At 36.3% G+C, this 132,345-nt stretch overlaps 2 protein-coding genes and 1 long non-coding RNA gene across 3 annotated transcripts; 1 reads left to right on the top strand and 2 right to left on the bottom strand.

The window, feature by feature from the left end:
• Positions 1-26,360: 26,360 nt before the first annotated feature.
• On the top strand, positions 26,361-27,211 carry LOC123866521. The gene is made up of 2 exons (XR_006796214.1): positions 26,361-26,531; positions 27,134-27,211. It is a non-coding gene; the product is annotated as an uncharacterized LOC123866521 (long non-coding RNA).
• A 12,121-nt stretch (positions 27,212-39,332) lies between these two features.
• LOC123866533 (nose resistant to fluoxetine protein 6) lies at positions 39,333-94,610 on the bottom strand. The gene is made up of 12 exons (XM_045908177.1): positions 94,093-94,610; positions 59,403-59,572; positions 48,966-49,159; positions 48,232-48,517; positions 47,054-47,217; positions 46,286-46,454; positions 45,099-45,292; positions 44,338-44,463; positions 43,980-44,185; positions 42,687-42,829; positions 41,131-41,242; positions 39,333-40,739 (listed from the first exon to the last, which is right to left on the bottom strand). The coding sequence occupies exons 1-12, from the start codon at positions 94,556-94,558 to the stop codon at positions 40,654-40,656; spliced, it is 2,316 nt and encodes a 771-aa protein (XP_045764133.1). The 5' UTR covers positions 94,559-94,610; the 3' UTR covers positions 39,333-40,653.
• A 1,126-nt stretch (positions 94,611-95,736) lies between these two features.
• LOC123866532 (nose resistant to fluoxetine protein 6-like) lies at positions 95,737-121,668 on the bottom strand. The gene is made up of 12 exons (XM_045908174.1): positions 120,347-121,668; positions 119,069-119,307; positions 117,681-117,904; positions 116,159-116,310; positions 111,230-111,411; positions 106,632-106,774; positions 105,636-105,804; positions 103,865-104,058; positions 99,382-99,502; positions 98,165-98,354; positions 96,819-96,961; positions 95,737-96,328 (listed from the first exon to the last, which is right to left on the bottom strand). The coding sequence occupies exons 1-12, from the start codon at positions 121,620-121,622 to the stop codon at positions 95,783-95,785; spliced, it is 3,579 nt and encodes a 1,192-aa protein (XP_045764130.1). The 5' UTR covers positions 121,623-121,668; the 3' UTR covers positions 95,737-95,782.
• Positions 121,669-132,345: the final 10,677 nt, after the last annotated feature.

Genomic DNA, 132,345 nt, shown 5'->3' on the forward strand with positions numbered 1-132,345 from the left:
TTTTTATTTGGATTAACTCTTTTAGGAGCCGTTACGCTTTAGAACAGCTATGTCCTCGCGCATAAAGAGATGATTGAAGCTACGCCGCGCCCTGCGTAGCAAAACGATGGTCGAGTGGGTGAAGCTGAATGAAGGGATGACGGAGCGAGATGTGTGGCATAGCTCATATAAAAAACTTATCACCGTTGTGCCCCCTGCTAACAAAAGGGTCAATCAATCAGTCAGTCATCCTAATCGCCATCATCATCCGATGATCATACTGTAATTCTTTGTGCACGGTCTAACATAAGTCCACCCTAAAATAATATAATTGGTTATTCTTATAGGGATAAACAACATAACCTAAAAAACACATTGTCTCTATTTTCAACCAAAAATTTGTATCAGTGAACAAAAACTAATAGCTTATTATTTCTAATGTAAGTTATTTATGTTGCAAGTGTGCATAATACCTATAAGAAAATTAAAATTGAGGTGCAAAACTACCCGAGCCGCAGGCGAGTATTCAAAAACAGCGCCGAGAACTTTTTGAGCAAATTAGAATTGAATAGATATTAGAAATACAGGTTATGTTAGTTATAATAGGTGAACGGTTCATAAGTTCATATACCTAAGTGTACCTACTTATAATATTTTATGTATTCTAACAACATATTACGACGCATAAATCATAGCTACTCGAGTGAACGAAATAAGTTTATTTACTAGCGATGTAATTAATAGTAAGGCTCATGTTTTGGTACGAAGGTGAATATTGAATAATATCACCTCATCAGATATGAAAATTTTCTGTACCTATTATTACTCTACTAGGCTTCGTTTTGCTCAAGGCGTGTCTTCATGTTTTTAGGGTTCCGTATCTCAAAAAGAAAAAAGAACCCTTATAGGATCACTTCGTTTGCATTTTCTGCACTGCATACATAGGCTTCATTTTATACCGGAAAATCTAAAAGTTTCCACGGGATTCTTAAACGTATTTAACTTATTTTTATGAAATTTGTCACAGAAATCGCTTGCATTTCGGAGGCTTTATATCTCGGAAAATCAAACAGTTCCCACTGGATTTAAAAAAAAAAACCGTAATCCATGGGGACGAAGTTGCGGACGTTTTTTAGTAAATAATATATTCAAATTCGAATTCAAAGTATTTTTATTCAATTAAACTTTTACAAGTGCTTTTGAATCGTCAAAATAGTCTACCACTGGTTCGGAATGCCGTTCCTACCGAGAAGAACCAGCAAGAAACTCGGCTATATCAGAAAACAAACTGGACTGGGATACAAGATGTGTATTATTTAACTTATATTATACTAGCGGCCCGCTCCGGCTTCGCACGGGTGCAAGTCAAAGTTATAATTTATCGTAAAACTAATGGAAAAGTGGTTATAATGGCTAAAATATAAATGTTTGGTTTATACTATCGCGGACTTTTTTGTAGGCATTATTGAGTTCTACATCTTTTCTATAGAAGTCAACCATACATCTCTAAAGGCAGCGTTCGCGAGAATCGTTAACGTACGGCAGTTTTTTCGACGCCTTACTCCACAATTTTCACTACCACGAAAAATCCTATCTATTTTCCGGGATAAAATATAGCCTATAAGGATTCGGAAGAATCTCTCTAAGTAATGGTAAAAGAAATTTTGTAATCGGTCCAGTAGTTTTTGAGCCTATTCAATACAAACATACAAAAATACAAAAATACAATGGTTTCCTCTTTATAATATTAGTATAGATACCACGCACCGGTACAAAAATAAAACAGATCAATACGAGTAAAAGGCTAAAGTTGAACGAGCTCGTTGGGACCAACAGATCGTGAACTGTCAAAAGAGTTTCATACTCGAATCAACATATTTGCACACAAGAAAGCAGTAAGATAAGAAGTAACTACTGAGGACGGGTCTCCTCTCAATACAATACAATTCTTTATTTGCATAATGTGTGTTAGTAGGTAAGGTGTAATCTAAGAAAATAATTCAGCGCATTAACTATGTCGGCGTGCAAATATTACTACGTACAAGTGTAAATTAAAAAAAATTATAACACCCCCAACAAGTAAAGGTTACAGTAACTGTAAAAGAGCTGATAACTTTCAAACTGCTGAACCGATTTTCTTGGTACTAAGAACATTCTCGATCGAGCCACCTTTCAAACAAAAAAAAACTAAATTAAAATCGGTTCATTAGTTTAGGAGCTACGATGCCACAGACAGATACACACGTCAAACTTATAACACCCCTCTTTTTGGGTCGGGGGTTAATAAAAAAATATATGAAAATGAGAAACGTTTAAGCCAAAGTCCACCACACTGACCAAGTGCGGATTGGCAGACTTCGCATACCTTTGAGAACATTATGGAGAACTCTCAGGCTTGCAGGTCTTCTTACGATGTTTTTCTTCACAGTTAAAGCAAGTGATATTTAATTGTTTACAACATTGGGTTACAACATTGACACCTAGGTAACACCGAAACATCGTGAGGAAACCTGTATGCTTGAGACCTCTCCATGATTTTCTCAAAGGTTTTTTTTAAATTCAGGTACCTACAAGTTAGCTCTTGATTGCAATCTCTCCTAGCGGTAAGTGATGATGCAGTCTTAGTTGGAAACGGACTAACCTGGAAGGGGTATAGGGGTATAGATTTCACTAAACTCCTTTGGTTTCTACGTGGCATCGTACTGGAACGCTAAATCGTTTGGCTGCGGTGGTAACTAGCCACTGCCGAAGCCTGCCACCAAAGTGTGTGCTGCATTTGACCAGCATGATAGACTATGGATAAACGCTTCTAATTTTGAGAAGAAACCTATGCTCAATAGTGATAAGTTAAATATAGGTATTTTACGGTTTCATTTATCAAATAAAAGCTTCAAAGTAAAATAATACTGTAGGATTGTATTTTCAAAGCACTCTATCATCGCGATGATCGGAATGGTTTGTTGTTCGCGACTCGACTGCATAATAGAGCGGATTTTAATATATTAATATTTATAAGATCCATTTGTTATTGCCCGCCGTCGGTGTGGGTACCTATTTGTAGTGCCCCTATTGTTTATAATATCTGCTTGTTTTGTGTCACTTCATCATCATCTTAATATAAGCGTCACTCAGAAAAGCAGGTATTATTTAAATATTTTTATCGAATAATTGGAATGTCCTCTCAAAACCAACACAAAAAACACCAGGTTCGATGTGTAGAGGTTATCCGAGAGTTTTAATCTAAACAAACTAATGCAAAAATAAATAATTTAATTAGAGCGTGATTGCTATCACAACATCTAATTATCCAGTTCACAATCCAAATACCGAAAATATGCGATATCGCCCCGAATCTCGGAAGGAGACTAAACTAAAACCTTCGAAACACCCGTATTTATGCAAGTTCAATCTTGTTGGCCTCTTAGCAACAGATTGTATGACATCGAATGAGCCAAATATCGATTTTATCAAACTACCTGCATTAGATAAATTAATAATTTTATATTATTTTTGACACTTCAAATCAATTTTCAAAAGTAACCTTACATTAAGTACCTATCAAACCCATCATTACTGAGCACGGGCACTACGGAGCACATAAGTGTCACCATAATCTCTCTCTATCTATCTGTCTGTCTGCGCTCTCTATCTATATCTCTGTCTATCTGTCTGTCTGCTACCTTTTCACGGCCCAACAGTTTAACCGATTCTGACGTTTGGTTCAGATTTAGCTTATATCCCGGGGACGGACATAGGCTACTTTCTACCCCGGAAAATCAAAGAGTTCCAACGGGATTCCTAAAGACCTATCCGCTCAACCGATTTGTATGGGTACCGAGGTAGCTTGCGTCCATGTTATTGACATAGACACAACATTTTATCCCACAAAACCAAACAGATCCCACGGGATCTTCAAAAATCTACATCCACGCTGACGAAATCGCGGGCATCCTCTAGTAGGTATTATCCTCAACCAACTTAATGAGAAATTAGCCATATTATATTGACCTATATTAAGTATACTACAGGTTGTAACTAATGTAAGTTCCATTTGGTTCACCAGTTCAGAGTAACTACGCCCAAGTTTCATATTATTTAACGGGTAAAGTTACAGCATAAGCGTTTATTCAGGCAACCAGTCGCGCACGTATTGGTAGAATAGTCTGAAGAAACTTTCGACAGTTTATTGAGACAAATTGGAAACTTGCAATGGATTTTGGAAATTTCAATATTGTTGATAATTCTGACCTCTCTCAGTCTCTGCGTCATATTCCTCATTGCTGAAGGTTATGACCCTTTTCTATTAATCACGAGTTTCCTTGGGATAATAATGCGCTTGGTTCTAACATCCTTCCGCATACAACTTGATTCTGAGAACGTGATTGCGACTCTTCGTTTTATAGATATAATATTAAACTTGCTTTGCTTGCTTTCCGAGGCACAAAGAGCCACATTCCGCGTTTCAAAGTTGGTAACCCATCCAGTTACTGACTTAGGTCAAATGATTTCCTATTAGACACCAGATAACGTGGCGCTAGGAGACCCTATGTGGAAGAACAATCTCGAGAGGACGTCCAGCAGTGGGCGGCCATCTGCTAAGGCAACTAGGATGATGTCCAAGTGCATTAAAATTCTCTGGTTCTAGAAGTCTTATACTTTCTTGTGTTTTAAGACGTACCAACCTATACAGTATGTACTTACCTACTCTAAGCGAAAGGTTTTTTTGTTAACGGGGAGAAGTCCTCTTAAGATACCCGACGTCCTGACAAAGAGATCGGGTCATTTAGGATTTTTACCTACTAAAACTCCCTCGGTGGCTATCCTCAGCTCATAATATTACGAACTTAGAATAAAAACCCAAAAAGCTCCGAGATCTGAAGCTAAGTGCCTGGCGAGCCAAATGATCAATAGGTTTTGATTTGCCTCAGGGTTGTTCGAACGCATGACAATGTTGGCCGAACAACTCTTCGTGGGATTGCTATGGAAAGTAGGTAAATAGCAATGGACGCCAGATTTTATTTCTTTTAGTTTATAAAAGCAAAAACAGATTATTAATTATTATATTGTTGGATTTTCAGCAAGCTGCAATTTATGTAGCCTGTTCTCAAGCAACTTCAGCTGGCATTGTTGCTCGAAGTTTGCAAGATTCTGTCAATATTCCTGAAGTTTCCAATTTGTCTTCACGTTGAGAGTTTTGATATTGACTTAAACTGCCTGACTCCTTGCATATGCTCTCCGGTGTGAATTGTTCTCTTCCTCAGCTACGTATATTGATTGACTACGAAAATTCTATGATTAACTACAGTAGAGTATGATTTGTTTACTTTGTGGCTGTAATATTAATTTATTTACTAGCTTCTAGAGAAAAATATTCCCTATCTATTTTCGTTGTGGGCTTCTTCTCAGATAGAAGCACGCTTGGAAACTTCGTAGCCTTAGGTTGAGGAGTATCACCAATCCTTACTTCTACTTAGATGTTAAATCCAATAAGTATTACATTCAAAAAGACCAAAAAGTGTACAGTGTCTACCAATCCATACTGATATTATAAATGCGAAAGTAATTCTGTCTGTTTGTTGCCTTTCACAACTAAACAGCTGCATCAATTTCCACAATCAATGAAATAGAACAGGCATAGGATATTTTTCATCGTGAAAAATCAGAGATCCTACGAAAAATCTAAATCTGCGCGAACAAAGTCACGGCCATAACATATACCTACAGATTGGAATTTTTTAAAATAATATTTTCTAAAAAACCCTCCGGTCACCCGTGGGCTCCGAGAGACGGGATGACAAATCCATAAAACAGGATTTAGCACCCACTAAGTTTAAAATTAAGTTGGACGACCATTCCATGGTTCTTTTAATAGAAAAAAAGATTTGTTCCTGACAGACAAACAAACAGACAGACAAGATAAGCCAGTTAATAAAAGCATATTAAAAAGTACCTACCTAGTTGGCTTTGTTTGATCTTTTATGATTCGTTTCATATTACAAACTACGTGAAACTCGTACCTAGCAGCCGTATTGAAAGTTAAGCCACCTAAAATTGAATTTTCAACTAAATTAAAACTAGATACTGCTGTCTGTTGCGGACATGGACATTGATAGCGATTGTTACATAACTATTCATACCGAAGCGTCCGGCGGCGGACCCTTTTTTGTTGGAAGCCGTGACGAGTGAAGCACCACCGTTTAGTAATGGACCAGCGAATCATACACTCGCTAAACTGTGTTTCAATAGAGTGGACACAAAAACTCGTGCCTGGCCGCGATAGGGGACGAGAGTTTGAATAAAAATTCGGATAGTCCATGAATGTCCGTATACCTACAAGTCTTTAGTTTTATAAGTTATACAAAAGTTTACTCAACCTAAAAGTTTTCAAGACTAAGTTCCGCAAAACATTTGTAATAAAAAAAGGATCCGATATCCGATCTATGAAAATTTCTATTCTATTTTTTAAGGATTTTTCATTCAAATAAACTTTAGCAAGTGCTTTTTAATCTGCAAGGGAATCTACCACTGGTTCAAAATGGTTTTCCTACTGAAAAGCAGCAATAAACTCGACGGTTGCTCTTTTGACATTCGAGTAACACGCGCTAATGAAAGCGTATTTACTCGTATCGTATGTTCTTATATATATTTGTAGTAAAACCCTATATTACGGCGTTATAAGTTTTTTGTAACCTTGCACAAGGTTACATAAATAATAATTATGAAAGTGTCAAAGCTACAATAACACAAAGCTGGTTGCGACGCAATTGCCCACACACTGAGCTCCATACGACAAAGTTTGCCTGCGCGATGTACGATTAATGGAACTTGTACTGTAGGTACAAAGTTTACTCAACCAGTTGTTAAGCTTACGAAGCTGACATTGGAATCCAATGTTGATGTGTTGTCTCAAACAGTTAAGGTTTTAGTAGGTAGATATACCTACTTTAGTGAATAGGAGCCTTCTAGGTAAGCGCGTCCCATGTTAGACCACACATCACTTTCCATCAGGTGTGATTGTGGTCAAGCGCTTGCCTATAGTGAATAATAAATAAATAAAAACTTCGCTCACTTAAAAGGTACACAAGTAGCTTTCTTATGAGGTCCATTATTAGGCTGATTCTTTTCGGTAAGACAGGCAATCCGAATCAGTGGCAGATGTAAAAATATTTTTACTTGTTATATATTTATTACTCATCTGCACAATTATTCATTCATTACTCATAATAATTGATGGAATTAATTGATGCAGAACCTATTATCTAATGCACGCCAAATAGGGAAATGTCATTCTAACCATAGTTTATGCCTCATTAAAACTTAGTTCACTCTGTTATTAGTCTATCAGACATTAATAATAATATACCAACGCGGTTTAGCAATAAAACAGTTTTTCATCGCCTATTTTATATTTATTTATTTTAAATTATGGAGGAAACTTTCATACTGAGAGTTCTCCATAATGTTCTCAAAGGTTTATGAAGTCTGACAATCTTCACTTAACCAGTGTTATGGAATATACCTAATCTTTTTATTCTGATAGGAGAGCTATGTCAGTCAGTCAGTGTGCTAACGATGGGTTGAAATGATGATGATGATTATAATGTATCTCCTACCATAATATTTTAACAAGTGGACGAATCACATCTCTGATTTATACAACTGCAAACTGGCTTACCTCAGCTTTGCAAGCATGGAGTTATTTTTTTTATTAAAAGAATATTAGCTATGCTTAGCATGACTAATACTCCCCTTGCCCTTCCAATTAAGCGTAAAGTTTGTGCTAGGAGTCGGTACGACAATATAATGGTAATGGGTGGGGTTTGAATCGCCGATCTTTCAGAATGCCGTCCGCTCCTCAACCGTTGAGCTATCGAGGCTCACTCTAAATATTTTATGTGGGTTTAATTATAGAACTTTCTTGTGAAAAAACGTGAAAATCTAGATAAATTAATTACATATTACGAGTATGTTATTGTAAAACTATCACACATTTACAAGTTTCAATCGCCACACGTGAGTAAGACAAGACATCTGGTGTACTAGTCTGACACAAGCAAAAACCACCAAAGAAGAGAGAAGAGTAGATTATATTACCGAACGTAGCTGGGGAGTCTACCAGTGATTGCTAAACTGTGATTAATACCGTAGTTTCCAATTTCCTACAATAACTGAGACCAAGTTTCGCGGGACACAACTGGTCGGGTGGTCGGCCCCACTAAGCTCACTTTACCGAAGTTTCCTGAACGGTATACGACGTGCTAAACTTAGATCCTTGCTACATTATTATGCTCTAGGTCATTAAATTGAAACTTGAATACTTATGAAAAGTGTACTAACATGGAAGGGGTATACAACTTTCAATATTATATGTATAAAGTAAAGTATTCTTTATTGTACACCAAAACATAGAGATGTATAACAAAATGGATTTTTCCACCAGAGACCGCTTATATCGATAAAAAGCGATCTAGCGCTTAGTGGTAAATACCTTTGCCTAATAGAAGCCACAGAAACCTTACAGGTTTTTGGCTGCCAATGTAAGAAATCTATATTTTACTGGGATGAAAAGTTCCTTCCATTTCTATCCAACATGATTAAAATAAATATTTATTTATTATGCTATTTAGGTACCTTTTAAGCTCTGTACCAAATTTCGTTGTGAGCCACAGATAATAAGATTTTTAATAATTTCTGTTATGGTTAATATCCTTAGTTTAAGCAGTAATAAACAGATACTGATTCTGACCGCAACTAAACTTTAGAGTGTTCGCATCCTTTTCTTACTGTAGGTAATAAGAAAAGGACGGACCAACTCAATTCAATTTAGAACTGTCAAACCTCGTGACGTAACTTTAGGTGCCAATCGCGAGCCTATTACTTAGAGTCTTGCTTTATTTTCGAGCGTTTTTTTTTTATTTGTCTGGACTCGTGGGAGCTCTCGCAAGCAGTATAAACAGTACACGGGTCAGTGTTTTCACCCTATTATAAATACACGTACAAACCCAAACAAAATGGTTAATTAACTTAAAAACAAAGGGTTAGGATAATTAGCGGAGCCCAGTAAAAATACGTACACAAAAATTACGTTAGGAACAAAAAAGGAGGAACGTATGATAATTACCCACTAACGTTGCTTTGTTTAGACAAAACAACATTAAACAAAACCTTCTAAAAGAAAACAGATTTTACGAGTGGGTTCCGTCAACTTTCGTCCTAATAGATGTCCACGTAAAAATATTGTTAAGCTCAAGACAGATAAAGCTAATACAATTATTGTATTTCAAAAAGTGAAGACAAATTCGTACGCTTGTGTGCGTGATACATACGCGTAGCGACACGGACTACATAGATATTGTTCATACAACTACACAGTGTTGAACTATTTGACACATTCGAGCCTCAAAAAATGGCGGTCCGTTACAAGGGTTGATCTCTTGAAGGAACTTCCACACGCCTCTGTCTTGTGCCGTCTGGATCCAGAAGCTCCCTGCGAATCGTCAGAAGTCATCTGTCTACCTGTGGAGGTCTGCCGATTGCGCTTACCAATGCGATCACCATTCCATCACCTTGGAACCCTGAGGGAAACAGTCAATTAGCGTCTAACCCAAACGCATAAAAGATTAACAGCCACTATTCCGTCATGGGTAAAAATATTTCCCTACAAATTTTCCCACTGTGGGAGTTTGAGCAAATCTATACTAATATTATAAAGAGGTAAAGTTTGTATGTTTGTTTGTGGGAAGTTTTCTCTGGAACTACTGAACCGATTTTAAAATTTCTTTCACCAGTAGAAAGCTACATTATTCATTAGTGACACAGGCTAATTTATTTAAAAAAATAGAAATCCGTACAAGAATTGTAATAAGCTACCAGTGAGAAGACGGGGCGGGTTGCTAGTAATTTACGTATATACAAGTTTCAAAGTCAATAACAGGTTTGCAAAGTTCCGCTCGTGCCACAAGTGCTCGGCCCACTCGCAGCACGATCCTACTAAGCTTCATACGAGTACGCCAAACTTAGCCCTGTCCAAACTGGGGAACTTACTATAAACGGTTAGTGTATGAAACTGACGTCAGTGGGGTTAGTGTGAGATTTTATGTGTCGCCAACGATGATAGAATTCGAGCGACGTTTCAGGGCAATTTGACTCTGGCGCTATTACGTCAGAGTCAAATTGCCCTGAAACGTCTTCGTCTGTTTAAATTCTTATTTAAAGTCTGCATGACTTTAATTAACAATTTTTGTTTAGCCAGGTTTCTATTTGGAGCGCTGCAGTGGGCTGGAAATGTATGGAGGAACATGAGATTTAAAACAAGGTTATTAAGTTCAAAGTATCGTTAGTGATTCCTGTTTTAACGTGGTACGTGAGTATATAGCCGTTATATTCTAAACTTAAAAAAGTTGTTAAGGTTTTACTTTGACGTTAAAGTGTATTGATACTCGAATACTTCCAACGCTTGCGAGGTGTCAAATCTCATACTAACAGGAGAAGATTATTATTAATAACTTCCCTGTTTCTCTCTCTCTCTGTCTCTGATCGTCGTCATAATGACTGAAGATGGAATACCGTTCTTTAAATCACTTTATGCTGGGGATTTCTTGATAAGTGGACTATTAAACGCAGTCTGTGAAACAGTTCCTAGGTATACATTTTTTTATATTCTATTACAAGTTACATATTGTATACGATTTACTTTCAAAGCATTTGAAAAGCTAAGGATTCTAATCCTGACGTCCCAAAACTATGTGCTTAAGCTTCATGTCATAACATAAAGGATTCAGGCAAGTCCTTCAAAATGTAAAGAGAAACTTTGCCAGTACTGTCCAAGAATGAAGGGAAATGTTAATATCTCCATCTTTTCGCGCTACATTGCGCCTCGGCGCGCTTTTACACTGCACTGAGCTCATTGTGCCCTAACAATAAAGCGAGAAATGGATAGCTAAATGCCACCGCTGCTGTACTGTTTTATCAGAATAATAGTTCAAACAATTTTAATTTATGCTGAAACTTGAAAATACTATATATAGTGTGAAGTTGAAATTAGTTACTTACCACTATTTTTTTTTCTCTCTCGTCTGGCTTTACAAAGATTAGCCAATGTCAAGTTTGTAGTCATTTGTAACAAGTTAGTTAAACTATACAAGTATGGACCCCGTCTGTGCCGGCGCTCGCCGACATATTATTACGCACGGCACCCCCTTAGAGCGCTTTCCAGTCAGTTAAATTAAAAAACACTCCAAAAAGGCAGAGCACGCCCGCCAGCTAACACCAACACAGACGAAGTCCTTTACCACTATTTGCCTTATTATCAATTCTTTCAATTACGTTGTCTGTGGTACAGTAGTAGCGTGACTGTTAATTTTTCGTCATGCATTATACTATGTTCTAAAATACATGAGAAGGTAATTAAGTAGGATTTGTTTTTACCTGACTTTATTCATATGAATCCATACTATTATTATAAATGCAAAAGTGAGTGTCTGTATGTATGTTACTTTTGCACACCCCATCCGTTTAACTGATTTTGTAACTGATTGTTTTGCCATTTTTGGTTCTAATATTTTTTATACATATCAATTATCAATAGTTTAAGTTTTATTGTAATATTTTAATAAAATTTATTAAAAACTGTATTATCAATCAATTGTAATACCAACATGACAAAATCATTCGCTTTGGAAAAACAACCAATTAGAATTCCCATCCAATCTTAGGCCACATCATCACTTTCCATCAGGTGTGATTGTGGTCAAGATTTTTTTTTTTAAATCAGCGTGTAAAACTCTATTTATCATAGAAATTGATGTAAAATGCACACTCGTGCAGGTTCGAAACCTAGGTAAATAATATATCGAGACATTTTATTGAAATCCTTATAACTATGTGAAAGATATTGAGCACTAAATTTAGTCGAGGAAGCCGGCAACTCAATTTACATCATGAATATTGCCTATCGGAGTGCCGACGTCGCTACACATATTGGATTTAATATTAACACTAAAAGTACTTACCTGCTACCTACTACTTTTATCCATCCTGGTAATTTATTTATAGAAAGTATATTAAGGTACGAGTATGTTACCTTATATTTTACGCGGAGTACAGAAACGAACCCCTATTTTACCCCTTACAGGTTAAATTTTCAAAAATCAATTCTTAACAGATCGTCATAATACGAGTAGCTATTTGCATCCCTTTCAGCCTGATCCTAGATCAGTCATTCAGTCTGTCAGTCAGCTTTTCCTTTTTTAACCCCCGACCCAAAAAGATTGGTGTTATAAGTTTGACATGTGTATCTGTGTATCTGTCTGTGGCATCGTAGCTCCTAAACTAATGAACCGATATTAATTTAGTTTTTTTTTGTTTGAAAGGTGGCTTTATCGAGAGTGTTCTTAGCTATAATCCAAGAAAATCGGTTCAGCCGTTTGAAAGTTATCAGCTCTTTTCTAGTTACTGTAACCTTAACTTGCCGGAGGTGCTATAAATTTTTAATTTACACTTGTTATGTATATTTAGTTTAGATTAATACTTGACGCGTCAGATTGGTTCCATATAAGTAAAGTAAACATTAAATAATTGTTGAAGATGAATGAAATGAAAATCCCGTCTTCCTTATTATTAAGAGATCACTGATCACTGTAGTGATAATATTGCCTTTTGCAGTCGTAAGTCGTATAGAAGTTTTACTTTATATAAAAAAAACATTTAAATAACTGTGAGAATAATCGTGCACTCAGACACTTAGTTTTTCTACCATACGTAACTTATAATGTATACAGCGTGCAAACTACTACAAGTAATTTCAAGTACCTAACTTTGTATTATGTGTAAACATTACTTGGTATTTTTCTAAGTGCAGGAACAAACTTAGTGTTTTCGTTAGTTCAGTAACTTTTGCTCTCGCCTCTGTTATACATTATCATGTTCCTCCCTCATCGGAGACTATAAAACGCGACAGGTCGAGATGGCAATGGGTATAAGGCGGAGGGACGCCCCGCACACCCGCACGTCACCCGTGCTGTCCCGCACTCCACGCCGATTGCCATTTAGATCTGTCGTGTACCATAGTTAACTACGCAGGATCACACTAATATTATAAAGGAGAAAGTTTGTATGTGTGTGTGTGTGTGTGTGTGTGTGTGTGTGTGTGTGTGTGTGTGTATGTTTGTTACTCCTTAACGCAAAAACTACTGGACGGATTGGGCTGAAATTTAAAATGGAGATAGATCATACCCTGGATTAGCACATAGGCTACTTTTTATCCCGGAAAATCAAAGAGTTCCCACGGGAATTTTACAAACCTACATCCACGCGAACGAAGTCGCGGGCATCAGCTAGTATATTATATTGCACAAGTGTACTTCAAAATCAGAGGTATCTCTATTCTCACTTAGTACGAAAGGACGGCTATCCAACACGATCGGAGATAAATCTGGCACCAGGCTTTACGTGCCTTTCGAAGCACAGGCGTGTACCATTTTTCTCGTGAGGAAATCTGACATGAATTGAAAAGCTCAGAGTGAGCTTTCTTATGAGGCCCATTCTTAGCGACCTTATCTCGGATCCATAATATGTCATCACTGCAACCACGCGCTATTCGAAGACCTTGGTCTTCAATCACTAAAGAGCTCTCTACCTATTACGGTTCATGAGATACAGCCCGCTAACAGACGGGTGAACAGACAGACGGACGAACAGCGGGGCCTTAATAATAGGATTTTGCATCTTTCAGGTATGGGCAAGGTTGGTTTTCATACTATTTAAATAACACACAGCATCCAGCTATTCTAAGTCCATGAGCAATAGCTTTCTGTGCCGACAGAACATTTCCGGTTCAATGTGAGTTGATGTAATATTCATGAGCAATGTTGCAACCTGTGCGCAACCAGCTGGCTCCGGGCGCAGGTGAACTTCACTGCTTCCTATTGCAACGTGACTGAGATATCTGTGGGACGTGCATGTTAAATTCTAAATCACACTATTAAACTCTCTACCTATTGCGGTTCATGAGATATAGACAGAGATATACGCTGACAGACAGACAAACAGACAGCGGACGAACAGCGGAGCCTTAATAATAGGCTGTTGGCATCCTTCAGGTATGAGCACGGTTGGTTTTCATACTATTTAAATAACACACAGCATCCAGCTATTCCAAGTCCATGAGCCATTCAGTGCCGACAGAACATTTCCGGTTCAATGTGAGTTGATGTAATATTCATGAGCAGCGTTGCAACCTGTGCGCAACCAGCTGACTCCGGGCGCAGGTGAACTTCACTGCTTCCTATTGCAACGTGACTGAGATATCTGTGGGACGTGCATGTTGATTCCTAAATCAACGATTGAATTTGAATGATGCAACATCAAATTTATCCTATGATTTAAACTTATGTCTACTTAATTTACAAGTGTAAATTAAAAATTTATAACACCCCCGACAAGTGAATGTTACAGTAACTAGAAAAGAGCTGATAACTTTCAAACAGCTGAACCGATCTTCTTGGAATAATCCAAGCTATAAAGCTAAGAACACTCTCTATCAAGCCACCTTTAAAAAAAAACTAAATTAAAATTGGTTCATTAGTTTAGGAGCTACGATGCCACAGACAGATACACAGATACACATGTCAAACTTATAACACCCCTCTTTTTTTATGTCGGGGGTTAAAAAGCGTTCCTATTAATAGTGGTTTAAAGAAAAGAGTGCTATTCTTTCCACAGTTAAGAAAGAAATATATTTAGACCTGTCATTTTATAATCATAATCATAATTTATTCATTGCAAATACACGTTTTACAATTAGGTGGTACAAAAGTGTTCTGATGTTCAGTTTTATTTAGAAATATATTGTTATATTGTGCATAGTTAAAATCGTAAGAGCAAAACTTTTATGTCGGAAAAACAACGAATTCCCAAAGGATTTTAAAATGAATCCACGCGGTTGCGGGCATTATTTAGCAGTTCTTGATAAACATAATATTAAGTATCAAATTCTCAATAGTTTTATATTTTCTTTGTAATTTCTTATCCATTATGGTTTATGATTGAACCCATGGTACTATGAATCAGCTTAGCTTGAACCCTATCTTCAAGCACGTTAGTACACTACGCGTGAATGCAACTAAGCCACACATTGTTTACGGAACTAGTACCTTCGTAGACAAGCCTATAGATTACCTCGGGAATCGGTTTACCGATGTTCGACCAGGGAAACCGTATACAGAAACCATACAAACTTCTTGTTACAATGAATTACTTCTACTTATTGCTTCCTAATCTAAACTTGCCAATAGTTTTGCCATGGCTTCTGACTTGGCTTTGTAGAATGTGAAGTCATGCGATAATTACTAGAAATCGGGTTTAGTTTAGGTGATAAGTTCATTAAATCGCAATTAAATAGAAATTGACCAGATATAGAATACGTACCTATCTATTTACCTACTAAATTGAAGCTATTTTGTACTTAACCAAACCAAACTTAACTTAACCAAATGTAGTAAGTAAATTAACTGCCATTACATTTTTTCGAGTGAAAAAATCAAATGTGCAAATACTTAATGAAAAGATCTTGGATGGATCTGTGTAAATACGTATCAATTTACAAGTGTAAATTAGAAATTTATAACACCCCCGACAAGTGAAGGTTACAGTAATAACTAGAAAAGAGCTGATAACTTTTAATCGGCTGAACCGATTTTCTTGGATTTATAGCTAAGAACACTCTCGATCAAGCCACCTTTCAAACAAAAAAAAACTAAATTAAAATCGGATGCCACAGACAGATAGACCGATACACAGATACACACGTCAAACTTATAACTTAATTTAAACTTATAACTTAGTTTTTTTAATTTTTAATTCGATTAACATTAACCTAAGTAATTAGAACTTCTTTGCAAAAGCTACATACAGGTAGGTACATGTTAGATACCAGGTCGACCTGTTTTCGATTTTTCTTACGACAAGTATCTCCCGGCGGTCGTTTCAATTTTCAAAGTGTTTTGGTACCTACTTTCGTAGTCCTTTAGCTGTTTTTTCTTCTTTATTTTCAGGTTACTAGGTCATCCTTTCAGAAAGCTTTTAAGAGGGTTCTCTCCGTCACTCGCTTCATACAAACGTAGTTCCAATTTCATTTGAATATTAAGCAACCAAAGTCCATGAAATTTTGCAGACATACTCTAGAAACTAATAACTATGTCTGTGGTTTCCCAGATTTCTTTTAAAATATTCGGTTTCAAAGTAACGCGGTTTTAAAAATGTACATACAAATCTTTGAGCCCCTGTAACTTTAAAACTACATATTTTTAGAAAAATCTAGAACACCACAGACACAGATATTAGTTTCTAGAATATTTCTGCAAAATTTCATGGACTTTGGTTGCTTAACATTCAAATGAAATTGGAACTACGATTGTATGAAGCGAGTGACGGAGAGAGCCCTGTTAAGCATACTCAAGCCACGTGACGTTAGAGATGTTTTATGAGATCAATGTGCTTTATAAACATGGCTACTCATAGTAAAAAATGTAACCACAAATTCCGATTTTCAAATTCATCTTTTACTTGTGCTATACGACCTACCTACTTGCCAAATTTCATGATTCTAGGTAAACGGGAAGTACCTTTTAGGTTGTCTTGACAGACACGAAAGACGGACAGTCAGACAACATAGTGAACCTAGAAGGGTTCCGTTTTCCTTTTGAGGTACGGAACCCAAAAAATGCGGCCATACGAATAGTGACTCTGGACGAATTATCGCTGTGCCGTGGAGATTATCCGACGATTTTTTTTTCTCTCTCGGCTGGCTTTACAAAGATTAGCCAATGTCAAGTTTGTAGTTATTTGTAACAAATTAGTTAAACTATACAAGTATGGACCCCGTCTGTGCCGGCACTCGCCGACATACGCACGGCACCCCTTAGAGTGCTTTCCAGTCAGTTTTAACAAAAAAAACACTCCAAAAAGGCAGAGCACGCCCGCCAGCTAACACCAACACAGACGAAGTCCTTATCAGAAGATAGTAGGACGGACTCGTCGCCATACTCTCGCCCGTGGAGATGGCGCCTAAGGATTAAGTACATCAATTATGGGTAATGATGGATTATGATTTACTACGGATATATAAATTAATAACTTAATAATAATGTATCGCTATCAGAAATTCGGAACAGTAGATCTCAGTGCTTAACAGGGCTCTCTCCGTCAATCGTTTCATACAATCGTAGTTCCAATTTCATTTGAATATTAAGCAACCAAAGTCCATGAAATTTTGCAGACATATTCTAGAAACTAATATCTGTGTCTGTGGTGTTTTAGATTTTTCAAAAAATATGTAGTTTTAAAATTACAGGGGCTCAAAGATTTATATGAAAATTTTTAAGACCGCGTGACTTTGAAACCGAATATTTTAACAGAAATCTGGAAAACCACAGACATAGATATTAGTTTCTAGAATATGTCTGCAAAATTTCATGGACTTTGGTTGCTTAATATTCAAATGAAATTGGAACTACGATTGTATGAAACTTGTGACGGAGAGAATCCTCTTAAACTCACTACTTACTGTTATGACTTATGAGTTCTGCAGCATAGTTGCCGAATACTAAGTCAGTTAGTTTATACTTGTGTTGAACTACCTGATTCTGCGCAACTATTAACTGTTATTGCTCTTAGAATCACACTATAATATTATAAAGGCGAAAGTTTGTATGTGTGTGTGTGTGTGTGTGTGTGTGTATGTTTGTTACTCCTTCACGCAAAAACCACTGGATGGATTTGGCTGAAATTCAGAATGGAGATAGATAATATCCTGGATTAGCACATAGGCTACTTTTTATCCCGGAAAATCAAAGAGCTCCCACGGGATTTCAAAAAACCTAAATTCACGCGGGCGAAGTCGCGGGCATCGGCTAGTATCTCATACTCGAACTGTGTTTCTAATCTTATGTAAAATTATGAACACGTTGTAGGTTTAGATGGCACAAAATTCTTAATTACGTAATAGAAATGGTATACGTTTTTTATTATAACGTGGCCTGACTTCAGACAAGTTACCCTAGCGCGCTGCCCACCGTTGTCCACACAAACGTAGTTTAGTTCTTATTTCAATATTAACCAATCAATCTCAGTGAAATTTTAACACGTTCTGGAAACTAATAACGATGTACTTATGTGGTTTGCCAGATTTCCGTAAAAAATCCGTTCCGTTTAAAGGTTTAATGTAGGTAAATCATTGAAGCCGTCTAATTTTGAAACTAAACATTTGTACAGAAATCTGGTAAACTATAAACGCTGAATATTAGTTCTTAGAATATATATCTACAAAATTTCAATGAGTTGATTGATCAATATGTGAATGAGAGCTAAGCTATGTTTGAAGCACGCTATAAATAATATCCTAAGACGTCTGCCAGTTTTTGCCATTTCTATACTTAACTATTCTGTATCCTGGGGCAGGAACTTATGAAGCTAGGTGTTCCATGTTTCTGCGTCAAATTAGATATTTGTATGGGTAGGTACATTCTATGTAACATAAATGGTAAAGGAAAATGACCATCCAAGAATACCATTAACTATTCTTATCTGCATCTCTCTGCTGTCTTATTAGAGGATGGTTCTGAGTTCGTTTCCTGGGAGTTTATAATTTCTAAATTATCTCTACCTACTAGGCGGACTATGGGTTTAATAAAAACTGCCCTACCTATTCCATGTTAGCTCGCTACTATTTTTAACTAAATCATCACTTACTACCTGGTGGAGATTGCGGTTAAGGACTAACTTCTAGTAAAAGTATGTATTAAATATGAAATAGTATGAAATATCAGACAGTGGCTTGTATAGGTGAGAGGCGTTAGAAAAAACACCTCTTTATTACCAAGTGACATCTTTCGCGTTGAGTTACGTGGCATTACCAGCACTCAGTTAAATTAATATGAAACCACGGCTCCGTACGTATTATAATAACGTTTGTATTTAAACGTATGATGGGTCATAGATTAAAAAACTTTCTACTACTCGGTTTATGCCTACGAATTTAAAATTTATTAAAATTGCTGACAGGGCATAAATTATCCTGATGAGGCAGTATTTTTCCTAAAATGCAATCAAGAATTCGAGATCTGATATGATGTAAAAAACTGCACTTAAATTCTACCAAGCGATTTTCAAGACTTGTCAATTGGAATGGATTGACGTGATTTTTTCATAAATATTAAATACCAAAAGTACCATGGACTACTTTTGTTCCGGAAAGTCAAAGTGTCTCGAAAAGGGTTTTAAAAAAACTTGAATCCACTGAGACAAAGTCGCAGACATCATCTAGTTAATAATAATCTTAAGACGAGTTATGAGCAAACTAAGACCACATCTACTTATGTGCTAAGACTAACACATACACCTACGTACAATATTTGCATCAAGAAGTTAGGATTTAGTTAATATGAAGCAACAGATATTGCTCTGCATTTCCAGGAACTTCACCCCATCCATCCATCATTCATGGAATTAGAAATAGCTTAAGTTTCCATATCATCCAATAACATTATATGATATTCATACTGACATTATCAGACACATTTGGTATCGTACATTGATCTAATTAAATGATAAAACTACGATATCTTCGCAAAAACTCAAATGTTACAAAAGTTTTTCTATATTGGGTCTTTACTCTTTTATATTGCTTTACATGCCCTTTACTTTTTACCTGACAGAAAGCTATAGAATTTAACAGTTCTATAGACAAGCCGTCAATTAATTAGGTACTTGGCAAAGTTATTTTAAGATAAGTAAAAAATGGAATTACTTTATTCAATTAAAAGTTAGCCCTTGACTGAAATCCCACCTAGTAAGACGTGATGATGCAGTCTCAGATGGAAGCGGGCTAACTTGGAAGGGGTATGGTAGTTTTATACACCCATACCCCTTATCGGTTTCTACACTCTAAATCGCTTGGCGGCACAGCTTTGCTAGCCACGGCCGAAGCCTCCCACCAGGCAAATGGCAATGGTAATGATAATGCCAGTGGTAATTTTAATGATAAAAGTACGCCCTGATGGTCTTTTTGACAGATAACAAAGTTACATGTCAACAAATTACAACAAAATTACAGATTGCCTAGCTTTTATACACGACTACGTCCGCGTGGACTACACGAATTTCAAATCCCTTTTTTTCTATCTCATAATAGCTATCTGCATGCTGAATTTCAGCTCGATTTGTCAGTAGTTTAAGGTGTGCTTTGATAGATCAGTCAATCAGTCAATCAGCTTTTCCTTTTATACATTTAGATTAAGTAGTTATTATTAATTTTGGTCGTTAGTCAATCTAAAAAATGAATTCAATACATATAGGTAGTCCCTTCTCACACATCTGAGGTATTTTAATAATCTATGCCACATTTTAAAACGGCGGGTAGGGTTGAAAGCAGTTGGCGTCCCGCCCACGCGCCTCCATTACTGGATTCTTTAATATTTTAATATTGTGCATTATGCATCGCATTTCAGCGTTCACAGCTAGACCTAGACACAGACGTTTAATACCGACTAGGTGCAGGATTGTTTTATTACGTTGACGTGCAGCTCTGATGTTATTAAGTTTGTTCTTTGGTAAATAGACCTTTGTCATCATTAGGGTTCTGTACCTCAAAACGAAAAACGGAACCCTTTTAAGATCACTTTGTTGTCTGTCTGTCTGTCTGTTTTTATTATAATGATGAAGACAAAGATTAAGAAACGGCCACACCTGCGCGTCATAAATGTGGGAGGCAAGAGGCAATGCGGGAGCGTCCACGACGCAAATCTACACGTGCAGTAATTGTAAAGATCGCGTGGCGCCATAAAAAAAATTGCGAGAGCCAAACGCCACACGGCTGACGTTCCAGCTTCGCAGTCGCTTTGGTCGCCCAGGTGTGGATGATTCTTTATAATTTAACGATAATGAAGTCCCGATAGTTCAATGTTCTAAAAGTAGACAGATATATTACAGAAATCTTAATTATAAGTTCGGCATCCACGGCTCTTAATTTGGTACAGAGGCAACGCATGCTGAAGGCGGGAACAGATAACTTTTTATTCCGGAAAATCAAAGAATTTCCATGGGATTTTTAAATACCTAACGCTTGAAGTGTAGATAAAACACTAAATAAAAATAAAAATTATAAATGATGTAGTGTTTTGTCATAATGATGCTGCGTTGAGAAACTTTTGATCTTTAAAAGAATACCTCGACCCTTGCAGGCAGGTGGGGACTGGAATTTATTATCGTCTCGGCGAGAAAGGAAACAACGCTGATATGGAAATATTATGCTGGAAGATCTGTTGATACCTGTGATTTTTAAATATTCCATGCAAACTAGATTTTTGAGACAAAAAGTACCTATACTGTCCATCTTCAGGATGTAAGTTTTGTGCAAATCAGCCGTTAAGCTGTGAAAAGGTGATATCTGTGAAGTTATGAAGGAGGGTTTTTTTACATCCTTTGGGAACATTTTGATTTTCTGAGACATCAAATATCCTATCCGTCTTCAGGATGTAAGCTTTGTGCTTCAAGATCAATTCAGTTGCTGAGCCAGGTTGGTTTTTTCGCCTTCCAGTAAAGCCAGATCTGTGATAAAGGTTTATGCAGGTTCTCGCAGTCGACGGCATAATGTTACGTAGTAATCTGTACCATAATAGAAACATCCTGACGAAGGTAGAACGATATCATTATTTAAATACTTTGTTGTACACACTGGTTTTTTTATTAATCGTGATTTTTAAATATTTTCAATATTATTAAAGTCTTTATGTACCTACTTTTCTTTGGTAGAATGTAATGAATTTTTTTGCGTAGCGTAAGTTATAGGTAGGTATAGTTATATTACTTCGATGAAACGTTTCATATACTTATCTATGAACTTACCTGTAAAATTCTAATTATTATTAATAGAACTTCAAGGGTAAGTTCGTTTAATCTTCAAAAATGGAGATTTGATTTCTATTGGAAATGAATTGTGTATCTATTCAACTATCTTCTTCCCAGACCAGCACACATAGCGTCATTAATTATCTTACACACTAACATTCAGAAAGTGTACTGTACAGTAATATTATTTATTTTGAACTCTGGTTTTAGTTTGGAGTTTGTGCTGGCATTTTCGCTTTGGACAGCAACATGCGTACCTAAATAATTGGAGCAGGCGTTAATGGTTACTGAACATAAACTGTGTGGTTTTAGATAAGGTTTTATTGCTGACATTATTTTTTACAATAGATTCTTGGACATTCTAAAATTGTGTAAATTATTTCAATGAATCCGTTTTATCATCAGCATTTCCATTCAATATTTTCAATAGTTTCCTTATCACTTTAAAATTTTGCAAATTGTATAATGTGTATTGTACAAATTCGATAAATTCGTTTAACTACCAACGTGTCCTCCCTACACATTCTTCAACTTTGTATCTATCGTCCAGTTTTAGGGTTCCTCAAAAGGAAAAAGGAAACCTTATAGGATCACTTCGTTCACACACTACCTATCTGCCAAATTTCATAATTCTAGGTCAACGGGAAGTACCCTATAGGATTTCTTGGCAGACACGACAGACGGACAGACAACAAAGTGATCTTATAAGAGTTCCGTTTTTCCTAGGTTTGGTTCATTTCTACATACTCACTAAAATGACGTCACATTATGCACCTGAAAACATCAAATTACCTTGAATTTCACATTTCCCCCAAAGCTCGGCGTTCAAACATCCTTGTTTGCAAATCAGATTGATTTGCATTATTAATGCAAATATTTTGATACTGTACGCCAAGCCACAGACTACTCGGTCGTTCGGGAAATCGTAGACTAAGTAAGCATGATGCTAGTAATAAAAGAAAATCAGCTTCTAATATAATACACCCATAGTAAATGTAAAAGTATTACTAACTATAACCTTTAAACTATCTATAACCTTTTCACGGCCAATCCGGTTAGCTGATTTTGACGAAAGGTACAGAGATAAAACCTAAATCCACATGGCGACATCGCCACGGGGATTTAGGTTGAATGCCTATAAGGAATAAAAATAATAGTCATGCCTCTGTATGATGTACACTTGTCGCAAAGGAAAGCCGAGAACCTTTTAAGACGTGACGGCAAGTTGCCTTCAAAGAAAACTACCATAGATAATTCATCATCATCATCATCATCAGCCTGTGGACTTCCACTGTTGGACATAGGCCTTCCCTATAGAGCCCTCCAGCACGATGGACCGACGATATAAAGCGGCTGGCGGGAAGTGGCTGGATGAGGAACGCTGAGGACCATAGGTAATTACATTCAAAGAAAACTAACATGTGCGTAACTCATACTTGCATTACTTTGGTGAAAATGTTTTTTTGAAAGCACTCCATCCACCTCGTCCATATTTTAGTCTGCGATACTAAAACATACTATTCAATTTTTCCTCAATAATTTAGATCTACATACCTCGTTTACAGAATTTCGCAAACATTATTATCATAATATCGGTACTTTCCCTAGTATCGTTTAAACAACAATATTATTTACAATAGCTTTAGGAATGAATAATGCTTGAATTTCAAAATTGCTTGCAATTTCAAATGATTTTACACCCGCATTGCGTATTAATATACGAACGTTCGTATCTGGGTATATAAAGGGATTTGTCTTGCAGTCTATTCAAATAGAACACAGTGGAGCATCGATATCATATCGATAATCGATATTATATTCGCTTTATAAGTATTAAATACGACAATGAAGGGTGTTTTCGTTTTCTTCGCTATGATTCTAGCGTTCTTTGCTTTGACTGCATCTGCGTCTTTCTTACCTGCTGGCATTGCTGGTTAGTGGTTTTTTTAAATATTCGGATACAAGTTAGCCTTTGACTGCAATCTCACCTGGTGGTAAGTGATAATGCAGTCTAAGATGGAAGCTGGTTAACCTGGAAGGGGTATGGCATTTTTTCAAATCCATAACTAATCCTTTGGTTTCTACACGGCGTCGTCGAACGGAACGCTAAGCGCTTGGCGGCACGGCTTTGCCGGAAGGGTGGTAACTGGCCACGGCCGAAGACTCCCGTCAGCCCAAATTAACTACTTACGCAAAGATCTGGATTGTTGTAACAGACTATAGACATATTGATCCAAGATATAATTGCTAATTGTGGGTCTCATAAGAAATCTCAGAGTCGCTCAGCGGGCGATGGAGAGAGTTATGCTTAGAGTCTCTCGCATGATTAAATTAGTATTTTTCATAAGATAGTTAACTTTTTTTTTCTTTTCAGATGAAGAAGCCCTTCAACCAGAAACAGTGAGAGCTCGGAACTGCAACCCTCAGGAATGCAACCAACGTTGTCGAAGACTAAAATTCCCTGGAGGAGTCTGCGTCAAAAATAAGTGCAAATGCGATAACTTTTGAATTGCACATTGTGATGCAAAAGCTGTTTAATTTTTATTATACCTACTCAGCTCTCCTTATAACCATACACTGCTGACTAATTATAATTATTATTATACTATATTGTGAATAAATTATGATATCAAAGTAAAAAATTGTTTTTTTCTGCCGGCTACTATAAATCGGTACTATGAATGCGTAGAAGATAATAATATACTTATCAAAGATAGGTATATTTTAGTTCCATAATGTAGGTTGCTCTTATCTTACTAGCCACTTTCTTATCAACAAAGAAGTTATCATATTTATTTACGTACTAATTAATTATGTCACTATACGAGGTTCTTTCCCTCCTGTCAATGACCATTTAAAAGAAGTCCTCCTAGCGCGCTCGCCAGCGCTGTCCATACAAATGTAGTTTGATTAACATTTAAATTACTAAGCAATCAAGTTCTATAAAACTCCATAAAAATTGAGCTTAAAAGTTAAAGCAGGTCGGGGTCGCTTGGTCACGTGGCCCAGGAAATAAACCTACGGAGGAGTGTCGTTCGACAGCCCTTGCGTTATTCTTACCTCATAAGAGAGAGAAAGATAAAAAATAAGAGTTTATGCGATAGAAAGAGAGGCTTTTGTTAAATTTTAGGACGCAACACTGTGCGAACTGAACTACTGCAAGACACTACTACGTTAGTAAAAGTACAGTTTTACGATGAACAAGCTACTATTCGTAAAACTGTGGTACAAGAGTGACCACAAGTGACTGTTTATGTAAACTTCTCTGAGGAGTTATTCTTCTGAACCTTGGAGCGTACTGTTGAGAAATTTCATCCAATGTGACCTGATAGGGATGAAGACTACTAGTCAAATCAGCTACTTTTAACATAGTCAAAACGCTTGCTTAATAAGGGAGCTTGTAGGAAATACAAAGATGTGACGAGATAAACGTTAGACGTAATTTGACGTGTTTTTTTAGTTAAATCGATTGTTTTTCTAAAGAATATTAGCCATGCTAATCATGACTAATAATATCCCCCTTTCCAGATTATAGGCGATGACCTGTATGCAATGCCTGTATGTTATATTTTGACTTCACTTAAAAATATATAAACATAATTTTATTGTTTAGCGAAACGAGCGAAACTAATAAAACGCTGAGTACGTTGAGTAGGTATGGGCATATTTAAGTAATTATTATTTGCCTTCGAAGAAATATTTAGTTCAGATAATTTTGTCATAAACATAGCTGTGAGTAATTTTTATGACGTTAAATAAAACAAAATAAAATATTGAAAAAAAAAATATTTACGACTCTGATGACTACGATGTTCTGAGATAGAACTGCTTGTGTATGTCAAACCAATGAAATGGTTAAAATGATCAGTTATCAGATAGTTGTGTTGTAAACATAAGAAAAATTTTGGTTGTAGCTATATTTTTGCACACTGTCCGGGGCAGTCTGGTGGCAGTAGATTGTGAACGAGTCTAACCTTATAGGTAGGTATGTATTGATACATTTGGTTAAATAAATATGATTTGATTTGATTTATACTTTTGTTACGGAACCCTAAAATGATGATGCTGATGGTATCCGATTTCCATACCTCAAAAGGAAAACTGTAGGCCTAGAATCATCAATAGCACAAGTAAAGGAATAAATCCGAAAACCGTGAATTTGTGGTTACAGCACAAAAATAATGTATCTATGAACAAATACCTAAATACCAAGTGGGGTATCATAATATGAAAGGATTGAAAGGGCTTTACCTGTACATTCTAAAACAGGTTTTTATTTATTTTTATGATTAATAGTTTTTGATTTATTGTACAAAATGTCGGGAAAATACTCAGGCACGGAACTCTCGGTGCGCAAATCTGACTCGCACTTGGCCGGTTTTTTATTTGAATTTACGAAACATTAAATATACCTATTAAAAGCCTTAGGTATTAAGAGCATCATAAGTTGTTTATAAACATGGCCACAGGAATTTACCGTCTTGTGATATAAATAAGAAGCGACAGTTTTCATATTACCAGTCTTACTTTGACCCTAGGAGAGTAATTAAATAATTATTTCTTTATTTTTGTTCCAAAAATGAAAGGTTTTTTGTTTATATTTGCTGTTATGATGGCTTTATTTTCTTTGACTTCAGCAATGCTTGTCGGTAAGAATTTTAAATTACCTATATTTATATATATTTAGATTTTCCAGAATAAAAAGTAACTTATATCAAAGACGTCAAAATCGGTTAAACGGATGGATCGTGAAAAGCAGATAGACAAATAGACAGACAGACATTGAGTCCACTTTCATCGACTGCATTCTCACCGTTTATTTAACGAATATACTCGTAAATCTAGACTAGCTACATATATTATATTGTCTGTTTGTTTGTTTCTGTATGTTTGCCTGCTAGCTTTTTACGTCTTCTACTAGATTTTGATGAAATTTGGTACAGAGATAGCTTACATCGCGGGGACTAACATCAGATACTTTTTACTCCGGTTTTTTTTATCGTATTTATTTACTTAAGGGTTCCCACGGGACTTTACAAAACCTAAATCTACACTATCTATAGCGCTCTCTCTGTTATGTAATCCCATACGATAGAGCCAAAAATCTCAGCTGGCGCTAACCATTTTGAGTCACCAACCGATCACAAATAAAACTATGTTTTCTAATTGAATTTCGAATATTTTTTTTTTATATTTTCGAAATATATTTCGAATGTTTTTTGAAAACAGGTTTGTGATTGATTCGTTTCAGAGCCTAAAGATGCTGTCCTGGAAAGGGCAAAGCGCGAAGATTGTGACTACCGTGAATGTGACCGATTTTGCAGAAGAATCGGTCTTCCCGGGGGAGCCTGCATCAAGAATAAGTGCGATTGCGATAGATTTTGATGTTACATGACATCGCCTACGCCTCTTTAGCCCTAAAGCTTCATTTACGCCAGAGCGACATAGTGCGACATTGCAGCGAGACACAGATCCGAATGGTACAATCATTTAAACTTGTAGAAAGAATCGTCGGCAGACTGACGCACCGTAATATTCCAATTCTAATCAAAGTGTGTATTAGTATAAAGTAGACTGCTCGCTAAAATTAATGTTTCTATTTGTCGCATGCTGTTGCTCCGGCGTATAACAACTCTTAGAATACAAAATAATTAAGTAAATATAATTATAAGATATAGTATATATACATTATACATGTAGTATGAACTGTAGATGCGATTTATTTTAATCCTCATTTTTTTCGAAATGAATCTTTTTATTGATAAATAATTTTGACAGACTGCATATATTTAATAAAACAAGTAATTGAAAAAGTTTTCAAACCCCCCGAAAATGGTTTGTACTGCATTTTTACAAAGCTCACATTAAAGCGCATATAATCTGCCATTTTGTGTTTTTTTTATGTAGATAAGATAAGATAATTTATTTGCAAGAAAGTTGGTACAATAAGATTGAAATTTATGATTAGAGGCCTTAACTTTCTACTAGCTACCCAGTGACACTCGCACCATGAAGACGAATCCAATTATTTATCAAAATCGGTTGAGCCGTTGAGTAAATAATATTATTACTTACTATGTTATTAGGTATTACGCATTAGTCAAGAAATCCCCTGTGACTTTTAACATTTAACACGATTTTGTTATCCTAATAGTCATGATATAATTATAGCCATTTGATATCATGTTCAAAGATATAGGGGAAAGTACCCTAAATATACCTACACTACTAGACGGATCGGACTGTGGCATACTGATAGGTATTATGACGTAAACATTCGCTAAGAAAGGATTTTTGAAAATTCAAACCCAAAGGGGGTAAAAAAAGGTGTGTGGTGTAATGCACACGGACGAAGTCGCGGTCATAAGCTAGTTTGTATCATAAAAGGCAAGCCTTTTATTCATTTTACTGGCTGACGTAATTTCGTCGCGTGAATTTAGGTTTTGAAAATCCCGTGGGAACTGGAAAAAAAGTAGTCTGTGTCACTCTCCATTCTTTGACTATATTACATCCATGCAAAAAGTTTCGTCAATTCATTGCTCATTTGCTGCGTAATTGAAGAACAAACCAACCACGTCATGCCAGTATCAATAGCAAGTATAAAGTATATAGTACTTCACACAAGGGATATTTTATTTAAGCTTCCTTTACGCCGTCGTAACAATCAAAGGAGTGTAATCGCAATTCGCGTCAGGTACGGCGCAGTTCACACATGATTTGCAGGCGGCGTGACAAGCGATACAATCACTAGTGTCACGCTCCATAGGGGTTTGATTTTCTGTTGTCACTTTAGCTTGTTACCTTTACCAGTACAACTATTGCGTGTAAATGCCAAGACTTGCCCAGTTTTAGGCCACTCTTATGTTTACTTACTAACACAATCAAAATTCTATCTCAAAGAACGTAAAACTATGTCAATTGCTAAGCAATCATAGCAGTGGCAACTGGCATGCGATCTTAATCTCAATGGCATGAGAGCCGATGCAGCTCTTTTGAAGAAAGCTATTTTTGTTCAGATATAAGTTGAAGATTTAGAAAAATATCAAAGATATTTAATTAATAACTAAAGGGACTTCTTATAATAATTTATTTTAGTTATTATATTATATTTTTTAAGGTTTTTAGTTTTAGTTTCATTGTTTTAATAATTTAGATTTTAGATGTTCTGAAACTTGACTTTAAAAATATCATTTTACCACCGTTGTTTGCATAGAAACATTGCATATATAGTTGTCAAAAATAAAAAATCCTGCATTGGTTTCGAATGGAAACACACGCGATGTTTTTCAGAGCACGCCTATCAATCTAACATTCGGTGAAATTGGCACTTCAGTCACGGCCCGGCCGAGCTACGCATTCCTCTCGAAAAATATTACATTCCCTCTCTACATGTCTCTTTCTAGTTTGAATGTTATGATGGAACTCTGTAGGGTTGTCCGGGCGTTTTATTTGAACAGGATTTTTTATTTAGATTGGAACAAGTTAGCTCTTAGCTGAGATCTCACTGTGGTAAGTGATGATCTAGTCTAAGTTAGAAGTGATATCCCTAACTGGCTTCTACGCAGCTTTATACTACGAATAGAACGCTAAGTTGTCTGGCGAAACGGCTTTGCTATGGTAGGGTGGTAACTGGTAACTAGCCTCGGCCAAAGGTACCCACCAAACCAGACTAGAGCTATAGAACCAATTAAGAAATTATCGGCCTACTATCACGTCGTATAAGACCACACCACTTGGTAACCAACTAGTGTGCTTACCAATTGGTAAAATTTTACTGAATCAAAATCGCTACTGCGTTAATAAATTAATGTAACTGTAAGAAGTCTCTCAAAATTTAAGCTGCAAGTATATAAATATGTCAGTTAATCCGTTTATCGTTTTAATTACGATTGAACCTTTCGTCTGTCTAAATCATCATCTGAAAAGGTAATTTACAAATTATACGACACAAGTAGGTATAGCGGGACCGAGGGTAAAAGCTAGTGTTGGAAGCGAAAGAGTACAATCCCCCGTATGTTTATAATAAAGTAAGCAAAATTCTGAGCGGGGATGTCGTCGCAATAAAAGAGGACAATATTTGCCTACGAATTTCCTTTGTAATATAACATTTTTGTCGTGGTTCGTGCAGTATACAAAATACGGTTACATTAACTTATTCTTATTGTATGGTGTGGCACTCGATTTCATACGAGAATATGCCGCCAACTTGAACTCGACATTTGTAAGCCTTTTTAACCCCCGACCCAAAAAGAGGGGTGTTATAAATTTGACGTGTGTATCTGTGTATCGGTCTGTGGCATCGTAGCTCCTAAACTAATGGACCGATTTTAATTTAGTTTTTTTAAGATTTTTTTTTGTGTCTGCAAATTAATAAATTTTAAAAAAAGCAATTTTAATAAAACCTCAAATAATAATAACAACTTACTAGGTACATTAACCGAACCTCGTCTTTTATGAAACGTGATAAAAAATACATCGAGAGACTGTCGAAAATATTTTAAACTTTCATTTTATGAGTGGATAAAGACACAATCTATGCTGATAAGTCCATAAAGTTTTTAATCTCGTCTGGGATGACTAGCTAAGCTTTGGATTACATTCCACCGATAGGGCACGTACGGGATTTAGTTTATCGAAATATTGTCATTGTTTATTTAAGTAGTGAGAAAAATACTAGCTTTCTTTATTTTATAAGCCGAACCGTTTCCTGGAACAGTTCTTACAGCGGTTACGCACTCATCCGATCCGAATCCGTGAAAATACGAAAAACTCGCATTGAATTCGGATATTGTTTACCCAAACTCTGATCCAAAAAAAAGCTCTTCAGTGGACATCTTTGACATATCTAAGTCATTATGTCCGATTTGAATCCGAGGCACATCCGAGATATTCGCACGCATGACGGAGAGATATCGAATGAAGGAAGTCGGATCTAGTGCGTAAGCTACCATACAAATAATAATTCTATGACTAATATAACTATACTTCGGAACGTATTTTCACGGACTCTGTCCGGATGAGTACGTAACCACACTATCATAGTAATTTCGATTCTGGAGTCCAGTTACCTGATCAATTATACTAATATTATTTACTTAATGATGCCTGCGACTTCGATCGTGTGGATTTAGCTTTTTCAACAACCCGTGGGAGCTCATTGAGTTTTCGAGATAAAAAGTCTATGTAACTCTCCAGGTCCCTTACTACATCCTTGCAAAAAATCACGCCAATTGGTTGCTCCATTGAGCGTGATTGGAGGACAAACCAAGAAAACAAATATACACTCGTAGTTATAACACTAGTATGGTTAAGTAAGGGTTGTAAATGGAATCTAGATTTGATGATTTACAAAAGCTTGAAAAAACTTGAATAAAAATTAACTTTAAATGTCATTTTAGTGCCATGTAGTCTAAGCTTTACATTTTTCAGACGGTTTTTGACCCTGAAGAAGCTTCACAATGTAATTTGATTTAGTAATTGTTCCTATGTTCTTTTAAAATTGTTAACAGGGCTCTCTCCGTCACTCACTTCATACAATCGTAGTTCCAATTTCTACAGACATATTCTAGAAAATAATATCTGTGTCTGTGGTGTTTTAGATTTTTCTAAAAATACGTAGTTTTAAAATTACAGGGGCTCAAAGATTTGTATGTAAATTTTTAAGACCGCTTAACTTTGAAACCGAATATTTTAACAAAAATCTGGAAAACCACAGACATAGATATTAGTTTCTAGAATATATCTGCAAAATTTCATGGACTTTGGTTGCTTAATATTCAAATGAAATTGGAACTACGTTTGTATGAAGCGAGTGACGAAGAGACCCCTCTTAAAAGATATGCTGGAGCATAGAGATAGTATATGGAGCTTCGATGCTTGTCTTATTTACTTTAAGTTGTCAACTGCAGTGTTGCTAGTGTTTTACAAAGTTCGCGTATTCTTTGCGCCTGTCTTGTTGGCTTTAAGTTTAAAATCACTAACATGGATTCATTTTATAAAAAATGCCACTGTATCTATGCGCCTCCAAGGCAAGTTTTTTTTTATTTTAAATGTGATTTTAGTATAGAATAGGTACCTACTTATGTACTTGTAACTTATCCACTTTACAGAATTTACAGGTTTGCAAAGGTTTACTAAAGCAATCTTCTAATAAAAACCTTTTTTATTCCATTACAAATCAGCGCTTGACTGAGATTTCTGTCTCACTTAGTGGTAAGTGATGATACAGTCTAAGATGGAAGCGGGCTAACATTGAAGGGGTATGGTAGTTTTATTCAACAAATACTACTTATCAGTTTCTACACGGCATTGTATCGCAACGCTTAATCTGTGGCTTAATCGCTTGGTTACTCGGCTATGCTGGTAGTGGGTAAGTATTCACGACAGAAACCTCCCACTCGACTAGAACAAACACAGTTTAGAAATAATATAATTTGGAATAACCTCTGCCAGGAATCGAACCCGGGACCTACCTACTTTGCTTTGCTTAACATAAAACCAAGCTGCATACTAAAGTAAGGTAGGTACGCACCACGGACCAATCATCATTAATTTCATGTACCTAACTACTAGTAAAACCACATAATTCTAGAAAAATAAAAGGCCCGGTACTTTTCCCTCCAGTATCCTTTTACGCATATAATACAAGCAAAACACTGCGAGTACACCAAACATTATAAAGTATAATGAAAGCGTAATACAAAAATAATATTACGGTTTTATATAAAGCTTATTCGAATTACGCTCCACTTTTATAAAAATTTCGCCAAACATGTAACTTATTTAGGCACATCAAAGCGCCGTCTCCTTTCAATTTAACTCCGAAATTTCCTTTTACCTAAACATGAACAGACAGGGAGACTCTGAATTAAAAATATTTACATAATTTAAGCATCGCAGGTGTTGCAGGTGCCTCCTAAAAGGGTAAAAAAATCCCCCAGCCCCATCTCGGCGGCCATTTTTGCTGAAAATGAGCCAAGGTGAGAATATTTTTTTGTCGCTCCCATCCACGTTGCTTTATCATTTTTAATCTTGTGTTATTAGCTTGGAAAGTCTTAAAGCTTTTTAAGTAAATTTTACCCAAAAACCACATTTTTAGGGTACCGCAACCAAGGGAGCTATGACTAAATCTCTGCCGTCTGTCTTTCTGTCAATCCGTTCGTTTGTCTATCACCAGGTTGTATACATTATGAATCGTAGTAGGTAGAGAAGATAGCTGAAATTATTGCAGTGTATTATTTGCGGAATCTCGCAGACAGTGCTAGACATTTCTATTGCCAAATAAATTGCGATTCCCGGCAGGCAGGGGTTTGGAATTTTATAGTTTCTTTTCTGGTCTGGTCTGGTGAGAGGCTTCGGCCGTGGCTAGTTACCACCCTACCGGCAAAGCCGTGCCGCCAAGCAATTTACGTACGTTCCGGTTCGATGCCGTGTAGAAACCAAAAGTTAAGGGTTTAATAAACACTGCCATACCCCTTCCAGGTTAACCCACTTTCATCTTAGACTGCATCATCACTTACCACCAGGTGAGATTACAGTCAATGGCTAACTAGTACCCACCTGAATTTAAAAAAAAATTCAAATGGCCACTATGCAAATTAAAAAAAGTAAGTACAAAATATAACCACGTATAGTGTTATTATAATCCTAAGGAACCTGTTTTTGACGAGAGATTATTAATTTGAGCTTGTAATTTCTTATTCACACTTACTATGTTAGAAACATGTTACAAGGTACATAGTATAACCTCTGATTACATTGTGTTAGTTCCGTAGCTAGTGTTTGTGTAAACAAGTTCTGACGAGTGTTTGCCGACTTTGTTGTTCGAAACTTCCTGTATCGAGCCAATTTTATACTAGAATACCTGGAGTATCATAAATATTATAGTGGACTATTTGAGGAATATATTGAAGTGGTAGATAGTATTCCGGGGGCAGAACCGTAAAAGTACCCGTACTTCGGTATATTAGTAGGAAACACATGCATTGCCAGACACTTCGTGGCAACCATAGGGTGGCTTCCAAAATCGATGGTGGCAACCGCCTTTCAATAAATATTAAAAAAAACCGGCCGTGCGAGTCAGACTCGCGCACTGAGGGTTCATATGATACCCCACTTGGTATAGTTATCTTACTTTGAAAATTGAAATTTTGCTATAAGACCTACCTACCTACCTTTCAAGTTTCTAGGTCAACGGGAAGTACCCTATAGGTTTCTTGGCAGACACGACGGACAGACAGACAAACAGACAGACAACAAAGTGATCCTATAAGGGTTCCGTTTTTCCTTTTAAGGTACGGAACCCCTTAAAATCAACTTTATGCTTTGACGTCAGATTTTATGTCTTTGCTACCATGTTCCAACCTGCATAGTCGCTGATCGTTCCTCCCTGTGTTGGGGACAATACGCAGAGAAACTTTCAGCTTTTATAAAATAACGAAGGTTCGACCTTAGCGGGCTCTCTCTCTCTCTATGACCCTTTTGTTCCAAAGACGTCTCCCTGACGCGGCGCCTGTGACAAGAACAAACGCCTGTAAACTGATCCTTGTTTGTATAGGCTGTAGGCGTATTTAGTTTACTTTACGCAAGATAAACCTTGCGGGGTTTTATACAACACACAGACAAACAACCGCATTTCGTTGTTTCGACAGTTTAGACCTTTTTCTCAGTACGAAATCGAACATGGCTGCAAAATTCCTCATTGCCTGAAAAAGACCAAAGTTTTTGAACAGTGCGTGTTGTCAGTGATGATATATGGATCCAAATACATGGTCGCTAACTATGGGTCTCATAAGAAGAATCCGTACCTCGGAAACCTAAAACAAAGTAATCGACAAGCGGGTTGCAAAGCTAAAGTGGCAATAAGCGGGGCACATAGTTTGAAAAACGTATTGCAGAATGGCGACAATTATTATTATTAATAGTACCTAGTACCTACCTACTATTCACATAGTATTGTAAAATACTCGTAGGACTTTGTCACACTAAAATCTAGCACTTCATAAAGATAAACCATATTTCAAGCCGGATCGCGTCACGAAAATTCCTGTAATAATTTGTGCGGCTTTCATTTGCTTAAATATCAGCCAATTATTCAAAAGTACGAACTTTGTTAACAGATAGTTTGACTTTGCTGGTTCATTATAGCTACTTGTACTATTTGAGCAGAATTACTAAAAGTTGAGTCCAGATCATAATAACATGTGATGAAACATGATTCTATAACATGTCTCATGGCTTTATAATATTTTTATTAAAGCAATGACGGTAAAATGTTCCATAATCTGAACGCACCAATTTGTTACTGGATGATACCGGCGACTTCGTCCGCATAGATTTAGGTTTATTTTTTAAACCCTCGGAACTCTTTGAGTTGATTAAAGGACGTACCAAACAACAAACACACTTTCACTTTTATAATACATATAAATATAATAGGGGATTAGTTTTCGGAGGTAATAAAACATCGTCGTTGCGTAAGTGGGTGGGAATACATTAAAACATGTAAAGAAGTAAAGTGTAAAAACTCCAAATGTTCCCAGTTTAAAACTACCCCTCCAGCGATAAGCTGTTAAAGCAAACAAGTATATTTACTAAGCAAATTTGTCCACCCCAAAGCCTAGATGTATTACCAGGGATATACACTCATTGGCCAGGAGCTAGTGATACATTTTGATCTAATTCTGATTTTCAAGAAAACTTAAAATATTACAGGACTAGCTGAGGCCCGCGACTTCGTCCGCGTGGATTTAGGGTGTTACAATGCCGTAGGAACTCTTAATTTTCCGGGATAAAAAGTAGCCTATGTCACTCTCCAGTTTTTCAACTATATCCATGCCAATCCGTGGCTCCATTGCGGCGTGATTGAAAGGCAAGCAAACAAACAAACAAACAAACAAACACACTTTCATATTTACAATAATATTAGTATGATATCCAGTGGTTCCCTGTTTAATGTTGCCTGTCTACCTAACGCAACGCTTTCTGGTACAAAGTCACTTTTCTAGTACCAACATCTATTATTTTATGTGTCCTGCCCAATGTCACTTCAGCTTTGCAACCCGTACGTCGGTTGATCTGGTTCTCCTCATTCCTGATTTTGATCAAGAAGAAAAACTCTAACCCTATGACTGGAGCTCTCTCCGTCACCCACTGAGTGACTCTGAGATTTCTAAGGAGGCCAAGAGTTACCCACCATATCTTGGATTCATATATCGTCGCTGGTATTTGAATTCTATACAGAAAAATTATTATTAGTATTAATCTTTACTAACCAGCGACAATTTTTTAAAGAATATTAGCCATGCTAATCATGACTAATACTCCTTTCCTCTCTAATTATGCGTAAAGCTTGTGCTAGGAGTGGGTACGACAATAGCGCAACGGGTGGGATTTGAACCGCCAACCTTTCGGAATTCAGTCCGCTCCTCAACCGTTGAGCTATCGAGGCTCTATGGCTCTAAAACTCTATGTCATCACTGGCAATACGCATTGTTTGAGGACTTTATACAAAGGTGTGATCAATTGCCTTTTCAAAATTCCCACTAACTCCCGGTCTATCATAGAGTGTAATAAAGAGAAAGCGTAGAGTAATCCGGATTACGTCACGAAAATTTCCGTCCGTCCTGCATTTGCTTAAATACGAGCGAACATAGAGATTATGCAAGTTACGCGAATTGCTGCCTACTACCATTGATATGCATCAACCGACATCACAGAATACTAGTAGGTATTCTCTAGCTCGATGTCGTGATGGTCATTGCTGAGTATCGCAACCCCATCCATTAATTTACAATGATAGTGGTTTTCTTGGCATAACAATACAGTAAACACTCATAATTTGCATTAAGTACTTATTAAATTTATTTATTACCTACCAGCTCGCTGCTGAGCATGAGTCTCTTCTTAGAATGAGAAGGGTTTGGCCGTAGTACGCTGGCCAAGTACACACTGGCAGACTTCACATGCCTATGAGAATATTGTGGAAAACTATCTCTCAGGCAGGCAGGAAAGAAAAGATCGTGACAAAAACCTGCGCATCAAAAAGTTGAGACAAAAACATATTGTTATGCTCTTACAAAAAATACCAAACCGCTACGTGCAAGTCCAACCAAACAAATATAGATTGTTTTGCTATATTCCAAATCATATTCTTATGGGTATTTTACCTAACTTGTTAATTTTTTTCGACGCTTCAAGAAAATGCTGTCACTTTTATTGGTCAAGTTTCTTATGACCTGTGCATCTTTGATTTCTTATATCAATGCCTTCAACTAGAGCTTAATTTAGCCGCGAGTAATTGAAAACTGACTAACTTTTGCTCGACGCTGGGCAATGCGCAACGCTTGCAGTCGGCAGTTTAAGCCAAATTATTGCTTCTGAATAAAGTTGTATGCTCCCGTAGCTCTGATATTATTCACTGCATTATTAGGGTTCCGTGCGCGAAGGGTGCCAACGGGACCCTTACTAAGCCTCCGCTGTCCGTCCGTCCGTCCGTCTGTCAGCGGGCTGTATTTCGTGAACCGTGATTGATATAGAGTTAAAATTTTCACCAGACAAGACAAGACCAAAGACAATTTAGAAGTTATTAATTCCCAAATTGCTAGATGGAGGTCATCGAGCAGGTGCGGGAGAAGCCCTCAAATGGTGCAACTGGTTTAAAACTATTTTTTAATAACCAGATATTATGCTATTTTTATACCCATTCGGAGTTGTAACCCGTTTTTCTTCAACTCTGGCGCAACCAATCTGCGTAACTTGTCAAAACTCGCGATTGAAGTTGCCTCAAAATTAAAAAAATATTTTCTAGGTAGGGCATTTATTTAAAAATGACATATTTTTAAATGGTTAAAAAAAACTCCAAGAATTACAATTCATCATTTAATATCAAAAGTTCAAAAATCTCATTCTCACAATTCTTTTGAGCAATACAGTTTTCATTAGCTTTAATAAAAGTAGGTAAATACAAATAGGTACTTAGCTATAATAGATAAAATTTAATAATATCATCGCTCTAAATTCTTTGACATAATATTTATGGTAAACAATATTAATTTTAGCCTAATATTAATTTTAAATCTAACTCATTGAGGTAAACTTCCGTGGTCGCAGCTGAAGCGACTGACGCGCGACATCCATGCCGCGGCTGACGCACTACACCATCACTATTACAACACCATGAAAATGAAAATTTGAATATGATGCAAAATGATAGAAACCTAAGCAAAATACTACAAAACATAATTAAACTTCAATTCTAAAGAGTGTGGCAGGCGGGGATATTGTTTACTTTTGTTTGTTCCCGGCTAAGATATTTTAGGCTTTTGCGTGGGTTTCTTTTTAACCCCCGACCCAAAAAGAGGGGTGTTATAAGTTTGACGTGTGTATCTGTGTATCTGTGTGTCTGTGTATCTGTGTATCTGTGTATCTGTGTATCTGTCTGTGGCATCGTGGCGCCTAAACGAATGAACCGATTTTAATTTAGTTTTTTTTGTTTGAAAGGTGGCTTGATCGAGAGTGTTCTTAGCTATAATCTAAAAAAATTGGTTCAGCCGTTTAAGAGTTATCAGCTCTTTTCTAGTTTTCTTGTAGAAAAGAAGGTTAGATAACCGTCAGGTTCATAATATTATGTCAATAGAGAAATGTCAAGCTGTCAAGATGGACGTTGCCTAAATACATAATTATTTATTTGAAAATGATGTTTTGGAAAACTCAAATACTTTGGATCGTCGGGGGTGTTATAAATTTTTAATTTACACTTGTTTATTTAATAATCAATTTTAATTTCAAGCATTTCTTTTTATTTTTTCATGAATATCATAAATCTTTTTGCAAAACTGTAAATAATCCCACGGTAATTTTAAAAACCTATTCATGAAAAAAATCTACCTTCATTGCTGTTCGCATTTTTTTTTCAAACTCACTATGGGCGTACGCCAACAATTTTTTTGATAGGTACATACATACGTTATATACTTCCTAAAAACGTTACCCACCTTCTGGTACATTAGGTAAAAAAGGCCGTTTGCCGTGGCGACGACCCACGGAAATTCCCCTTAACGTCTTTGTACATAGCGATTATTTCCCTTGCATTTGCAACCCGACTAAAATGAGCTCTGCAAATGCAATCATAATCATAACCGTTTATTTTGCTAGAATACAATGATACAGTTTCAGCTTATTTTTTTTTTTCTTTAATCTGGCTTTACTCTGATTAGCCAATGTCAAGTTTGTGATATTTTCAAGTTATTGAATTTATACAAGTATGGACTCCGTCTGCGCCGGCGCCCGCCGACATACGCGCGGCGTCCCTTTAGAGCGCTTCCCAGTCAGTTCCACCACCAAAAAACACCAACAAACACAAAAACCAGCCACTCTTAACAAAAAAAAACACTCCAAACAAGCACAGCACGCGCGCCAGCAAACGCCATCGCAGACGAAGTCCCGCTTATTTTAAATATGTTTTTCTCTTTTAGCGCTGTTGATAATTTATTGTGAATCGCTTGTTAAACTCATCATATGCAGGCTCTTGAATTCCTTTACTTCAGATTACAGATACATTGAAATGTATGTGTAATCTGTCGATAAGTAGCTTAGAAATGTTGTTATTTTTGAAAAAAGTCCACACAATTTTTGACAAATAACAACGTTGCTAAGTACCTAACTTACTAAAGGATTACAGATAGATCGAATATGGAAAACGGACGTTAAACATGCTATAATTTGCCAATCAACTACCAAGAGCGCGTGTTTTATAAAAACGCTAGTCTGAAACCGCTCTTAGTTGCGTCTGATGCGATTCAACTGTACTTGAAAATATCGCTATGTTCAAAGACACGTATTAAAGTTACGTCCACATTCGATGTGTATTCGTTGATCCTTACAATATTCAATCACGAGACAATAGAACAAGGCCGGCAGGCCGCCAACTTTGGTATATAATATACTTATAAGTAATCTGCCCAGAACTTAACTAATTCATATTTACATGGCTCTTCGGCAGACTATCACAATAATACTAAAACAAATTATCAGAAGTCCTATACCACAGAACAACGCCACAATAATAACAAATCAATTAAAAAATCTATTATGTACACATGTTATTATAGGCGTAGGTAATTATATTTTTTATTCCACCGAAAGTAAATTTTTGGCCCAAGTCAAAGTCAAATATACGGCGCTCGGCAAACATTTGCCCAACGAAGATAAGCACAATACAAAATATTGGTTTTGACGAATCGTTCATCCGATATTTTGCCAAAGCCGAATACGCGACCGAAAGAACTTTTTCGGTGGCTATTACTGCCTACCCACAAAATTTAACACCGCGGCAAATAAAGCGGTGACCGAAAAGCCGAAGAAGATCGCCAATTGCGGTGAAGATAAGAACACTCACACATTCTTTTATGCCCGCTCTTCATCTCACCATCCGTGATCGGCTAGAAAAACTCATCCATCCTGCTTTCCACGCCGTTCGCAGGCTTTCGTAGCGCAAGTGAAGAGTGGTATAACATTTTTCTTTAGAATAGAATAGAATAAATAGATTTTTGAGTCGCTATCGTAAGACGGTGCGATGTATGATGATATCATCCAAAAAACTACTATTGGAACTATATTCTAAAGCACTTTCTTTTTCTAAATATGGACCGAACATGCGTGTGGTATCAGTAGAAATACGGTAATACCTGGCCAGTACAGCGGAAAGTTTGTGGGTAGGCTCTTAACGAAAATTTGTCTAGTCCCTTAAATAATTTAAAAGTAAATATTACACTACGCTTCCAATTTACTTTGACTAGTATGTCGGGACACCTCGGCGGAGTCATCTCGTTTCGCGTTGTCACTCAATACTGGTCGAGCTGAAAATTGATTGCTTTTTTATTTTTGTTGTAAACTTCATTCAGGAGGAATCTACCATTTTTCTTTTTTTTTTATGAAAAAAGCAATTGCGCTATTCACAGAAAAAATAAAGGGGATTTTACGGATACAATTCTTGTGCCATTTTTTTATAAAAATAGCGAGAAACGGTTGTTTTCTGAATTAACTCGACAGGGAATCGGATTTTTGAAAATTTTTGGCAAGAGATAACTGACTGATTCGATGACTAATTTGCAAAAGGCTATAAAGTCGTAGTATCGATATTTCGACGATTACGTTTTCATAAAGAATTTATTAAGTAACTGCAATTATCGAGAGAATTTTAGAGTTTTAAAAATTTTGAAGTATAAAACAATTTTTCTACTAACTTACCAAACATCCGTAGTAAGATCTTCTCTATACCATGTAGAGGAGACTCAAATATAATGCAAAGTATTAAGGCAAGGAAGAATGTGAGAACTATGTGGGATATAGCGTTTGCTGCCTGAAAGTAAAACACAAAACATTTTAATAATGGATTTACCCGACAACTTAAAAATAAACATGTTCAACGCAAGTTATCTAGAATACCGTTACTTTTCTTCTACATATTATACTTACTACAGAAACTAGTACTACTACTAGAACGACTACTAGAAAACCTAGAGACAACGATCTCACTTTATGGTAACTATCGATGCAGGCTAAGATTATGTAGAGCTTACTAGATATGATTGGCTCAGACTTTACTTTCATTTTTAACCCCCGACCCAAAAAGAGGGGTGTTATAAGTTTGACGTGTGAATCTGTGGATCTGTGTATCTGTCTGTGGCATCGTAGCTCCTAAACTAATAGACCGATTTTAATTTAGTTTTTTTTTTGTTTGAAAGGTGGCTCGATCGAGAGTGTTCTTAGCTATAATCCAAAAAATCGGTTTAACCGTTTGAAAGATATCAGCTCTTTTCTAGTTACTGTAACCTTCACTTGTCGGGGTTGTTATAAATTTTTAATTTACATTTGTAATTCACAGTAAAGTCTTAGCAAAGTCAAAGTACCTAGGTACGCTCTAAGGCTGAAATCTATAAAGCGCACTTTGACTTTGCTCAGACTTAAGACACTGTTAAAACGAGACAGCGCTATACCGCTGGCATAAATCTGTCTTATTTTAACTGAAACTTAAGTCTAAGCAAAGTCAAAGTGCAGTCTATAGATTTTAATCTAAGAAACTCAGCCTAAGATTGAAGCTGAGGTACCTGGAAGGGGTATGGCAGTTTGAAACTCCAAACGATCATTCCCGTAATCGGTTTCTAGGTGGCACTGAAACGCTAAATCGTTTAGCGGCGTTGGAAATGGGCTGATAGCCACGACTGAAGCCTTCCAAACTAAGGCCACTTTAGATGAATTATACACAGTAAATTACGCTAAAAGGTTGCCAGTTGTACGATGTAGGGTCAATTCTGGACTTTTTATGAATATAAGTACATGACTTCACTTCTATTTCAAAAAATGTGCAGTGTACCTGTGATTATATCCAATTTTGTAAAATATGTAATTTGAATTTTGAATGCGAGTTAATTTATCATAATTTGAAGGAGTAGGCATTATTTTGTGGATCTAGCGGATTTCAATAATCTTTTAAACTGAGAAGACAAAATATAAATAACAAGTGTAAATTAAAAATTTATAACACCCCCGACAAGTGAAGGTTACAGTAACTAGAAAAAAGCTGATAACTTTCAAACGGCTGAACCGATTTTCTTGGATGATAGCTAAGAACACTCTCGATCAAGCCACCTTTCAAACAAAAAAAACTAAATTAATATCAGTTCATTCGTTTAGGCACTACGATGCCACAGACAGATACACAGATACACACGTCAAACTTATAATAACACCCCTCTTTTTGGGTCGGGGGTTAAAAAGTAGAGAATAATCTTAATAATACTTACTATAGTAAAGAATGTGATATGCAAAGGATGCCTCAACTGTCCCACATAGTACAACTCCACAATACCGTTAACCAAATAGGCGCAGAAAGTCAGTCTTGCGATCGGCACTAGAAACTTCCAGGTCAGAAGTTTCCCAAGGACACCTGCAACAGTAAATTATAGTCATGACTAATCTATTTAAAAACGAAACATTTTTTTATTAAAAGACCCATAACTGCAGTATCTGAGACTGGACTATTAAGATTATGTTAAAATACCGGAAAATTTTATGATGAGGATATTGATTTTATACATATACAATGTGGTTCAGTATCAAAGACAAACAAGCTAACAGTACTCAAACTGTCTAAAAAATTTCCACAACACTGTTTCCACCGAATTTTTAATAGCCAATTTAAAGTGAGTTCAATTTTAACTGTAGGTACTTTTAAATATTTTAAATAGTCATAATAGATTTTCTGGAACTTTTGAAAAAAAACGTTGTATTGGACAAAACTATTTTATAAGTCACATATTTTAACAAAACTAACAATTTACCATGAACCCTACCAAAGTTTCATGTAATTTACGTGCTTAAATAAAAAACTGAGCGATTTAAAATTGCACGTGTTACTCCCGCGGGCTATTTCATTTTAAAATAATTTATGGGGTTTATTCATTTTAATATAGACTTTCAGTTCTGACGAACAAAATAATATTTTTCGATATATTTCGCTAGTAAAGTATGGGTAGGTATCTAAAAGTTTTTCGTGCTTCGTCATTATAATAATCTGCGTAACTTTTGCCTTTCATTAATTTTACACATACCTATTTGTACATAACTTAATTGTAATCAAGCTGAATAAAGTGGTCGGTAAGTAGAGATGAAATAAATATACCGAAACCTATATTATAATTACGTTATTTAATGACTTTTGTGTAACACCCATCGAATTATCTTTTTATTATAATAATAATAATTTACTAGCATCATAAATCATGATCAACCCATAGCCGGTCCACTACTAAGCATGGATCTCCTCTCAGAATGAGAGGGGTTTGGCGAGGCAGATTGGCAGACATCACGCACCTTTGTGAATATTATATAGAACTCTCAGACATATAGTTTTCCTCACAATATTTTTGTTCGCCGTTAATGCAAGTTATATTAAATTATTGGGCATGTGGATGGTTGTTCATAAAATATAATAAACCTTTATTAGCTTAGAAACTTCATACGTGTGATTGTAATCTGTACAGTGCCATCTAGATTATAACACGCAAACTAAAAAGAAAAATATAGTTCAACCTTACCTCCATTACCAGTAGCACAAGCAACTATGAGCCAACCGTTGGCTATACTCCAAGCAAACTTGTGGAGTGAGATGTACGCTGCTGCTTCAATGGCACTATAGTGATACCAGTCCTGATAGAACAAGCTTACGGAAAAAGTGGTTACCGTGCCTAGAACTATGCTGGTCATCCAACCAAAGACTTTTAGGACATTGGAGAATTCGTAACTGAAATTGAAAAAAAAATATATATATTAATTTAAAAAAAATGTGGCTGAATAATGGATAAGTATTTGTGTATTTATTTATTTTTTGCATGTTAAAAATACGTAGCGAATTGAGAAACTTCCCCTTCTCGGTAGTGTCGATTAAAAACTTACTTTTCCAACTGAATTCGATGTAGGATATATCCAGTTAAAATTCCCATAAAGTATGGCGTCATCTTCATGTGAGTTCTGATATAAGCTTCGACAAAGTAATGGTTGGTAGCGAAATCCGTGAATTCCCTGAAAATCAACAAAAAGTTGTCTTCTAAATTATTTACCTCCAAAGATTAAATAAAATTAGTTATAAATATAAAATATATATAAATATATAAATAAACTTATTTTAGGTAGGTATACTTTACTTGTTGTAATTGTTTGTTTGTTATCTATCTTAGATATCTACTTAATAGACTTTACCTACTATTGTAATTGTTTGCTGGAAAACGGCTCGCAACTCGAAACGATTTCGGTAAAGTATTCAGAAAACCTTTAATATTCCATCCTAGTATGTTCCCGTGGGAATTCAAGGACAAAACAGTTTCCCGAAAATAAACGACTCTAACGATTTGGATGAAATTTCATTGTACCTAGATATAAAGTTTAATCTAGATTATGTCATCGTTCAATTCCCGTGGAAATACAGGGAAAAGCACCAATCAAATTGAAAGACGCCGAGTGAAACTCTGTCAGACACAGTAACTAATATTTAAAGTAAACACTGTTTTAGACTTTTTAATAGTACTCTTATCTTATCCGTGGTGTTAACATTATACCGAAAGCAATATATCAGGATTCACGCACATAAGTTTTCAAAGGGAAAACAACGTCAAAACAAATTGCGGGTCAGGGTGCTCTTAGACATACTCTTGACATACTTAGCATAAAACAGCAAGGTCGGATCCAGACTCTCTTTAAACGTGATGACAGAGGGTATGACGAGGGACACACAGGTAGCCACCGCGGTAAATATGGGCCCGAACCTCCTCCAGTGCCACAGGCTGTAGATAAAGAAAGGTGCCACGAAGAATAACTGCGTGTCCACCGCCAGATACCACGATTGGAACATACACTGTGGAAAGGAAAATTTTAGCCGTAGAGTTTTGTCCGTGGAGTATGCAAATCTCATAAAGTGATGAATGATGTGAACCTCAATACGTTTTGATAAGGTTTTCGTTGTTTTTTAGAACTTTAAAAAAGCAACGAAATGAGCAGATATAAATTAGTTACCTATTAGATACCGTAAGCTAAATGTTGTGGCAAAAAACCATATCAAATATTGTTCATAGTAACAAAAGATAAAATAATTTGTTAGGAATAAACAAAGTTATAATTAACTTAACATTATAATTAACTTTTCATAATTATGGAAAAAATTCAAATTCAAAATATTTTTATTCAATTAGACTTCTACAAGTTCTTTTACTTATACATAAAATAAAATTGACATTATACGGAATGACTAAAACTAATAAAATTTCATAATAAAATTAATGGCATGACTAAAGTAATAAATTGAATGCTTACAACTTTGTGTTAACATTTACATGACATTGTATCGGCATAACATAAAATGCCTGTGTAAATGAATTTCGTATTTAAAATGAACATAATATTTTTTTATATGACTTCATCGACACAAAATCGTGTGTGTGTGTATGTGTGTTATACGCCAAGAAAAAAAAATGAGATTGAGGCATCGAGTCCGATATCAAACGAAAGATCCGGTTATATAGATTCCAAATATATTAAATTTTAGCGCCATGATATTATTTATTCTTCTTTAATATTAGGTATATCAATTTTTCTTTTTTGCGTTTTGGTGCAATAAGGTCTCACTTAATTAACGTAATATTTTAAAACAGAACCAGTCGGTTATAGATAGATAGATAGAACACTTTATTGCACACAAAAACACATGTAAAGGATCACAACACAGAAGAAGAAGAAAACAGAAAAAACAATTGTTTGCAAAGGCGGCCTTATTGCTTGGAGCAATCTCTACCAGGCAACCTTTGCTGAAAGGAGAAGTGCTAGTGTATAACTGCTATAACTGGTTACTTACCAATTTATCTGTACTGATGTAATTGTTGACATACAAAATGTTCGCCCACCACACTTCCATGCATCTTTCTTGCTCTAGTTGCAGTCTTCCATCCCACAGCGGTCCTTCTCCGATTTTTGGTAACCACGTCATATAGAACAGTATGACGATTGAATAGGCGGGAGTCACCCTGTATAAATGAAAAAAGTGTAAATTAAAAATTTATAACACCCCCGACAAGTTACAGCAATAACTAGAAAAGAGCTGATAACTTTCAAACGGCTGAACCGATTTTCTCGGATTATAGCTAATGACACTCTCGATCAAGCCACCTTTCAAAAAAAAAAACTAAATTAAAATCGGTTCATTAGTTTAGGAGCTACGATGCCACAGACAGATACACAGATACACACGTCAAACTTATAACACCCTTCTTTTTGGGTCGGGGGTTAAAAAAATATCAAATACGAATTTTAAAGTTTTTTTTTAAGAGGGTAGCAGCACAGAACTTATAGAATAAGGAAATAGAAATGGTAACTAAACATCTCAATCCGCTGAGCTTTGTCGGTTACTCTGGTTGCCTTACGGATCTCCTCATTGTTAGTTTTATCACATAGGTAAACTCCATTTCTATGCTCATTCTGAATTCTCTGGTTCTAAATAAGTACAATAATAACCAGCTATGTACAACAAAACAATCCCATGGAAAGTATAACAAAGAGATGTCACAAAGGATATTTTCCAATGCAAAGGAAATATAAATAAAATCTCGAGTAAAGCGAAGTTTACCTAATATATCGGAAAACCAATATTGGCAGTACGTTGAGACGGCCTCTTCGTTTGTCCAGTTCGATAAGCAGCAGCCGGCTGAAGAGAAATGCACTCAGGAATAGGAAAGTGTCTACTAGCAGCGCGTTGTTCAGCATGAAAGCATTTGTCGGGTCTCGGATTAACTGGAAATTCACAAACGGATCCTATGATATACAATTCAATTATTTTTGCTGCTACAAGGAGCTCTGAAGCTATTTAGTATTCTAAGATTTTAGTATATTTATCAATACTAATATTATAAAATACTAGGGGATGCCCGCGGCTTCGCCCGCGTGGATTTCGATTTTTTTAGATCCCATGGGAACTCTTTGATTTTCCGGGATAAAAAGTAGCTTATGTCCTTCCCCGGAATGTATTCCAAGTCTGTACCAAATTTCATTAAAATCGGTTCAGCGGTTGGGCCGTGAAAACGTAGCAGACAGACAGACAGACAGACAGACAGACAGACAGACAGACAGACAGACACACTTTCGCATTTATAATATTAGTATGGATGTGAAAGTATGTCTGTCTGTCGGTCTGCTAGCTTTTTCCTGCCAAACAGTTTAACCGATTTTGATGATACAGAGTTAGCTTACATCCCGTGGAAGGACTTGGCTATTTTTTATCCCGGAAAATCAAATAGTTCGCACGGGATTCTGAAAAGCCTATCCGTTTAACCGATTTATATGGAGTTTGGTAAAGAGGTAACTTGTATCCCGGAAATTGACATAGCTACTTTTTATCCAGAATGATGAAAGAGTTCCCACAGGATTTTATTTTATTTAGGATTGACAGACAGATACACTTTCGCATCACACTAATATTATAAAGTTTGTATGTGTGTGTGTGTGTGTGTGTGTGTGTGTATGTTTGTTACTTCTTCACGCAAAAACCACTGGACGGATTTGGCTGAAATTCAGAATGGAGATAGATAATACCCTGGATTAGCACATAGGCTACTTATTATCCCGGAAAACCAAAGAGTTCCCACGGGATTTCGAAAAACCTAAATCCACGCGGACGAAGTCGCGGGCGTCAGCTAGTTTATAATAAATATCAGTATGGAAGTATGGATTAAACAAAAGTTCAAGTACCTATAGCTTTGAGTTCAAAATTCGAATGCTATCTACATCAAAAGTTGAATGATAACTTACCCGATCCCAAGCTTCAGCATCCATCACAGGTCCACTTCCAATGAACAAGCAAGCATGGCCAGCTATTATAAAGAGCATTGCTAAAGCCTTCATTCCATTGACGCATTCGAGCCCAAGGGCGTTGTTCTGTTTCGTTGACAAGATCTTCTTCGTATTGTTAATGAGAGAGAAAGAGACGATGAGCTCGTGGATAGCGCTATAACTCTTCTTTCCCCTCCAACGCAATGAGTAGATCTCGTAGGAAGTTGTGAACAGGAGGACGGCGCCAAAGAACAGTAATATGCCCCTGGAAAATAAAAACAGGCACTCGTAAATTTTCAGTGGAAGAGAGTAACGGAATGTTAGCAATAAGTATCTAGAAATATTTAAAACTTATTTTATTGTACCGTATCTCAAAACGAAACGGAACTATTATGTTGTCTGTCTGTCTGCTCGTCTGTCTGTCGTGTCTGTCAAGAAACTTATAGAGTACTTCTCGGTGACCTAAATTAAATCATGAAATTTTGCAGGTAGGTCTTTTAGCAAAAGTAAAGGAAAAAAACCGAAAACCGTGAATTTGTGGTTACGTCTACTACTTGGTTGTAGGTCAACGGGAAATACCCTATAGGTTTTAATTCCCCCGAATTGACAGACACGACAGACAGACAGACAACGAAGTGATCCCACAATGATTCCTTTTTTCTATTTCGGGTAGGCACCAAAAAAAATAGTTACTCGTAAATTCTTCTACTCACACGAAAACGATGTCCAGCGTGCTGACAGTCATAGGCTTCCGCGTGTAGCAATCTTTCTCGGAAACCTCCACGCCAGTCGAGTTCCCCACAGTATGGGATAGCACGTCGCTCACGAACCCTGCCACGGCACTGGCGTCGCAAGTGTTCGGTACGCAGACCGCCCAACGGAGAATCTCACCTCTGCCAGTCCTAATCTGAAATAGGACATTATGTGCTGTTTAAAGCCGATCTTTGAATGACTAAGGTTGTTTGGGGGATATCTTCATAAACTGTAGACCACCTATCCATGCTGTGTAGTTCTATAATACATAGGTACCAAAAGCTCATTAAAAACTAACAGATACTTTTATCTAAATCAAAGTCAAAGTCAAATCATATGCAAATTGGGTACCATTGTACACTTTTTGAAATCCGGGACTTTTCCAGGATGAAAATCATCATCAAAGATACCCATATCTAGATCCTGGGTGGATGGAAGTTATTATATATCTATGCCATACCGACATCAAGATTAATTCGCCCGTTTCCCACAAAGGTTACAAAAAAACGGACTGTGAGCTTTCGATTTTTTAGGAACCACATTACTATGTGCATAATATTAACATAATGTCATATAGATAGTTAATTTAAATCAAACTTCTTGGTTTATTGTCGTACTCCCTCACAATAACTTCGGTGCGAAAGAGGAATTCTGTTTCTATATCAAAAGATCTTTGTTGCAGACGAAGCTTGTATTGCAAGTTGCTTTCTTCTGACAACCCTAGAAACACATCAATGCCGAATGTGTAGTCGTATAAGTTTATTTCCTGATGCACTTTATAAATCAAATTTGCTAGCATGCATCGGGAAATAGATCGAGGAAGTGCAGACGAATACGTAGGTACCTAAGTACGTGTTTTCTACGTATCTACTTTAAGGTGATCGTATACAGCGAGGTAGAGTAGTTACAAACCTAAATTATTTTAAATAAACAAAACCGGCCAAGTCCGAGTCAGACTCGCGCACTGAGGGTTTCGTATGTACTACAGTATTTTTTCCAACATTTTGCACGATAGATCAAAAACTATTATACCTACATAAAAATAAAGAGAAATCTGGGTCTTGATTGTATATATCGTTTTTTAGGGTTCCGTACCTCAAAAGGAAAAACGGAACCCTTATCACGGATCACTTTGTTGTCTGTCTGTCTGTCCGTCCGTCCATCCGTCCGTCGTGTTTGTCAAGAAAACCTATAGGGTACTTCCCGTTGACCTAGAATCATGGAATTTAGTAGGTAGGTAGGTCTTATAACACAAGTAAAGGAATAAATCTGAAAACCGTGAATTTGTGGTAACATCATTGAAAAAAAAATTAAAATGTGTTTAAATTTTCAAATTAAGATAACTATACCAAGTGTTGTATCATATGAAAGGGCTTTATCTGTACATGCTAAAACAGATTTTTATTTATTTTTATGCATGATAGTTTTTGATTTATCGTGCAAAATGTCCGACAAAATACCCGAGTACGGAACCCTCGGTGCACGAGTCTGACTCGCACTTGGCCGGTTTTTGAGACTTATGCGAGTCTTCCGTGTGCGATCTTCATTTTACCATTTGCATTTGCATGCACGTAGATAATAGGGTTGTCCATCGTACTGTGATGCAACTAAGTACATAATATTATTTATTATATTCTGTGAAATCGGTAAGTACTCTTTTTGTTCAATACTCCCTTACGAGTATGTTTCGATAGTATCAAAGCCTTGATACTATCGAAAGTAACGTTCTGTTTTATCAGTTGTTACCTACTTACATTTTAATTTTAAGTAAAGGGTTTATTCAATCTGGACATGTTACTCTAGAAACAAATCAAAATAAGTCTAATTATCGTCTTTTTAACCGACTTCCAAAAAAGGAGGAGGTTCTCAATTCGTTGGAATCTTTTTTTTTACACACAGATACATTGATACACAGATACACAGATACACACGTCAAACTTATAACACTCCTCTTTTTTGGGTCGGGGGTTAAAAATAGAAGTTTTCATTAACGTATCCGAGAATTGGCAAGGGCTATTTGAAGAACATCAAATAACTTATTTTACGATTCTGTACAACATAACGTCGGTACTTCTGTCTATTTAACCCATATTTACCTACCGTTGTATAAACAAGGAAATATCGTGAATTCGTCCGTGTAGATTTCATTTATTTTTTTAATTCTGTAGAATTTTCTGAAAACTATTTCTTTGGAATAAAATTTCTTCAGGTTGTAAGCTATCTTTGCGACAAATTTCATCAAAATCGATTCAGTCGTCGAGTTGTATTACAGATAGATAAACCTTCGCAGTAATAAAGTACCTAATATTAGAGTAGATAACCTACTTTTATTTTCAAAATACGGAGCGACGAGCGTTAACGGTCGTTTAAGCTACGCATTCAAATCTTTGGGGATTTCGACGGATCGGGTCGGATTATTGAATAAAAAGCGGGATTACTGGATTCAGATTAGGTATTCGTAATAAATCTTATGTACAGGGAATTCTTAATGGTGTTTTAAGAGTGCTTTTACTTTTTGCGAACTGATACCGATTTGCTCTTTAAGGTCTTTTCAGACGTGCCACAACTTGAAAAAAATTGCCAGATACAGAATTTTATGGGAACGCATAGCAGTTTGCAATAGGGTTAACATACCGGTGTAGAAACGCGACGACTCTTGAATGGTAGTCAAGTAGTCAACTTGAAAATTTCGACACGGTAGAGTATGGTATTGCCGATATTAAAACAAATATAAATATCAAAATGGCCGCCATGCAAATCAAAATAAAATGAAAAGTACATTGATTTGGTTTTATTTCTATTGATAAATCTTGTACGATTTTACGGAGCCCTTCGTGTCTGAGTTTGGCTTGCACCTGACCGGTTTTACCTTAGTTATAATAAACTAGCTACTAAAAACATCGCCTTTTCCTTTTATTGACATAGCAAATACATAATAAATAATTTATTGAGAATATTATAATATTATGTACCTACTTACATATTATTTATGATGTGATTTTTATGATTGTTTGCCGTGACACAAGTATGTACTTAGTATACATAATAAATATTAAATACATTATTTACTTTAAATGTAACATATTATTGATTTTGAAATACAAACGCTTATAATATTTACACTATAATAGTTAGGTGTCATTATAAGACTGGCATATAATTATTACAAAGTAGAGTCATTTTGTTTAAACGGCACAGGTACCACTGCCTGCCTACATACACGTAGTTAGAAGTAAGAATGTAAGTTCTAAATATACCCAATTAAGATAAATCCATGTAATACGAAAATGTGTCTGTCTGTTTGTTACCTTTTCACGACGATCCGATTGATATCGTATCGGTAATGAACAACAATATCTGATCTTATGTTGTCAAAATACTCAAATGCTCATCGGTAACCGGAACTCACAGCAAATAGGCAAGACATACATATTGAGCCGATGGACACAAAGTAACGACTTTGTAGCGCAGTGCTTGATGTCGCTACGCCATTTCCTTTTGAAAACATAGTTTTACATCTATACATATAATAAAATCTATACATATAATAAAATTGTAGAAAAGTGGTGTCTGTACAATGGAAATATATAAAAAAAAAGTAGCAGGGGTTGTTATTATATCGATGCCGAACCCGAAATTGTAATTATTTTTTTTTGTCTGTTTGTCTGTGTGTTTGTGCATGCTAATATCAGAAACGGCTTATTCGATTTAAATATGGTTTTCACTAATATATTGTAATAAGCTTTACTTAACATTTAGTGTTTATTTCATGTCAATCGGTTCAAAAATAAAAAAGTTATGTCAATTTAAAGAATCACGGCGAACATTTTTAACGTACAGAGTACGTACTACACGCCTCGCGCCTGAGCGTCCGTGGCTATATAAAGCGCGCTGATTCCACGCGAACTAAGTCGCGGGCACAGCTAGTTAATAATATACTTAGTCGGTATCATAATATCAGCATAGGCTTAGTGCTAAACAACAAATCGGTATCGTTTCGGTATTTAATATCGATATCGAATCTTACGTTGTGAAAATGCTCTTAAATGCCCGTTCTGTAACCGGAACTCGTAGCAAATAGGTCATGCGTTTGTTCATACATAATGAGCCGATGGACACAAAGCAACGACTTTGTAGCGTAGCGCTTGACGTCGCTACGCCATTTCCTTTTTAACCCCCGACCCAAAAAGAGGGGTGTTATAAGTTTGACGTGTGTATCTGTGTATCTGTCTGTGGCATCGTAGCGCCTAAACGAATGAACCGATTTTAATTTAGTTTTTTTTGTTTGAAAGGTGGCTTGATCGAGAGTGTTCTTAGCTATAATCTAATAAAATTGGTTCAGCCGTTTAAGAGTTATCAGCTCTTTTCTAGTTTTCTTGTAGAAAAGAAGGTTAGATAACCGTTAGGTTCATAATATTATGTCAATAGACAAATGTCAAGCTGTCAAGATGGACGTTGCCTAAATACATAATTATTTATTTGAAAATGATGTTTTGGAAAACTCAAATACTTTGGATCGTCGGGGGTGTTATAAATTTTTAATTTACACTTGTGGAAAAGTTCGTACAGGCAATTGTGTATGAAAGAAGAATAGTTGAAATCACGAGCTTTTTACTATACCGTAATTCAAACTAGCAATGTGTACATGTGACTCATTTAATTAATATATTGAAGGCATACATAATATCTATTATAATAATATGGTATGATTACAAAAGATACGAGTAGAATATACATATTAAAAGGAGACACTGACTGACATAACAACGTACATTTCAAACCACCGCGACCGGGCCTAGAAACTTGAGATTTGCATTATAATGATTATCACAGAGAAAGAGCCCGTGAGGGCCGGACCTTCGTTAAGTATTTTATAAAAGCTGAAAGTTTCCATGCGTAATGCCCCTAACGCAGGGAGGGACGATCAGCGATTAAGAAGTTTGGATTTTGGTCGCTTTGGCACACAACAAGTAACAAAGACATATCAGACACCCTTAAACTTTAATAGGCATGTATTGGGCATCCAACACATGGTTGCCACGATACTAAGTGTCTGGCAATGCATGAAAGGGTTTGTAATACTGTCCCGAAGAAAAATATAAAAAAAAGACTTTCTAGTTTGACGAAAGTTAAAGACTAGATTTAGAAAACTTAAATTTTGTACAGAGGTTTTCTTTTATAACCAATGTACTTATAGTAAACAAGGAATAAGGCCGGATTTCTCTAAACTCTCATGGGATAGGGAATAAAGAGGGTTTACATTTTCGCCAAACCCAGGAACTTTTGATCTTACTTCAAGAATCAACAATTAATTAATCGTGTAAAGATTGCTGACGCATTCATTAATCTCAGTGACTCAGCCAACTTATTGTGTATCAAGGAGCTACAATGATACTAAAAGGATAATAATTATTTGTATGAGATATGAAATCAAAATCATACCAAGTTATTAAGGCTATCCTTGCCAACGATCCCCCGTCGATTTCCTACGTATGATATTATTGTTCTTATCTCTATCTGCCCTGGTTCGTGCATTCTCGGTTCCTAGATCGGTACATTTGTGATAACCAAATTTCAAATTGCTGTGATTGGCTGAATTTACCATGTTCTTGCTGCGACAGTGAGTTTGAGCCACTAGCGGAACAATGTTAGCCGGTCAGAAATGATTGCAATTAGTCAACCTGTTTGACGTCCGTGTTCTGTTTTCGATTACAAAAAAGAAAAAATTGTTGTTGCAATCATCAATTTTAGCAAATAGTGAAAGAGAGTCGGCCAATCAGAGGTCACAACTACCGTCACACTTTCTGTCACACTATGGCAGTAGGCATACCGAGTAATGAAAACAATTTTTCATTCTGTCTAGGTCGAAGTAGGGTTGCCACCTGGCTCTTTTTGATTTACAGGCTACCACCATCAAAAATACGGGGTTTAGATTTGAAGAAATTTGAAATTTTGAAGTATTTGAAGAATATATATATAGGCGGTGTTTCTCTCTGAAATGCATGGAAAGCCTATTTAGATATTTCAGTTTATTTATAAGTTTTGTATTTTTTCTCTGTATGTTGCCGTATCTTGATTGGTGAACTGTGTTTGCAATGTGGTTTTAAATAAAAGATTTATTTATTTAAATAGCTTTTAAAAACTCTTAGTGTTGTAAAGCAAAATGTTATACATTTCATGCATACAATCTTCTCATTTCAACTTAAAATTACATTTAATTTGTAATTCCACCTTCACAGTATCAATACTATGGCCGTAGCCAGGAATCGATTGCGGGAGAGGTTTTATTAGGGCCGGAACTGAATCCTGTCATGAGGAAAAAAACATTCGCTCAACTTTATGGGCTAATTACCTGGTTAGTGGAATTTCGCCTTTCAATTTGACAGTGAGATAAAATACAACAATAAAAAAGCGCGAGCGCAGTGAGCGTAAGTGTTTTTGGTTCAATACAGAAAAAATTAAAATGAAAGGGAAACGAGTGTAGCCATAGCAAGATTTTATTTTTAAAGCTTCCTATCCATACTAATATTACGAATACGACAGTATATCTATTTGCCTATCTATTTGTTACCCTTTCACGGCCCATCTTCTTTACCAAAATTTTGGTACTTACTATTCAGAGGTAACTTGCATCCCAGACATTTTTTTTAGGCGGCTTTTTAGGCCGGAAAATCCCCCACGGAATTTTTAAAAATCTAAATTCATGCAAACGAAATTGCGGGGTTTACACCAAGTAATAGAAATTCAAAGCGCGAGTGAAGTGAGCGCGAAATGTTTGATATATTTCCAAAAAAAAATTGGTAAGCAAATGCAAGAAATAGTGTAAGTATTATTTTAGGCTTAGGTTTTTGACGGCTTCCCAGGCGCAGTCGCCATTTCGAAATTTCTGGTCTGGTGGGAGGCTTCGGTCATGGCTAGTTATATGGTTAGTATGGCCCTAACGGCCAAGAAATTAGACTGCATCATCACTTACCACTAGAAAAGATTAAAGTCACGGGCTAACTTGTATAAAAAAAGGCTTACATCCTCAAACCAAGCCCCGCCGCCTTGGCTACGACCATGATCAATATCGAGTGGGTTTCGGCTACGCATTGCCGCAAAAGGAAAATATTCTTTCTACTGGACATAACGTCAGTGTTTGATTTCTCCAGCCAGCTCCTGCTGAATTTGTAAAAAACCGGCCAAGTGCGAGTCAGACCCACGCACCGAGGGTTCCGTATTCGGGTATTTTTTCCGACATTTTACTCGAGAAATCAAAAACTGTTATGCATTAAAAAAATATGCATAAAAATAAATAAAAATCTGTTTTAGAATGAACAGGTAAAGCCCTTTCATATGATAACCCACTTGATATATGTAGTTATCTTACTTTGAAAATTGAAAATACTAATATTTGTTCATGAACACATGACAGACGGATAGAAGGACAGATGGACAGACGGACAGACGGAAAGACTGATAGACTGACAGACAACGAAGTGATCCTATAAGAGTTCTTTTTTGCTTTTGAGTTACGGAACCCTAAAAATATTTAGTTTTATTTGCCCCGTATTTTATTTTCATAATTACAGGTTTCTGTATCCTGAAATACGGGGTAACCAGTAAAATACGGGGCCTCTGGCAACCCTATTCGGAAAACACTGTCACATTCAAGTTAATGTCAAATATTTTGTTTTCAATTACAGAAAGCTGCATCAATCATTATTACAATATTTTCTTTGTTGTGATTGGCTGAATTTTTGAGTTTCAGCCAATAAACAGACTGTTTGCCAATTAAACGTCATAACAATATAAATGCCAGAAAGTTTAACCAAATAAAACAAACTTAATGAGAACCTAGTGAGAATGCAAACGGCACACAATTTATAATACATATTATGTTAGTCGTATATAATAGATATTATAGTAGTCGTTCACTTTGGTAATAGTCAGATTGTCATCAGTAAAATTGATATTGGTCGATGTATCGTAAATTATTGTTTCGGTGACAAATATTTTTATTATCTATTTATCTTTGAACAGAATGGAATAGAATGAAATGGAATGGAATACAATGATAAATTTTTATTCCTGTAAACTTTTAGGTAAACTTCAAAGTGTTTTTGGATGGTCAGAAAAATTTACCACTGGTTCGGAATGCCGATCCTACGTTTTCTAGGGTTTCGTACCTCAAAATGAAAAACGGAACTCTTATAGGATCACTTTGTTGTCTATCTCTCTGTCTGTCGTGTATGTCAAGAAAACCTCTAGGGTACTTCCCGTTGACTCAAAACCATGAAATTTGGCAGGTAACCTAACTGCGTAATTTTGGGTAGTTTTTTTAATCGATAAAGAAAGTTTGCGACATTGTTCAATAAAAAATTTGGATTCCAACTCCTCAACCCTGATGTTGCAGGGGACCTGACTACTTAAGCTAATGGGATTTAAAAAGTGTCGATTATTAATTGATATTGAAGGTATCTATACCAAGTAAACACTTTGTCGTTGACCTCAACCCTGATGCTGTAAGAAATTGCATTCCTAAATCCTGGTGATCCCTCGGGATTTGAAAAGGATCATCCGTTTAAATATTCTTACGTGATACAGAAACAAGTTGCATCCCGGGGACGGGCTATTACGGAGAGGCAACTTTTGTTCTGGGAAATGAAAGGATCGGGATTTTTAAAAACCTAAATCCACGCGAGTGAAGCTGCGGGCATTAGCTAGTTGTAAATATATTTAGAAGCTACTATTAGATAATAGATAAGGTACTTATTTCCTTATATTTTTATTGTATGGCAGCGCGCGGTTTTAAATTATAAATTGCACGTCCTGTCCTTTTCTGTAATACATTTTTTTCTCAATATCTACCGCTTTATCTCATAGCAAGAGTCCGTAAGACATAATACAGTATAAATAAGCAAAATATACAATTTTTGCAGTTTCCACGTCAGTACCTGTCGAATTTTTTCTAACAGTGTAAGCAGCAGAGCCGAGTTTACCATCAAGTGTTGATATGTGGGTGTTCCATAGAAGCTTTGCATCTAACATTATACCGAGAAACACGGGGTTCTCCTTTATTTTCAACATATGATTATTTATCAATGAATTTATGTCATTTAAGGTCCTGGTATTGGGCAGTGTGAATTCAACACACTTAGATTTCTTTGCATTTGGAAGTAAATTGTTAGCAATAAATCAGAGAGTGACCTGTGATATGGCATTACATATAGTATACATTGTCAAAAATTATAATATTAAAGCTGTGCGTATTGCGTGAGGAATTGCGTATTGGGTGAGGAATAGGTGCAACTTGCAGGGTTTGATGCATGCGCTATTGCCAGCAAACATGAGACATATTTTTATCTACAGGCAACGTCTACGCATAACGGTAGGTAACGCATACGTCTAACGCAAGTTGAAATGTACCAGTGTATTTAGTTAGACCTATCGACAAGTTTGGAGTTGGGTGCAGTCTAAATGTGGCCCGTGTGTTTAGACTGTCAGTTTCTGTCAGTTTCACGTGTCGTCCCCCGCACTTCACCACCCCGCTTGCACAAATCGAGACAGCACGAAATTTTCAAGATTTCTGGGTGTAATTTCTGGTTTTCGTAGTTCCCACATAATTATAACAATATAAAATATATAACGATAATTTTTTTACTACATAATATTCATTAAATTTTCTAGGTCTGTGGTTTTTCCAAATTTCATTAAATTGCTTCGTTGTCTAGAAAAACGAGCACAAAGTTGGGCCTTTTTTTAAAGAAAAATACAAATCTTTGAGCCCCTGTAATTTTAAAACTACATATTTTTAGAAAAATCTAAAACACCACAGACACAGATATTAGTTTCTAGACTATGTCTGCAAAATTTCATGGACTTTGGTTGCTTAATATTCAAATGAAATGGGAACTACGATTGTATGGAGTAAGTGACGGAGAGAGCTCTGTTAATATTATTTTTAGCAATTCAATATCACTTGACTTTAAAACGATTTGACGGTTAAGGAAAACATCGTGAGGATGCTTGCATGCCTGAATTCTCTATAATATTCTCAAGGGTGTCTGAAGTCTGCCAAATCGCACTTGGCCAAAGTGGTGGCCAACTATCCCGTTGGTCCAAAGACATCATACTTGCAGGAAAAAGTTGGAGGAGGACGCCCAACACCGGAAATTCAAATTCAAATTCAAAGTATTTTTATTCATTTAAACTTTACAAGTGCTTTTGAATCGTCAAAATAATCTATCACTGGTTCGGAATGCCGTTCCTACCGAGAAGAACCAGCAAGCAACTCGGCGGTTGCTCTTTTCAAGTACTCAATATACAATAATATGCCATGCCAATGTCAAAAAAGAATGTCTTGCACGTGAGGAGGTCTATGTCCAAAAAATGGTTAACAAAGAAGTGATTCGTACCTTAGTATTCTCGTCACTGCGTCGCCACTTTATGGTCGCAAGACAGTATTGTCCTTCCACGGCCATTTCTTCTCGAGGTTCCTTGATGCCGACGCACTCGTCGAAGTTACCCAGATGGTAGGAGGAACCGAACAGCAAGCCCTGGGGTGACTTCGCCGATGCATCGAACACTGCAAAAGAAATTTTTGGAATGAACTTCTCCTTCTCCTCTACTTTTTCTAACTTCTTCTCTTTCTTCTTCTGATCTATTGAAACGGGACTTTTAATAGCGAATACTGATTCATTAGGGTTTCGTACCTCAAAAGGAAAAACGGAACCCTTATAGGATCACTTTGTTGTCTGTCTGTCCGTCGTGTCTGTCAAGAAACCAATAGGGTACTTCCCATTGACCTAGAATCATGGAATTTGGTAGGTAGGTAGGTCTTATAGCACAAGTACAGGAACAAATCTGAAAACCCCGAATTTGTGGTTAAATCATTTAAAAAAAATTGAAAGGTGTTTAATTTTTCAAAGTAAGATAACTATACCAAGTGGTATATCATATGAAAGGGCTTTACTTGTACATTCTAAAACAGATCTTTATTTATTTTTATGTATAATAGTTTTTGATTTATCGTGCAAAATGTTGGAAAAAATACCCGAGTACGGAACCCTCAGTGCACGAATCTGACTCGCACTTGGCCGGTTTTTCTCTAAGTACTTTCTATTTTTTACTTCCTATTAGTGGAGGTTTACGTTGGACCTCTACTAAAAAAAATTTGAGCCACGATCCCTAAAAAACTTAATCTACGCGGGGGTAGTCGCTAAAAAGCAAGATATAAATTATTTAGTAATTAATCAAACCTTTCATAAATAATTTAACATTTTAGGATAGCTTCAGTGATACGACCGGCCTCCCAAAACATTGTTTGTCCAAATTAATTTACATTTACTTTATCGGCGACCAAACAATGAATCTGTTTGAGTTGGTGCCACTGACTTTTACAATTAATTTGAGTTATGAGGTTAAATCGCCCTGATATAATTTGCGTAATTATTATTGAATACCCAATTAGTTCAGTTGACAATCATTTTCATCTATATACCCAATTTATTATATTATGTACAATTTGATTGCCTGATGATTGTTAACTAGGTACTCAATTATTTATTTACTAACACTAAGTAGCTATGTACTTCAATAATTATTTTAATCACTAGCCGATGCCCTCGACTTCTCCCGCGTGGATTTAGGTTTTTCGAAATCCCGTGGGAACTCTTTGATTTTTCGGGATAAAAAGTAGCCTTTGTGCTAATCCAGGATATTATCTATCTCCATTCCAAATTTCAGCCAAATCCGTCCAGTGATAGTGATTTTTGCGTGAAGGAGTAACAAACATACACACACACACACACACACACACACACACACACACACACACACACACATACACACACACACACACACATACAAACTTTCGCCTTTATAATATTAGTGATTAGTGATTAAATGGTTATCGTTGATTTATCTACGACTAACGCGACTTTGTCCCGTGGGAACTTTTAGATTTTAGTCAAAGTAGTAAATATATAATAAACTTTAAGTGGACTTGTTGTTTGTATCAAAATACTCCTTTAGTTTCTTCACATGTGCAAAGTGACCTTCAACGAAATTGCGGAAAACGTCCCTTTAAACATCATCCTCAAAACTAATGTTTTCCTTTAACATTGATGTCATGATTGTAACGATTTATCTGTCGATTAACCAAAAAACGTGAAGAATTATATTTATTTTGCAGCATAACGTCTGTGATAATTCGTTATAATAATAGTAATCATCACTACCCATATTATAAATGCAAAAATGTGTTTGCTTCTTTTTTATTTGAATCTGCATTTTCCTATCTATTTCCTAAACTTAAAATGATTAATTTTATCAATATATCCATAATCAGCTAATATCAACGTTGTTATTAATCAAGAATGTTACGGTATTTTTGATAATTAATAACCACTCTTCTTACTTATCGACAAATTACAAATAGATTGATAAATAATAATTAATTTCAAGTTAGCCTGGAAATAAAGTACTTGCCAGCTTTTTATGTTATGCCAAGAAATTATGGAGAAACACCGCCAAAAATTACCTACTCTTTAAATTTAAAAGATCTCCCATGTTTTTATGTAACTAACAATTTAATTAACATAGAGAGCCGTACAGCCTTTATTCGGGTTCCAGAGAATTCATGTTCTTGAGCCATTAAGCATTTTAGTTTCTTTGCGTGCACGAAAACATAAGATTAAGCACACTCTAATTCCTTAATTACACTACTAAAAGTGTAGGTGCAAAGTAAAATTATTGCGTTTATAAATAACGGCTAACCACAGACCCATATAAAGTAGACAATATACTCAAAAGGCTGGGTGCACAATGGTTCTTCTTCGTCTCAATCATTCACTCTTAGAAGAGCGGTCGTGGCTATGAATTCACCTTCTCTGTTGCAAAGTCAAAGCCTTTATTGATAACTTCAAAATTAAATATAGTTGAAAACTAAAATCCAACTACGATCGTTTTAATAAACTCTGAAATAAATTAAAATTGTTTTTCTGTCGCTTGAACTCAGAATTTTCTCTTCTTTCATTTGACATCCTACTTGATATAATAGCAAAAAAAAATTTTGGAGAACCTCCACTTTTTTTGATGTAACATCCGTTAGGTCAACTTTTTCGTGTAAAATATAGCCTATGTCACCCGGACCTTTACAACGAATCAATTGACACCTCATTCATCAAAATCGGCCTAGTAGTTTAAGCGCTACGGTGGAACACACAGAATCTGAATACAAACATCATACATACATACATACATACATAGACTGCTAATCAGGTAAAAAGAGGTACCATTTTACATTGTCAATTGTTGGATTTGTATCAATGACTTTCTAAGCATGGACACATCGTGGCATACAACACAAGAGCCCAAACATGGCACACGTTTCTAAATTCACCCTATGTAGCTTCAACTGCTCCATTTATACATTCCCGCTAACATTCAAGTCCTGTAAACTAACCTCAGTGATTAAGCCGCAATGTAAATCGATTATTGCACTCGAAGCTGAATAAGGTGATTTTAGAAGCAAACTTGAACAAAAAATGGAATGGAGTAGTGTAGCACTATTAATTTTTGTTATTTCTTTGAGAGATTTTTCGTTTTTGTAAATATGAAACTATTATACTATATCTATACTATATACTATTCTGCTCGTGCTGATTCACTGACTGACTGACTGACTGACTCATTTGATCACCTCTTCTGTAAAATTTTGTATGTTTTTTTTTTACCGATGGTTTCGTATAGAGGACAAAAAATGATTCGGAGGAAAAATATGGATAGAGCTGATGATTGAGGATTTTGGTGAGGAGCACGGCCAGGGTATTGAAGATAGGTGGGGGGTGCTCAAACAAATGACACTCAGAACTTCATCCAATTGACAGGGAGCTGAAAAATAAAACCAAAATGGCGGATTCAAGATGGGCCTTGAATCAAGATGGCCAAAGGCCTCCCACCAGCCGACCTAAACCAATTAAGAAAATCTCAATCGGCCCAGCCGGGAATCGAACCCGGGACCCTCGTCATACAAATCCACCGCGCTACCACTGCGCACCGGAGGTCGTCAAAAGATCTATCTATACATATAATAAAATTGTAGAAAAGTGGTGTCTGTACAATGGAAATATATAAAAAAAAGTAGCAGGGGTTGTTAATAATAACAACCCCTGCTACTTTTTTTTTATCGATGCCGAACCCGAAATTGTAATTAATTTTTTTTTTGTCTGTTTGTCTGTGTGTTTGTGCACGCTAATATCAGAAACGGCTTATTCGATTTAGATACGGTTGTCACTAATATATTGTAGTAAGCTTCACTTAACATTTAGTGTTTATTTCATGTCAATCGGTTCATAAATAAAAAAGTTATGTCAATTTAAAGAATCACGGCGAACATTTTTAACGTACAGATACACGCCTCGCGCCTGAGCGTCCGTGGCTATATAAAGCGCGCTGAGAGCTATTCCACGCGAACGAAGTCGCGGGCACAGCTAGTAATAAAATAAATGTGATACAATAATGGCCAATAGATTTTACATTAAACAAAAAAAAGCTACTCCACAGTTTTGTTTTTCCGACATTCGTGATGCGCCCTTCCATCTGTCTCTTTCCGATGTGCGTGAGAGAAAGGAATGGGAACATTGCAAATAATTTTAGATATTTCTAGTGTTTTCAATGGTTTTACTAAGTATTTTACACTTTTTCGCATGTTATCTTACGTAAATAAAATTAACTTACCGGTGGTAAGTCACACCATCTCTTTTCTGCGTCGTTAACGTATTATTTTGGCACTTTTTGATCGCGCATTTAGGCGTCTTGACAGCTTTGCAGTCAACATGCGACTAATGAAGAAAGTGTGCTTACACCGAGTATAAGCACACTTACTTGGTCCCGTGTTATGCGCGCCAGTGCGATGTCCTTGCTTAGAAAGTCATTGATTTGTATGCTGATAAAATAATTATTAATTACGTAAACTTAAAACTAAAGCCACGAGGGTTCTGAAAGCGCTTAGGTTTGAGAAGAGCCCACAACAAAAACAACTCAGCTTCGAACTCTGCTCGTTGAAATAAAAGTTTACGTGTTTGCAGACATATTTTTGTGTATTGTCTTCGTCGTCTATAAATTGGTGGGTTTGTTGTTGAATTCTAATACAGTTAAAGTGGCCATAAAAATGTGTAGTGAGGAAAACGCGGCATGATTCTTTTCCGTAACCACGTATCGTGGAACACCAGTGTACTCGAAGATATAACAAGGTTTAGTTTATAAGTGCTCTTAACTGCGACTTATGATAGCCATAAAGTTATTTTCCAGTAATATTTTCGAGTTTAAGGTTTTAGTTTCTTAAAAATACAAATATGGGTCACTAAACGAATTTGTTGTTTTTGTGGCACTGAATGTAACAAAAGTGCCTTGTACATTGTATATAAGTAAAATAAATATAAATAAAATAAGTAGAGTTTAAGAACGTACGTACGGGCGATTAAGATAATTGTAAGTTAATTTTGGGTGTTCAATTATTTTGTTGCTTAAGTATAGGTAGGTACCTATACCATTTCTCTGGGGCAGTTCGTGAGGTGACAGTTGACATTAAAATTAAGGGTTTACACAAATAAATCTCTATTTACCCCCCTTAGGGGTTGAATTCTCAAAAAATCTTTCTTACAGGATGGCTACGTCATAAGAGCTGTCTGCATGCCTTTCAACCTGATCCGTCTAGTAGTTTCAGCTGTGTGTTAATAGATAAGTTACTCGTCACCTTTTCCTGTCATTCATTTATCATTCATATCATATCATATCATTCATTATATCATTTAGATAAGTTTATTTATATTAATTAAAAGAATCTGACTAATAAAACCGTATAAATAATTCTTCCATCAGCTTTTTAGGGTCCCGTACCTCAACAGAAAAAAGGAACCCTTATAGGATCACTTTGTTGTCTGTCTGTCTGCCCGTCTGTCTGTCCGTCTATCCGTCCATCGTATCTGTCAAGAAAACCTATAGGGTGCTTCCCGTTGACCTAGAATCATGAAGTTTGGCAGGTAGGTAGGTTTTATAGCACAAATAAAGTGTAAGAGATAAAGATACAAAAACCTTGAACTTGACTCGCACTTGACCGGTTTTTAATCTCATGTTAATTTCCGGTTTGTAATAGGTCCCCTTGATCTGTTTGCTAGGAGAATTCTTGCATACATTTCTGTTCAATCCCCTATAAGCCATGTATAATTTTCCACAAAGGATTAACAATATTTCATCAGGCATTCGTAAGGATTACCGGTATTAACTCGTGAAAGTATGTATGTATGTACAGTACTATGCCTTTCAATTAAAAAGAATATTCACAATGCATTTTGTTACTCGCATGCCTTATCAGACTTGTCATCATCATTATTTTTAACCCCAGACCCAAAAAGAGGGGTGTTATAAGTTTGACATGTGTGGCTGTGTATGTGTCTGTGGCATCGTAGCTCCTAAACAACTGAACCGATTTTAATTTAGTTTTTTTTTTTTTGTTTGAAAGGTGACTTGATTGAGAGTGTTCTTAGTAACAATACAAAAAAATCGGTTCAGCCGTTTGAAAGTTATCAGCTTTTTCTAGTTACTGTTACCTTCACTTGTCTGGGGTGTTATCAATTTTTAATTTACACTTGTGAGCCGATAGACGCCCACTGACTGGATATAGATAGGTCTCTAATAGGGACTTCCACACGCCACGGTCTTGCCCCACCTGAATCCAGCGGATTGATCACAACAACAAGTGATCCTATAAGGGTTCCTTTTTTCCTTTTGAGGTATGGAACCCTAAAAACACTGAGGAAACTCAAAGGATGTACAGGATGAACTCAGATTATACGTTGGGGTCACCGCCGCTATACCAAAGCTGAATTTGAGTTTTGTCGACTCTCAGCTCCATTCTGCAGATATGCGTTGCTCCTAATGCATTGGCACTCGCCGTTCGGCTGTCGTCAACTCGTTAGCAGTCCCGCGTCGACCGTCCTTGACGCCCGGCGCGAATGCCAAGTAGACAGACATTCGGGAGCTGTGTGAGTCACATGGAGATGGCATGCAACGGAGTGCTATTGACCCACAATCGTCTTGTGTAACAAGCCTTAGGCCCGCTGCATATCACCAAAAAAATCGATCTAATATAAGTCAGGCTCAGTACAAGAAATAACACTTTTTAATGATTTTTATTTTTCACTACATAGTATACAAGTGTAAATTAAAAATTTTCAACACCCCCGACAAATCATTTTCAAATAAATATTGATGTATATCTAGGCAACGTCCATCTTGACAGCTTGACATATTTTGTCAATTGACATAATATTATGAACCTAACGGTTATGTAACCTTCTTTTCTACAAGAAAACTAGAAAAGAGCTGATAACTCTTGAACGGCTGAACCAATTTTTTTGGATTATAGCTAAGAACACTCTCGATCAAGCCACCTTTCAAACAAAAAAAACTAAATTAAAATCGGTTCATTCGTTTAGGCGCTACGATGCCACAGACAGATACACAGATACACAGATACACACGTCAAACTTATAACACCCCTCTTTTTGGGTCGGGGGTTAAAAACAAAGTCGCTTCCCTGTCTGTCTGTCCCTATATATGCTTAGATCTTTAAAACTACGTAACGGATTTTGATGCAATTTTTTTTAATAGATAGAGCGATTCAAGAGGAAGGTTTATATGTATAATACATGCATCCTAAATCCACGCGGGCGTAGCTGCGGGCATCAGCTAGTTCAATATAAAATTCTTATTTTTGTTGTTATAGCGGCAGTTTGAATTCTGTGAAAATTTCAACTCTCTATCTTTTAAGGTTTTCGAGATACTGCCCGCTGACAGACAGACAGACGGACGGACAGTGGAGTCTTAGTAATAGGATTCCGCTGGCACCCTTCGGGTATGGAATCCTGAAAATATCAGTTGGAAAATTTCTAACGCCACCCCACACATTAATTAATTTTATTATGAGTTTCAAGACAAACACAAGAGTGTGATAGTGTGAAGTGTTATACTTCACACTATCACACTAATATTATAAAGCCGAAAGTTTTTGTGTATGTGTGTGTGTGTATGTTTGTTACTCCTTCACGCAAAAACTACTAGATATATTTGGCTGAAATTTGGAATGGAGATAGGTAATATACTGAATTAGCACATAAGCTACTTTTTATCCCAGAAAATCAAAAAGATCCCACGGGATTTCGAAAACCTAAATCCACCCGGACGAAGTCGCGGGCATCATCTAGTCTATACATATAATAAAATTGTAGAAAAGTGGTGTCTGTACAATGGAAATATATAAAAAAAAAGTAGCAGGGGTTGTTATTATATCGATGCCGAACCCGAAATTGTAATTAATGTTTTTTTGTCTGTTTGTCTGTTTGTCTGTGTGTTTGTGCACGCTAATCTCAGAAACGGCTTATTCGATTTAGATACGGTTTTCACTAATATATTGTAGTAAGCTTCACTTAGGATTTAGTGTTTATTTCATGTCAATTGGTTCATAAATAAAAAAGTTATGTCAATTTAAAGAATCACGGCGCCTCGCGCCTGAGCGTCCGTGGCTATATAAAGCGCGAAAAGTCACTATTCCACGCGAACGAAGTCGCGGGCACAGCTAGTTACAAATAAATAGGTTGGTACGCTGCACGCGATTACTTGGTAGGTTTCCAATCAGAGACAATTACATACGCAATAATATAAAGAATCACGTAAATAAATAATTATGAAGCACTTAACTTTTATAAGTTCACAATGTAAACTTACGTAAGTAAATACATACAGTGCTAAGAAAAAATATAGACTCAAGCAGATATAGAACTTTAATTAAAAAGATAGTAATGATACTTTAAATAAGATATACTAGTAAAGTACTACAAGTAGTATTAAAACTAAATATTATATTTATTCTTGTTTGTTTTTAATAATAACGATTTTTTTTTAAACATAGTCTACGACGTGCCTCAGGCCCTGAGAAAAATTATAAACTCAATGTCTCTTTTGATTTCATTTTAATTAATATTGGGTCCATTTTCCCCTATTTTTAAGCACGTCTATCAGTCTATCAGACATGCTGTCTACCAACTTCATCAAAACAGAACTTGAAATTTCAGCCCATGATAACTCCAGTCTTTCTTTAAGTTGATGAAAATTTGCGATTGGTGCCTTATTTTGGTCATAAATATTCCTTGCTAATATGCCCCACACATTCTCGATTGGACTGAGATCGGGGCTTGCAGGTGGCCACTCCAATATCTGAATCCCAAACTCTTGAAACCATTGAATAGTAGTAGATGCTGCATGACATGGTGCATTGTCTTGTTGGAAAACCACATTGCAATCTTCAATTAAGGTGATAAAAGGCAATAAGTAATCGTGAAGCAAATTCTGATGACCGGCAGCGTTCATTCTACCTTTTATGTTGGCTAATTCGGTTTTCTGAAGTCGGGAGATACCAGCCCAAACAATGACAGATCCTCCTTCCTGAACTTGTCGTGACATAATTTTTTTTTTCGAATCTTAAATCGTGTTAATAGTAACTGAAACTGTCGGGTTCATCAAGATTAATTTTTTTTCGTCACTAAAAATCACATGCTGCCAAGTATCCGAATTCCTAATGTACTTTTCTGCAAATGCAAGTCAGGCTGCAATGACTGCCTAACTTCAATACCGGTTTTTTTAAATACTTCTGATACTTGAAGTGTTCAGACTGTACCATCCATTTCCTCACAAGGCTAGGATGGCAGTTCAAGTTAAATTAGCGCCACCAGGCTTGAAGATGACATCCCCGTTTTAGAAAGTTTTCTCATCACAGCTCGTTTTACAGTAGGTGCGTAATAAGAAGGTCACCCTGATCGTATTTTCTTGCCATAATTTTCAATCACCAGTTTCAAAAAGTTTTTAACTACACTTTGAGATTTACAAATCACACTTGCTATTTCTCTTTGCGTTTTCCCACAACTTCTTAAGTCAATGATACTTTGTTTTTCAATATCGGTCAATTGCTTACCATGGTGCATAGCGAAATGGAACAAAATGATTATAATAATAACATGATTAAAATAATGAAGATTAACTGAATCTAAAACGATGCCGAAAAAAACACAACGTTACTCCAGCATTTCTCCATAGAGACTGAGTTTATAATTCGTCACAGCTCACACACGGCTTACGGGCAACATGTTACGCAAAATTGCGAAATAAAAATACCTACAACAAAAATAATTATGAATTTATAGCAAGTGTATTGTGTTTTGTGGTTTTCATATTGCTTAGTAATTTTTAGTTAATTAACATATTAGTTAAGTTCAAATATTAAGTTGAGTCTATATTTTTTCTTAGCACTGTAAAGCTACAGACGCATTGCTTACTCCTGTAATGCCAAGATGTGAATATTCTATGATTTTAATTTTTTTTTTTGCTATGTTGTTAGTTGTAGTTCTTTGTAATAAATTTAAATTTTTCATGTATGTTTAATTGCAACTTTTTAAAATCTTCGATTAAGTAAAAAATATACTAAAATATACCTATTTGCCCACCATACTTGGCAAAATAATTAAGTGGACTAATAAATACATGATACCTGATATTATGTTGCGTGTACCATATTCTGGCAAACTAAATGAATAAGATAAGAATAAGATAAATCATACATTTTGTATGAAGACGTGCAGCCTAGTCTACCTCACACTCTAGCATGCTGATGCTCGACTCTCAGACGAGTCAACAGCTCCTATTAGTCGATCGTCAACTACACACCTCAACGCACAAATGTGTTTGCACCTTTAAGATATTAATATATTCTAATAATGCTTGATTGTTCTGTTTTATTATAAAATATGTACATTTATTTCGAAATCATCACAGATCAATCATTTCATGTCGTTTTGAGTTAAATACATAATTAAAAGCATTATCAAGTAATTATTGACATGAAGAACAAATCAAGATAATGATGTCTTATGAGGTTTAAGTACACTGATGTGCTTTGAATTTGCGTTGAGAAGTATGCGTTAACTACACAGAGGTATGCCTGTGCGCATGCCTCAAGTTCGCTGGCAATAGCGCATGCACCAAACCCTGTGGTGCATGCAATAACGCACTCTCTTGCATTATTTGCTTCGTTTGTGACGCACGCGCAACACGCGCAACTTTAATATAAACTAGCTGATGCCCGCAGCTTCGCCCGCGTGGATTGGTCAGATCCCCTGCAGCATCAGGATTGAGGAGTTGGAATCCAAATTTTTTATGAAACAATGTCGCAAAGTTCCTCTATCGATTAAAAAAGAAATGACGCAAATCGGTTCAGAAATCTCGGAGATTTTGGTGTACATAGGTAGAAAAACACAACTCCCTTTTTGAAAGTCGGTTAAAAAGTAGCCTATTTTACACCCTGGTCAATCCTCTACTTGTATGTGAAAATCCCGTTAAAATCGGTTCAGCCGTTCCAAAGATTAGCCTTTTCAAACAGACAGACAGACAGACAGACAGACAAAAATTTTAAAAACGTGTGATTCAGTTATGGTATCGTTCAAATAACCATATGAACTTAATATGTGGTAGTTATTTCAAAATTACAGACAGACACTCCAATTTTATTTATTAGTATAGATTAATATTAGGCGCATGCGCTCTTGCATGATTACTTCGGCAGCTTACAATAATATGACGCGTACCTCTACGCAAGAAATGCAAGGTAAAAGCTCATCAGTATGGTTAGACATGAGTTAGGCCAGTTTGACCTTGTATGTTTTTTTTTTAAATAAAGAGCAAACGAGCAGGCGGGTCACCTGATGTTAAGTGATTACCGCCGCCCATGAATATTTGCAGCAACAGCACGCCGATGAGTTGCCAGCTTTTCAGGAATTCGTTGGTCCGCCGAACCCCATGTTGTAATCTAGTGGGAACACCGCCGATGGGAGTTTTTATATATTTGGTTCTAACTTTTTTACAGATCTCTCTTGCACTTTGCCAGAGAGATTTAAAAAAAATATTCAACTTTATCTTTCCGTAACTGAGTCAGCGTGATATAATTTATAGCCAACTAGCTGAAGCGTCGTTTGTTTTTGACTTCGTCCGCGTGGATTTAGATTTTCAGAAATCCTGTTTTTACACAGACATTTTTTCATAAATACGGCAAACCACGGGCGACGATAATAGTTTCCAAAATGTGTCTAAAAAAATTCATTGACTTTGATTACTCAAATGCGAATGAAACTACGTTTGTATGGAACGAGTGATGGAGAGCTCCCTGTTAAATCGTGAATGTATCAGGCCCAATTACACAACAATGGCTCCCGTACGCGTCGAGTTATTATGAATGCATGTCATCTATATGCCGAGCTTCATCGTCATAATATTAATTAGTGGAATTTGCTAATTCAGCTGAATTCTATTGGAGACCGTGCACATTGAACGCGGCGACTGGAAAGACGGATTGTCATTCAAGTATTTTAAGATCCTAACGTCCATTGGTTCTTCGAACTGTATTCCATTTAAGCTTCGCGACTCACTGTGTTATGTTGGTTAAGATAAGGCTTTTTCAAAACTACTAAATGCTCAGCCGATTGCTTTCACGAAGCCTTGTCTTTAAAGAATTCGTCAATCTTAATTAGTGTGTTTAATTTTTGTACTTTATTTTACTATTCAGATTCGATTAGCCCTTGATTGCAATCTCACCTGTCACCTATGTGATGCTCTAAGGTTGGGCCGGGCTAACCTGGAATGTTTATGGCAGTTCACACAACTAAATTGCATGGTGGCACGGTTTTGCCGGTAGAGTGGTAACTAGCCACGGCCGAAGCTTCCCACCAGACAAATCAAAAATTATTTTTGAATCGCAGATATTATAATAAAAGTAATAACTCTATAATATTTTACACTAGCTGATCCCCGCGACTTCGTCCGCGTGGAATTAGGTTTTTAAAAATCCCGTGGGAACTCTTTGATTTTCCGGGATAAAAAGTAGCCTATGTGCTAATCCAGGATAGTATCTGTCCCCATTCCAAATTTCAGCCAAATCCGTCCAGTAGTTTTTGCGTGAAGGAGTAACAAACACACACACACACACACACACACACACACACACACACACACATACACACACACACACACACTCACACACACACACACATACAAACTTTCGCCTTTATAATATTAGTGTGATAAAAATGATTGAGCGAATGTACAAGACCTCTTAGCTTACAATTAGACAGTCGATGAAGGTCGTTATATGCAACGAGCCCGACACGAGTTTTGACTGACCTCAGAATTTCAATGTATTCGTCGTGACCCAATTTATTTAGATCGCGTCAGCTTTTCCTATCATTCTTTTACCATTACTTTACGCGCGAGCACTCGCTTAGCAAAATACTAGCTTTTCTTTTACTTCGACCGCGTGGATTTAGGTTATTCATGAAGTCGACCCTTTTTTTTTTTTATACACAGGAAATGCCTAACGCATACCCTTCCGTCAGGGGAAACGGTGGGGTTATGTGGGGCTTGCACCCACTAAAACCTGTGTTTGTTCCTCAACGGACTGGCGGTTGCGCGGGTATCACTAATGTAGTATTCACCGCACTCCCGCCAGGACTTGACCCGCCGCCAAGCGGACGGGTCCCATCGCTAGGCTGGCTGCTACCAGCTCCGTCTCAGAAGCGCACCCGGAACACGACGCGCTACCTCCTGACCTGGTTATGTATCGGCTGACGAAGTCACACTTACGTTGATATCAGTTTCTAGTATCTCGTATAGGAAACAAAATAACCCTTGGTTCTTAAAAATACTATTATTTTTAGCGGACTATAGAAGGGTTATGATTTTATACATAGCCATTGCCTGGGGTCTTACTGGGAAGTTATGTAATAATGCAGTCTTACATGGAAGCAGGATAACTGGAAAAGTGTATCAGCTTTTAATACGAAAAAAATCGAAAAATCTACTAGAAAAATCGAATTATCTATATATATAATACATCTAAAATTAAAGGCACCCTGACTGACTGACTAATCTCTCAACGCACAGCTCAAACTACTTTACGGATCCGGTTGGGCATGCACATAGCTATTATGACGGAGACATTCGCTGAGAAGGGACTTTCGAAAATTCAACCCCTAAAGGGGTAAAATAGAGGTTTGAAATTTGTGTAGTCCATGTGGATGAAGTCGCGGGCATATGCAATACTAGTTTATTCTGCAAATATCATCATCATCATCTCAATTCATCTCCGACTCACTACTCTATGCATCTAGTCTCATCTCAGAATAGAAAGAAAGGTTTAGCTTTAGGCGATAAGCCATCATGCTGTCCACATGCGAAATGACGTACAGTTTACCACAAACCCATGGGATCATTAGAGATCTCTCACGCATGCAGGTTTACTCGCGATGTTTTCCTTCGCCATAGCAAGTGATATTTTAATTGCTTAAACATAATTCATTTTAATTTATAAACGAAAAAATCTTCCATTCATACATGGTAATAGAATTAATTCCAAATAGTATAGTAATTATTAACATAAAGTGTATTCATATTTTTATGTATCATTTATCGTATATTTTTATTTTTGCAATATAAATGCAAACAAATATTATCTGAATTACATAAACAACATTATTTTATTTATACAGGAATTCGACATTATATAACGTTTTCAAGTTCACATAATTTATAGATTCATTTATTTTATATTTTTGTTTTCATGTTGCATATTTGAAATGCCTGTGTTAACATAAATTGTTTAATTACTTATCTCAATTTATGCATAAGAATTCGTAAAAACCAGTTTCTGTCTTAATGCAAAAGAACTGCATTTTAAACATATAGTAATATCTACGTGCAAAAATTTATAAAGCATCAAGGCAAAACCAAATAATAAAGCTGTTTAAATGTTCCAACTTAAAAAATAACCTCTATTGATTAACTCTTTAAAAGATTTCTTATGCCTTCAAGGTGACTTAATTTTTTTTTATTTATACCAGAAAGTTATAACAATAAAGAGGAAAAGAAAGAAGGAGTGAAAGAGTGGAAACCACTTATCTCTATAAAAGGTCTCTACCAGTGACCCTTGGCAGTGCGAGAGGTTGTAAAGCTATTCGTCTCCTTTTAACATTGACCTTCTCACTAGAAGTTTAGCTATCCTACTTAATTGTTTTTTTTGGAGTTCCTTATCTCCAGAAAAAAAGAAACCCTTACATCGTTGTCTGTCTGTCTATCGCGTCTGCCTGGGTTAAGACATGTCCAGGTAATCGAAACCTATAGAATACTTTTCGTTGACCTAGAAGAAATGAATAATGAGCAATGAAGCATATAGCAATGTCGTATAGCACAAGGGAAAATCCGATCGTACCGAATCGATGTACGTTGTACGATGTATATGTAAATGGCTATTGTAAATTAAAGTTTTAAAAGAGCAACTGCAGAGTTGCTTGCTGATTCTTCTCGCTAGGAAGTGCATTCCTAAACAGTGCATAGGTAGATTTAGTTAACTATCTTATAAGCACTTTTAAGTTCATTTTAATTAATTCTAATTCAAACTTTTAGAGAGACGGCTGCGGTGGTATGGTCATGTCACGAGAAGACCCGAGGATCACATGACCAGAAGCGTAATACATGTTAGCGCTGGACCCAGACGACGGGGCAGACCTCGACAAACCTGGATGTCAGTAGTATTGAACGACCTGAAAACAGCCCAAATAGACACAATGACGACCCAAAACAGAACAACTTGGAGAAATATGGTTAGGAGAGCCGACCCCAATTAACATGGGAAAAGGCTAGGTCTATATATATTTAATTAATTCTAATTAATTAGTTCTACTTCTACTAGACCAACAAATCAGTAACATTATGGTGAATCTGAGACCTGACATCGTTAACCGATCGTGTCGTGTCGTACCATGTAAACCGAATAGTTTAGATACAATATGCATAGTCTTTAGGCGGGAATTATTTTTGGTATGCAGGCTAAGTTGATATGCAAAGCTCGTTTACCGTCGTCATTGTTTCACAACGGATTGTTCTAGAATGTGACGTCAGACGTAAAATACGAGCAATACTTGGAAGGCTTCCACTATGCAAGCTGCTCGGTGAAACAATACCAAGTTATGACAACTGATAGCTATCTTCTGTCTTGATAACTAGGAATGTACCAAGTGGTATTAATACGACACTTATAGTACCTACATATATGGTGAGATCTTTTTGAAGAACCCGTCAAGTGCAAAACTTAAATATACCTACTGGCTTCTTTTGTTTTTTTACGTTTACTTATGTAAGGTTATTTTTAAAAAGTTGATTTGAGTTGTCAAAAATAATATAAAATTATTAATTTAGCTGATGAAGGTAGTTTGGTAAAATCGATATTTGGCTCATTCGATGTCATACAATCTGTTACTAGGAGGCCAACAAGATTGAACTTGCATAAATACGGGTGTTGTGAAGGTTTTAGTTCAGTCTCCTTCTGAGATTCGGAGCGATATCGCATATTTTCGGTATTTGGGTTGTGAACTGGATAATTAGATGTTGTGATAGCAATCACGCTCTAATTAAATTATTTATTTTGGATTCGTTTGTTTAGATTAAAACTCTCGGATAACCTTGCACATTAAACTTGTGTTTTTTTTGTGTTGGTTTTGGAGAAGACATTCCAATTATTTGATAAAAATATTTAAATAATACCTGCTTTTCTGAGTGACGCCAATACTTAGTATCTGTGCAGTAGTAGGTGGTGACCTTTTATTCGGAAAGTCGGGGGTTCGATTCCGGACACGCAACTCTAACTTTTCGGAGTTACGGTGTGTTATAAGGCAATTAAATATCACTTGCTTCAACCGTGAAGGAAAACATCGTAAGGACACTTGCATGCCTGAGAGTTCTTTATAAAGTTCTCAAAGGTGTGTGAAGTCTACCAATTCGCAATTGCCCAGCGTGACGGACTATGGCCTATACCCTTTTCATTCTGAGAGTCTGAGAGGAGACTCATACTCAGTAGTAGACCGGTGATGGGTTGATCATGATGATGATGAGTAGATTTTGTCCACAGTTTTGTTTCAGGATTAGAAAATCGAAGTTATCATCGCCGTCAACCCATAGACGCTAATAGCTAATAGATGGAACAGGTCTCTTGTAGAGACTTCCCAAGCCATGGTCTTGACCCGCCTGAATCCAGCGGCTCCCTGCAACTCGCTTGTTACTCATCCATGACTCAGCTCAATTTTGGTCTGGTGGGAAGAAAAACAAAAGCGACTGACAAAGCTCAAGGGATTAGCAAGCTGAAGTGGCAATAGGCAGGTCTGTCGCAGGACCCACTGCCGTTGGGGCAGATGTGTTCTGGAGTGGAGACCGCGTACCGGCAAGCGCAATGTAGGATGACCTCCATCCTGCTGGACCGATAACCTTTACAAGGTGGCAGATAGCGGGTGGATGAAGAAGGCGAATTAGGGCTGTGTTCGGTAACGTGCTGATGAGGATCCAGGATGATGGATTGGGGAAGTCTCGGAAGCTGTGGATAGTTATTAGTTACCTCCCAGGCAACTTCTGTCGCGTAGGTGCCCTAATCAGTATTCTAAGCGTATCTTGTACCACCACGATGCAATGATAATACAGCAGTTATATGGGAAATAATTTACGTATAGACTAATTTAATATGCAAAGCAGGAGCACCGTTCTGTGATCTGTTGTGTGAGTCCTGCAACTTCCTAAGTTTTTAGATTTTATAAGAACAAGTCGGTTGAACATCTTTTCGCTTGTACATGAGCAAGTTTATTGGATATCAACCACATATTAAGTGTGCCAAGATTTTTTTTTATTCCATTACAAGACAGCTCTTGACAGCAATCTCATCTGGTAGTAGCTAAGTGATAATGCAGTCTAAGATGTACAGCTAACTTGGAAGGGGTACATGGCAGTTTTATTAATCCCATACCCCTTATCGGTTTCTACACTGCATCATACCTACCTACCAGAACGGTAAATCACTTTTCGAAATGGTTTCCCCGGTAGGGTGGTCATTAGCCAGTAGCCACCTACCAGACTTGAGACCAGACCAGGGAGAATTTATAAATTCTCAAACTGACCTTGCCGGGACTCTGGGACCTCCCACTTATAAGATCACAGTGCTTACCACTACGCCAGAGAGATCGCCAGGGAGAGAAAATAGGGAAGAAGCGTATTCTCCAGTGTATTATGATATGAGCGATACAAGTAATTATGCATCGGTGCTTTACCTAAGTTAAAATGTGTTTGTGATTTGGTCGCCATTGTCTCTTAGGCAGGTAGGTACTTCGTGCAAAAATTAAGCAGATTTAAATAATAAATCATCTTTAGACTTAGATGAATAAATACTCCTTTAGATTGTCTCGTCATATTTTTCTATAATTTTATAATAAAAAGCAATCATATGAGCAATCATATTAATGTTATTCTAATTTTCCTTATGATGAATATTTTTAAATTACAACCATTAATTCCAACTTCCCTAATCTAAGCAACGCTGTAAGTTATAAACGCTAAAATGTTTGGCAATAAAGCAATTTGCAATATCTACTTAGAATCAAGCTGATGTGCGCGACTTCGTCCGCGTTGATTTAGGTTTCTAAAAATCCCTAATTCCCCGAGGTAAAAGGAGCCTGCCACTCTAGAGTCTAGATGTTAGCTCTAGCCATGAAAAAAATCACGTCGAACCGATGCTTTGCTATGGTGTGATTGAAGGACAAACCAAAAAGCCAACTAACGAACACATTTTCACATTTATAATATTAGCAGATTCTTCTTTAGTTTTCATAAAAAGCACCATATCATTTATCTACCTATAACGTTCTACCTACATTTAGATTTTTCACTTGTAGTGCTTCATAGTAGGTTCATATTTTTTTACTTATCAAAAAGCAGAGCACCGCAAAGAGCAGATAGAGATTATAAAACGATGTATCTACTAAGCACAGCTTTGTAGAAATCAGATGACTAACTTAAGTAAATATGCAGTCTCAATTAAAACGGGTTTTTTTGAGACGGACTTAAAAATTATAATTATATAAGTAATCAAGTTCCAAATTACGGAACCATCAGTGCGCGAGTCTTAATTTTATTTACTTAAATAGTATAACAATTGTTATTTTAGTACTTCACCAAATTTCAGTCCAGTATCAAATGCAACGTGATTCTATGAACCATTTTAACCGCGGATCTGTTTTGGCAGCCGCCCAGCTGTATTTAAAGGCGCATTTACACTTTACGTCGCTACACTTGAATATTCCGTCATGTGGAAAATCACTTTACAGACTATTTATTTGACTTAAGTTTTTTTTTCTTTACTTTTATATCAAAATCATATACCTAGGTACCTACTTAGCTAAAAAGGTTATGTCTTGAACTAGCACACTCGCAAAAGAACGCGGTTCTGCTTGCATACGTACTTTTCAAAACTGAAATAAATTACATTAAAACGAAAATGATTTTGCATGCGCAGCGATGGTTTTAACGCTGTAGGTACCATAACAATGTTCAGTTTTGCGAATTTTGACCACGGCATGCAAACCAGTGCCAAACACAAGTGCACTTTCTATTCCCCCACATTCATAGTCCGATGGAACGGCAATCCGACACAACTGGAAAGAGATCAGGTGCACAACAACCATTTTATGTGGGTGTAACACCGTTTGAAGTTTGAAACTCCGGGGTGAGTTACGAGTACTAAACTTAGTACAACAGTTGAACTTTCTAACCACCAAAATTAATATTTTGGCCTTATTGTGTTTGCAGGAAGTCTAGATTTTGTTAATTAATGTAAATTACTAGGATATAATCTAGATTGCCCTGCCAAGTAGGTAGTTACCAAAGAAATATTGCGTTAAAATTAATGAATATTTTACTTTGTGTTAGTAAATGTTACGACTTTCAGTTTCAAAAGATTTTTTGCATGTAAACTTCGCTTTTTACTCATTATAATAATGAAGTAAAATGTTAAACAGCAGTCGCTTTGAAACGCTTTGGAATGCTTTTAATAAAATACGTCACATTATTCGGCTTTTGAAATTTTTGAACCATTCATTCGAGTGATAATACTGTAAACTCATGTAAACGAGGCCTAAGTGTAAATGGGCCTGAGTTTAGTTGAACTCACACAGCAACAATGCGCGGATTTTAGCCTAGCTGGCACAACACACCGTCCCTCGGCTAAAACCACCGGATCGAGCTCGACAATGATTTAAAACCGTATTCTATACCCCTACTATGAGCATACTTGCTTCTGGCCTGTTCAAAATAAGATTTTATAGGCGAACGAGGCGAACAAGATGCTAATTAACCCCCGACCCAAAAGAGGGATGTTATAAGTTTGACGGTATCTGTCTGTGGCATCGTAGCTCCTGAACTAATGAACCGATTTTAATTTAGCTTTTTTTGTTTGAAAGGTGGCTTAATCGAGAGTGTTCTTAGCTATAATCCGAGAAAATCGGTTCAGCCGTTTGAAAGTTATCGCTCTTTTCTAGTTTTCTTACAGAGGTTTTTGTGTCGGGGGTTTTAAAATTTTTAAGTTATTACATCTATTTTTTCACTTCTATATTGCTGGTCTATGTAAAGATCATAATATTGTTTTATTCGAGTTCTTAGTAGGTAGAAGTAAAAGGTACAGCCATAAATATTGTATTTGTTTAATATAAGTATAAGAATACTTTTTAATATTTTGGTGATGATATCAGTTTTATGTTGTTCTTAATCCATGAGTTATTAAAATAGTTTTTTATTAATGAAAAAAATGTTAATTTACCCCCGTAAAATCTAAATATGAATTTAAAAGTTATTATTTACTGTCCTTTGTGTTTTACATTAGTTTTAAAATGCCAAAATTTAAATTTAAATGCTCACTGGCCTTAATTATTTGTTACATGACCGCGAGCAAATTAGAGCGTTTCCGAATTGCATACACCGAGACATAATAAGCTAATAAATAGCTCAGAATAATTTTTCAATGAAACCCGCCTTTTGGTGAGTATAACGCCTGTTTAAAAAATTGTTATGGTTATTAAACATTGCTATTACATTGCAAAAGTCTGTCCTTCCCGTCCGCACCTATGATCTTGAAACGTGGACACTGACAAACGACCTTGTTCACAAATTAAAAGTTGCTCAGTGAGCTATAGACAGGGCTAGGTTAGGAGTTTCCCTGAGAGATGAGATCCGAAATGAGGAGATACGCAGCAAAACCAAGGTCACTGACATAGCCCAAACTATTAGCAAGCTGAAGTGTCAGTGGGCAGGCCATGCCTGTCATAGAAGGGATGGCCGTTGGAGCCGGAAAGTCCTTGAGTGGAGACCGCGTTTAAGCAAGAGTAGCGTGGGACGCCCTCCAGCACGATGGACCTACGATATAAAGCGGTTGGCGGGAAGTGGCTGGATGAGGAAGGCTGAGGACTGGGTGTGGTGGCGCTCTTTAGGGAAAGCGTGGGGAAAGCCTATGTCCTATAGAGGAGGTCCACACGTGATGATGATGATTACATTGCAAAGGTCTAGTCGCTGCGCGTATAATATGTCACACACGCAAGCATACGAATTTATCTTCACTTTTTAACATACAATGGCATGACTTTTATCTATCTGGAGTTCTGTATCTTTATATCTTTGTTCTATCCTTATCTTAATATACCTACGAGTAAATGACCAGTTGACCGTAGTCACTTCAGGCAACTATTCTAGCTTTACTCGTACAAATCGATTAAACAGGAACAATCTATGGGACCAGTATCAAATGATTGAGTAAGCGTCGAAGTTATTTCAAACACCAAATAGGTATCTTGCAGTGAGTCGCAATATCGTTGGCTTAGGTGAAAGTAGTTTGGGTGTTACGTGTTTCTATACTTCCAAAAGATAACTCGCTTCTTCCCTCGGTTTTGCCCACATGAGATTTGACGAGAAAAATTAAACGATTCTCTTGTAGCCTATAGGCTGTGCCTACAGGCTACAATAATCAGGGCAAAATTGTTTGAATTTAGCCCTGGTTACCTATAAGACAATCGTTTAATTTTTTCACTGACCAAGTTAAAGCAGTATTACCACCGCACCATACTTTAGTTAGAACCTTAGAAACCTTTCCATAAGTTTCTGTTTATCGATCTATTGAATTTATCAAATACCTACATGTAGAGTTCTATCTACATTTATTTTTCTAATAGGTAGGTACCTAAGTCCTAGGTCCATGATGTCTGCGACTTTATACGTAGGTATAGATTTGGGATTACAAGCTAGTCTGATCTGGGTCTTCGGAATACAAGCTGTAAATTCACAAGACAAAAGGAGTCTCTTTGCCAAATAGCTGATGCAAGAAATTTCGCCCACGTGGACTTAAATTGCTAAAATCCCGTGGGAACCCTTTTATTTTCTGTGCCAGAACGTGTTTTATTTTCCGTGGCCAAAAGTAGCCTATGTCCATCCCCAGGATGCAAGCTATATCTGTACCTTACTAATATCCGTGAGTCCGAAGAAACTTAAAATGTTCGTGTGAAAAAAACTTAAAAAATCCAAATACAAAGTCGAAAGTTTAGAAATAATGGAACTCGAGACCTCGGTTTTATAGGACTACAGCGTTCACCGCAGTCTGACCCCAGGAAGGTCGTCGAAAGCACCTACATAATTACTATGTAGTAGGTAGATTATTATTATATATCTAACTAGAAGATGCCCGCGACTTCGTCCGCGTGGATTTAGATTTTTTTTAAATCCCGTGTGACTCTTTGATTTTCCGGGATAAAAAGTAGCCTATGTGCTAATCCTGGATATTATCTATCTCCATTCCAAATTTCAGCCAAATCCGTCCAGTAGTTTTTGCGTGAAGGAGTAACAAACATACACACACACACACATACAAACTTTCGCCTTTATAATATTAGTGTGATTTTTGTTCGCGAAATTCATACATGAGTAATACTCACTAACTAAGGACAGCAAGATTAGAAAAGTCAGGGCTACTGATATTCTAATAATACAGATTTGCGATAGCTAATTTATTCTATGACAAATTACCCAAAGTCTATTTAGTTTTATAACTTGAGGTTATTAATTTATATTGGGCTTCTGATTTAAATTGATTAACTTCGTCAAGTTAACAAGGCTATAATCCTATTAAGTATATGAAATTATAATTAAACTAGCTGATGCCCGCAGCTTCGCCCGCGTGGATTGGTCAGATCCCCTGCAGCATCAGGATTGAGGAGTTGGACTCCAAATTTTTTATGAAACAATGTCGCAAAGTTCCTCTATCGATTAAAAAAGAAATGACGCAAATCGGTTCAGAAATCTCGGAGATTTCGGTGTACATAGGTAGAAAAACAGAACTCCCTTTTTAAAAGTCGGTTAAAAAAGTAGCCTATTTTACGCCCTGGTCAATCCTCTACTTGCCTGTGAAAGTCCCGTCAAAATCGGTTCAGCCGTTCCAAAGATTAGCCTTTTCAAACAGACAGACAGAGAGACAGACAGACAGACAGACAAAAATTTTAAAAACGTGTGATTCAGTTATGGTATCGTTCAAATAACCATATGAGCTTAATATGAGGTAGTTATTTCGAAATTACCGACAGACACTCCAATTTTATTTATTAGTATAGATAATAACATGGGCGTAGAAATAAAAAACTATAATAAGTAAATGCAAATATAAACTGATCTACTACACTAGTGAGCCTTCAATTTGCGTTTCAACATGCGTTAGACGTATATTCCTACGAATGAATTGCATCATGTTCGATGTCAATAGCGCACGCATGAATCCCTGTGATGCATGCAATAACCCACACACTATCTCGCATCTTCTTCCACGTTTGTGACGCACTCGCTAAACGCGCATAATACCATGCGTAGACGCATGCATTGCTTCGACAGATTATTATTTACTAGCCGATGCCCGCGACTTCGCCCGCGTGGATTAAGGTTTTTCGAAATCCCGTGGGAACTCTTTGATTTTCCGGGATAAAAAGTAGCCTATGTGTTAATCCAGAATATTATCTATCTTCATTCCTAACAGCCAAATCCGTCCAGTAGTTTTTGCGTGAAGGAGTAACAAACATACACACACACACAGACACACATACAAACTTTCGCCTTTATAATATTAGTGTGATAATATGACGCATCCCTCTATACAAATTGAAACGCACCAGAATAGTTGAACCAACTACTTAGCTAATGACTAGGACTTAGGTAGTATTTCCAAACATTTAGATTTTGGCGTTTTGCGTTTTTAACCCCCGACCCAAAAAGAGGGGTGTTATAAGTTTGACGTGTGTATCTATGTATCTGTCTGTGGCATCGTAGCTCCTAAACTAACTAACCGATTTTAATTTAGTTTTTTGTTTTTTGATTGAAAGGTGGCTTGATCGAGAGTGTTCTTAGCTATAATCCAAGAAAATCGGTTCAGCCGTTTGAAAGTTATCAGCGCTTTTCTAGTTACTGTAACCTTCACTTGTCGGGGGTGTTATAAATTTTTAATTAACACTTGTTATTTCACGTTTTTGGCTTTGTGCGTCACGACAGGAGTTTAATTTGATTTATTACGTCTGTTTAGCGTAAGAATAAAATCTGTTTCTAATGAACCAGTAGGGATTGGTAAATTCCACAGTGAAATCATAATCTGATTACAGGTTATTACGATTAACAAAAAAATAGCAACAAAGCAAGACGCACTTTGATTTTGTGATTTATTGCCTACGCAAGCAGTTGGTAAGTATCTACAGACTACGCAGGTATTTCTATGTGTAACGTAGACAAGACAGTTATAGTGGACCAATAAATATATCTCTAACCTATAAAACTATACTATATTATAAATACGAGTGTCTGTCTATCTGTTACCTTTTCACCGCCTTTCCAAATTCAAATCCATTTAACTAATTTTGACAAAGTTTAGTACAGCGATAGCAAGCAATCCATGCCATAGGCTACTGCCATAGGCTACTTTCATCCCGGGAAATGAAAGAGCTTCTATGGGATTTTTAAAACCTAAATCCGCACGGATGAATTTGGTGACGTCATCTACTTGGTACTTAGATAACTTTAATCCCGGAGGCGGGCATAAGCTACTTTTCATCCAGGAAATTAGAGTTCCTGTGAGATTTTTGAAAACCTAAATCCGCACGTACCTACCTACGAATTCATGGCTATCAATTAATTTACTCTATATTTTACATAATTAGATATTACTAAGTTGTACGCAGTCAAATATAATAGGTACTACGCTTATAAAAAAACAGATTTCTTGGGAACGAAACCTAACCTCTTATCTTCTAAATCTTGTAAGACTAAGTATGTATTATTTTAATTTAAGCGCTTTGTGAACTTGCTGTTCGTGTACCGAAATAGAATAAATAAAAAATAAATAAAATGAAATAACAAAACTTCCTGATACAAAAAGAACATTATTCTACATATTTCTAGATTTTCTTAATAATTTTACTAGATAATTATTGTTAGCAGATTTAATTACAAACTTAGAGACTGACGTGTGTGAGTATAATAAACAAGTTATTTAATTATTATGTAGCGTGTATAATTATATAATTGCGATACACATATAAGTATAAAAACGTAATTAGATAGGCGTAAACAAATGGCATAGGTCAATCCGTGAATGTTTTTTATATTATTATATAGGTATGCGTTAGAAAAATCACTTTTATCTTAAAAATGGTTATTGAACATATTTTTATATATTAGATAGGAAGGCGCGAACGTACAAAAATCGTCCAGACTGTTTTGTTAGGGTTCCGTACTTCAAAAGGAAAAACCGTCTGTCGTGTCTATTAAGAAAACCTACTTCTAGACCTCTTCTAAACCTAATTTAAGTCTTCAAAGTTCAAACTAGTCACAACTCTCACAAAGCGCCACCGCGCCGCGCGCGCCGCAAGCGCCTCAAGACCCTGGTGTGTGGAAGCCCGTCAAGACACCTAAGTTCATCTGTGAACGTCTATCAGTTGATAATGATGATGATGATTGAAGATTTCCCGCTTCAGATTTGATTTCCTATAATCAGCTTCTTGTAAGTTCAACGATATTTTGCAATAGGGATGCCGCCGACTAGTCAAACCATGAAAATTAAAAAATTAAAAGTGTTATTTCTTGAACAATGGTACGGAACCTGTCGTGTGCGAGTCCAACTCGCACTTGACTGATTTTTACGTAAAGGATGTTCAGCGCGGAAATGCAGCCAGTATTCTGGCACCATTCCACGCGGGTATGATTTATTAATACAGTAATTAGTTAGATAAGGCTAGCTTTAAATCATATTGTAATATTGTTAATTAAAAATAATTGTTATGATTTCTTACTTTGACTTCGAAGTCGGTTTTATTTAATTCGTTTGTTTACATTGAATAGATAATTAGATTTGTATTTAATTATTTTGGGTTTTGTTATTTGAATTGGGAAATACGTATTAGGTATGGGAAATATAATTGCTATACTTATCGGATGTTGTTGTAACCACATTTAAATATTTTTATTAGGTACTCATTTCCGCTTTTATGAATTTTGGTGTTTATTACCATTAAAATGAAGCTTTTTGACCATGGGTTTTCACCGATTTGAGTGACCATTGCATAGTCACACAGACCTACACGAACATTTTATAAAAACGTGACCGGCTTTACAGCTTATTCTGCTCGGTAAATTGATCAAATGATCAAGTCAAATATACAATAATAATTATTATTATATCTGTTTATATGAATTGTTGATATCAACGATTGGCGAAATAACGCACTAGATTGGCCATTCCAAATAAGATTTTTTTGATGCAAATTTCAAGTTATAGCCTTTATTGATGTGTGGTTTGATAGCTTTATGGAACATGATTTTTATTTACAATTAGCCGTTCCGCGACACATTAATTCAAAGATATAGATTTAATTCAATGGTTGATATATTTTCCAATGTATTGTACCGTAGCCACACATTACATTTTATTTTTCTGTCTGTGTATAATATTACGTGAGCTGGCAGGAGCTGAGTATTTTCATAGGTATATCTCAACAATCCGATAGTAATTCGTAGTGCCTCTAGACGGGTTGGTCCGCCATATTTGTATTCAATTAAAATTTTGTCTCGAAAACAAGATCACAATCTTAATGTGGTATTGTTCTTTATTCTAAATGGTATAAGGTATTAAGACTATAAAGTTTAAGTTGTGTGAACAAAATAACTTGTTAAAATCCTATTACTATTATCAAATGAAACAGTTAATGTAAACAGAAACAGACTATTATCACAGTTTTACGATATTACGGTGCCTAGGTAAAAATGTAAACTGAATAAGTATAGTAAACAAAAAATCGTAACTTTTCTTGAAAATCCACACAGACGAACGGCTCATAGTATACCTGTATATTATTATTATGCCAGTATAAAGAATGACCTATGAACCCGAACTTCATACATGTGTACCCTTCCTTAGAGCTGAAAACAGAAGTTTAAAACGAAGTCAAGTATTTTAAAGTACTGATAACCTCCCTGGCGCAATGGGAATTTTCTATTAGCGGCGCATTAGTGGGAGCTCTCGGGTTCGATTCCCGGCCAGCGTTTGGAATTCTATAATTTCTAAATCTCGGTCTGCATGCTGATACGCTAACTCAGTGCTCAATGATGCCACAGAGCAGCTCATTTGACATTGGTGAGTTTTACATTGCTGCTTCATTGAGTGACATTAAAATGATTTTTTGTAACAAACCTTCAATGGATTAAAAATGAATGTCAAATAGGATTGGTGGTTATAATTAATCATTGAACACTGAGATAGCGAATTACCCGCCTGGTCTGGTGGGAGGCTACGGCCGTGGCTAGTTACCACCCTACCGGCAAAGCCGTGCTGACAAGCGATTTAGCGTTGCGGTACGATGCCGTGTAGAGACCAAAGAAGTATGGGTTTAATAAAAACCACCTTCCAGGTTAGCCCGCTTCCATCTTAGACTGTATCATCACTTACCACCAGGTGAGATTGCAGTCAAGGGGTAACTTGTACCTATCTGAATAAAAAAGCACCTTAGGAATTTGAGTAAAATAAGTAAGTATAGACATGAGCGATTTATTAAATTGATACGTAGTGCGTACCTACCTAAAACCAGTTAGACGACATTTGAAATAAAACAGGATCATTATGTAAAATTAATATTATAAACGGCAAAAAAAAACTGCGTACATTGACATTAAGTAAAACTTTATGAATAGAACAAGGACAGAGTTTTCCACAGATAAAATAAGTTTTCTAGAAGCACTAGGTATTTTAATTACTATGTACATAAATTGACATTTTAATACCAAAAAAACTTTAACGTTACCTATGTAGGTATTGTTTAACTGGAAAACTTTTGAGTTGTATCAAACGAGATCAATTAAGGGGAATGTAAAGTAGCTAGACAGGTATCAACGAAAAAAAAGTTCTTACAGTTCCTAGTTCAGGTGACTTTTTTTACATTATTCGAATATACGTCTATGTATCGTAACAAGCTATAGTAACAAATGTAGATAACGAATAAGGACGGTTTTTTTTTAATTTCCACGGGATTGGGAATGAGGAATTATAAATATTGGTTCTGCATTGAATATCGTTTTTCATTGAAGAGTAACTGGAGCTATATGAGAAGCGTCGCGGCATTGTTCATGCGACATGTAAGTACCTACCGTGGGCGACTCGGAAGACGCGCCATGAATAATATACATATAAAGGACTGCAGCGTATGCATAAACATGTTGTATCAACGTTGTTACTATAATAAAACCAGTCCAATGTGAGTCCCACTCGCACACAAAGGGTTCCGTACCATCGTACTAGATATAATTTGCATGGCGGCCATTTTGGAAATTCGCCATCTCGGTTTTAATCATTTTTTTGTTGTTATAGCGGCAATAAAAGTACACATTCTGTGAAAACTCAACAACTTTCAACTCTCTACCTTTACAATTATGATGAAGCCCGCTCACAGACAGACGGACAGACGGGCGAACGGACAGACGTGCAGACAGACGGACAGACAGACGAACGGACAGGCGGATGGACGGACAGCGGAGTACGGAACCCTAAGACAACAGAGATACACTTCCGTGGAAATTTTACCGTTAAAATACTTACTCAGAATAGAGTCAAGGTTATAGAGTGATTATAATATTAAAAGTTCCATTGTGTTTACGCTATCTTGCAAATTTTTAAAATGATTTTATTTATCATACCTACTTGATGACGCGCGATTTGCTAGTAATTTTACAAACGACTTCCGGAAGGATAGGTTATTATACGTATTTAGTAGATAATATATTTTGGCAGTTATGTGTTCATCGATTCATTCGATTTTGATGAATAATTTCATGTATAAAGAATGTACCTACCTACTGTGATGAACGAGGTGTCGTTAACTTTGTCTTGGCGTCCAAATGTCATAAGTTATAATATGACGTCATGACAAATCCAGTATGGCGGAAATGACCAACAAAATACGTCAATCAAAATAAGTCAAGAAGAAAGTTAACTATAAAATTTAACTTGGAATAAATGGGTCGAGATTCATATCAAATGAAAGTGACAATGACTGGGCAAATCTGACTCGCATTTGACCGATTTTTTTAACCCCCGACCCAAAAAGAGGGGTGTTATAAGTTTGACGTGTGTATCTGTGTATGTTGGTATCTGTCTGTGGCGTCAGAGCTCCTGAACTAATGAACCGATTTTAAATTAGTTTTTTTTTTTGTATGGTGGCTTGATCGAGAGTGTTCTTAGCTATAATCCAAGAAAATCGGTTCAGCCGTATGAAAGTTATCAGCTCTTTTCTAGTTACTATAACCTTCACTTGTCGGGGGTGTTATAAATTTTTTATTTACACTTGATAATAGCTGTATAAATCGCAAGTAACTAAACAAGTGGGTCACCCGATGTTAAACAATCACCGCCCATGAACATTTGCAGCACCAGAGGAACCGCAAGTGCGTTGCCGGCTTTTCAGGAATTTGTTGATCCGCCCCTTGAATAAACACCATGCTGAAATCTGGTGGGAACTCGACATTGTTTATTTTTAAGCGTCTTGGTTGTCTACCACACGATAAAAGATCCCTACTCTACTAAGTATAATTATTCTCTACTCTACTTATCTAAGATGTTACTCAAGTAATAACTAAAACCGTTTTATTAACGATAATAATATAAAACTCCTTGAATGCGCTGAAAATAACTTATCGGTTGCTTTGCTAAGCAAATTGTTTTATTAATAAAACCTACAATATACCGATTATTCAAAGAGGTAGAGTTTGTAAGTTTGTTTGTAGGGGTATTCTCTGGGACTACTGTATACTAAAATGATTTTGAAAATTCTTTCACCACCAAAAAAATTAGAGATCCCGACGAAAATTAAAATAAGGTACCCGTGCGAGGCTGGGGCGGGCCGCTAGTAATATTGTAAAGGCGAAAGTGTGTGTGTATGTGTGTGTGTGTGTGTATGTTTGTTACTCTTTCACGCAAAAACCACTGGACGGATTTGGCTGAAATTCAGAATGGAGATAGGTAATACCCTAGATTAGCACATAGGCTACTTTTTATCCCGGAAAATCCAAGAGTTTCCACGGGATTTCGAAAAACCTTAATCCACGCGGGCGAAATCGCGGGCATCGGCTAGTGACTAATAAATTCAATAGAGGCTCTTACTCATTTAAACCCACGTCGACAAACAAGACGTGACAAAAAGATAAACTATCAAGACATCATATTTCATTTCCTATATTTTTTTGCTTCAATAAATGTTGCTTAATTCTTTTAATTCACATAAAGCACAAATGTATAGCTATGACGTAAATGAGCCGTTATAGCCTAGTGGTTAAGACGTCCGCTTCCTATACGGAATATCGGAGGTTCGATCGCGCGCTACCTATCTCTAACTTTTATGGTTCCGTACCTCAAAACGAAAAACGAAACCCTTATTGGATCACTTTGTTATCTGTCTGTCCGTCTGTTGTGTCTGTCAATAAACCTATAGGGTAGGTAATTCTCGTTGACCTAGAATTATAAAAGACAGGTAGGTAAGTCTTATAGCACAAATAATTGAAGAATTGAAAAGAGCAACCGCCGAGTTCCTTGCTGGTTCTTCTCGGTAGGAACGGCATTCCGATTAATTTATTAATACATAATAATAAATAAATAAAAATAAATGTAATAAACCACTTGGTAAATTATTTGACGATTCAAAAGCACTTGTAAAAGTCTATTTGAATAAAAATCTATTTTATTCTATTCTAAAGGAAAAAATCCGGAAACCGTGACTTTGTGGTTACATCACAAAAAGAAATAAACAAATAATTAGTATTTTTAATTTTCAAAGTAAGATAACTATACCAAGTGGAGTAGGATTCATATGAAAGGACTTTACCTGTAGATTCTAAAACAGATTTTTATTTACAATAGTTTTTGATTTATCGTGCAAAATGTCGGAAAAAATACCCGAGTACAGAACCCTCGGTGCGCGACTCTGGCCGGTTTTTTCGGAGTTATCTGCATTTTAAGCAATTAAAAACCACTTAATTGAACGGTGACGGAAAACATCTTACTTTACCTTTACATGTTATCGTTACCTTTTATTTTTGTTTATACCTATCTAAATTATTATTAAATTACTCATTGCGGTTTTATTGATTGACCTCTATCTTATGGTTTGTGGTTTTGTTGCTGTGACAATGGATTTTGACCAAAAGCGAAAGTACGTTAGCCAATCAGACACTCGTAATTGTGATTTTTTAACCCCCGACACAAAAAGAGGGGTGTTATAAGTTTGACGTGTGTATCTGTGTATCTGTCTGTGGCGTCGTAACTCCTAAACTAATGAACCGATTTTAATGTAGATTTTTTTTTTGTTTGAAAGGTGGCTTGATCGAGAGCGTTCTTGCCTATATAATCCGAGTAATACCGCCGAGTTTCTTGCTGGTTCTTCTCGGTAGGAAAGGCATTCCGAACCAGTGGTAGATGCTTTTGACGATTCAACTGAATAAAAATATTTTGAATTTTGATTTTTTTGAATTTTGAATCCAAGAAAATCGGTTCAGCCGTATGAAAGTTCATACGGCTCAGCTCAGATCTGAGATCAGCTCTTTTCTAGTTACTGTAACCTTCACTTGTCGGGGGTGTTATAATTTTTTAATTTACACTTGTATACACTGTAGCTGTCATTTTACCGCAATCGAGTATCCAAAAAAGATCGAGATGTAATTGTACCTATAGAAAATAAACAAAATTATGTATCAGTCATACTAAAAAATCGGTCACGAGATACAGCCCGCTGACAGACAGAACGGATGGACGGACAGCGAAATCTTAGTAATAGGATCCCGTTAGGTTCCTTAAACCCTAAGTTGCTGCCCCAAATCCCCGCTCACTGTAATTCATCATCAACTCTACCCATCACCAGCCGATTGAAAATCCCGTGGGATTGTTTTTCCCAGGATACCTTTAAGTTGTCTATGTCCTTCCCCAGGATGCAAGGTATTGCTTTACCATAGACAAAATCGATCGTGAATAGCTACCAGACAGACCGATGGACACAGATACAGACACACTTTTATAATCAACATTTAAATCATTATGATCTACCTTTCACCGGCTCACTAATGAGCATGGGTGTCCTCTCACAATACGAAGGTCTATAGGTATATAGGTCATAGTTAAAAGTTTCTTTCTTTTATCTATGGTATAGGCACAGTCGTAAAACTGTGGTATAGGTCCACCATGCTGGCTAAGTGAGGATTAGCAGACTTCACACACCTTTGAGAACATTATGGATTATGGAGAACTACTCCAAGACATGCAGTTTCCCTCACGATGTTTTTCTTCACCATATTTAAACGCATATAACTCTGAAAAAAAACTCGGAAAATTAGAAGTGCGTGCCGGAGGACGGATAAAAAGAAGGCCGAAGTCTTAATCCAAATTAAACATTTTTAAATAGGTGCTGTAATTATCGTTTATTAAATATTGTAAAAGGTTAATTATATTAATAAAAGAACTACCTACTAATTTCCGATAACCTTAACCTTGTAGTTGTTCTGTCGCGATTCTCATTGTAACACTTCTTTTAAGGAAAAATATTTGCATTCCTCGTAAACTAGGTAAGTATAACAAAAATTCGCGATCTCAAAATTTAAATCATTTAAATTGTATTGCTTTATTTTGAATATGCAACTATTATTCATTTTATTAATTTAAACAGATTTAAATTAATTTTACGTATATTAAAATTACTTCTAAGGTCGCTTAATAAAAAAAATTAACCCATACGGTGTTCAAGTATAAATATTATTATGTAAACTATAGATGATGCCCGCAGCTTCGCCCCCGTGCATTGGTCAGATCCTCTGCAGCATCAGGATTGAGGAGTTGGAATCCAAATTTTTTATGGAACAGTATCGCAAAGTTCCCTTCTCGATAAAAAAAAGTACGCAAATCGGTTCAGAAATCTCGGAGACATCAGTGTATAAGTAGAAAAACACAACTCCTCTGTTTTTCAAAGTAGCCTATGTTACTCCTTGGTTAATCTTGTCTGTGAAAGTCCCGTCAAAATAGGTTTAGCCATTCCGAGGATTAGCCCGTTCAAACAGACACGACACTTCAATTAATTTATTTATTAGTATAGGAGAACGGTGTTAGTCTGGTGGTTAAGACGTTGGCCTTCTATTCTGAAGGTCGGGGGTTCGACCCCAGACACACCCCAGACAACTTTTCGGAGTTATGTAATTTATTGTGTCCGTTTTAAGCAATTAAATATCTCTTGTTTTAACTTTTATTACAAGAGACCTGCTCCCTGCTCTCTCAAAACAGAGATGGATCATTTCAAACTCAACAGAAAATCCAAGAATTTTCTCCTAATTTTTGTGTCTACTTGACGATGCCCTCAACGTCATCCACGTAGATAAAGTTTTTGAAAATAATATGGGTGGGAGCTCTTTGATTTTCCGAGACAAAAAAGTGTCAGTTGCCACCTTCCAGGTCTTTTACCTCTATGTCTTTTACACATTCACGCAAAAAATCACGTCGACCAATGTTACGGCGTGATCGAAGTTCAAACCAACAAACAAACACGCTTTCGCATTTGAAATTCCAGTTTCATCATGATGTTTTATTTTACCAAAGAGCGCGGGAAGAATTATAAATGTTGAAGAATTCTTAAAACCTCTGGAAAATGGTGCTGCGCAGTTTTCGACTCCTAAAGCAACCTGTTAGTTCGGCTCACGAAATATGTATTATAATTATTTTGTTTCGTTTACCAAAAGTTGTTATGCTAATTTTACGAGCAAAAATATTTGGCATTGCTTAGAGTTTAATGTACATATTTTATAGGTTATCAATTTTTGCACACAGTCATGAGCGATATATTTAAGGTCAATCCTGCACCGAATTAATCCATTATTATTGTTGACAGCTTCACGCTTGATTAGAATCATAAGTGATAACTTGGCATGATACAAAACAAGTATAAACAAACAAATAAATAAAACCGGTATGCCATATGGATGTTATGGCAGAACACCTCGTGTTGGTCGCTATAAGAACAGTACGGGAATGCTCAGGAAATACCAGAACCAATTTAGAAGAGCAAATTACTTATTTAGACCTTTTTAGGGTTCCGTATCTCAAAAGGAAAACGGAACCCTTATAGGATCACTTTGTTGTCTGTCTGTCTGTCTGTCCGTCCGTCCGTCGTGTCTGTCAAGAAAACCTATAGGGTACTTTCCGTTGACCTAGAATTATAAAATTTGGCAGGTAGGTATAGGTCATAGTACAAGTAAAGGTATAAATCTGAAAACCGTGAATTTGTGGTTACATCATTAAAAAAATTAAAAGGTGTTTAAATTTTCAAAGTTAGATAACTATACCAAGTGGGGTATCATATGAAAGGGCTTTTACCTGTACATTCTAAAACAGATTTTTATTTTATGCATAATAGTTTTTGATTTATCGAGCAAAATGTTGAAAAAAATACCCCAGTACGGAACCCTAGTTGCGCGAGTTCTACTCGCACTTGGCCGGTTTTTCTAAATTGTCGAAAGTCTACCACTATCAGTAATAAAAGAAATTAAACTTACTCTTCAACGCCCATCTTTTGTTTAAAAGCAGTCCATCCAGGAACCTATATCCTTGTTCCCGGCATACTTGTTCCTTTACGTTCGCCACAGCACTTGATAGGGACAGGAGATCGCTGGCAAGCACTACCGACGAAGCATAATCCGGGGACTCCTCAACCACATCGACTCTAGAAGCCTCACTATTCCCCGTGCCATCTTCGTACAAATTGTAACTTGGATCGTGTTTTCTTTTCACATCCATCTCATTTTTCAACCTCTCTGATAGTTTCGCAATTAAGTCCCTATCGAGACCTAAGTTGTGAGCTGTGCGATTGAGCCGGGCTATATCCCGAGGGTCCAAATGACCGGTTGCGTTAATAATATTGTTGAGACGTTTCAAAACCTGTTGGTCGATGTTTGTCTCGTTATATGTCTGCCCGGTGGTGGCGATCGCGAACGCTAGGACGAGCACTCCGATCGAGATCATTATGGAGGCGTGCGCGCGCGCCGCTTCTGTTTACCGACTGAATCACAGCCTTCGAGGCTTGATCAATGAAATAAACTAAGTCACCGCTTTGTTCATAGTGTCCTGTGACCATTACCCTATTGTAATTGCCATTGTTTTGTCGAGGCTGTATTCTTTGTATTAGCGTGCTATAAGGACATTTATATGGCATTTTAAAGGCTCGTTTTGTGGTTTACTAATATTTTTGGTCCATAACTACTTGATTAGAAATTTGCTCAAGTTGATTGTACGCGTAAATTGTATAATGTTTGTAACTGTGTTAACAAGCTGTGGGTTTGTTTGTGTAGTCCACGCGGATGAAGTCACGGGAATAAGCTAGTATAATATATAAAAGGAAAAGTGGACTGACTGACTGACTGATAGCTGCCTGACTGATCTTTCAACGGACAGTTTAAACTACTGGACGGATGGGGCTGCAATTTGGAAATATGGCATGCAAATAGTTATTATGACAAAGACATCCATTATATAATAATTTTTGAATATTCAATCCATAAAGGAGTAAAATAGGGGTTTGAAATTCGTGTAATCAACGCGGTCGAATTCGCGGGCATAATTAATAGTATCCTTGTAAAATATTAAAAGGCGAAAGCGTAATAAAAAATATGACCTATTTTTTATTCATCTGCTATTTTAAAAAACTGCAGACACAAATATAAAATATAATCAAGGCAAAATTCAGAAGTTTTATATCTTTTTTAATTTAAGTTCAATACAACCTTCCAAATTAACTGCAATACCTTTACGTCAATGTTATTAATACTTCCGAATTGTTTCTACTCCGTTATTATTATAACATTATTACTTTTCATTAATATTATAATGTGAACTTTACACTATTTTTGAGCCATAAAATCGTATTCCTATTATCAAACTATTTTCTAATAATTATGATGACCAAATATAAATTATTTAAATTAATTTCATTATTAATTAATCATCATGACGTCCAACAAAACCAATCATAAACTGGTTCGTGGATTTATAATAATACCTAATATTATATAGGTACGCAGATATCTAAATTATGTTATAAGTTCGAATAAAACTTTGTAATTTAAATTTAAATTAAAATCTAAATGAAAAACTTTTCAGAATTTATATATCTAAACGGCATAGCAAAATTAAAAAGAAACACGTTTTTTTATAATCGAAAAGTTTTATTCAATTATCATAATTTTATTGTTATCTGCTGTAACGATAATGCTGACTCCCTCTACCATTACCGTCCGCTGTCCATTCCCATTCATCTAAATCTTGTTCACTTTCCCCAGTAATAGAGCGAGATAGGTATTCATTACCTTCTGGACCTTCCTCGTCCTCTCCTTGTTCCTCCTCAATAATTTCCAAATCTTCGTCTTCTCTTTCTTCCATTTCTTCGTCTAAGTCATCCTCTTCTTCTAAAATCTCTTCCAAAGCTTCATTTGAGACTCTCTGTGCTTCATATTCTACATCTACTTCTGGTATTTCTTCAAGAACTTCTCTATGAGCCATGAACGATCTCCTTTGCGGAGCTTCCCTCATAACCTGTTCTTTGTCAGTTTTTATATCATTTTCTATTTTGTTTTGGGTTTGATTTTGCTCGGTTGTTTCTTTTTCTGCTTCATTTTCTTCTACAGTTTCAGTTTTACTTTCAAAAGTTATTTTCGGCACCGATTGTAATGGAATTACTAGTGTAATGGTCAAAAGAATCGAAGATAGTATAATGGTGAAAACTTCATGAAGGTCGATCTGGAAGGAAATCAATTCAAAGGCTTTATTTCTTTTAATTTTACATTTTATTGAATAATAACTAAACATAGTTATATTATATAGTGGTATACGGCTAGTTTCCATCTCGGACTGTATAGAAAATCGATATGAATTTTATCAGGTAGGTAAGTTTGCGGCGGTCAAGGGATAGGCAATTTAGTGATTTGTAACACCTGTTAGGTAATTTTTTCTAGATTTGCGTTTTTCTTATAGATTTTTAACTATTCGTTTGTTGTTGTTGTTGTTCTTATTCGTTCTTACAACCGAGTAAGATAATCGTTACTAAAAAAGATACCACGTCTCTGCTCTACTGGTGTGGGTAACACATTATCGTCAATAGAAAAAATTATCACAATACATATTTTAGGCCAACAATACTCTATATTAAGTAGTCGCCTAGTATAATCGAATATAATAGAATACCCAAATTCAACAATACGCTCTAAAATGGTGAATCAAGTGAACTTACCAAAGTCGTAAGTGAGAATTCCTTAGGCGAACGAATTGTAGCAGTGTTGGTGAGGTATACAACGAACTGTACAAGGTAAAGCGCGTAGGAGATTCGACTGATGAACAGAAGCGGACGGCTACTCAATACTAGAGAGAGGAAACCTGAAATAGGTTAAATTACCAATCATTCAAAGTTTTATAGTGATAAAATATGTATCTACCTAAAAAAAAGGATTGATCGTCTCATATCATTCTAAAATTATGACTTAGTCCACGTGGGCCGCGTGGATTTACCTAGATTTTTAAAAATCCCATCTTTGATTTTCCGGGATAAAAAGTATCCTTTATTATCTATCTCCAAAATTCAAGTTATCTCTGTACCAATAGAGTCGGATAAATGCATGGACCGTGAAAAGCTAGCAGAAGACAGACACCATTTCGCATTTAGTTACTACAATTAGGTAGATGATATCCGCTACTTAGTCCCCGCGGTTTAAGGTTTAAAGCTCTTTTATTTCTTAAAAGACAGATGGCGTTACAAGCAAAAATATAACACCAATCCATTGCTCTTTTAAGGCATGATTGAAGGACAACCCAAAAAACCAACCCACTTTCGCATTAGTAATATAATATTAGTAGGAAGTAGGATATAACTCACAGTTATAAAAATAATGATGTGCCTATTTCGTATCTTGAAGGTTTTTCTTTTCGGAGCAATTTTAAGCACCATTAAAACAGTCTAAATAATTATATCATTCTTCTTTAAGTCTTTTTCTATGTTTTTTATTTTTATTTTATTTTATTTAACTCGTATCTTACTAAAACCAAATTCTGAATCTATACTAATAACTAAGCACCCAGTCGACTTGATTTTTGGCATAGAGATAATTTAAAGGATCGAAAGTAGTATAGGCTACTTTTTATCACGGAAAATCAATAAGTTCCCGCGGGTTTTTGAAAAACCTAAATCCACGCGAATGAAGTCGCGGGCAACAGCTAGTCAATAATAAATTCATTAAGTATTATAACAATGATTATTAAGGTAACATGAAAGTTTGAAAAGGGTAAGTACCTAGGTAAAAGTCTGTTTTGATTCTCTCCGTAAAAAAGTTGTGAGTATCTCTCGATAGCTCAACGGTTGAGGAGCGGACTGAATTCCGAAAGGTCGGCGGTTCAAACCTCACCCGTTGCACTATTGTCGTACCCACTCCTGGCATAAGCTTTACGCTTAATTGGAGGAAAGGGGAGTATTAGTCATGATTAGCATGGCTAATATTCTTTAAAAAAAAGAATTGCAGTTGTCGAAATTATTATTTTTTAAATTAAAAGCTAAAAGGTTTGCTATAGAAGATCTTATCTACTTACCAGATGGATTCTTATGGGCAGCATAGATCATCCAAGCGAAGCCCAAAGCTGTGGCTAATGGGGCGAGAGTGGCATAAATAGCGGCGAATGTGACGTCATATCGGTAGTCGAAGTACCCTGAATCCGCTCCAGCCCACAGGACCAAGCCCCATAAAATGCTGCAGATAAACCAACCGAAGAACAATAGCAGCTGGAATCATACGAAAGAATAAATTGTAAAAGCTTTGTTATGTATTGATTTATGATGTTCTAAAAATTGAAAAATAGTTTTTCGACAATTTGTGGGTTAATACAAGTTAATCTGGGTCCAAACTGTACAAAGACTAAGTATATGACCCAGATGCATTAATAACAATTTTCAAAACGCTTATGTTAGGTAATAAGTAGTAAAGTGGCCTGTTTGTGTTAGAAAGGCAAGACACACTACTAAACTCAGATTAAGTAGTTTGGTTTTAATTTACTACGTTCAAATTTTAATAATCTCATGAAATTTTTGCATCAATGTGCAACTGTTGCATTGCACTTTTTGCTAAAATTACAAAATATTTACAAGCGGTCAAAATATTTTGTAATGTCATCGATTAATTAGATTAGTAAAGTATAATAAATCCGTACCAATATTATAAATGCGAAAGTGTTTGTTGGCATGCCAATTTTCACGCTTGGTCCTTCAATTACGAAGCAACAGACAACGAATCTAAGTACCTTATTTTTTGCAAGGATATTGTTAAAGGCCTGGAGACTTTCTACCCTAGATTAAAAAAAAACTATAAATCCACGTAGACGAAGTCACGGGCATGATCTAGTTGCTTGTAAATTACAACAATTATGATACTTTTTATACAATTGTTTAAAAATTGAAGTAAGCTAATTAATATTTAGTGATTCGTACTCGGAAATAGAAAACGAAACACTTATATTTTTGTACTTAATTATTTTTTCTGAACCGTAACGTTTAACATAGAATAAATTATTGAGATCAATGTGTTGAAATTATATTATACTATGTTTATCGTATGATTTTCTTTCTATTTACTTGTTGCATTACATACAAGCTAATCTTTCTCTCTGCCATCGCTGAGTGTCGTGACCACTTACCATTAATCACAATATCATATTGGCATGGGGGTTACTTGGGATAATAATACGGTGGGGTCTCTTTGTCCGCAATCGAGTCAGCTAAAACACACACACACACACACACACACACATCGTACCTTTGAAATACTAGATGTCTTCCTAAGTGCAAGGCCTAGACTGAGACCAATCAAGTATGGGGAACATCGGTGCAGGATTGAGGTGTAGCTCAAACGACCTGTTCTGTACAGCTGACTGACACTGAAACAACAAAAACCATTGAACAAAGTTTTTTATTAGTATATTTATATAGAAGGGCTATTTTAAACAAATATCGTGTTTTATGAAGCTGTTAAAATTAATATGACACATCAATTTGTAAGCAAAAACGAGTTGCAGCCCGCAAGAAAAAAAATTGTTCAGAATAAGCCTTGTACGTAGTAGGTAGGTACTACATAAAGGTCATTGTGAAAAACATTTAAATAATAAAAAAAAATAAAAAAAATATTATTATCTTAATAATATACTAAAGGGAGAGAACCCAGACCAGTATGGTAGCCGTGTTTTTATCCTGTATTATACAGAGTATATTATATTTTCGTAAGGACGCTTGATGCTTCGGTGTTGTAATGATATATTGAATGTGTTTTAGAAGGATCGTGTGGTGTTGTAATTGTGTAGTAGTGGTGTGTATTGCTTGCTTTTCCTGCATGTTTAGTAATGGGAGGGCTAGCGATGCATGTCACATGTTGCATGTACCATATCTCTTTTGACGGATTAAAGCAAATTAAGCTTGTTGTTCCTTGAATATCATAGACTTCCGCAACGTAACGCCTACTCATATCCATCAAAGATTTTTAATAATATGTAAATTACAAAATGAATTTGTTAAGGTGCGTTACTTATGACGAGGAAGAACAATAAAATTGACATTGAACTTTTACACAAAAGAGCTTTATATAGGTAGTTTGTATTTTAGAAAGTACCGTGTAGGTATTTCCCTGTCATCAAAAGTTCATATAAACAGGATTTCTTCCGCGTTTCTCAATAAAGACTTACAAAAAAAAGGCACAGATTTAAATGTGAAAAAATTTAAAGAAAACCAGTAAAAGTAAACTAGTGACTCGTATACAGTACTTATAGATTTAAATATCATGAATATCACACAAACGGTGAATGAAAACATTGTGGGAAAACCTACATGTCTGAGAGTTCTCCGTAATAATGCTCGAAGGTATGTGAAGTCTGCCAATCCGCACTTGGCCAGCGTGGTGGACTAAACCCTTCTCATTTTGAGAGGAGATCCGTGCTCAGTAGTGAGCTGGCGCTGGGTTGATTAATGATGATGATGATAAGCTGTTTTCGTCTACCTGTAGAATTCCGTGGCGCCACCTGAGCAGCTGAATATCTGTGTACGCTCTTGTGTACTATGTGCAAAGGCATACAGCAATATGCTAACCTGGGAGTTTTTTAAGGGCTCCGTACCACAAAAGGAAAAACGGAACCCTTATATTTTAACTCTGTTGTCTGTCTGTCCGTCTGGCGTGTCTGTCAAGAAAACCTATAGGGTACTTCCTGTTGAGCTAGAATCATGAAATTTGGCAGGTAGATTAAGTCTTATAGCACAAGTAAAGGAATAAATCCGAAAACCGTGAATTTATGGTTACATCACAGAAAAAAAAATCTAATGGTTTCAATTTTCGAAGTAAGATAACTATATCAAGTGGGGTATCATATGAAAAACAGATTTTTATTTATTTTTAAGCATTTTAACAGTTGTTGTATGTTAACAGTTTTTGAATTATCGTGCAAAATGTCGGAAAAAATACCCGAGCTAAATAACTCTAAATAACTCTACATGCTAAACAATTTAAAACAAAGTATGTATTAGAAAATATGTAGTTACCTACGCATTATGCAAATCAACATAATAAATTGTATTAATCATAAAAATGTATAGCCTTGGTATAATTAATTACGCAACAGTTGTAAATCACTTACGATTACTTTATAATAAAATGTACGTAGCTGAGTATGGAAATGTATGTAAGAAAATCTATCAACTTAGAATAACCACCCGGACTGTTGGTCTATCATTTCCCTCTGTTAAGTTAGCCGCTTCCATTTTAGACTGCATCATCACTTAACACCAGGTGAGATCGCAGTCAAGGGCTAACTTGTATCAGACTTCAAAAATACCTTTTTACGAAACTTAAGTGAGGTAACAGCTATAATTATTGCGAAAGTGTGTTTGTTTGTTGGTTTATTGGTTTGTCCTTCTATCACGCCGCAACGGAACGAGCGACGATAGATTTTTATGCACGGATATTGTTAAAATTTTTATCCCGGAAAGTAAAAGAGTTCTCAAAGGGTTTTCAAAAACCTAAATTCACGCGGATGAAACCTAATACCACGCGGACGAAGTCGCGAGAATCAGCTAGTACCTATTGATTTAAAAAATAGAGCAACTGCCGAGTTTCTTGTTGGTTCCTCAAGTTCGCGGTAGCAAGGGCATTCCGACCTTTTGTAAAAGTTTATTTGTATAATAAACAATTCTATTTCTGGAATTATAATTATTAACGGATTCGAAGTGTAACGCAAAACAATGGTAGTTCCCATAGATTTACAAAGTAAATACAAAACATGTTTGATATTAATAACATTTAGGTGGCTGTGGCGGAAATTTTGGTAACTGTTTAGCATTGGAATGATTTATTGAATTTGTAGTTCCGTTTGTATTAAAATTAAAGTCTAACAAATGTAAATTAAAAATTTATAACACCCCCGACAAGTGAAGGTTACAGTAATTAGGAAAAAGCTGATAATTTTCAAACGGCTGAACCGATTTTCTTGGATTATAGCTAAGAACACTCTCGATCAAACCACCTTTCAAACACAAAAAAACTAAATTAAAATCGGTTAGTTAGTTTAGGAGCTACGATGCCACAGACAGATACACAGATACACACGTCAAACTTATAACACCCCTCTTTTTGGGTCGGGGGTTAAAAAGGTCTAAGGTAAATACTAAATAAGTATATGTTGTTGTTTTTCTTATGTAAATTCTATCTGTGAAAACTTGTTATTAGCTTTAATTTTCTTCTGTTCTTTATTTATTTACTTTTTCTAAATAGCTTAAGTTTTCCTCGGAAAATAAAACGAAAATATTGGCTTCACTTTTCACTTTGTTACAGTTGTGGCTTATTCTGTTGTTACACATAATATTCTCTAAACTAAACTAAAATGGCAGGTCTAAATGTATTGCTATCCCTTTCATAATGCTTAATCTAGAAAAGGATAACACTAGATTTGGACCTGTTAATTTAGTTTCGTAATCGTAGTTACCGTAATTGCAATGCAAGACCGTGGCGTGTGGAAGTCCCTACAAGAGATCTATGTCCAACTGTGGACGTTTATAAGTTGATAATGTTGGTGATGATCTAGTCTAAATATCTAGGATTTTCTGTATCTTCTGTAAATATAAAAGGAAAAGCTATAAGACTGACAGACTGATATATGAATACACAGCCCAAACTATTGGATTGATCGGGCTAAAGTTTGGTGTTCAGATAGCTATTATGACATCCGGACGGATTTTGAAAATTCAATCCCTCAAAGGGAAACCGGGGTTTGAAAGTGTCGTCCACGCGGACGAAGTCACGGGCATTTTCTAGTACTAGACCCGCTTTAGTTTATATCAGAGTTATCTTCCACATAGATATAGTAGGTAATCGTTGTAATTAATTCAGTTCGGTTCAAGCATCAATAAGGATTATCTTCCTTATAATTATAAGGAACCCACCACAAAGCCTACTTCATCACTGCATTGCAGCTTCCGGAGGTTTAATTTAATTAATGTACTGATCTGATCAAGGTAAAGAATAGCTTAATCATTTTGGCAAGTATAGTAACTATATAGTAGTAATTATATATGTATATAGTGAGATGTTATTTTCTGTGGTAGTGTCGTTGGTCTGTTTCCTACTTGGCTCTGGTGTTAATTCAACTTGTACTAAAAGAACATGTCGTATTTTTAAAATAAAAATAAATCTTCTTCTAAAATATAACCAAGTTTTAATATAATAAAAGTACTAAACACAACACATACTCGTAGGCTACCTAGCGTCAAAGGTAGGAACATTTGACGCCTGCTAGAGATATCTAAGCCTCGATGTTTTGTTTCAAGTTCCCTAAAGACCTCATTCCTCACGAGATCTTTCTAACGATATTTAAAAAAGCGTCGAAATAGAACAAATGTATTCCCAAGTAGGTACCTATATGTTCAACGCTTTTTAGGGTTCCGTACCTCAAAAGGAAAAACGGAACCCTTATATGATCACTTTGTTGTCTGTCTGTCCGTCCGTCCGTCCGTTGTGTCTGTCAAGAAAACCTATAGGGCTTTACTTGTACATTCTAAACCTGATTTTTATTTATTTTTAAGCAGAAAAGTTTTTGATTTATCGTGCAAAATGTCAGAAAAAATACCCAAGTACGGAACCCCCAGTGCGCGAGTCTGACTCGCTTTTGACCGGTTTTTTACGTGTGATGAGGATGAAGAGAATGAGGTCTACTATCGTGACTGGCGATCCAGCGATGGGTCAATGATAATGATAAATGACATACCTAACTCCCTGGTAAGCCAGAGCCGTGAGCCGGTGGTCCCTAAAGGTGGTGTATCTGGAGTACGCCGCCAGCAGGTGAAGCAGCTGCATCACAGTGCCTGAGAAAGGCACTTCAGATTGGATCGCCCAAACCAATATCCCGCCCAGGATTGTGAGCTGGAAGTCCACCGCCATGTGGTGGGTTTGCGGTGCGCACTGAAAATAAAGTTACACGTGTATATTCCTTGAATCTCAGGTCAACCTGTCATTCACATCGTCAATCTACGGCAATCTATACATATAATAAAATTGTAGAAAAGTGGTGTCTGTAAAATGGAAATATATAAAAAAAAAGTAGCAGGGGTTGTTATTATATCGATGCCGAACCCGAAATTGTAATTAATTTTTTTTTGTCTGTTTGTCTATTTGTCTGTATGTTTGTGCACGCTAATATCAGAAACGGCTTATTCCATTTAGATACGGTTTTCACTAATATATTGTAGTAGGCTTCACTTAACATTTAGTATTTATTTCATTGTCAATCGGTTCATAAATAAAAAAGTTATGTCAAGTTTTAATTACAATTTAAACGTATACCGTTTAAATTGTAATTAAAAATATGCTGCCCGAAAAGTCACTATTCCACACGAACGAAGTCGTGGGCACAGCTAGTGGTAAATAATATGCTCCTTGGTATGCATGAACTTCAACGCTCCAAATCTATGTACTAAAAAAAAATACCTAAGTCCCTGATAGGAAAATCTATTGTATTGTTATTGTCATGAATTAAAATAGCAACAAAATAATTTCATTCATTTAATTAACATTTTAATCTTTAAGTACCTAGTATCTAGGTAGGCTAAGAAATTATGGAAATTAGTCATAGAGCATGCATTGTGTAAAAACCAAAAAAAAAATCGTCACCTGTTATATTTACATCCATTTCTATACACATCTAGAATGAATTTAATTCATCCAAGATACAAATAAACGGAAAAGCTTACTGACTGACTAACTAACTGACTACCTAATCTATTAACGCTCAGCTAAAACTACTAGACGGATCGAGTTGAGGGGTGGCTCTAAAATGAATGAGTTGAGATCACATGGCTATCTGACATGGATAGCTAAGAAAGGATTTTTGAAAATTCAACCACTAAGGGGATAAGGGTAAAACAGGGGTTTGAAATTTGTGTAGTCCACGCGGATGAAGTCACGGGCATAAACTAGTTATGCAATAAAGTTAATAATATATGCAAATGGTACAAAAAATCAGAAATGCAGTAAGTACTCAGAAACTTCATTCATACGAATGAGAATATTTAAATTCTCTCCTAACTTATTCCGCTCGCTTCCTTGGAATCGGCGAACATATTTGCGGCGCGATTTTCCGAGCTTTTCACGGAAATAGTACGTTTGCAAATGGGTACCTACTAACTTACTATTTTTATTTAATTTAATAGGTAAGTACCTATTGTAAGGTACAGTGTAAGGAAACTCAGTAATCCGACGTCTTTGATGTCGTGGTAACTTACGCAAATTAATTCTCCAACAAGTGTAAATTAAAAATTTATAACACCCCCGACAAGTGAAGGTTACAAGTAACTAGAAAAGAACTGATAACTTTCAAATAATTGAACCGATTTTCTTGGATTGTAGCTAAGAACACTCTCGATCAAGCCACTTTCAAACAAAAAAACTAAATTAAAATCGGTTCATTAGTTTAGGAGCTACGATGTCACAGACAGATACAGATATCATCTAGTAGGTACAGCCAGGTAATACGGCCTTACCATATCCTCAAAGCCGAAGTAATTCTGCACGTACAATAAGTTCCACCACCAGCCCTGTTGGCACAGCTCCGCATTCCTCGTCACCAAGGTGCCCCACATCGGTCCCATCGAGATATTGTCCCAGATGTATGCGTAGAACACTACCACAGCTAACATAGCTGGTGTTAATCTAGAAAATAAACGTAAATTATTCAAATGACAACGGCAACATTATACCTGAAAACGATTTGAAACGTCTATGTAAGAAAAAATATTAAAACCACAGGAGTTCCAAGATTTTTCATTAATTGAGGAATCCACCAAAGAGAAAGATTTTTATGTTTTTGTCCAGTTATTATTTTAGTTCAATTTTTAGGTTTAAATACTAAATAAGTACAAAACTTACAATAACTCAAAATTTAAAAACCTCTATAAGAAAACTAGAAAAGAGCTGGTAACTTTCAAACGGCTGAACCGATTTTCTTCGATTATAGCTAAGAATAACTCTCGATCCAGCCACCTTTCAAACAAAAAAAAACGGTTCATTCGTTTAGGAGTTACGATGCCACAGACAGAAACACAGATACACACGTCAAACTTATAACACCCCTCTTTTTGGGTCGAGGGTTAAAAAATGGGGAATTGGAATTTGGAATGTCCAAGACAACACAACACACATTGACGGTATTCACCTATCAACACTTTATTGTAAAGTTTTGGCAATAAGTTTTTGCAATTAAAAATCAAGCAGGCGCTCTTCTTAAATATTTCTTGTATGAAAAAGTTTTACTATATGAATAATTTTATTTATTGAGACATCTTATCTATAAATAATTGGATGCATTAGCCCACTTAGCTCCAGGTTAGCCCACTTCGATCTTAGACTGCATCATCACTTACCACCAGGTGATATTGCAGTCAAGTTCTATCTTGTATCCAATTTAAATATTATATTTAATTATTGGCTAAATTCGTAGTCTATAGATAAAGATAATAAAATCAACAAGGAACAGTCACCTGAAATATCTCGATAGCAATTTGGAAGCCATTGAGTCACTAGTAGATTTGCGGTAGGAGGTGAGAGTGCCGCTGATCAGGAGGAAACAGTCGGTGAACATCCATCCCGCTCTACACCACGACAGCAGTGGAGACGACACTAGCTGAAAACAGAAAAGCTACTAAGATATAAAAAGATAAGCTGGATCATCAACAAATCATCATCATGGAAACATACTTGTTTAAAGCTAATACTCAACACTATAACTAACTACTATTTTTTATAGGTATAAGAGTAGTGAGAAACGCAAAACGATAAGCGTTATCTTACGTTGTCTGTCAGTCAGTTATAATATTACCTAGACTAGGGAGCCTAGGGATTTTAATGAAAGAAGGACTGAAGCGGTACTAGCCAGTAGTTTAGACATCGGCTCCCTTCTGGGGGGGTTCGAGTTCGATCGGGCAGGCATCTCTAACTTTTTTAGAATTATGTGTGTTGTAAGCAATTAAGATATCACTTGCTTTAACGGTGAAGGAAAATACCTGCATACCAGAGAGTTCTCCATAACGATCCCAAAGGTGTGCTCTGCCAATCCGCGCATGACCAGCGTGGTAGACTATGGCTTAAACCCTTCTAATTCTGAGAGGAGACCCGTCAAAAATAGGTAGGCAGATGGGTGATGGATGAAATAAGATCTTTAGCTATGCTAGATTTTTAGCTATGCAACTTATTTTCACAAAATAATTATTGTTTGGTATCATTTTACTTTGTTAAAACTTCGCATTATCAAAATTAATTACGCCAATCTTACCCCTTTTGAAAACGACCCTGATAATTCCTTTATAAAATAAAATTATACCCGTAGTTACAAACTCTATTAAACAGATATAATTGGTCATCAAAACTAGACTTAACCAAATTATACTCATCTATGTAGGCAATTACAGTCTGGTAATCAAATATAATATTTTATTATTACAGTTTCTGAACAAAATATACAGTCTAGCAACTGAGAAATTTCTAATAATAAAAATAACTGTGGCAATCTAAAATTTTTCAGTAAGTATCTGTAGAATTCGTGAAATTAGTGCATACCTAAATACATATTTTGTAATAAATAACGCTTAGCTGAGCGAAGTATGGAAATACATGATCTTCAATTAAATTTTAGGTATTATAAAAATACGACGGTTCAAACCCCGCCCGTTGCACTATTGTCGTACCTACTCCTAGCACAAGCCTGACGCTTAGTTGGAGAGGAAAGGGGAATATTAGTCGTTAACCATGGCTAAAAAAAAAAAAAAAATTGAGGAATTGGCGAACAAAACTGTAATAATTAATTACACTTCTAACCAAAATACTTTTAGTCATTTACGAACGTTTTGATACATTCACACACACAAAATCTGAACTAATTTCCAAGCAAATCGGCTTAAAACTTTACTGAAATTGAGTCCAAAGTTCATCATTTCATACACTGATTAAAAACCTGAAATCATTACTAAGAGTCCAAAGATTGTGATTTTGATTAAAACGGCACAATTTTAAAGACTTTTGAACCGTTTTCATTGGGTTTTACTCTTCCTGTAAAATTTTATTTCGTACTGGCTTATGCCCGCGACTTCGTCCACGTTGGACTACACAAATTTTCAAACGCCTTGGGTTGAATTTTCAAAAATCTTTTTCTAACGGATCCCTACGTCATGATAGTATGTATCTGCATGCCAAATTTTAACCCGATCGGTCCAGTAGTTTGAGCTGTGGTTTGATAGATCAGTCAGTCAGTTAGTTAGTCAGCCAGCTTTTCTTTTATGTATAGACAATTACACCATTTTGATCGCCAGCTCCTCATTTAGACTTTTCTAAGCCAACAGGCTTCAGCTTTTAAAATTACGAGCGCCTATTTAATTTTATTAGCAAATATTTGGTTGATAAAATTATGTCTTTACAATAAAATTTTCTTTCAGCCCCTGAAATTCAAAAGGTCGACAGTTCAACAACCCCAGACGTTGCATTATTGTCTTACCTACTACGAATTCAAGCTTATGTTTAATTAAATTTTAGACACTATAAAAATAAAATAAGTTTTAGTTAAAATAACAAGATAAATAATTAAAAATTTAAATTGCCCATAACAGGAGGTTCGTTACTCATTACTTTTTACCCGACTGTGGCAAAGCCAAAAGGAAGGCATTATTTTGTAAATCCAATTTGTAAAACAAAAGTGACCCATATATTCAAAATTCATTTTATGTTTGTTTTATGTTCGTCCATGTTTGGATCACAGATAATCATGCTTTATATTAATTAAGCTTTCATCGACTTCGTTCAAGTTGTGGCTTGTGACAGATATTCAATGACCTCCTTGGATTAGTTGGAGGTCCCAGGTTCGGTTTCCGGCAGGAGTTTGGAATTTTATAATTCTAAATCTCTGGTCTGGTCTGGTGGGAGGCTTCGGCCATGGCTAGTTACCACCCTACCGGCAAAGCCGTGCCGCCAAGCGATTTAGCGTTTCAGTGCGATGCCGTGTAGAAATCAAAGGAGTATAGGTTTAGTAAAAACTGCCATACCCTTTCCAGGAACTAACCTGGAAGGGGTCTTCCAGGTTAACCCGCTTCCATCTTAGACTGCATCATCATTTACCACCAGGTGACATTGCAGTCAAGAGCTAACTTGTATCAAAACAAATATTTAAAAAAAAAACAGCCGACAGACATACACAGGGTGATATCCTATCCATTTTTTTCGAACCGGGGACCTTAATATGATCTACAGCCGAATAAGCTAATCACTATACCAACGAGGCAGTTATGAATTAAATAGATCTGCAACTATAACAATAAAATATTATAAAGGCGAAAGTTTGTATGTGTGTGTGTGTGTGTGTGTGTGTGTGTGTGTGTGTGTGTGTGTGTGTGTATGTTTGTTACTCCTTCACGCTAAAACTACTGGACGGATTAGGCTGAAAAGAATGGAGATAGATTATACTCTGGATTAGCACATAGGCTTCTTTTTATCCCGGAAAATCAAAGAGTTCCCACGGGATTTATAAAAAACTACATCCACGCGAACGAAGTCGCGGGCATCAGCTAGTAACAATATAATTTTCTAAATCGACGTACAAACTCAAGCACTGAGTGTACAATTTCATAAAGACTGAATTGGAAATATGCCAGTTCTAATAAACAACACGTGCTTGGTCGGCGATCTATGAGCTATCACAATTTATTGCTTTGAAACGCTACTGCACTTAATATCAAAGATAATATTATAAACACATAAATAAATGAAAGCAAATAATATAATAGCACTTGTATTTTTTAAGCTGCACTTGAATTTATTCCTGGACCGAAATTCCTATATTTTGCGAATTTCAAAAATCTAACAATGAATTGTAAAGAAGATGTAAGAAGATTTCATATTTATTGTTTTTATATTATTAGATATCATTTCATTTTGTATTATTTATATCATTTTCAAAAAGCGAACGAACACGTAAATATTAATAATTGTAAAATTATTAAGATACAATTTAGCAATCTGATATAGGTATTACAGGATAACAACTATGATAATCGTAATCCTAATAATTTATAGTAGGTACCTGGCAATATTTCATTTGTTCGTAATTGGTTTAACTATCGAAACGGGTGTTTTAAATGTAGTCGGTTTTAATATTATTAATTAAATAATTTAGCGATAAATTAATGCTGGTGTGGTCAGTGTAAAATAGGTTGGTTTTTCAATATTGAAAATAGGAATGTAAGCTAACCGATATAAACTGGTAACTAATATAAAAATATAAATTAAAAAATTAAATCACCTTTACAGATCAAGGTTACCACAGCACACCTAATAGTCGGGAATCAAGATCGAGACCATAAGACTAGGCAAGTAATAAATATAGGTATTTATCAACTGGATGACAGAGATCCTAATTAGCGATAAGGCCGCCTTTTGTATCTTCCCTCTGTCTGTGTTTTGTATTCTTTAATGTAATCCTTCTTGTGGTTGTGCAAATAAAGTGTATTTATTATTATTATTTTTATCCTTATACAGGCTGAGAAAACAGCTGATACATTCCTCTAATGGTTGAACAGATTTTCATCAAACATTTTTTTTATTCAGACACATAGCATAGCTGCATAACCCACTACGCTAACCAAATGTGTATTGGCAGTCTTCACACATCTTTCACATTATGGCGAACTCTCGGGCATGCAAGTGTCCTCACGATGTTTTCCTTCACCGTTAAAGCATGTAATATTTGATTGCTTAAAAGTTAAAACCCACATACCTAACTCCGAAAAGTTAGATTCATTCTGTTTCACTATGAAAAGTCGTACCTAATTAAAAAAATTAGAGAAAAAGTAAAGAAATAAAAAAACATAATTTGGAATTGGCAGCCGCTATATTAATTTTTTTTCAAAAATTAGTAATATCCAGTATCATTAAAGAGGATATTGTAAGGATTTAGAATACTATAGCCCACACATCGAAATCTGTTCTGGCATTTAGAACTTAGGGTCGAATAAAAAACCCATATGAGTACATGTATCCTGAAAAATATTACACTTCTTTTTTCTGGCAATCATGTCATAAATCAGTGTAAACCTACCTCACTAATCTTCAAGCGGTTGGTGTAAGGCGTCAGTGCGATCGGTAGAAACTTATGGGCGAACAGGAGAGCCACGGTGGCGATGGCTCGAACTCCATGGATGCAAGCTATCTCACCACTAGACGCAGGTGCGACCAGTTTCCCAAGCGTGTTGTATAGGGAGAACGAACTCAGGAAGCCATCTGTAAAAAAAGTTCAATTCAATTCAATTGAATTCGATTATCTTTATTGCGAATTTGGGTTAGTTTACAGGTCTTAATACTATTGTTAGGTTCTGTTCATCATCATATTATCAACCCATCGTCTCCTCTCACAATGTTTGGCCATAATGCACAACGCTGACAAAGAGCGGATTGGCAGACTGCACACGCCTTTGAGAACATTATGGAGAATTCTCAGGCACGCAGGTTTCCTCACGATGTTTTTGAAATTTTAACTATTGTTGTTGTTATAGCGGCAGTAGAAATACACACTGTAAAATTTTTAATTCTCTACGTATTACAGTTCATGAGATACAGCCCGCTAACAGACAGACATGGAGAGCGGGGGCTTAATAATAAGATCCTGTGCATCCTGTGATCCTGGCACCCCTCGGATATCAAACCCTAAACAATAAAGCTGAAAAACTTTAAAATAAAACATCAAAGGGTTTCAAGGCAAAAAACATTCCCAATTTTTTGTTTCATTTAAATGAGAAGAACAAAGGGGAAACGCAATAACAAAGTCTAATTTCATTGACACTTTGACATTGTTAGGGTTTTCGTTAACGAATCTTTTTCGAGTGATTTTCATTTTTTATTCGTCCTTTGCGAGATATTTGATCTGAGTTGCACCCCCATGAAAAGTCTCTAATTTAAGGCTGAGCACACACTAGCAAAAATGTTCTAACTTTTTAAATCATTATCGATTATCCGTAGCAGACCCAAAGTAACCGACACAGCTCAACGGGTTGCGAACCTGAAGTGACAAGGGACAGAACACCTATTTCAAAAAACCGATAGACCTTGAGGTCCCAAGGTACTATGATGACCTCGTACCGGAAAATACAGCGTTGGAAGACCATCCACAAGTTGGACAGACGATTTCAAACGAGTAGCAGGGAGCCCCTGGATTCAGCAAGCACATGACCGTGGCGTGTGGAAGTCCCTAACAGAGACTTGTTGCCACCCAGCATTAAAAGCTCAGTATGCACCCTAGTAATAACTGATAAGTTGGTTATATTTTATACAAGAACAGTATTTATACAAGTAATAGTAGTAGAGTTCAGTCTAACAAAAATAAAAATATCAAGAAAGCTCAAGCGTAAAACTCGATGTGACGTAAAACTGTCGGCGTTCCCAATTTACATAATAAATTATTTCGTTCGTTGATTTAGAAAAGAGCCCCGAGTTCCAAACTGAGGGTTTTTGAGGCCTCAAAATTTATTTATGTAAATACGTATTTCGCGGGACGCCGGCGCTGTAGATAAAACTGGCTCGCATTTTGTATGTACGTAATGTTCTTTATTCACTTTTTTTTAGACGCGAGTTTAAAACTTTAAAACTCTAAGTTCGTTGGGTTATCTGCAGACTACTCCAGGACCGAGGCTTCGACACTCATTAGGAGCTGGCTGCAGCAATGTGCGAGACTGGAATTACTTTTATATTAAATCGAATCTTTAAAAAATGTAACCGCCCAGTTTTTTGCTGGTTCTTCCGAATCGGTGTGGTGGTAGGCCTTTGACTATTTAAAAGTAATACTGAAAGTTTATTTGAATAAAAAGCTTTCTAATTACTTATATACTTTATCTTATAGACTGTCCGAAACTTCTGGCTTCACAGAAGACCAGCGCTGTGCCTGCGTTCCCGACACAGGCGCAGCAAATGCCGAGTGGAGTCCATTTTGGTACCACACACCACGAATCTCATTTTATTTCGAGTTTATATATTACTAGCTGATGCCCGCGACTTCGTTCGCGTGGATGTAGTTTTTTAAAAATCCCGTGGGAACTCTTTGATTTTCCGGGATAAAAAGTAGCCTATGTGCTAATCCAGAGTATAATCTATCTCCATTCTAAATTTCAGCCCAATCCGTCCAGTAGTTTTAGCGTGAAGGAGTAACAAACATACACACACACACACACACACACACACACATACAAACTTTCCCCTTTATAATATTAGTGTGATGTTATCTTATTTTTGTGGCACCAAATAAACAGTTTTTCTTTATTTCTTTTCTTTCTATTATCTATTAAGTATCTGTTGCTGCCCTATTCTAATAAATAAATGGAGCATCCACAATCCACATACATTGTACACCCTGAGGAAGCTACTTTCCAGTCGGAAAGTGCTAGAAGTATTGGCGAGGAAATTTTAAAATTGGTGGCGATCACAATGGATTGAATTGAAGTAAAACAGGGACTTAAGGACCTACTTAGCCCTAGAGAAAACGAACTTCGTTGGATGTAAACGCGAAAATAATATTATAATAAATAATTATTATTGAATAAATCATGGCATTTAAAAGCTTTCTTATATGGAATGAGAGTTCCTCGACCTAAAAATCGAATATCGTATTCGACCTATTGACCTTTTTTCGAAAACATTTAAAATGCCGTTCCATAAAATGTTTTATAATTTTATTGATCACGTTTGCAAATAAGGTGCTTTTAACATGAAATAGAGAACTTGGGCAATTAAGTCGTATTAAGTTTCTTGCTGGTTCTTCTCTGTAGGAAGAATATTCTGACCATTACCTAGTAGGTTCATCTAAGTTTGTAAAAGTACTTTGGAAAGGCTCATTTGCATTAAAATTATTATTCTTACTTTAACAATCTAAAAGGATAAACTAATACAGCTCAAATCACTGAGCTGATTTTCCATAAAGGCCTTTAGCCTATAGCGCAGACCGCCACTAAGACAGAATTTTTAGAAATTCCTCGTGAGCACAGCCGTAGTTGATCAATAGTTAAAGAAAAAAGCTCAAAACCCCGTGAATTTGCAAAAATCTGTCTGCAATACGTTACAGGGAGATTTTCGCAAATCTCCCACGTGGTTTTGCGGCTAACTTTATAGTGGAATAATGACAATAACCAATAACAAATGATCGCCGCCCGCCTCAAAGCCACTAAATCCCGGCTGAAAATGTGACAATCAATATTGCGCACATTGCTGCCTGCGCTGGGTGTACAATAAATAATGTGCGTAATGGTATTGGTTGGAAAATAAGGCTGACTATATTCGAAACGTTTGGTTAAATTCTTGCACGTGAAGCGTTGGTCCTACGTATACCGCTCATGCCGGATTGCCAAGCCAATGGACTATGATCAGAGTGAGGAAGGAATACAGAATGCAACTGTGAGTCATAAATTGACCACTCTGTATTGATAAAAATGTCATTTGCGCTATAAAACTTGCATAAATAAAAATTATAATTTATTTGTCAAAATGTTTGTACAAAAAGACAGAAGTAAACAGTACAGTCAGGATAAAACATTCGTATAAATTAATAGTGTAAATATTTTACTGCACTCGTAAGTATAGATGCCCTTTGATTGTGGTGCGATGTAAAATTTTCTTCCACTTTTCATTGTTTTACTTTGTGTAATATTATAGAAAGCTTAATTTAATTTATTAATATCTCCAAAACTCTGTCTTCGAATTCTTAAATAATGAAACTAACGCTTTGATTTTAAACGCGGGGTCTATAGGCTTCCTTATCCCCTCAGGGTCATAAATCATTGTCACGCCGTATTGATGAACATGTCACAAGTCTTGTGATAGCAACAATTAGTTGACGTGACTCGAAGTCGTGCAAATCGAGCTATAAAGCTCGTGTATGTAATTTTATTATAAATAATGATGTCCATTGTTTATAGTGTGATGATGAAATATTAGTTTATTTCGTATTAATAATTATATAATAGTCTTGTAAATTAGTGATAAATAATTTATTTAAAACTTTAAAAGTTTGTCCACGAAATAGACGTTTTTTCAACGCACTGATTTTAAACGCGTGGTCTGTAGACTCCCTTATCCCCTCAGGGTCATAAATCATTGTTGTGTCGGGGCACGCGGCATTGATAAACATGTCACAGGTCTTGTGATAGCAACAATTAGTTGACGTGACCCGGGGTGCTGCAACTCGAGCTATAAGACTTGTGTATGTAATTTATGCTAATTAAAAGTACTCGTACCATCGTCGTTCGGTGTCAATTTGAATCACAATCGAGTTGAACTCTTGTTACTTCATCTAGGTTAAGGTCGGTCTTATCTGGAGGTCCGTGGAATTTGTGAAATATTTTTTCAATACTTTTTTGTATTTTTTTTTTTTGTTAAACAGATTTTGTATTCGTACGACGACCTCTATGATGTAGGGGTTAATAAGCAGACGTGGACAAGCTGGGGAGAACCCCACTAGATGGATGGACGACATAAGGCGAGACGAAAGGGGCCAGTGGAATCAGGCGGCACAAACCCACGCCGTGTGGACATCCATACAAGAGATTTATGTCCAGCAGTGGACATATCATATCGGTTGATATGATAATGATGATGAGAGGTCAGAGATGGGGGAAGATTGAATGTGAATAAGCAGATGGCTCTTGTTTCGCTTCCCAGCAAAGGCAATTTGGAAGTCACTTATAAACTGCTGATCTAGTCTGGTGGAAGGCTTCGGCCGTGGCTAGTCAGTAGTTACTACCCTACCATCAGAGGTGGTAGTCGGTAGCAAGCGATATAGCATTCCGGTACAATTTCATTAGGGGTATGGATCTTACTATCTTCAAGTTAACCCTTGAAGCGCACTTTGACTTTGATGTTAGGGGGAGACAGCCTTATATGGCTAGCAAAATCGGTCTCGTTTTAATTAAACTTTGTGCAAAGTCATACTAGATACGCACTAATAGATCTCAGCTTAGACTGCATCGTCATATAAAACAGTATTTACCTGAAGATTTCTTTTCAGTTTTTTCTTCGACTTCTTTTTCTTCCTCTTCAGACTTCCCCTCATCTGACGGTTCTCCTTCGGAGTTACTTGTGCTAAGGAAATCCTGCAGTGTAGCGATCAATACTAAGGTGAGAACTGTAGCGTAGAGGGACCTACGAACAAGGAATATTTATTTTTATTCAACAAAAGTGTATGATAGAATATGGAATGCCCTTCCGGCTTCCGTTTCCCTCTCACTAACATCATCATTTGGTGTCATTGTAGTCAAGCGCAAGTCTATATGTATATACCTACTGGTAAAAAAAGGTGGAGTTGATCCTGATGGTAAGTGATCCTACATGCAATCTACTAGTATAAGTTAAATGGACGGTAACCTGGAAGAGGTTTGGTAGTTTACTAAACCCATCGGTATTTACGACAAATCGTATTGGAACCAACTATTTTGATCAGAACCACTAAATCGCCACAGCTATGCCGATAAGTAAGTCATAGCCGAATGCGCTCGTCGCAATGTATGAATGTATATCTTTAGAGGTTTAGTTAAACTGGACCTAAGGTTACATTTTAATCTTTTGCGATTCACTCAATACTTTATGGGGGTGAGGTGGCTTCCATATCCCATTTATGATAATAAACAATTTTGATACCGGGACATTCATACTTAAGTTACAAAACTACAGTTAGTTAAAAACTAAAGTTTAGTAGGTACGTCTAAAACACTTAAACATACATACTAAAGCATGAACGTCCCGGCATCAAAATTGTTTATAATTAGTCTCGTCACATTTTATCAAATTAACGCTATACTGATAGATATAACTCCCCCCCCAGCAGTAAATCTGATTAAGGTACTATTTTCGTTCCTCGATTTACTTACCTGAAATATCATCCCTTGAGAACCCTTTTAATTAAACGCCCTAATAACTGCTTTCAGACAGAGTTCCAGTAAATTTCGTTTTACACAGAACTTTCATTTACAAAGGCAGGATTATATTCAATCATCTCAAACCATCGCCGGCTCTCTACTGGGAACGGGTCACCTCTCAGCAAGTTCAAACTGGCAAACCTCATACGCTTTTGAAAATTTCCTTCACCGCTAAAGCAATTAATATTTAAATGCTTAAAACTAAAAATGCACAGAACTCCAGACTGCCCGAATGGGATGCAGAGTTTTCCGTACAAACCCAGTGGCGTGCAGATCATAAACGTATAAAAGCACTGTTAACCCTAATTGAAATAGCTTTAATACTCATTTTTCTATGACCTAGTTTCAAATATCCTAGTTTGTTGACTAGGGATTTTGTTTGATTTACTTCATATATTTCTTGAGTATACTTGTATTTTTTATCAGTTAAAGATTAGGATTATGACCTCAGCTGACTACTATTAAATAGGTACCTATTACCTAACTAACGAATGCATAACCTGGCTTCAAACCGTGCACGCCACTGCGGTCACCGCTTCAGTAACAGGATTATACTATTAGTTGATGAAAATTTAGTCAACATTGGAAGTCACTTACAATGTCAAAATGGTAGGTAAATCCAGCCACTCTTTCCACCAGTTCGCCCCCTTCCTAGCATAGCAATCATGGTCATCAACCTTAACTCTTATGCTGATACCAGTCTTGTACTGGTAATGCTTGACAGCATCTCTGAGGATGACTTCAACGTCATCAGGGCTGCAGGGCGAGGGGACACAGACCCCCCAGCTTAGCGTGGAGAAGCGTGGCACGAAGTGACCTGGCTAAACAAATTATGATAAGGTTTAGAAGTCAGAGATGTTAAGTTTAAGTATAGAAAAAATTGGAGACGTGCGATTTGGACGCATCGAAGAGTTGAGGGAAGAACTGTTGGAATCGCGTACAAGAAATATCATTTTTTTTTATGGCGGTCAGTTTGAATTTATTCTTTGTTGTAATAGCGGCAATATAAATACACATTCCGTGAAAATTTCAGCTCTCTACCTACCTATTAAAATTCACGAAATACAGCCCGCTAACAGACAGGCAGACGGACGGACGAACGGACGGACGGACCAACGGACAGACGGATGAATGGATGGATGGACGGACGGACGTACAGACGGATGAATGCACAGAAGGACGACCTGACGGACCCATCGATGGACAGACGGACGGACAGACGGATTGACGCCGGATGGATGGACGCATGGACGGACGGACGGATGGACGGACAAACGGACAGACGGACGGACGGATTATTAATGTAATGTATGATAAACGTCGTCGTATGAAAATCCAGGAATGTATAAGAAACTCTGTAGGTATATTATTATATGCTATATGACGGCCATTAACAACTCCCGCTGCTCTTCGCAAATTAATTACGACAATAAAGACAGAGGATTCATTAAAAAAGCCTTAATATTATGTAAAGTTGTCTGCATTAAATATATCACTGAGCTTTACGAATAAATTCAATTACAGTAAGACTTTTTTATATGTAAGTACTATATAGTTGAGACAACGAATTCGTCCGCATGGGTTTCGGTTTTAAAAAATTCCGTAGGAACTCTTCTATTTTCTGAAATAAAAGCTCATATCCTATGTCCTTCTCTAGAATTCAAGGTTTTTTCTATCTAAATCTATAAGGACCGTGATAAAGATAACAGACAGACAGACAGACATTTATATAGTAAGTATACTAGATGATTGACTTCGTCCGCGTGGATTTGGATTTTTTTAAATCACGTGGAAACTCTGATTTTCCGGAATAAAAAGTAGCTTATGCCCTTCCCCGGGAAGAAACCTACATATTTGTCCACCAAATTAAATCGGTTAAAGTACGGATGAGCCGTGTAATGCTAGTAGACAGACAGACAAACTTTCGTAAGTACTTATAATATTAGCATGGCTTAATAACCTTACCAACTCGAAATTATACTCACATCATCAATTCTGCTTTTGAACAAATTTCTGGACTGCGCTAGATGAACAGGCGTCTCCAGAGCAGGATGCTCTGCCTTCAAGTCGATCATGGCTAGGCAGTACTTGCCCTGGATTCGGACGATACTGCCAGTGTCCAGCTGTACTCTAGCCCGGATCCCCAAGCACTGGTCAAAGTCACCCAGCTGTATGCCGTTGCCTTGAAGCAACCCCGAGGGAATCTTTGCCGTTGCGTCGAGCACTGTAGGTAATGAAAAATTCCACATTTGTCCAACTGTCGCAACCCTCTGGGAGCAATTCAACGCAAACGTTTACAAACACAAATGGAGTTTTCAATGTAGATATCTAGTCTACGTATTGTACAAGTGTTTCTGTAAATATGACTTGAAGATAATAGTAATAATTTCATTGTGTCCTCAAGTAGATCATGCATTCATTCATAAAAACCAAATTATACAAAATATATAGATTCATTTTTTTTTGATCATCATTATCATCATCAAACCTTAGGGTCAACACTGAGCATGGGTCTCCTCTCAGAATGAGATGGGTTTGGCCATACTATCAGGCTGACCCAGTGCGGATTGGCAGACTTCTGAACATACCTTGGAGAACTCTCGAAGGCATGCAAGTTTCCGCACTTCAAACGCAAATTATTCAAAATCTTGTAAATTCATTATTATTAACTAAGCTTTCATGCATACATAATTCTGTTGAAAATTCTGATATATAAATATGTTAAACAAATTCGCGTGTTTTGGTAGATCTACAGCTCATGTCGTGTTAAAATGTCATGGTACCTTTCATATTACCGAGTTACTCGTATCATTTATTACCCAGGTAAGCTAACTACTAACTAGGTATAGATAACTTTAGCTTAAAATTATTATTCAACAACTCGCTTTAATTAATTTTAACTGTATAATAATGACGTATATCCTTATGAAAAGCTACGTTAAGAATCTTATTTTTAACCCCCGACCCAAAAAGAGGACTGTTATAAGTTTGACGTGTGTATCTGTGTATCTGTCTGAGGCATCGTAGCTCCTAAACTAATGAACCGATTTTAATTTAGTTTTGTTGTTGTTTGAAAGGTGGCTTAATCGAGTGTTCTTAGTTATAATCCAAGAAAATCGTTTCAGCCGTTCGAAAGGTATCAGCTCTATTCTAGTTACTGTAACCTTCACTTGACGGGGGTGTTATAAATTTTTAATTTACACTTGTAAGTCTTAAAGTAAACAAACTTTGTGATTATTAAAATGTTAAAACAATGTACTCACTATTTAGAGCCCATAATTTTGTTCCACGCAACTGTCTCAAAAGTATTTGCCCGTGACGCCGGCATTCTGGATTATGTACGCGTGAAAAGTTTGGCGCAAATGTTGGGAAAAATGAGTAAAAATCCTCAAATCTACTATGTAATAAATTCCGCCTGTGCAAGGCATCAGATAAATGGTGTAAGCGGCTGTCTTCACTCTCAGTTTTTTTAGTTTCTCTTTTACTATCAACTTTTTCTTCAGAAGTGGTATCTACACTCTTTTTCGATTCAGGAATATTTTTGATCTTTAAAACAACGTCTTCGTCAATTTTTTCTTTACTTTTCGGTACCGGTTCTTTACTGTCAGTGATTTTTTGCTTAGATTTTCCATCATCTTTCTCTGTAATTTTACTCTTAATAATTTTTTCTTTGGAATCGGATACTATCGAATCCTTTGTTGAGGTATCTTTTGGTTTACTTATAATCTTAATCTTTGGTAAATCAGACTCTTTTATGCTTTGTTTCAAATCCTTTTCTTTGTCACTTTTCTTTTCAATTGCTGCTTTTGGTGTGGCTTTCAAAGGCTGTTCAACTTCAACTTTGGATTTCAAGGATTCTTTAATAACGGTTTTAATATTGGTTACATCTATTTTTTGCTTCGTTTGGGCTGAAGTTTTATCTTTCTCATCATCTTTAGTATCATCTTTCTTATCTTTGAGTTTTAGTGATGGTTTCACAGAAGTGGTCAATTTTTGTTCATCTATTTTCTTTTTAGAATCAACCACAACTGGTTTCTTATGATCAGGTAACTTTGGGAGATCATAGTCGTCATCGTTTTCGACTTCACTATCGTCGTCGTCGTCATCATCGTCGTTAAAATCTAAAATCAACGACACTTTTTTAGTTCTAGGTTTCGTATCTAATTTACTTTTAGTTTCAACCTTTTCTAAACGTTCAAAACTAGCTTTTACTGTATCACTAACTTCATCATCATCATTATCAATTTCTAAATCGTCCTGCTCATCCTTTTTTGTCAACTTTGCCGTAAAAGCATGCCGTTTATCACTAAAAACCTTCTTAATATCATCGAAGGAACGTTTCGCACTTTCTTTTTTAAAACTATGTATAACCGGGTCAAGGTTACGGTCACTCACACCACAGTCCTCACATTTGTGTCTTCGTTCGGGTTTCACTTCATGAGAGCGTCCAGGTAAACTTACGCGGAATGCGCTTATCACTGTAACTAATATAGGAACGAAGATTAAAATTAGAGCTAGCGTCCATCTGTGGCACACCATGGCCGCCGCGTGAGACGCTCACGGCGCCATCGTTCGTGCGACTGAAACTCACTTCAGCCAGCAACCCTGGCGCTATTTCCGTCACACTCGCTACTCTCTCGTGGTCAACTGCAGATGTTTCATTGATGGCGATGGAGTACGAATCGGGCTGTAATTTTCAGTTGTTATCAAAAGATTTTAGTAGCAAAACAGACTTTCCCAGCCGGAGTTAATTCGAGTGTACGGGAGCGAGGGCGAAGTATTATGGCATTCCGCCAACATTAGTGTAAAAATAGTATTGCAGAGGCGATTGTCCGGTTCGCGAGTCGAATCGATGACGATTGGATTGATGGAATAACATTAGAGTGATTGATTGACATGTGGCGTTATCGGTGTCATTTCACTTACGACCTTTAACTGGGGGTTTAATTAGATTCCTCGTAAATTACTAAAGACTAAAGCACCCTATTATTGTAGATAAATATGAATTGAGAAGTAGTTTTGATCCATATTAATAATATAAATATCTGTCTGTCTGTTAGTTTTTCACGACTTACTCGTTTGACCGATTTTAATGAAATTTCATACAGAGATAGCTTGCATCAAGGAGATCGACGTAGACTACTATTTATCTCGGAAAATCAACGAGTTCCCTCAAGATTTTTAATAAATCATAAAATTGTAGTCATCATACAACCGTTAACCCTTGGCGTTAACCGTGAAATAAATAAACTATGGGACGCATCCTTCAGCCGTGTCTTATATTTGTTTCTGCCTTTAGACATGGGTTTTTTGGAAGTATGTGTGTTATCAAAAGTGCAAAAGATCGAGAAAATTAAATAATTAAAAACAGAAAACCAAACATTTTTTCAAAGCCCTATATAGAGACTGTGAATCGGGTAATAAATAATTATATACAAAAACGTAAAAATACAGAACAATAGTAACCAAAGGTCTGTGATCGTCAATTGTCTTTAACAAATCCCTCAGCGCCCTTGAAGAAGTGTCGCAATCGTTCACGATTGGCACCCATCAACCGGTTACTGAAAACAAAATACAAACAATTATAATGCTTATGTAAAAATGATAAGAATCAAATTGCTAAGATCGAAGCAGTCGCTAAACACTGCACTGCACGTAAAAATAAAACGTTCAATCTTACAGGATCTGCCGAATCGAATTTATAATGACACTTCATATATTCTTTGATTTTAATTTACTTCTTGACCTTTGCTACTCGTCGATTTGATCTTGCTCTAATAAAGAGAACTACTAGAACTATAAACTTACGGAAGCATTATTCGTCTCCTTAACTCAAACGGTTATGAGTAAAAATTATGCATTGATCACCAACATACGAATTAGTAGGTTCCTAGGCAGGTATACAACTATGCACTCAGAATCATCAAGTTAAGTTGGCAAACGCGTTCCATCTTAGGCCCATCACTTCCCATCAGGTGTGATCGTGGTCAAGCGTGCGCCTAAAATTAAAACTTTAAAAACAACTCAAATAAGTTAAATCTAACCAAAACCATCGCAACGAGGTATTGTGGGCTGCTAGGTCTTGGGTCCCCCGGTCGACTCGATAGCTCTTTTTTGAATCCTCTAAAAGAGCCCCAAAGCCCAAAGGTCTCTACGCCAAAAGGCACAAAGAAGCTCCCATCGAGGTTTTCATACTTGCACCTTTTGGCCTGTTCGGCGCTGGTGGCCGCCGCTCCCGCCAAAAAGGAGGTCGTATGCACATGTTATGTCTTAAACAAGCGACCTGCACTTAAAATAATTTAATTCGTGGTTTAGCCATTATTGGGGAACCGAGGAATCGACAAACATACACAAAATGACCTGCCAAACACTACCTACATCGTCACGAAATTGGGGTTGGGTCGAGGTAACATTAATTAGAGCTGCATCTGACCCTTATTGCATTTGGCGTGAAAGTCGTAAAGTTTACTTGACGAACAATGAACTTGGCAGATTTTCAATAATTTGACTGATCACCTTCTACGTAACAGCATTGTTGCATAATAGTAGCCACGACCTTGCTTGGATACTTTTTTTTAAATATCTTGAACTTTAGCGTGCAGAGTAACCATGACTCATCAATCATCACTCTCAAATAATTAAAATAAAAAAAAGCGTTATTCATTTCAATGGTTATCATAATAAAACTTTATTTACTTCGTACTTTGATGAAATATTTTACAGGATGTGTATTTGTCATTTAAGCGATTTATACTTTAATTTCATTGCAATAAGGCAAGTTTTACAATGCAATGTTTAACGGCCCATATACAAAATTTTGCGACTTTGAAAAGCTTTTTATTTGAATACAATAATATGTGCTTTTTGCGTCTTTAACCTAAATTCCTCACAAAATAGAAACACAATAGGTAGGTAGATACAATTCACTCAATAGAAAAATAGTCCGAATGTCTTTTTTAATCGGAAACGGTAGGTAATTCGTTTTTCTGTAGTTTTTTCAATTAAGTGGATAAAACTTACATTTTCCAAAAATATCATATTATAACTGTTTTTTTGCTTTATATGATTAAGTAATTAATTTAAAAACGCTATAATATATACGCTATAATATTATACTTAAAATACATATAACAACAAGATAAAGTTGAAAACTAAAACCCGACTGCGATCGTCTTAATAAAGGTTGAAATATTATACTAAAATTGTTTTCTGTCGCTTGGTATATTTTAATGTTGTAGTACATTTATATTTATGATCTCAGAATTTTCTCCTCCGTTCATTTGACACCCCACTCGATACAATAGCAAAAAAAAAATTTGGAGACCTCCACTTTTTTCCATGTAGTATCCGTTAGGTCAATGTTTTTCGTATAAAATGTAGCCTGTCACCCGGACCTTACGACGAATCGATTGACACCTCATTCATCAAAACCGGCCCAGTAGCTTAAAGGCGCTACGGTGGAACAAACAGAATCAATACAAGCATACACACATACATACATAGACTTCAAAATCATAACCCTTCCTTTTGACTTTGCCGCAGTCGGGTAAAAACCGAAGCAACAATTTTCTCTCAGATTTTGAATGTGACTATATAATACACCTATCTTTAATAGGTATTATATCTGTCACAAACGAGGCATACATTATACAACTTTATTTATCGAAGACTTCCCATTACATAGGTATTTACCTTTATATCACAACCACATGATTAATAATAATTAATAGATTAAGCGTAGACGTAATAAAAGATTATAGTTATTTACAGTGTTTGGTAGGATATTACGCGAACCATCATCTGTAACCGAGCTCATGGTTCGTTGGACAAGTAGGTATGAGATATGGAGAGCAAGATGCACCTATTATAAAACAATCGTAAATTAAAAATTTATAACACCCCCGATAAGTGAAGGTTACAGTAACTAGAAAATAGCTGATAACTTTCAAACGGCTGAACCGATTTTCTTGGATTATAGCTAAGAACACCTTTCAAGATGAAGATCAAGCCACCTTTCAAACAAAAAAAACTAAATTAGAATGGGTTCATTAGTTTAGGAGCTACGATGCCACAGGCAGATACACAGATACACACGTCAAACTTATAACACGCCTCTTTTTTGGTCGGGGGTTCTATCTATCTATCTAAAATAAGCTTTACATACAGTGTATACAGTACACTTTGTAACCGTCTCAAATTCCCAAGTGTCATTACAGCTTTGTAAATAAATAATTAGACACGTATTTCATCGTTTTCAAAGTCGACTAGAGCGCCGTGACTGAAATACTGAGCGGCCGTATTCCAAACCATAAACTTTCAGACTTTATTCTTTATTTTACAGAGAAAAATAAGTTTTTCTGTCACCCGCTTAATGCCCAGTTTCCACTTAAGTGGAACGAAGAGATGTGTTCAGAGACCAATCAGATCCATAATAGACGACATGAAAAAATGATTACGAATCTAATTAGTCGACATAGACCTATAAATACTCGATTGGATAAATCTCCTCTCTGCTCCGCTTTGGTGAACCCTAATACTTCTTACTAACCTACCCCGACTTCAAACTTTGGTGCAATTCCTGAAAATCTTTTCTTACTACTTACTACTAAAATACTCCATCCGCGTTGATTTAGGTTTTCAAAACCCCCCGTGTGAAATCTTTCATTTTCCGGTATTAATAGTAGCCTATACTTATGAAGTAATTTGGCTCGGTGGGGGTTCAACATACGTAGCTCGGATCTGGCACGATGATATTTTTAACAGCCAGAAGTGGTAATGAATCAGAGAAGAAGGGTAAGGCACGTGATGTCATCACAAATTCAATATGACGTTCTAAAGGAGGATAACCTAACTACGTTATTTTGAACCCTCTTTGAAACGGGTATCAAATAAAAGGGACTAGTGTTATATAATTCTAGTCAGTATTACCTTTACTGAGAAGAATATTAAAGTAGATACCTAAGTTAGTAGGTAGGAAGTAAAGTCAATTTAAACTTTTTTTTTACCTGTTCATTACTGTTTTCTTGACAGACACGACAGACCGACGACGGACGGATAGACGGAAGGATGGACGGACAGACAGACAGACAACAAAGTGATCCTATAACGGTTCTGTTTTTCCTTTTGAGGTACGGAACCCTAAAAACTCCCATTCATACATGAACTCTGAAAAAATTACACTCCTTTTTTTGATAAGTCGTGTAAAAGTTGAAGCCGTGGGTAAACGCCTAGTTTGTTTGAATAAGTACAGATTTAAAACTCTTGCCCTCATACAACTCTCGTGTAATCACTACAACCTTTTAACCTTTTACATTTCTCGAAAGGAAAATACCTATACAAGTAGTTATGAATCAAAACCGCTTACATGAGGTCTGGGTTAACCTGACCTTGGCTCACTTACAAATCTCCCACACTCATGCATGTTTGTATACAGTTAAAAAGGATTGAAATGGTACGAGCATACTTTCTTTCAAGAGATTGCAGTCTTAAGAAATTGTACAAAAACTCGGTCAAGTGCAAGTCCGGCTCGCGCACAAAAGGTTCCGTACCATTGTACAAGAACACTTTTTGTTCCCACATCCAGCCCACCGTACCCTAACCTCAGGCGAACTCAAGGACGAACACAGCACTGAGAGCATGAGACTATGACAATCTGAAATCAGTAGGTATTCGCTGTAACAGCTGTACAACATGAGTTGATGATAGACAGCATCATTTATGATGTGAATTTGGCAGATTTAAAGCTTATTATATTTTGGTTTGATTCTTGAAAGCACGATTAGCAAGATTCTGAAAAGATGGCAAAGGGACAACAACACAACACATTATAAAACTTCTTATTAATAAGCACGACGCCTTATCAAGACAATTATTTTTTCCATGTACTGATTAAGTATTATTTCTTAACAAGATGATAAAAATAGCGTAGTGACGTCCGTCTCTAGGATGTAAGTTATCTTTGTCATTAAAATTAGGTTAACGGATGTACCTACCGTTAAAGATAACATAGACCGACAAACAAACACTAATTAGTACTTATAGATTTGTTTATTGAACACACACAAAAAATAATTCGAGTAAAACCGGTGAATTGCGAGTCGGACTAACACATGAAGGGTTCATCGTACAAGAAATAACACTTTACAGTTTTTTTTTTTTAATTTTCATAGCAGCCATTTTAAAATTTTTATCATTGTTTGTTATAGCAGTAACAGAAATACATATTCTGTGAAAATTTCGACTTTGTGACTATTATGGTTCACGCAATACAGCCCGCTGACAGAAAGACAGACGGACGGGCGGACAGCGGTGACAGTAATAGGGTCCCGTTGGCATCCTCGGGTACGGACCCCTAAAACAATATAGAAACCTTATATCAAAAAGCGTGCAAAGCTAAGGTAATTGATGTAAAAATATACTTGTACTAGCTGATGCCCGCGACTTCGTTCGCGTGGATGTAGGTTTTTAAAAATCCCGTGGAAACTTTGATTTTCCGGGATAAAAAGTTTGTGCTAATCCAGGGTATAATCTATCTCCTTCCTAAACAGCCCAACCGTCCAGTAGTTTTTGCGTGAAGGAGTAACAAACATACACACACACACACACATACACACAAACTTTCGCCTTTATAATATTAATGTGATTTTTTTGAAAGATTTTTAATACTTGAAGACATTATTTTATGAAGATTTTCCAGTGACGTTGCATGAAATGTGCATAGTGTCTCAGACAATTTTTATGGTGTTGCGTGGTAGTACTAGATACGTGTTGTTTGTTTTCCTGCATATGCAAAGTAGCAGTTCGTGCGGTGCATAGTGCATGCCATGGGTTGCGCCATATTGATTTTCATTTACTTACCGATTAAGTAAGGGTTTTCTTAGGTAGTTCGCTCTGTACAAGTCCTTGTTAAATTAAAATTCTTACGAGCAACCTAAGAATTTAGTCTTTAAAATAATAGCCTATTCAATAAAATCTGCGCCGGCTTTTTTGGTGAATTACTTCGTAACAAAGGTTAAAATTTTAATAAAAAAGAATGTGAATCTTCTTTATTAAAATTTTAATTTATTACGCGGCCCATCTCAAATAGAGTTTGTGTCTTACAATTCTACTAGCATATGCCTGCGACTTCGTCCGCGTAGATGACACGAATTTCAAATCCCTGTTTTCTTTCAAAACCCTTTCTTAGTGAACGTCTACGTCATATTATCTATCTGCCTTGGCTATCTGCATGATAAATTTCAGCAGGATCGGTCAGTCAGCTTTTCGTTTTATATTATAGAGACAAGTGTTTTATACCTCCACTTGAAGGTAGTTCCGAAATAAATTTTGATGCCACTGATAAATCTGTTTCAGTAGATCTCTGTAAGGAAATTAATCTAGATATTTATTTTAATACGGAACGCCTTACGCCATGCGACACAAGTCTTCTGAAATTCTATTGAATTAAAATAGTAACATCAAAGATAGAATAACAACAAAAATCAATAAATTACTAAAAAAATCAGGAAATAATTAGATGATTTGCCATTTTAACAGTAACAAAAAATCTGTTACAGAGATGAAAAGCTGATTAATTTTTGGCAAATCATTTGGATATCCTACTGTGAGTCACGCGGTAGACAAAATCAGGCACGTTTTTTAGCAAACCCCAAAAAAATATCTACCTACCAGTAAATATAACCAATAATAACACATCTTGGTATTTCAAAATATACTTAAATATAGAGACAGACTATTGCGTGAGTAGCAAAAATATAGGATCATTATTTTTCCCCTCAACAATCAGTAACGCATATCAACATAATATCTGCAACATTTTTTATACCTACTAAGTAATTATTATTTTCAAAATTACCAACTTAGTATTTTCATCATGTACCTAATGAAGTCCAGATGACGATGACAAGGTATGAGTCCAGATGTAAAAAGGCTATAAAAAGATACCAGTTTATACCTACCCGTTACCAGCTAAACCAATTTCAGTAGAAACGAGTTCTGTCTTGGATATTATTCCAAATTGTAATAACCGAAAGCTCAAAGGATTAGCAACCGAAGTGGCAATGGGCAAGTCATGTCTGTCGTAGAACCAACAGACCATAGAGCTGACGTGTTTTGGAGTAGAAACCGCGTACCAGCAAGCGCAGTGTGGGACGACCTCCAGCCCGCTGGACCAATGATCTGAAGAAGGTGGCAGGGAGCGGGTGGATGAGGAAGGCGGAGGACCATGTTTGGTAGCGCGCTCTTGGAAAGGCCTATATCCAGCACTGGACAGAATAGATATAAGAAGAACTGCTGCCAAAAATAAATAAATCATTTATTCTTTCAATAACCACTGCTGCCTAAAATAAGTTCTACACCCGTGTTATAGGCATCAGTGCTCTCCCTTTACAGTCTGGATGGATGTATTAAATGTATTGGTGTCAATTAGATCTTATTTAAGAAATCCAAACATCCCGACTACACAATAATATCTTGTGAGCCCTATTTACTTTTGGAGCGCTTTTGTAAAGCGTAAAGTCAGATACTAACGAAATAAAGTGGGTAGGGTTCTAGCGTGCTACGTTAGAAGAGCCGATTCGTCGTCGTTCGTTTTTCTGGCACATCATCCCAACAATACAATAAATAACACATGATATTTGGTGTTTGTCCTAAATTCAGATTTAGCCAGTAACATCAGTCTTGGAGATATAGCTATAAAAAACAGCTCAGTACACGCCATTAGGCTAGAGTGCATTGCTCGCCCTTGGAAGCTGGTGATCTGGATTGTAAAGTGCAATCTAGGCAAGTTTAAGGGCATCTTAGATTGCACATATTTACGATACTCGAGTTAACAATACACCAAACGAACTTACTAACTCGTCAAGAACTCGTAACTATTATATTATGCTAACCTAAAAAACCGGCCAAGTGCGAGTCAGACTCGCGCACTGAGGGTTCCGTACTCGAGTATTTTTACCAACATTTTGCACGATTAATCAAAAGCTATAATATATAAAAATAAATAAAAATCTGTTTTAGGATGTACAGGTGAAGCCCTTTCATATGATACCCCACTTGGTATAGTTATCTTATTTTGAAAATTGAAACACATTTTAATTTTTTTTTGTAATGTAACCACAAATTCGCGGTTTTAAGATTTATTCCTGTACTTGTGCTATAAGACCTACCTACCTACCAAATTTCATGATTCTAGGTCAACGGGAAGTAAGTACCGTATAGGTTTCTTGACAGACACGACGGAATTCTTGTTTCTTGACAGACAGATAGATAGACAGACAACAAAGTGATCCTATAAGCGTTTCGTTTTTCCTTTTGAGGTACAGAGCCCTAAAAATACTGAAATAACCCTGTTAAATAATAACAAGACATCTTAGGTTTTGTTAACTTTTCACGGCAGTGAGCTAGCAAACAAAACGGTGTAATTGCACCATAGATATGTGAATTGCACGAAATAAAATTTTACAGGAGGAGCACAAATCTGAATGTTGAAACTTTACTGTAATTGAACCTTTTTGATCAAAATTATGAACTATGGACTCAATTTCAGCACGGTTTCAGGCCGATGTGCCTGGCAATGAATTCAAGTTTGTATTCTGTGATCAAAATCATGAACTTTGGACGCAATTTACAGTTATTACATTTAAGCTTATTTATTTAAGTACAGTTTTAGGTCATTTTGCTTAGATTTGTATTCAGCTTAGTCCAAAAACCTCCGGTTCAAAGAAAAGAAAATTTCATCAGAATTTTAATTACAATCAATTGTTTTATTCGCCACTGAGATACGAATGCTGACTTGTACGACCCACTTTGCCTTTTAGAGTTACTTAGTAAAACAAGAAATCCTTTTTTCGTCCAGGTGAGATTGCAGACAAAATGTACCACAAAACGATAGTATAACCTACTCATTTAATGTAAGTATTTCGATCATTAAGAATGCAATGCACAGTCGCCACATCAGCACTCTGGGAATGAAATACGATGTGATGTAATTTTATACCTTACCTTATTCCAAACGTGAGCATCTTAGAGATAATTGCCTTTTCAAGTAAACCATTCATAAATAGAGCTTATTGCACCATCTACAAATATATAACAGGAGAAACTTACTGACTAATATAACTAGGTACCTACCTACAGCACAAAACAGTGTCTAGAACCCTAAGATTTTGCATATCTCTGCCTTTATAACGTCTCTCTCTCTCTCACTAAGGCTTTTTTAAACCCCGACCCAAAAAGAGGGGTGTTATAAGTTTGACGTGTGTATGTGTCTAGATCTGTCTGTGGCATCGTAGCTCCTAAACTAATGAACCGATTTTAATTTAGTTTTTTTTGTTTGAAAGGTGGCTTGATCGAGAGTATTCTTGGCTATAATTCAAAAAAATCGGTTCAGCCGTTTGAAAGTTATCAGCTCTTTTCTAGTTACTGTAACCTTCTCGTCGGGGGTGTTTTAAATTTTTTATTTACCCTTGTCTCACTTCATCCGCGTGGACTATACAACAAACCCTGAATTTTCAAAAATCCTTTCTTAGCGAATGTCTACGTCATAATAACCAGCGGCTCCCTTCTTCTACAGGAAGGAATCTTTGTATTTATTTATAGGTTCATCGATTAAAACACTATGACAAGAAAAAAAATGTATTGATTATAGTCATAAATTCGGCTTAAAAAACACTATTGCGCGCTATCTCGGCTCTCGACTCAATTGCCCTTCAGCTGGTATGCGCTGCGCCTAAACTATTAAACGTGTAGTAGATTTAGATTAGACTTAGTAATTAGTGAACTGCACTATAATTGCTCGTATTGTTAAATTGATATTAAATTAATGCGATAATCGATATATTGTGACCCCATTAGGCGCTAACTGTTATCCTGACACGGATAAAAGTTATAAAAAACGTTCGTGTTAAATGGCACGTACCTACATAAATATAATAATATATAATTAATACTAGCTAAGCGCCTTGGCCTCGTTCGGGTGGAATTTCTAAAAATCCTTTCTTAATAGGGTTCTACGTCATAGAAAGAACCTTCATGCAAAATCTCGTGTTTCTAGACCCAGCCGTGTGAGCGGAACCCAAGTTGATTTTAATAACTCATATAGCAGTCAATGGTTGACTTGGTTGGATTGGTGAATGGTTGGTTGGTGAATGGTCAATAGTGGAATGTTGTACACAATCTCTGGATTAACAGATCTAGACGATACATAGACGAGACATAGTGCTATCCTTTACACTAAGTACTTGACTAAAAAGGATACCACTAA

This window comes from Maniola jurtina, chromosome 6 (genome assembly GCF_905333055.1).
Source record: "Maniola jurtina chromosome 6, ilManJurt1.1, whole genome shotgun sequence".
NCBI lineage: Eukaryota > Metazoa > Arthropoda > Insecta > Lepidoptera > Nymphalidae > Maniola > Maniola jurtina.

Excerpts from the sequence above, each read along its gene's own strand:
- LOC123866532 (XM_045908174.1), bottom strand. The coding sequence starts at position 121,622 with ATGGTGTGCCACAGATGGACGCTAGCTCTAATTTTAATCTTCGTTCCT. Across the intron at positions 99,503-103,864 it reads CTGGCTTACCAGGGAGTTAG|TGTCAGTCAGCTGTACAGAA; the intron begins GTATGTCATTTA and ends TTGTTGTTTCAG. Across the intron at positions 96,962-98,164 it reads TGCCCATAAGAATCCATCTG|GTTTCCTCTCTCTAGTATTG; the intron begins GTAAGTAGATAA and ends AACCTATTTCAG.
- LOC123866533 (XM_045908177.1), bottom strand. The coding sequence starts at position 94,558 with ATGATCTCGATCGGAGTGCTCGTCCTAGCGTTCGCGATCGCCACCACC. Across the intron at positions 49,160-59,402 it reads GCAGTGACGAGAATACTAAG|ATTAGGACTGGCAGAGGTGA; the intron begins GTACGAATCACT and ends GTCCTATTTCAG. Across the intron at positions 48,518-48,965 it reads ACGCTGGACATCGTTTTCGT|GGGCATATTACTGTTCTTTG; the intron begins GTGAGTAGAAGA and ends TTTATTTTCCAG.